The 144,179-nt window shown below is 49.3% G+C and overlaps 2 protein-coding genes across 4 annotated transcripts; both read right to left on the bottom strand.

The window, feature by feature from the left end:
* Positions 1-31,126: 31,126 nt before the first annotated feature.
* Positions 31,127-32,633, bottom strand: fndc10 (fibronectin type III domain containing 10). Its single transcript, XM_038822183.1, has one exon. The coding sequence runs from the start codon at positions 32,562-32,564 to the stop codon at positions 31,776-31,778; it is 789 nt and encodes a 262-aa protein (XP_038678111.1). The 5' UTR covers positions 32,565-32,633; the 3' UTR covers positions 31,127-31,775.
* Positions 32,634-65,615: 32,982 nt separating this feature from the next.
* Positions 65,616-140,890, bottom strand: LOC119979603 (Golgi integral membrane protein 4-like). Of its 3 annotated transcripts, XM_038822072.1 has the most exons (14): positions 140,596-140,885; positions 121,006-121,080; positions 115,028-115,077; positions 109,008-109,061; positions 106,024-106,174; positions 104,394-104,476; positions 97,181-97,342; positions 96,354-96,584; positions 88,473-88,639; positions 81,619-81,833; positions 77,542-77,636; positions 74,294-74,440; positions 71,363-71,434; positions 65,616-67,292 (listed from the first exon to the last, which is right to left on the bottom strand). In XM_038822072.1, the coding sequence occupies exons 1-14, from the start codon at positions 140,780-140,782 to the stop codon at positions 67,173-67,175; spliced, it is 1,809 nt and encodes a 602-aa protein (XP_038678000.1). In that variant the 5' UTR covers positions 140,783-140,885; the 3' UTR covers positions 65,616-67,172. The 3 variants fall into 3 exon arrangements, with proteins under 3 accessions (XP_038678000.1, XP_038678001.1, XP_038678002.1); XM_038822073.1 differs by lacking the exon at positions 96,354-96,584 and having other exon boundaries at positions 71,363-71,433; positions 140,596-140,890; XM_038822074.1 differs by lacking the exon at positions 74,294-74,440 and having other exon boundaries at positions 140,596-140,887.
* Between the last annotated feature and the right edge of the window lie 3,289 nt (positions 140,891-144,179).

Here is a 144,179-nt window from a genome sequence, read left to right as displayed (position 1 = left end):
AATGCTGGTGTGTCAAAGTGTGTCTCTCCGTTTGTTGACTCATGCTGGGGTACAGCTCCGCTGCTTTTGACATACACTACACCTCAGCATCCTGGATAATCCCAACATTCTGGGGGGCTTCTCATTGTCCAGAAATTGAATTCGCCAAATAAATACTGTGGCTACAAGAGCAGGTCAGAATGTATCCTGCTGTGAGTAACTCACCTCCTCAATGTTTGTCCACCATCTACAAGGCACAAGCCAGGAGTTTGCTGGAATATTCCCCACTTGCCTGGGTGAGTGCCGCTCCAACAACACTCAAGAAGCTCGACACCATCCAGGACAAAGCATCCCTCTTAATTTGCACCCCTTCCACAAACATTCATCCCCTCCACCTACGCACAGTAGCAGCAGTGTGTACCATCTGCGAGGTACACTGCAAAAACCCACCAAGACTCCTTAGGCAGCACCCTCCAAACCCACGACCCCCATCATCTAACTTGCCGAGCCATTTAGAAATAGATCGTCGGTCCTTCACTTGAGTTGGGTCAAAATCCTAGAACTCCCTCCCTAACAGCGCTGGGGGTGTACCTACACCACAAAGATTGCAGTGGTTCAAGAAGGCAGCTTATCACTACCTTCTCAAGGTCAATTACGGATGGGCAATAAATGCTGGCTTAGCTACAAACACCCACCTCCTGTAAATGAATTTTTAAAAATCTATTCTGTGTGTCTTTTCCATGAGAATCCCTGGAAAAAGAACCCCCTCACTATCCCAGGGGACTCTGAAACTAAATGGAGTGCTGCCCCACCAGGGACTTCTTTGGAAGGCTCAGTTCCATATGTGGTCAGAGCATTTACCCACTGACCATCAGGATATTAAAACATATTTGTTGGCTGTGTTATTGTTGGCCAATAAATATTAAGAGAGAGTTGGCTGACTCTGGAGCAGGATATGGTCCTCTGGGGGGAGACTGCGGGTAGACGCCCTCCTTCCAGCCTCCACCAATTTGCCACGAATCAGCCACTGTGAAGTTGACTAGCAGCCTCATCATAGTGGCTCTTCTAAACCCTGGGACATATCTGGGGTGCAGTTCCCTATGGTGTCAGGAATTGAAGCTGATCCTCATAATGTGCGGTAATAATGTTCTAGCCCACAAATGCTGAGGGCTCTGGCAACAGCTCACAATTGCAGACCTTCCTTTTGGAATTAAACTCCAAAATACGTGACATTGAACATATGGCTGTGCCCGGGCCAGCGATCTGCTATTATCCATGAAGATATAAACCGATTCGCAAAGGCTGCCCCGATTAACTTTCCACACTGAAGGCAGAATATTCTGCAAAGTCATCAAATTGTGACATGAATAAAAGCTCATACATATTTTATTGAAACACAGAAACAGACCTGATCTAACTCCGTCAGCAATATTTCTGCAACCGTGGCAGAACAATTAAAATATGAAGCACATTATAAATTTCTAACTTGATGACAATTCCAGGCAAAATCCTTATCGGCACAAAGAATGGAATGCTGGAACCCCCTCCCCCAACCTAAAAAAAAACAGTCGCGGGCCTGTCAATTTAAAATTAAGGTGCTGAGATTCATAGTTGTTTCGTGAAGACACAAAGGGATATGGAGCCAAGGCAGGTAGATCAGTCTCAAGTGGGGTAAACGGCCTACTCCTGCTCCCACATTTCAACGTCCCTATTGTACTCAAATAATTCCCATTAGTTCTGCTGTATAGGGCAGCACAATAGCGCAGTGGTTAGCCCTGCTGCCTCACGGCGCTGAGGTCCCAGGTTCGATCCTGGCTCTGGGTCACTGTCTGTGTGGAGTTTGCACATTCCCCCCGTGTTTGCGTGGGTTTTGCCCCCACAACCAAAAGATGTGCAGGGTAGGTCGATTGCCCATGCTAACTCGTTGGAGAGTTGGTGCAAACATGATGGACCAAATGGCCTCCTTCTGCACCATCACAATTCTGTGATGCTCTAATTTCAATGTGACCTTTGTTCCAGGATCAGACCCACTGTTATTGGACCCAGCCTTCCACCTCTTGGTCCAATCCTTTCCTCGATCACTGACCCACCAGTCTTCACCCAACTTTCCAAATCCCCAAGATCACACCCAACCCTCCCCTCCACATCCTACTGTCCCCCTCACGCTCCCTGTGATCTCTAACCCAAGCAGCAGGAAACATACCTGCTCCTGGGATGCAGCTTCCTCCCCAGCCCAAAAGAGAGTTGAGCCTGTGAACCAGTCTGACTTCTGGCCGGGGAACTTATTTTAGAAACTTACAAGTGCCGCTGTGTTGAAATTCCTCAGGCCAGATTGTCCGTTTTTGAGGCTAAGTGCGGAGGATCTGTGGCGCTTTACGTGGGAAAAATCAGCGGCGCCCCCTCACCGATGAGAGACACGCTGCATAAAACTCCCAGCCTCCATGAAATAAATGGCCGGGGAATGGCAGGGTCCGTGGCCGCGCATGCACGGACCCGATCTGCTAGATAGTGGCCCCCATGGCCACCCCCTCCAGCCCCCCCAGCCCTCGCGGAAGTACACCCCCTCCCCCCCCCCGCAGCCGCCACGCCAGATTCCCGCACGGCTGAGACCATAAGTGAACCTTGCTGTCGGGACGCGGCCCATCAGGGGCGGAGCATCGGGGGAGGGCTTTCAGGTATCGCACTGAGGCCGTCCCAACGGTGTGCGGCGCGTGCTGCGTGCCGCGATCACGCTGTTTCGGGGGGGGGGGGGAGCATACGAAAGCTGTGGCTGCGGTTGTTGGAGGTCAATCATTTGAACCCCAGGATATCCCCGCAGTGATGCCTCAGCGACGTAAATACTGCGGCTACAGAGCAGGCGAGAAGCTGAGAATTCTGCAGTGAGTAACTCTCCTCCTGATCCTCCGAAACTTATCCATAACCTACAAGTCAAGAGTGTGATGGAACTGTCCACTTGTCTGGACAAGTGCAGCTCCACAACACTGAAGAAGCACAACTGCATTTAGGACAAACCTTGACTGGCACCCCATCCACCATCTTAAGCAATCAGTCCCTCCAGCATAGAGTCATAGAATCCCAACAGTGCAAAAGGAGGCCACTCGACGCATCGAGTCTGCATCAACCCTCTAAAAGAGCACCCTACCACGGCCAACTCCCCTGCCCTATCCCCATAATCCCACCTGACCTTTGGACACTGCAGGGAAATTTAGCATGGCCAACCCTCCTAACCAACACATCTTTGGACTGTGGGAGGAAACCGGAGCACCCAGAGGAAACCCAGGCAGACATGGGGAGAAAGTGCAAACTCCACACAGGCAGTCACCCGAGGCCGGAATTGAACCCAGATCCCTGACGCTGTGAAGCAGCACTTTGCTCCTGTGCTGCCTCACTGACACACCGTGGCGGCAGCGTGTGCCATTTACGAGATGCGTACAGGATTATTGGTCAGGTTTCCATTAACAGCTGCATACAGGGTCAGTTTGTGTGTGCATCAAATTTCAAAGACAGGTAGTGGAAAACCAAGAGGATAATTACCTGAAAATTTGGTATTCAAACGGCTCCTTGAGTGCTCTCAATGCGAGCAATTAAGGGTACTCCACCATTCAATGGACTGTTATCAACACAGATACATTTTGATGAGCAGAGGCAGATTATTCATAGCAGACTACTCACTGTACTCTCCCAGGTGATTGAGATGGCCCCAGCTGGCAGCTTCACATTCATGTCAGCATTCAGGACTCATATCTTATGAACAAGTGTTTTAGGATATGTATATCTCTCTCTAACGTACTGCTGATTAGCATTCCATTCTGCAGCCTTATGATAGCTGGAAGAATTAGATATACCACAGTGTCCCAGATAGCCAGGTTTTAATTGAATCCAGGAAGGAATACAGCATTCTTACAGATAATTTCCGTGAAGAGAATAGAAGAGCAGCACGGTGGCACAGTGGTTAGCACTGCTGCCTCACGGCACCGAGGTGTCAGGTTCGATCCCGGCCCTGGGTCACTGTCCGTGTGGAGTTTGCTCATTCTCCCCGTGTTTGCGTGAGTTTCGCCCCCCACAACCCAAAAGATGTGCAGAGTAGGTGGATTGGCCACGCTAAAGTGCCCCATCATTGGAAAAAAACGAATTGGGTACTCTAAATTTTTAAAAAAGAGAATAGAATTATCATTTAGGGGGATTTTGATTTGATTTGGGGAGATTTTGACTAGATTATAGTCAAAATTGCTTATGTAGTTTTTGCACTTTAAATCCATTTTCTGATTGATAGAAATGATGTAAAAAGATAGGACCAGAAGCAATGGGCTGCACGGTGGCACATTGTTCACACTGCTGCCTTGCAGCACCAGGGACCAGGGTTCAATCCCAGCCTCAGATGACTGTCTGTGTGGAGTTTGCACTTTCTCCCTGTGTCCTGCGGGTGCTCTGGTTTACTCTTGCAGTCCAAAGGTGTGCAGGTTAGATGTATTGGCCATGTTAAATTGCTCCTTAGTGTCCAGGGTATGTGCAGGTTGGGTAGGGTGCTCTCTCAGAGGGTTGGTGCAGACTCGATGGGCCGGGTGGACTCCTTCTGCACTGTAGGGATTCTAGTCTAGAATTCCATTCATGTCATTCAGATGAACCATTGAACTGACGCACCGGGTGCTCTCGCAAATAGATGTTAAAGATCCTGTAACCGTATTTTGAAAAGCCGAGGATTTATCTCCAGTGTCCTGGCCATATTTATCCCTGACTCGACACCACTAAAAAACAATCTCCTCACATTGTTGTGGGATCTTTCTGTGCACAAATTGGCTAAGCTACACCAGTGACTACACTGAGAAAGGACTTCATTGGCTGTAAAAGTAAGTTAGGGCTGCTTGAAGTCCTAAAACAGCGCTAGACAAACGCAAATCTTTTGTTTTCATTGACAAAACTTTTCACGAACAATTAAACTTGACTCAATTTTCTTCACTTTTATTTAACTTTTGACAAAATACACAGAATAAAATACTCAAAATGGAAAGATTTCAATGAGATCATTGAAGGCAGGGAGGCAGTTCCGCCATCTCTGATTGAAGCAGTAGAACAGGGAGACCATTGACTAGCAGATTACTGGATACCATCATCAGCAGGATGAATGAGGCTTAATAAGATTGTGTGACAAAGAATTGGGGGCTCTGGTGGGGTGTGATCTGAGCCAGAATGATGGACGGTGATCTGATTGTTATACCTGCTGGCAGCAGGAAACAGGTTCGCAGACCTCCCAATTGTTTGCACCATCCCCCTACTTTCCCCACCTCCCGAATCGTAAATGTTCCTTACAATAATCCATAGCAATCAGCAAAGCGACCTGCTCGCGCTGTACCCAAGCAGCTCATCATTCATCAGCCTACTGAGTCAAGGGGCTGATGGAAAAGTTGAGCCGGAATTGAAACACTTCACATGAATGAGCAGCAGAAACCACTCGTCACTCGCCCCAAACGCCAGAGTGTTGTGCAGCTCTTGCAGGGAAGTGAGAGCCTTGTTATCACTCCCAGCAAGGACAGTCACTGTTGAAGCTCTCAGAGGTTCAGTGGGTGATAATATACTGCGTCCTGTGGCATCCAACCAACAGCTCAAACTCTGGAGCGAAAACACAAGGGGCGGTGTAAAGACTGCTGTTTTGATGCAGGTCCCAGTTTGGAGGCTAGCGATACGTTGATAATGTTGGCAAGCATTAGACTGAGGAACAGCATTCATTGGTCAGCTTGGCGCTGGGATAGGAGAATGTTGGGGATGATGGGTTTCATCCACAAGGTGTTTAGTGGCACCCGGGTTGCCAGCTGGAGAAGAAACTATTGAATAAGTGGCAGTTCAGAGCCTCAAATAGCAAAATGCTGGAAGAGGGCCGAGACAGGGAAATGAATGGGTCAGAAAAGCAGATTCTGGTCATGAAACAGTTCTTGAGTCCTCATAAATGGTGCTGAGGTAAAAAATGCGAGCATTTGGTGGAAAGTAGCTGTTGGAGAGGATAGTTTATGGTAAACAGGAGCTTGGAGCTTTCCTGTTCTCTCGGAGAAGAAACATAACAAATAGGAGCAGGAGGCGGCCATATAGTCCCTAGTGGTGAATCACAGTAGCGTAATTCACACAGTATTACACATGTTGTACTATGTCTCTGTAAGCTCGGCACACGAGCAGTTGCGCTGCTCTGCCACTAGGGGGAGATGCACTGGGAGTGTACGGGAGTTTGTACTGGGCTCCACCCTTGGCTCCACTCACGGCTCCTCCCCCTAACGGAAATATAAAAGTTGATGCTGAGAGCCTGCCTGCCAGTTCATCTGGAGTTCATCTTGTCACAGGCAGGCTCTGTTGTAAGACGATTAAAACCGCTGTTCACTTCTAACCACGTGTCGCGTGAATTGATGGTCTCATCAATTTAATCGTCTTAAGAAACAGTAAGGAATGACCATGGAATCAGCCTTCAAGCCTAATCGACTGGAACTCGACCCGCAGGATGCAGAGGCAAAAGAAATCTTTTCGCATTGGCTCCGATGTTTTAAGGCCTACCTGGCTGAAGCAAGCACCCCAGAAACAACGGAGGAGCAGAAACTCAGCCTACTGCACGCAAGGGTGAGCCATCGTATATCTACTCAGCTAAACTGTACCGGCTCATATACAGAGGCCCTGGCCCTAATCGATAGAATGTACTTGAGGCCTATCAATGAGGTGTACGCGCGCCACGTTTTTACTACTCGCCGCCAGCGCCCTACAGAATCGCTAGAAGAATTCCTCAGAGACTTAAAAGCCTTATCCCGGGACTGTGATTATCAGGCTGTAACTGCTGCAGAACATAGAGAACTTGCTGTCCACGATGTCTTTGTTGCAGGCCTTAGATCGAATTACGTGCGCCAGCGACTGCTGGAGAAGGGGGCCCTAAATGTAGAAGATACTGTTGAACTCGCTACAACTATGGAGGTCTCATTTCGTAGCCTCACCTCGTTTCCTGCCGACTGCGCAACCCCGTCATGGGCCCCCGACCAGCGACTCCCCCAGGCCTGCACCGCGTGGACACCCAGCCACCATGCTGCCCCAACCTGCCACTTTTGTGGCTAGCCCCAGCACCCGCGGCAGCACTGCCGCCGGCCTGCAACGTGACCTGCAGCAGCTGGGGACGAAAAGGCCACTACGCCAGAGTGTGCCTGGCAAGGAAGGCCCCAGCCCCTAAACCTCCAGTGGCACAAAGTAATCGCCCTCCGCACTCGCAGGCCCGCAGGCCCCGGAACGCAGCGGCCTATGCCCTGACTCCGCCCCCACCCACCACGGGCGACTCATCTTGGATGCCATCTTCCTCGCCGCCCGCCACGTGCGATCCACGGGGGCGACCATCTTCGGCCCCATCCTCTCCACACTCTGAAAACTCGATTGAAGACTGCGACCTCAGCGGGCGCTCATCGCGGGGCCATCCCAGCGCAGCCGACCGAGCCGCCGACTACCTGCAACTCAACGCAGTGACACTGGACCAATCGCACCCAAAGCATCTCCACAACTCTTTTTGAGCTTTTTGGGGCAGCACGGTAGCATGGTGGTTAGCATAAATGCTTCACAGCTGCAGGGTCCCAGGTTCGATTCCCGGCTGGGTCACTGTCTGTGTGGAGTCTGCACGTCCTCCCCGTGTGTGCGTGGGTTTCCTCCGGGTGCTCTGGTTTCCTCCCACAGTCCAAAGATGTGCGGGTTAGGTGGATTGGCCATGCTAAATTGCCCGTAGTGTCCTAAAATGTAAGGTTAAGGGGGGGTTGTTGGGTTACGGGTATAGGGTGGATACGTGGGTTTGAGTAGGGTGATCATTGCTCGGCACAACATCGAGGGCCGAAGTGCCTGTTCTGTGCTGCACTGTTCTATGTTCTATGTTCTATGTACTATGTAACTCGATGACGACGGTCCAAATCAACGGGTACAGTACACCGTGCCTTTTCGACTCCAGGAGCACTGAGAGCTTCGTACACCCAGATCTGTTAAGATGCTGTTCGCTCCCCATCTTCCCTGAACGGAAAACTATCTCCCTCGCTCCGGGTTCCCACTCTGTCCATATCCAAGGGCGCACCGTCGCAACTCTAACGATCCAAGGCGCTAGCTACTCTAATTTCCAACTATACGTCCTGCCCGAACTCTGCGCCCCACTCTTATTGGGACTCGACTTTCAATGCAATCTCAACAGTCTCACCCTCAGCTTCGGCGGACCCCTACCCCCACTCACTATCTGCAGCCTAGCCATGCTGCGAATCTCCCCCCCCTCCTCTCTTTGCCAACCTCACTCCGGACTGTAAACCCGTAGCCACTCGCAGCAGGCGGTACAGCCTACAGGACAGGGTGTTCATTCGATCCGAGGTCCGGATGCTTTTACGTGAGAGGATCATAGAGCCCAGTAACAGTCCCTGGAGAGCTCAGGTGGTGGTCGTCAAGACCGGGGAAAAACTCCCCATGGTCATAGACTATGGTCAGACTATTAATTGGTTTACGCTCCTCGACGCGTACCCCCTCCCCAGGATTGCAGACATGGTGAATCAGATTGGCCAGTATCGGATTTTTTCCACGGTGGATCTGAAGTCTGCATACCACCAGCTCCCAATCCGCCCGGAGGACCGCCACTACATGGCGTTCGAGGCCGATGGCCGCCTCTTCCATTTCCTCCGGGTTCCCTTTGGCGTCACAAACAGGGTCTCGGTGTTCCAATGAGCAATGGGCCGAATAGTGGACCAGTACGGGCTGCGGGCCATGTTTCCGTACTTGGATAACGTCACCATCTGCGGCTATGACCAGCAGGACCACGATGCCAACCTCAACCGATTTCTCCAGATGGCCCAGAAACTTAACCTCACTTACAACAAGGAGAAATGCGTTTCCGCACAACCAGACTAGCCATTCTCGGCTATGTCGTGGAAAACGGAGTCCTGGGTCCCGACCTGGACCGTATGCTCCTAGAACTCCCTCTCCCTCATTGTCCCAAGGCCCTCAAATGGTGCTTGGGATTCTTTTCGTATTATGCCCAGTGGGTCCCTCAATATGCGGACAAAGCCCGCCCACTCTTTAAGGCCACACTTTTTCCCCTGTCAGCTGAGGCTCGCCAGGCCTTCAACTGCATCAAGGAGGACATCGCCAAGGCTGCCATGTGGGCAGTGGATGAATCCGTCCCTTTCCAGGTTGAGAGCGATGCTCCGAGGTCGCTCTTGCAGCCACTCTGAATCAGGCAGGGAGATCAGTCGCATTTTTCTACCGAACCCTCTCCGCTTCGGAACTTCAACACTCCTCAGTCGAAAAGGAAGCACAAGCCATTGTGGAAGCTATTCGTCACTGGAGGCACTACCTCGCAGGTAGAAGGTTCACCCTCATCACCGACCAAAGATCGGTTGCCTTCATGTTTGACAACTCGCAAAGGGGCAAAATTAAAATGACAAAATTCTGAGGTGGAAGATCGAACTCTCCACCTACAAATACGATATTATGTATCGACCGGGGAAGCTCAACGAGCCCCCAGATGCCCTGTCCCGCGGGACGTGTGCCAGCGCGCAGAGCGACGCTTAAAAGCCATCCACAATGACCTCTGCCACCCGGGGATCACCCGGCTTGCCCACTACGTTAAAGCTCGAAATCTGCCTTTCTCCACCGAGGAGGTAAAAGCCATCACCAGGGATTGCCCAATCTGCGCGGAGTGCAAACCGCACTTCTACAGACCAGACAGGGCCCACCTGGTCAAGGCTTCTAGGCCCTTTGAACGCCTCACTATCGATTTCAAAGGGCCACTCCCCTCGGCTAACAGGAATGTGTACTTCCTGAACGTCATAGACGAGTTCTCCCGTTTTCCCTTTGCTATCCCGTGCCCTGATATGACCTCCCACACAGTCATTAGGGTCCTGCATAGTATCTTCACGCTGTTTGGTTTCCCCAGCTATGTAAACAGCGACCGGGGTTCGTCCTTTATGAGCGACGAGCTGCGTCAGTACCTGCTCGGCAAGGGCATCACCTCGAGCAGGACTACCAGCTACAACCCCAGGGGGAACGGGCAGGTGGAGAGGGAGAATGCGACGGTCTGGAAGACTGTCCTACTGACCCTCCCGATCCAGGAATCTCCCGATCTCCCATTGGCAGGAAGTCCTCCCAGATGCGCTCCACACTATTAAGTCCCTCTTATGTACCGCTACCAACCAGACCCCCTCACGAGCGGCTCTTTATTTTCTCCAGGGGCACTACCACGGGGGTTTTGCTCCCGGCATGGTTGAAGACGCCGGGCCCAGTACTCCTCCGGAAGCACGTCAGGGTGCACAAAACTGACCCACTCGTAGAGAAAGTGCTCCTACTGCATTCAAACCCCCAGTACGCCTTCGTAGAGTTCCCTGACGGCCGTCAGGACACTGTATCCCTCTGGGACCTAGCACCTGCAGGATCCAACCCGCCCACTACCACCGCCGAGGTACCCCCACACTACATCCCACCCAACTCGCCCCCCACGCCCCCGCACCTACCAGTTCGCTACATTTATTTTTGCGCGCCCGCGCCAGCTAGCTCCCAGCGCGCCCCGGCCCCAGTTGAACCAGACGGGTATGAAGCTCGGGCGGAATCGCCCCCGGAGTCCGCCATCGTACCCCAACCGACGGTGCTCATCCAGCCACAAGAAGGGGCTGCAACCCCGGTGCTCCGCCGATCACAGCGGACAACTCGGCCACCGGACAGACTCAATCTGTAAGCCACCACCCCGCCGGACTTGATTTTTTTTTTACAGGGGGTGAATGTGGTGAATCACAGTAGCATAATTCACACTGTATTACACATGTTGTACTATGTCTCTGTAAGCTCGGCACACGAGCAGTTGTGCTGCTCTGCCACTAGGGGGAGATGCACTGGGAGTGTACGGGAGTTTGTACTGGGCTCCACCCTTGGCTCCACCCACGGCTCCACCCCCTAACCGGAAGTATAAAGGTTGATGCTGAGAGCCTGCCTGCCAGTTCATCTGGAGTTCATCTTGTCACAGGCAGGCTCTGTTGTAAGACGATTAAAACCACTATTCACTCCTAACCACGTGTTGCGTGAATTGATGGTCTCATCATCCCTCAAGTCTTTTCGACCATTTAATAAGATCACGGCTGTTTCTCAACCTCAATCTCACTTTTCCACTCAAACCCCAGAAATTATTCTGCTTCAAATTTATCTTCCCAGTTTGTGAAAAAATCCTGATAGATTCCTCAAATTTTCTGGAGTTGATGTCCTGTGATGGGCAGGAAAGTCAACATGATTTTCAGGGTGGGTGGAGTTCAAGGTCAATGGGCAGCGGGAGGGCTGCAAACATGTGATCCTCTGCTGTTCTGCTCAGTAATTATCCATGGGGAGCATGGCAAATCTTGTGGTGGGGTTGGCGGAAGGTCGCCCGCTCTACCGTTACCTCATGGAGTGAAATACCCTGGCACCATGTTAAAGGGTACCCAAACAGCCAATGACGCATTGCAAGCCAGGAACACCGCCTGTGATAACCCCATTGTCAGGACAGTGCTCACTGTTGCTGTGGACCCTGCTCGCCAGCATCTTGACCTTCTTGAGGCCCTGCTGCCTCTTGTTGCTGAGGCCCTTGCACCACCTGACCCTGGGCAGTCCTGCGTTCGGCCTTCCTCCTCCTTGTCTGAATGAGAGTCAGTGTAAAGGCAGGGTTGTCTGCAGTTTGCATCGTCAATGTCTCAGTGAATCTGTGAATGAGCTGAAATGATAAATTTAGGAAGTATGTCCATTTCAGGTCTCCCCCCATCTCAAAGCCAGCAGGCAGGTGCTAAGCCGTTCATCTGGCCTCCGTCTAGATATGGCGTCCCCACCCAACCCCTTCCAGGTAAAGGACCTTCTGGAAGACCAGAGATGGTTATTCCTCCTATCCATACATGACTGAGTATGGAGACATTGCTCTTTCACCAGTGTGATGAGAGCCATGTGCAAGAAGCCTCTCTCTGATGCTATTCTGTTGTCTCCAATCCCGTTGAAATTCTATAGAGAGACCATTGACTTAGCAGCATTGCAAGACTAACCACATGAGCCCTTGTCAGCCATGGCCATTCACCCGGGATGATGGAGGTTTGGATTTGCAAGTTGGCTGCAATTCACCAGCTGTGCCCCTTGGAGGTATTCCACCTCCATCCCACCCTCCCTCCCTGCCTCTGACTGCAGCCGATGGCAGATGACAGAATAAACAGCAGCTCCACATTTGCCGCGATCTCAATGTAACATGACCCTTGAAGTGGGAACAAACCTGCGGCAATGTGGGCTTCATCATAGAGAGGAGAACACAAGATAACGGGATGGTTGACAACCTGTTGCCTCTTAATTATTTGGGTGTCTCTTTAGTTGACTAATTGTGCTGAAGTCCACCCACCCGACAAGACCCTCCTCATGCCACAAGGGACCTCATTGGCTGACTAACTGTTGTTGTGGTCAGGGTCAGATTTGAAAAATGGTGCAGATCATATTCCAGACTCACTCTATCACCTTCTCCCCATAACCTGTGACCCACCAACTCTCTCCCCCCCCCCCCAGTGTCCCTGTCCTTGACCCATCCAATATTACCATTCCTCCACCCTCTGTAACCTTTGAGCCTCTCCCTCGAGTTGTACTCTTTTACAATTCATGCCTTCCCTCTCTCAGAGCTGACATCCATTCAATTCCCCATGCCCACCCTGACCCTGCCCCTTCCCATTATCTGAGCCACCTATCGAGTCCTCCTCGGCTATGCCCCCACATGAGAGATTCATCTGCCAAACTCTCACCCTGTATGTGCCACCTTACTGCATCTCACTTCCCCCTCTGGCTGCCACTTTTCCGTCCTATCAGCAGTACCATGCGTTCACCCCAATTAAGGGGCAATTTAGCGTGGCCAATCCATCTAACCTGCACATCTTTGGGTTGTGGGGCGAAACCTACGTAGACAAGGGGAGATGTGCAAACTCCACACGAACAGTGACCCAGGGCCGGGGTTGAACCTGGGTCCTCAGCGCCGTAGGTAAAATATAGAATGTTGATAAAATTCCAACAGTTTATCCTGCCGTTGGGAAATAGATTTTACACCTCCCGCCAAATTATGTGCCCCCCACAAGTCACGATTCCCACTGCAGGTGGTAGCGGGAGATTCCGCTCGATTTCATTTTCTGATAGGGTTCTGGATTAGTATGTGGGCTTGGTGAATAAAATGGAACAACAACATGCTTTAATTGATCATACCACGTTTGCTAATGTGAGTTGTTATGGGCCAGGGTTTAGAGAACCCCAAAGTGTATCATGGAGTTGACCTGACCCACAACTTTTAATAGGTTGTGGTATGGGGAGCACACGGCCCACTCTACAGGTGTGGTACAGCAGAAATGGAAAATAATTTTTTAAAGCAAAACAATGTTTATTCTATGAACTCAAGTTAACCTTTTTAAAACAGACAGTGAACATCTTAGCAACCATCAATTCAAATACAACCCCCAAAGAATACAACACTACGTAATCCTTAATAATTTCCCAAACAACATCCAGAAGACAAAAGAAACACCTTTTAACAGAAGCACATCAGGTTTACATTCACTACTGAAAACCTTTATAATTCTGAATTCACCAAATGATCAAGAGATAGTCTTTTCATGGCAGAGAGATCAACAGTACACCTACTCTGTCTGGCTTCAGCTCCAACACTGAGAACGAAACTAAAACACATCCTGCAGCAAACTACCTAAAACAAAAGTAAAAAGCGGACAGACAGCCCAGCTCCACCCACACTCTGACATCACTGAAACACACCCATTTCTTAAAGATACATTTCTTAAACACCGATTTCTTAAAGGTACTCTCACATGACACCTGCCCCCAAGAAAAAAAAACCCATCAACTTCAGGATGGTTTCATTTTTCACCTTTCCACTATCCTTTAACAAATGCACACAGTAAATATACTTTTTCGTTTTAAAAAAAAACCAACACACGCAAACAGGTATAATAATATAGTCCATTTTTTTTCGTTCTTCTTCCTCCAACTGAAACTGCTTCCGTTCATCACATTCGTGACAAAGCATCGGCTATCACGTTTTATCGTCCTGCCACATGTAGTATTTTTTTATTTATTTAGAGTACCCAATTCATTTTTTCCAATTAAGGGGCAATTTATCATGGCCAATCCACCTACCCTGCACATCTTTGGGTTGTGGGGGCAAAACCCACGCAAACACGGGGAGAATGTGCAAACTCCACACGGACAGTGACCCAGAGCCGGGATCGAACCGGGGACCTCGGCGCCGTGAGGCAGCAGGGCTAACCCACTGCGCCACCGTGCTGCCCCACATGTAGTATTTTTAAATGAAATGGCTGTAACAATAAACTCCAGCGAAACAGCCTTGCATTGTTATTCCGGAATCACCCCAAAAGCGTCAACGGATTATGATCAGTATATATAATGGTGGCAGATGGATTGCTGGTTACATAAATGTGAAAATGTTGCAAAGCCAGCACCAAACTCAAAGTCTCCTTCTCAATCGTGGAATACGTTTTCTGGTGAGAATTCAATTTATTTGAAAAATAACCAATAGGCCGCTCTAGCCCTTCAGCATCGTTTTGGAGAAGCACCGCACCTACACCCACATCACTCGTATCAACCACCACTTTGAATGGTTTCGTATAATTTGGGATGGCTAACACAGGAGCAGTGGTTAACACAGCCTTCAGGCCATCAAATGCCTGTTGACACTCCGCTGTCCACTGGAATTTGTTACGCTTCTTGAGCAAGTCCGTCAGTGGAGCAGCAACACTACTAAAATTCGGTACAAATTTCCGGTAAAATCCACTCATACCAACAAATCGCATTTTTCCCGTTGTGTGGAGGGCATTGGAAACTCCCCAATAACTTTTGTTTTCAAATCCCGTGGAACCATTCGACCCTGTCTGATTGTATGGCCAAGGAAAGTGACTTGGGCTTTTCCAAATTCACTTTTGGTTAGGTTTACCACCAAGCCCGCCTCCTGAGGTTGATCGCATAACTCGATTAGATGTTTCAAATGTTCTGTCCATGTCTGGCTGAAAATAACAAAATCATCGATGTATACCGTACAATTGGTTAATCCTAAAACAATTTTGTTAGTGAACCATTGAAATGTGGCTGGTGCGTATTTCATGCCAAATGACATAACTTTGAATTGGTATATACTATCTGGAGTCACAAAAGCTGAAATCTCCTTTGCCCTTTTGGATAAAGGTACCTGCCAGTAACCTTTAAGTAAATCCAGTTTGGAAATAAAAACTGATTGTTCCACTTTCTCAATGCAATCCTCCGAACGTGGGATAGGATAATAGTCCGTTCTTGTAACTGCATTAACCTTTCTATAGTCCACACAGAACCGTTGGGTATCATCTGGTTTTGGTACCATCACTATGGGTGAACTCCATTGGCTGCAACCCACTTCAATTATGCCATTTTTAAGCATACTCTCAATCTCTTTGTTAACCTGTGCCAATTTTAAAGGGTTAAGTCTTTATGGCTGTTTGATTGGAACAGCATTTCTCACACCGACATCATGTATAGCCATTTTATTACTTCCCAATTTATCTCCACAAACCTGCCCATGTGATATCAATAACTCTTTCAGATCAGTTTGTTTTTCCTCTGGAAGGCAATTCAACAATTTATCCCAATTTTTAAGAACATCCCAATTTCCAATTTAATTTGAGATATGTCAAATTCACAGTCATCTGGATTTGGTTCGTCACTTTAAGTTAGAATCATTAAACCCTCCTTTTTCTCTCCTTCCCTTTCAAAGTACCTTTTAAGCATATTCACATGACACACTCGGTGAGTCTTCCTTCTATCTGGTGTTTTTAACCACATAATTCACCTCACTTAATTTCCTTTCAATCTGATAAGGTCCACAAAACCTTGCTTTTAAAGGTTTACCCTCCACTGGTAACAACACTAAAACTTTATCTCCACTGGCAAAACTACGAATTTTGGATTTCCTGTTTGCTACCTGTTTCATCACATTTTGTGCAACTTTTAAATGTTGTCTAGCCAATTCACCTGCTGTATTTAATCGTTCCCCAAAATTTGACATGTAATCAAATAATGTAAGTTCCGATTTCTCGCTCACCAATTTTTCCTTAATCAACTTAAATGGTCCTCTTACCTCATGACCAAAAATTAGTTCAAAAGGACTAAATTTGGTTGACTCATTAGGTGCATCCCTAATTGCAAACAGTACGAATGGAATTCCTTTATCCCATTCCTCTGGATAATCTTGACAATAAGCTCTCAACATTGTCTTTAATGTCTGATGCCACCTTTCTAATGCTCCCTGCGATTCTGGATGGTATGCAGTTGATATAAATTGTTTTATTCCAAAGCTATCCATAACTTTTTTGAACAACCTGGAGGTAAAATTTGATCCTTGATCTGATTGTATTTCTGTGGGTAGTCCATATCTAGTAAATAATTTAAGTAACTCCTCCACAATCTTTTTAGTTGCAATAATATGTACTGGAATAAGAACATAAGAACTAGGCGCAGGAGTAGGCCATATGGCCCCTCGAGCCTGCTCCGCCATTCAATGAGGTAATGACTGATCTTTTGTGGACTCAGCTCCACTTTCCGGCCCGAACACCATAACCCTTAATCCCATTATTCTTCAAAAAACAATCTATCCTTATCTTAAAAACATTTAATGAAGGAGCCTCAACTGCTTCACTGGGCAAGGAATTCCATAGATTCACAGCCCTTTGGGTGAAGAAGTTCCTCCTAAACTCAGTCCTAAATCTACTTCTCCTTATTTTGAGGCTATGCCGCCTAGTTCTGCTTTCACCCACCAGTGGAAACAACCTGCCTGCATCTGTCCTCTCTATTCCCTTCATCATTTTATATGTTTCTATAAGATCCCCCCTCATCCTTCTAAATTCCAACGAGTACAATCCCAGTCTACTCAACCTGTCCTCGTAATCCAACCCCTTCAGCTCTGGGATTAATCTAGTGAATCTCCTCTGTACACCCTCCAGAGAATTGCCTCTGGTGACCTAGCAGACACATCCATTATCGTCAAAAGATATTGATTCCCACTTTCCGTTTTAGGAAGCGGTCCTACGCAATCAATTAGGACACGTGTAAGAGGGTCCTCAAATGCTGGAATGGGTAATCAGGGTGCTGGTTTTATCACTGCTTGAGATTTCCCTATCACTTGACATGTGTGACGTGATTGACAGTTTAACTACATCTTTATGTAGTCCAGGCCAATAAAAATGTTCCTGGATTTTAGCTTGAGTTTCCCTATTCCTAAATGACCTCCTACTGGTACCTCATGTGCAACTCGCACACCTCCTTTCTATACCCTACCGGCAACACTACTTGATGAACTTCTGCCCACTTTTCATCCGCCTGCATATGTAAAGGTCTCCATTTTCTTATCAAGACATCACTTTTAGGGTAATGGCATTCTGGTATACACTCAGATTCCTCTTCCGTGTATGCTTTCTGATACATCCGTTTTATTTCTACATCTTTCTGTTGTAACTCCGCCAATTTTCTGAACTAAAAATATCCGCCTCATCCTCCACCTGGTCTTGTTCTTTTTCAACCATCTGATGAAAAATCGTTTCTGATAATTGCACTTCAACTTCATCTTCACTCTCTGATTTCGCTCCTTCTCTTAACCTGTGACTATGCGACCTTGCTACACAATGTGGAAAAATCCCAAGATATTCGTCCTTCAACACTTCAGTTGTCTGATTTTCCACTGGCTTATCAACTACAGTAGTCATCACTCCCACCTGCGATCCAGCTATATCATTACCCAAGATATACTGTATTCCTGGACAAGATAATTTCTCTATTACTCCGACTACCACTTCATCACTCTTCACTGGACTTTCCAACCTTACCTTATATAATGGAACACTACTCCTCGCACCCTGAATTCCACATATTACCACCTTTTCTGGCAACATTCTTCCCAAACTACATAACTCCTCATCTCTTACCATTAAAGATTGACTAGCTCCCATATCTCTTAAAATTGTGACTTCTTTACCTGCTCCTCCTGATACACATGAGAAAATTTTACCCACACAAGTAAATTCTTTAAAGAGATCTGACAACTTCATATCAATCACCTCTTGATCAGGCTGTATAATCTTTTGCACCTCCTACGCTTCACTTGGCTTTCCTTTATCACTTTAACAAACCCCACTGTCTTATCCTGTTTTACTACATCAGCCTTCCCAGTACTTTTCTTCAACCACCAACACTGTGACTTTACATGGCCTAGTTTATTACAGTGAAAACATTTGAAACTTTTCATTTCTTTTCCACCCTCCTGGATTTCTTTTTTAATCTGAGGTACACTCTCCTTATCTCCCATCAGATCACCTTTACCTTTACCACTTGAGTATTTCCCATGTCCCCAGTTTCTATCCCTCACAGGCTGAAACTGATGTTGGAAACCAAGCTTTGATTTATCAACTAATTCATAATCATCTGCCATTTTTGCTGCTAATCTCGTAGTTTTAACTCTCTGTTCTTCCACATGAGTTCTCACTACATCAGGAATTGAATTTTTAAACTGCTCCAAAAGTATAATTTCTCTGAGAGCTTCATGCGTTTGGTCTATTTTCAAAGCCCTTATCCACCTATCAAAATTATTCTGTTTGATCCTTTCAAACGCCAGGTATGTTTGATCAAATTCTTTCCTTAAATTTCTAAACCTTTGTCTGTAGACTTCAGGCACTAGTTCATATGCACCTACGATGGATTTTTTCACCTCCTCATACGACCCAGATACCTCCTCTGGTCGTGATGCAAACACTTCACTAGCCCTACCTACCAGCTTTGTTTGAATCAGTAATACCCACATGATCTGTGGCCATTTCATTGTTTAGCTACCTTCTCAAATGAAATGAAAAAGGCTTCCACCTCCTTCTCATCAAACCTTGGCAATGCTTGGACATATTTAAATAGATTCCCACCAAGCCTTCGACTTTGACACTCTTTCTCACTTTCCTCATCACTATCAACCAACTCTCCGTTTCCCTTTACATCTGCCAATTTTAACTGACTGCCGTGTTTCATGGCCATTTTCTGAAGTTCAAACTCTCTCTCTTTATCTTTTTCCCTGATCTGTATCTCCCTTTCTCTTTCTTTTTGTTCTGCTGGGGCTAAGTTGCTACGTTGTAACTGGATTTTTGCCATTTCCAATTAGTCAAACTGTATCTCAGGCAACTTTAAATGCTTAGCCATTGCCATAATTACCTCATATTTTTGCATTTTGTCAGATAATGTTAACTGCAATGTTTTTGCCAAATCTAACACTCTACTTTTAGTCTCTGTCCATAAGGACAGACGATTTTGTGTGTGACCGTGTGACCGTCTCCACCCCCAAAAACTTCAGAGCCTCTGAAAGAGCTATTGTCCACAACACATTCCCCACTTAACTGGAATACCACACCTGAAAAGCAACCACAATATGCTCACCCCTCACTGTCTTTAAGTTCACTAAGCCAATCCAATAGATAGACTTTTATCCCAGACGAGCCCCCAATTTGTTATGGGCCAGGGTTTAGAGAACCTCAAAGTGTAGCATGGAGTTCACCTGACCCACAACTTTTAATAGATTGTGGTATGGGGAGCACACAGCCCACTCTACAGGTATGATGCAGCAGAAATGGAAAAGTATTTTTTAAAGCAAAACAATGTTTATTCTATGAACTCAAGTTAACCTTTTTAAAACATACAGTGAATATCTTAGCAACCATCAATTCAAATACAACCCCCAAAGAATACAACACTAAGTGATCCTTAATAACTTCCCAAACAACATCCAGAAGACAGAATCAACACCTTTTAACAGAAGCGCATCAGGTTAACATTCACTACTGAAAACATTTGTAATTCTGAATTCACCAAATGATCAAGAGATAGTCTTTTCATGACAGGGAGATCAACAATACACCTACTCTGTCTGGCTTCAGCTCCAACACTGAAAACGAAACTAAAACACATCCTGCAGCAAACAGCCTAAAAACAAAAGTAAAAAGCTGACAGACCACACAGCTCCACCCACACTCTGACATCACTGCAGTAGTAAACACGCATTTCTTAAAGGTAAATTTCTTAAACACCCATTTCTTAAAGGTACTCTCACATGACAGAGTGCACTGTCTGCATAAACAATATGATGCTGCATTAAGACCATACAGCTTCCTGTGCAATCCTGAAATAATGAGGTTCTACACACTCTGCGGCAATGACAGCATATTGTTGACTAATTTTGATCTTTCGAAGCTGCGTCGAGCAGTTTCATGCTGTGACATGCCTGATTTTTTTAAAAAATCACAACTTACTTCCAAATACGTCTTCTATGTAATGGAAAATAGTTTTCTCTCTGAGCTTCTAAATCTGCCCAGATAATATCTGCTGCTCACTTGTTTGCGGTGATAGGTTTGACAGAAGGATGCATTATTCATGTAAAGTGTAGTGTGTAAAATAATTCAGTGCTAGAATTCTGTTTGTTTTCTAAATTCATTCCAATAAATAAATGTCACAAACCCCATCTGCAAAAAAAAAACTGTTTTGCCCATTACTCCATGTTACTTTATATTACATTATGCTTCACTGGAAAAACATTCCATTTCCTCGGGTGGTGCCATTCAGCGAAAAAGGAACATGTTGACAAACTAGCAGCTTCCTTACAAAATAAGACTGCTTAGAGAGACATCCAGGTCTGCTCCATTTTCACACCCTTCAGTTCTACCTGCTCTCAGTTCTCCATCTTGCCTTGGCCCCAATATAAGATGGTCTATAACTGATGTACCTCTTACAGTAGCACACTCACAAATCATATAAACATGGAAATTAGGAGCAGGAATAGGCCACTCGGCACCTCGAGCCTGCTCTGCCATTCAACAGGACCATGGCTGATCTGATTGTAACCTCAACACTACATCCACCTCGACGCTATGACAAAGAAAGCACAGTGCCTATACTTCCTCAGAAAACTAAGGAAATTCGCTATGTCCACATTGACTCCTATCAAATTTTACAGGTGCACCATAGAAAGCATCCTATCTGGCTGCATCCTCAGCCCAAGACCGCAAGAAACTTCAGAGAGTCGTGAACACAGCCCAGTCCATCACACGACCCCGCCTCCCATCCATTGACTCTACCTACACCTCCTTCTGCCTTGGGAAAGGGTGCAGCATAATCAAAGACCTCTCCCATCCGACTTACTCACTCTTCCAACTTCTTCCATCGGGCAGGACATACAGAAGTCTGAGAACACGCACGTACAGATTCAAAAATAGCTTCTTCCCTGCTGTTACCAAACTCCTAAATGACCCTCTTATGAACTGACCTGATTAATACCACACCCCTGTATGCGTCACCCGATGCCTGTGTCAATGTAGTTACATTGTGTATCTTGTGTTGCCCTATTAAGTGTTTTCTTTTCATTTACTAAATAATCTTTTTGAGCTGCTCGCAGAAAAATACTTTTCACTGTACATCGTTACACGAGACAATAAACAAATCCAAATCCTTCTTCCTCCATCCCCCTGATGACCCATCATCCCTCTTGCTCATCGAGACACTAGCCTAATCTGCCTTTAAAATGTTCAAAGACTCTGCTTCCACTGCCTTTTGAGGAAAAGAGTTGCAAAATCTCACTACCTTCAAAGAGGAAAAATAATCTCCTCATCGCTTTCTTAAATGGGCAACCCTTTTGTTTTAAACAGTGACCGTGAATTCTACGTTGGAATTCTCCAGCCCACCTGCGGCAGATTTTCCTGCGGCGGAGATGGCTCATCATCAGCCGCTGATGGGATCTTCTGGTTCCGTTGAAGTCATTGTACATTCTTCGCCCCTGCCACTGGCAGGGAACCCCCGGCAGGAAGGATTGGAGAATTCCACCCCTAGATTCTCCCACAAGGGGAAACATCCTTTCCACAGACACCCTGTCAAGACCCCTCAAGATCTTATGTTTCAATCTAGTCACCTCCTATTCTTCTAAATTCCAGCGAATACAAGCATAGTCATTCCAACCTTTCCCCATAAGACAATAATAATAATCATTGTTAGCGTTACAAGTAGGCTTACATTAACACCGCAATGATGTTACTGTGAAAATCCCCTTATCGCCACATTCCGATGCCTGTTCGGGTCCACTGAGGGAGAATTCAGAATGTCCAATTCACCTAACAAGCACGTCTTTCACGACTTGTGGGAGGAAACCGGAGCACCGGGTGGAAATCCACGCAGATACGGGGAGAACGTGCAGACTCCTCACAGACAGTGACCCAAGCTGGAATTGAACCTGGGGCCCTGGTGCTGAGATGCAACAGTGCTAACTACTATGCTATCGTGCCATCCATTCCATTCCAGGTATTAGTCTAGTAAATCTTCTCTGAACTGCTTCCAACACATTTACACCTTTGCTTTAATAATGTGACCAATAGCGTACGCAGCAACAGGGCACCATGAGATTCAATTCACCAACAATGCAACAACTATATCAGATAAAGCTATGTAATAGAGTGGAAAGGAACACTCATTTGGTGTTTACATTTTTTAATATTAGAACAAAGAGACATTCTTTTAGACAAATATAAACATCAGTTTACCTCAGGCCAGATAATTGTGCCAACCTGCAGTATCCATAATTTTCAATTGGAACGTGGATAGTGATTTAAAGGATATAGATAAACTTCACAAAGAGATTCAAAATAATGAGTGAACAATTCTCCAGGGCTGGTTTAGCACAGGGCTAAAGAGCTGACTTTTTAAGCAGACCAAATCAGGCCAGCAGCACGGTTCAATTCCTGTACCAGCCTCCCCGAACAGGCGCTGGAATGTGGCGACTAGGGGCTTTTCACAGTAACTTCATTGAAGCCTACTCGTGACAATAAGCGATTTTCATTTAATTTCAATATTGCAACTGTTCATAGATACAGGTGCAGTTCAGCTTCTTATCTGATCTTCGTTTTTTGTCCAAAGATATATGTTACAAATTATGGACTCTGTCGTATAAAATCACACCTTTATCGTGAGTCCATCTGTCTACACTCTAAGGCTTGCTCGCTCATGCCCACATTCTCAAAATCACAAAATCCCTTTCCAACCATAGCTTCCAAATAACGGATCCCATATGTTTTTGTCTGCACTGCCCTACAAAGACGTTCATCTGTATATTGGTCTCGTTACTGGAAGAATTCTCTGGCATGAGTCCTAAATTTGCCTTTTGCTAATTTGAACATGGGTCCTCGCATGGCTATCATAATTTAGCTTGAAGTCATGTTTCAGGTTTGCCTTTCTTGCCATTTTAATGAAACTCCTCCTGTCAGTTGGGAGGAGAGGCTTTAGTTATCCAAAGAGAGAGGTGGACTATATCGAGAAAGAGAAAGAGCAGATCTGATGGAGATGGTCAAAGTTGTGAAGGATTTGATAATGGCCAATAGGGAAAAACTATTTTGAGTGATGAGTCAGTAACTAGAGGACATTAGTGACAAAAAGCATGAAGATTAGGAGTTTTTTTTCATCACTGGTTTGTTCGGGATACAAGTGACCTACTAAAAACATGAGTGGAAGTGGAATCCATCATAGCTATTTAAAAAGTGGGACAATTTTGAAAAATAAAAATCCAGAACATAAGAAATTGGAGCATGAGTGTAGAAGCCAGGTATTTCTAATACACCTAATATAGGTAAAAGATAGCTGTTTAGCGTAAATATTAAGCCCCAGTTTTAAAAACGCATATTCTGCAAATTCATTTCTAACACAACTTTTAAATGCATAGTTTAAAAGAAACACAGAAGTCGGATAAAACAAGCACGTTTCACTACATTTCTCCAAGGACAACGGCTGAATCCATGGCAACGAGGTGACGAGAGCCCAGTAACTTAAAGGCTCTGATTTCAGGCCACTCGTGATAACAGTCTGAATCATATTCCATAACTTATACAGACTGAAACATTTTAGACTATTGCTGGGTTTTAAAGATAGACAGTTAGAACATCGAATCAAATATATTTGATTTCAACACTCTCAAAACATAATAATTTCATAGAAGCAGCATAATTCACTTTACTAGATTAAAACAGGCAGTTTGAATACATTTTTCAAATCAATGTCCAAGGACAGAGCAGGACCCATAGCAACAGCATTGCCTGACAAGATAACATGAAGGATAATAGCTAAGCCAGCAGAAAACCAGTTTTTGCTGGCCTTGATAAAGCACAATATTGAATTCTTTAACATACACAAGTATGCAGATACGAAACAATTAGAAGTAATGTTGCATATTAAAGATGGACGACTTGCCGTCAAATCAGATGTGTTTGAGTCTAACCCAAACCAATTAGGATTATATTGGGGTGTGATTAGATGGCTTAAGACAGATATGAAACAGTATAGCTGTAAGTTTCATTCGGCCATTTTTAGTTGGTTGGTTGGTGGTGTTGATTTGAAGCTGAAGATCAGCTGGATTTCTTTCTCTCTTTTTGAATCATCTATACTTTGATCTGAACTATTCACTGTCTCCCTGTATTCATATTTCATTTTCAGACTTTGACTTTTTTTTTTTAAATTTAGATTAGCCAATTATTTTTTCCAATTAAGGGGCAATTTAGCGTGGCCAATCCACCTACTCTGCACATTTTTTGGGTTGTGGGGGCGAAACCCACGCAGACACGGGGAGAACGTGCAAACTCCACACGGACAGTGACCCAGAGCCGGGATCGAACCTGGGACCTCAGCGCCGTGAGGCGGTTGTGCTAACCACTAGGCCACCGTGCTGCCCCAGACTTTGACTTTTAAAGTTATTGTCGAGCTGTTTGCCTAAACAAAGAAGATAATTTCTGTGATTCTTTGAAAGCTTCAAATTGTCTACGAATTGCCTTTTTTAAAAATGACTTTCAAATTGTAATCAATAGAAGACAAATAAACAATTCGTATTTGCACCTGAGAAGTTTTAACTTAAATTTGTATTGAGTTCCAGTAATCGCAAAGTGCTGCTGGTAACCAAATGATTAAATCCATCAATGAGTAGCCCTCAAACTTAGTGCTTCACCTTTCACTAAGATATTGGCTGATCTACCTCTCATTCCTGCAATACCCGCATACCCATTACTACACTTAGTATCCAAAAATATATCCATCTCTCCTGAATATTCTCAATGACTGAGCATCCAACAGCTCTTAGGGGTAGAGAACTCCAAAGATTCACAACTTTTAAGAGAATAAATTTCTCCTCATCTCAATCCTACCTTCATTCTAAAGGGGATGAAAATTAAGGCAAAGAAATGGGACTAAATAGTAAGGTCATTCAGAGAACCCAGTCAGGCACAAATGGCCCCCCTCTCCACAGTAATATTCTCCAATGCTATCTCGGTTGTATTTTAACCAGATATTTCAAAACAGCAAACACAGAAGGCTACTTTTGAGATCGCAATTCACTGTGCTACACCCAGAGGAGAAAGCAGCCTGCTTGATTGGCACCCCATCCACAAACATTCACCCCCTCCACCACCAACGCACAGTAGCAACCATGTGTACCATCTACAAGGTGCAGTGCAGGAACTCACCAAAACTCCTTCGACAAATCCAAATCCACCTTCTCTACCTTCTAGAAGGACAAGGGCAGCAGACATATGGGAAGACCACCAACTGGAGGTTCTCCTCCAAGTCACTCACCATCCTGACTTGAAAATATATTGGCGTTCCTTCATTGTCGCTGGGTCGCTATTCTGGAACTCCCTCCCAAACAGCACTGTGGGTGTACCTACACCACATGGACCGCAGCGGTTCAAAAGGGTAGCTCACCACCTTCTCAAGGGCAATTAGTGATCGGCAATAAATGCTGGCCAAGCCAGCTTTGAATTTTTTTTTTCCTGCTACGGAGGTTAAACTGTCTCTGGTAATCCATTCTCCTCATTTAGCTAGCACCTACACCCAAGAGTATCTCCCCTGTGACTGATCGGTTTGCCAACTCTTCAGGGTTGTCTAGAGTTTCGAGGAATTGAAGATCAATCTCCAGGACACTGCTGTGTGTGACCCTGGAGAAGAAAGGCCATCGGACATTAAAAAAGATTGGGTTTTTTGGTAATTTTCTTTGAACATTTCTCATTACCAGATATTAAAGTATTGAAAATTTGGATAAAAAACGACTCTGAAGCATCATGCAATTGCTTAATGAGGGGTTTTTTTTCTTTCCAAGTGGGGTAAGAAGGCAATAAGATCATAAGGATGGGTGTGCTGGCTGAATGGCTGGAGCGTGGGGGTAAGTCACGTGATGAAAATTCCAGGAATAAATTGAATCACAGTTGGCAACCCTAGTGACCAGAAATGAACAGGATACACAAGATGCAAGCTGACCAGAGCACAGTAAGATTTGATTATGTATCTCTCGTACATGTATCCCTCCTATTTAGTCTATCACTTAGCATCCAATTGCCTTCATTGACTGCAACTCACCCAGAATCTGGCCCCTCTCAGTGCCAAATCCATTAACCTTTGAATTTCACAAGAAGTTCATTTTACACCATCACATGTAGACATACATCAGCAACTGCCCCCTGCCTTATTCATATCTGTAATCATTTGCCACTGATGGCCTCTTTATGATATACAACTCAGTCTGTCTATTCCCAACTGCCTCCTTAGAGACAATTTTCCCATTCCCTTCCTTTAGTCCAACCACCTTCTGCAAATCTGACCATTGGGCTCTCTGAATACAAGTGTTTCCTGCAAATTACAAGCACACCAAGAGACCAACCATTAGTTACCAGGGACCAACGACCCTGTCCCCCCTTGTTTGTTTTTGATGAGCGGTTTAAACCTTTGGTCTTCCTGGGATCCTTGGAGGGGCTGTGTCCGTGACCGACACCAGGGAAGCAGTCAGTCTGCATGCAGCACGGAGGGAACCAGGAGCACATTCAGGTTCCATTTCAAAGGGAATTGGGATGGCTCTCCCAGAAGAAAGGCTGGGCAAGGTTCAGGGGGGAGAAGGCAGGGGAGTGGGACTGGGTAGAATGCTCATTCAGACAGCCAGTAACTAGACTTGATGGGCTGATTGGCCTCCTTCGGCATTGTAAAGATTCTGGGATTATTCCAAATCATTTATAAAAACGAATTTGTCTTTTTTTATAAATCTGTTAAGGAAGATTCAAATCGTCTCTCCATCGGGGATATAGTTATCGCAGATAGAATGGCTTCTCAAAAATAAATTCGCAACTGAAAGCTGGTGTTGGAGATAGTAACAAGAGGAAATCCTCGTGAGTTTAAAATTTCCAATATGACAGCAGATGTGGAGTTTGGGGTTCTGTTTGCAATTGGGACTGAGGCAGTTCCCAGTATCTGAGCAACATTTCCACTCGCTCCATTTAACCCTGTGAGAGGGACAGGAGGGGTCAGTATCAAACACTGTCAATCAGTGAATGACTTCAACCTGTTTAATAACATTTGAGTCTAGAAATATATCTTTGGGTATTAGAAACACTTTCTAGTCTGATTACTAGTGTCCAGAAGCACTGCTTCTGACTTGGAAAGTTGAGGATCACATCACACTTACTTTTTCCCCTTCCTCTAAGCTCTCCCCCAACCTCACCCGCTTCCTCTAAACTCTCCTTCTCCCCCAACCTCTCTCTCTCCCCAACCTCACCTCCCTCCTCTGACTTCTCCCCATCCCCAAACCTCTCTCCCCTCTCTAAACTCTCCCCCTCCCCAACGTCTCTCTCCCTCTCCAACCTCACCCCTTCCTCTAAACTCTCCCCCTCCCCAACCTCTCTCTCCCTCTCCAACCTCACCCCTTCCTCTAAACTCTCCCCCTCCCCAACCTCTCTTCCCCCTCCCCCAACCTCACCCGCTTCCTCTAAACTCTCCCCTCCCCCAATCTCTCTCGCTCTCTCCCCAACCTCACCTCCCTCCTCTGACCACTCCCATCCCCAAACCTCTCTCCTCCCCCAACCTCTCCCCCTCTCTAAACCTCTCCCCAACCTCTCTCCCCTCCCCTAATATCTCTACCGTTCCACTAATATCTCTATCCCTCCCCCAACATCTCTCTCCCTCCCTAACCCCCCGCCCCCCACAACACCGCCAGTCCAATACTCAATTCTGGGATTCATTATCTTGTTAGTTTTAGGCTTCACCGTTTAGAACATAGAACATAGAACAGTACAGCACAGAACAAGCCCTTCGGCCCTCGATGTTGTGCCGAACAATGATCACCCCACTTAAACCCACGTAACCCGTATACCCGTAACCCAACAATCCCCCCATTAACCTTACACTACGGGCAATTTAGCATGGCCAATCCACCTAACCCGCACATCTTTGGACTGTGGGAGGAAACCGGAGCACCCGGAGGAAACCCACGCACACACGGGGAGGACGTGCAGACTCCACACAGACAGTGACCCAGCCGGGAATCGAACCTGGGACCCTGGAGCTGTGAAGCATTGATGCTAACCACCATGCTACCGTGAGGCCCAATTTCTGATCGAGTTCCACAGCCCGCAGTGCCAGCACAGAGGGTTGATAGAATGTTAGTCCAGCCAGTGACTCCCCACCTCCCGTAGGTGAATGCAAAAATCCACCTGCCCAGTAACCTGCTGCCAAGGGAGGGGCTGGGTGCAGGAATATATCCAGTTTACACAAACGGAGGGCGATCAATGAAGATAATTTGCAAAGGTGCAGAAACCTGTGCATCTTTGACATGAAACCGACATGAAATGAAGTGAAATTCTGAACTCTTCAACCATCCAGACCTTTAACATGAATCAGGTCCGGGTCTGTCACCGGGAGACTGACTTGAAATCCCAGTGAGAGGTTCAAGATGCTTTCTCTGGCCTAGTTTAACCTGTCACCCCTCCCCACCCCCATTAACCTGTCCACCAAACACGAGGCTGCTCCCTCTTTCCCCTCACCCTCAGACTCTGCTGTGTGGCAGTAAGTCTGTCCTTCTGCCTCCCAACCCAGGGACGGGATAGTTTGGAGAATTGACTTGAGCTCCGTTGTGAACAGGAACAGCGACACCGCATTGAAACTATCAGTTTGGGATTTGTAAACGCGCTGTTAACACTTTCAGCTGGATCGTGTTTCTCTCGCTCTTATCCTCATTCAATGTGTTTCCCCATTCTCTCTCTCTCACACACACACTCTCTCTAACTCACACACTCACTCTCACCCTCTCTCTCACACATTCACTCTCTCTCACACTCTCTCTCACACACTCTCTCACCCTCTCTCTCACATACACATTCACTCTCACCCTCACACACACTCTCTCTCACACACACTCACCCTCGCTCACACACTCTCTCTAACTCACACACATTCTCACCCTCCCTCTCACACACACTCTCACCCTCCCTCTCATACACACACACACACATTCACTCTCTCTCACACTCTCTCTCACACACTCTCTCACCCTCTCTCTCATACACACTCTCTCACACACACATTCACTCTCACCCTCACACACACTCTCACACACACTCTCTCACCCTCGCTCACACACACACTCACTCTCACACACTCTCTCAACCTCTCTCTCACATACTCACTCACATACACTCACTCTCACCCTCTCTCTCTCACATACACACTCTCTCACACACACATTCACTCTCACCCTCACACACACTCTCACCCTCTCTCGCATACACTCACGGCTCACACTCACTCTCACCCTCTCTCACACACACACTCTCACCCTCTCTCGCATACACACTTCTCACACACTCTCACCCTCTCACACACACTCACACACACGCTCACCCTCTCACACACTCTCTCACACACTCACTCACTCACCCTCACACACACTCTCTCTCACACACACTCACTCTCACCCTCACACACACACTCACCCTCTCACACACACTCTCTCACCCACACCCTCACACACACACTCACACACACACACAAACTCTCTCACACTCACACACACACACTCACCCTCTCTCACACACACACTGTCTCTCTCGCACACACACTCACACACACTCTCACACACACACTCTCACCCTCTCTCACACACATACTCACACACACACATTCACTCTCACACATACTCTCTCACACACACTCTTACCCTCACACACTCTCACCTTCTCACACACACTCTCACCCTCTCACACACACTCTCTCGCACACACTCTCACCTTCTCTCTCGCACACACTCTCACCTTCTCTCTCACACACACCCACCCTCTCACACACCCTCTCACCCTCTCACACACACTCTCACCCTCTCACACACACTCTCTCTCGCACACACTCTCACCTTCTCTCTCACACACACACTCTCACCCTCTCTCTCACATACACACTCTCACACACCTCACACTCACACACATCTCACACACACACCTCACACACTCCTCACACTCACTCACACACACCTCTCACCCTCTTTCTCACAGACACACTCACCCTCTCATACACACACACCCTCTCACACACACCTCTCACACACCTCTCACACTCACTCTCTCACACACACCGCTCACTCACACACCTCTCACACTCCTCACACTCACTCACACACACCTCTCACCCTCTTTCTCACACACACACTCACCCTCTCATACACACACACCCTCTCACACACACACCTCTCACACACCTCTCACACTCACTCTCACACACATCGCTCACTCACACACCTCTCACACTCACACACACATCTCACTCTCATTTCACTATCTTTCTGTCTCCAGCATTCTCTAACCAACTCTCTCGATGCGCGCCTTTCTATCGGTTCAGTCTGTGGCAGTCCACATTCTCCATACCCCAGTGTCTGGGTTGTGTCCCTATACACTCCCCGTTTCTCTGTCTTGTCCCCTCCTCCCCGGTTTGCACTCACCCCTCGCCGGCTGCAGGTTGCCAAAGGGGATGGTTTTGTTTTGCCGGTGAGCAGCCGGCCTGTATCGTGCTCAAAAACCGTTCGCCCTCTTCAACCTTGTCCCTCAGTCCCCAGTCACTGCCCAGAAATCCGAAATGAAATCATTTTTTTGGGAGGAGGGGGGTCTGACCGAACTTGCACAAACGGAGAGAGGGCAAAGGATGACCGAGCTCCCCCCCCCCCCCCCCCCTCTCAAAATCCAACATAAAGCAACACAGCAGAACAGAACTAGATCCCGGACACCTGGCCGAATACAGTAAATGTTTGTTTTTTATTCCCCACAACTGGCACATACATGGAACATTTCCCGCTGTCAGAGATTCCAAATAAAACTTCCAAAAAGGAACCATTAAACTGCGGGCACATTTCCATCCTAACAGGACAGAACCGGTGTCTACATTTGTTGGTTGTGCTTCTTTTGTGTTGACTGGGTCCCCCCCCCCCCCCCCCCCAGCTCCCCCCAGTGCAGGAACCCTTTCAAACAGTCTTCACGTGGGAGGAGGAGGGGGGGGGGGGGGCCCTTGAAGTGGCCAGTCAGGCGGAATAGCCGAAAAGGAAGCAAGCCAGGCTGACCCTGGCTACCAAGAATGTTCAGTCTTCCAGCCGAACTCCGAACCCAAGGCTGGGAGGCGCCCGGGGCTTCATGCCTGCCCCCCTTTGATCCTCATTCACCCCATTCAGTCAGTCAATCCCTCCTGGGAACAAATAAGGTGATTCTTCCAACAGTAAAAGGTGGAGGTGGAGGGTGGAGTCCCCTCTTTGTCCCCTCTTTGTCCCTCTCTCTTCCCCTCACCCCCCGTCTCCAGTCCAGTCTCATGGAGGGAGGTAGGGAGGGGGGTTAGACTGAGTCCAGAGGAAGTTCCCCCTCCTCTCAACGCCCCCCTTATTCCTTCCCCCTTGTTTAAGTGGTCACCCTGTGGTCTTCGTGTCCTCTCTTGGAGGAGGCCCTGGGGAAGGCAGGGTGCATGATATTCTCGGTAATGTAGGCCACCAGCAGGCAGATGATCACCAGCATCACACAGATGGAGCCCCCCACGGCGGTCATGGCGATGACAATGTCCTGCATGCCGGCCGGCTGGGCTCGGAAATGGAGGCACTCCTCCTCCTGGAGGCTGCGATTGCTGTAAAGGGTGTGCAGGCAGATGCGGTAGTCCACGCTGTCGTGGACGCTGCTGAGCAGGTAGTCGCGGCAGGCCAGCCCCAGCTGCACACTCTCGCACTGGAACTGGGTGTAGAGGCCGCTCCAGGTACAGTTGAGGTGAAAGCCGCGGAGGTGCTGCAGGGTCCGGGGCCTCCACTGCAGGAACACGCTGCTGTTGGCCAGCACATTGGCCACCAGGGAGCGGCTGGAGCGGTACAGCCTGCAGCTGGCCGGGCCGCAGCGGAAGGCGCTGTCCGTGGTCCTGAAACAGATCCTGCCGCCGCCTCCTCCTCCCCGGCCGCTCAGCACCACCTTGTAGGCACACGTCCCGTCCTCCAGGCCGCTGCCCGGCTCCTCCTCCAGGCTCCTGGCCCCGGGCCGGGCTCCCTCCTCCTCCTCCTCCTCCAGCTCCCCGCGGTGTGTGGCCAGCCCCGGGAGGCTGGAGTTCCAGGAGCCGCCGATCAGCGCGTCTCCCTCCTGCAGCCTGGACTCCGAGCAGGGGCAGCAGGAGCAGCAGCAGCAGAGCAGCAACACCAGCGGCAGCAGCATCCTGCCTGCAATCTCTCCCTCTCCCCCTCTCTCTCTCACATCCTCCTCTCCAGCCTCAGGCACTGTCCCCTTCCCTCCCCAACCTTCCCCAAAGCCCCCTCTGCAACCCCTCCCTCCCCCCTCCTGCAGCCTCTTCTCCGGCTGGTGCTCCGGCCTCAGACACCAGGAAACAACCTCCCCCAATGATGTCACTGGCTTGACTTTCAGTCCATCTGAGTGTCCTTGGGCGGGAGGAGGCAGGAAGCAGCTCACTCCTCCCTCCTCTCCTCCTTACCTCCCTCCTCCCCTCCTTCCCTCCCTCCCCTCCTTTCCTCCTTACCTCCCTCCTCCCCTCCTTCCCTCCCTCCTCTCCTCCCTCCCCTCCCTCCCCTCCCCTCCCCTCATCCTTCCCTCCCTCCTCCCTCCCCTCTCCCCTCCCTCCCCTCCCCTTCGCTCCTCCCCCTCCCCTCCCCCTCCCTCCCTCCTCTCCTCTCCTCCCTCCCTCCCCTCCCCTCTTCTCCCCTCACCTCCGCTCCTCCTCCCCTCCCCTCCTCTCCCCCTCCCCTCACCTCCGCTCCTCCCCCACCATCGCCTCCTCTCCCCTCACCTCACCTCCCCTTCTCTCCCCTCGCCTCCCCTTCCCTCTCCTCCTCCCCTCCTCTCCCCCTCCTCTCCTCTCCTCTCCTCTCCCTCCCCTGCTCTCCGCCCCTCCTCTCCCCTCACCTCCCCTTTTCTCCCCTCGCCTCCCCTTCCCTCTCCTCCTCCCCTCCCCTCCTCTCCTCTCCCCTCCCTCCCCTCCTCTCCTTCCCCTGCTCTCCTCCCCTCCCCTCTCCTTCCTCTCCCTCCCTCCCCTCCTCTCCTCCCCCTCCCCTCTCCTCCCTCCTCTCTCCCCCCTCCCTCACTCTCTCCTCCCCCCTCTCCTCTCCACCCCCCCCTCCCCTCTCCTCTCCTCCCCCTCCCTCCCCTCCCCACCCCTCGTCTCCCCTGCCCCCTCCTCCCTCTGCTTCCTCTGTACACGGACTCTCCCCCTCACAAGCCCAGCTTAATCTCTGCGATACTTTCCTTGCGGTTATTCCCTGTATTCCGGACGCAGCCAGTGCTCCCAGGAAAGCTGCGATGTGAATACAGTGTCTACCCAGCCGTGCAGTGGAATTTGAAAGTGGCGATGCTGCCACACACACTCCTTTCCAAAGACACAGCCCACCAGGCAGCGTCTGCAGTGGAACGGCCGCCAGCTCCCAGAGTCAGCCCCTTGGAAATGTTGGATTATCGAGGACACACTTGTGGCTTAATGTTTTGGAAAATACCATCAGGACTGGGCCCCTATTCCGCCTCCCCCCCACCCACACCCACCACCACTCACCACTCTCCACAGTGTCCACTGTGACACCCAGTCCCCCTCAGTGTCCACTGTGACACACAGTCACCCTCACAGTGTCCACTATGACACCCAGTCCCCCTCAGTGTCCACTGTGACACACAGTCACCCTCACAGTGTCCACTGTGACACCCAGTCACCCTCACAGTGTCCACTGTGACACCCAGTCACCCTCACAGTGTCCACTGTGACACCCAGTCACCCTCACAGTGTCCACTGTGACACCCAGTCACCCTCACAGTGTCCACTGTGACACCCAGTCACCCTCACAGTGTCCACTGTGACACCCAGTCCCCCTCACAGTGTCCACTGTGTCACCCAGTCCCCCTCACAGTCCCCACTGTGACACCCAGTCCCCCTCACAGTCCCCACTGTGACACCCAATCACCCTCACAGTCCCCACTGTGACACCCAGTCCCCCTCACAGTCCCCACTGTGACACCCAGTCCCCCTCACAGTGTCCACTGTGACACCCAGTCCCCCTCACAGTGTCCACTGTGACACCCAGTCCCCCTCACAGTGTCCACTGTGACACCCAGTCCCCCTCACAGTCCCCACTGTGACACACAGCCCCCCTCACAGTGTCCACTGTGACACCCAGTCTGCCTCACAGTCCCCACTGTGACACACAGCCCCCCTCACAGTTCCCACTGTGACACCCAATCCCCCTCACAGTCCCCACTGTGACACCCAGTCCCCCCCGGGGTCCACTGTGACACACAGTCCCCCTCACAGTCCCCACTGTGACACCCAGTCCCCCTCAGTCCCCACTGTGACACCCAGTCCCCCTCACAGTGTCCACTGTGACACTCAGTCCCCCTCACAGTGTCCACTGTGACACCCAATCCCCCTCACAGTCCCCACTGTGACACCCAGTCCCCCTCAGTCCCCACTGTGACACCCAGACCCCCTCACAGTCCCCACTGTGACACCCAGTCCCCCTCAGTGTCCACTGTGACACACAGTCCCCCTCACAGTCCCCACTGTGACACCCAGTTCCCCTCACAGTCCCCACTGTGACACCCAGTCCCCCTCATAGTCCCCACTGTGACACCCAGTCCCCCTCACAGTGTACACTGTGACACCCAGTCCCCCTGACAGTCCCCACTGTGACATCCAGTCCCCCTCACAGTGCCCACTGTGACACCCAGTCCCCCTCAGTGTCCACTGTGACACACAGTCCCCCTCACAGTGTCCACTGTGACACCCAGTCCCCCTCACAGTCCCCACTGTGACTCCAGTCCCCCTCACAGTCCCCACTGTGACACCCAGTCCCCCTCACAGTCCCCACTGTGACACCCAGTCCCCCTCACAGTCCCCACTGTGACACCCAGTCCTCCTCACAGTCCCCACTGTGACACCCAGTCCCCCTCACAGTGTCCACTGTGACACCCAGTCCCCCTGACAGTCCCCACTGTGACACCCAGTCCCCCTCACAGTTCCCACTGTGACACCCAGTCCCCCTCACAGTGTCCACTGTGACACCCAGCCCCCCTCACAGTGTCCACTGTGACACCCAGTCCCCCTCACAGTCCCCACTGTGACACCCAGTCCCCCTCACAGTGTCCACTGTGACATCCAGTCCCCCTCACAGTGTCCACTGTGACACCCAGTCCCCCTCACAGCCCCACTGTGACACCCAGTCCCCCTCACAGTCCCCACTGTGACACACAGTCCCCCTCACAGTGTCCACTGTGACACTCAGACCCCCTCACATTCCCCACTGTGACACCCCGTCCCCTCACAGTGTCCACTGTGACACCCAGTCCCCCTCACAGTCCCCACTGTGACACCCAGTCCCCCTCACAGTGTCCACTGTGACACCCAGTCCCCCTGACAGTCTCCACTGTGACATCCAGTCCCCCTCACAGTCCCCACTGTGACACCCAGTCCCCCTCACAGTCCCCACTGTGACACCCAGTCCCCCTCACAGTCCCCACTGTGACACCCAGTCCCCCTCACAGTGTCCACTGTGACACCCAGTCCCCCTCACAGTCCCCACTGTGACACCCAGTCCCCCTCACAGTCCCCACTGTGACACCCAGACACCCTCACATTCCCCACTGTGACACCCAGTCCCCCTCACAGTGTCCACTGTGACACCCAGTCCCCCTCACAGTCCCCACTGTGACACCCAGTCCCCCTCACAGTGTCCACTGTGACACCCAGTCCCCCTCACAGTGTCCACTGTGACACCCAGTCCCCCTCACAGTGTACACTGTGACACCCAGTCCCACTCACAGTCCCCACTGTGACACCCAGTCCCACTCACAGTCCCCACTGTGACACACAGTCCCCCTCACAGTCCCCACTGTGACACCCAGTCCCCCTCACAGTCCCCACTGTGACACCCAGTCCCCCTCACAGTCCCCACTGTGACACACAGTCTGCCTCAGTGTCCACTGTGACACCCCGTCCCCCTCACAGTGTCCACTGTGACACCCAGTCCTCCTGACAGTGTCCACTGTGACACCCAGTCCCCCTCACAGTGTCCACTGTGACACCCAGTCCCCCTCACAGTGTCCACTGTGACACCCAGTCCCCCTCACAGTGTACACTGTGACACCCAGTCCCCCTCACAGTCCCCACTGTGCCACCCAGTCCCCCTCACAGTCCCCACTGTGACACCCAGTCCCCCTCACAGTCCCCACTGTGATACCCCATCCTCCTGTCCATCCGGTTCCCCTGACTACCCCGCCCCACTGTCCACCCCGTCCCACTGTCCACCCCGTCCTACTGTCCACCCCGTCCCACTGTCCACCCCAACCTACTGTCCACCCCGTCCTACTGTCCACCCCGTCCCACTGTCCACCCCATCCCACTATCCACCCCATCCCACTGTCCACCCCATCCCACTGTCCACCCCATCCCACTGTCCACCCGTCCCACTGTCCACCTCGTCCCACTGGCCACCCTGTCCCACTTTCCACCCCGTCCCACTGTCCACCCCATCCTACTGACCACCCCGTCCCACTGTCCACCCGTCCCACTGTCCACCCCGTCCTACTGTCCACCCCATCACACTGTCCACCCCGTCCCACTGTCCACCCTGTCCCACTGTCCACCCCGTCCCACTGTCCACCCCGTCCCACTGTCCACCCCGTCCCACTGTCCACCCCAACCTACTGTCCACCCCGTCCTACTGTCCACCCCGTCCCACTGTCCACCTCGTCCCACTGTCCACCCCGTCCTACTGTCCACCCCGTCCCACTGGCCACCCTGTCCCACTTTCTACCCCGTCCCACTGTCCACCCCATCCTACTGACCACCCCGTCCCACTGTCCACCCGTCCCACTGTCCACCCCGTCCTACTGTCCACCTCGTCCCACTGTCCACCCCGTCCTACTGTCCACCTCGTCCCACTGTCCACCCCGTCCTACTGTCCACCTCGTCCCACTGTCCACCCCGTCCCACTGGCCACCCTGTCCCACTTTCCACCCCGTCCCACTGTCCACCCCATCCCACTGTCCACCCCATCCCACTGTCCACCCCATCCCACTGTCCACCCATCCCACTGTCCACCCCGTCCCACTGTCCACCCCGTCCCACTGGCCACCCCGTCCTACTGTCCACCTCGTCCCACTGTCCACCCCATCCCACTGTCCACCCGACCCACTGTCCACCCCGTCCCACTGTCCACCCCATCCCACTGTCCACCCCGTCCCACTGTCCACCCCATCCACTGTCCACCCCGTCGCACTGTCCACCCCATCCCACTGTCCACCCCATCCCACTGTCCACCCCATCCCACTGTCCACCCATCCCACTGTCCACCCCGTCCCACTGTCCACCTCGCCCCACTGTCCACCCCATCCTACTGTCCACCCCGTCGCACTGTCCACCCCGTCCCACTGTCCACCTCGTCCCACTGTCCACCCCATCCTACTGTCCACCCCGTCCCACTGTCCACCTCGCCCCACTGTCCACCCCGTCCTACTGTCCACCCCGTCCCACTGTCCACCTCGTCCCACTGTCCACCCCATCCTACTGTCCACCCCGTCGCACTGTCCACCCCGTCCCACTGTCCACCTCGTCCCACTGTCCACCCCATCCTACTGTCCACCCCGTCGCACTGTCCACCCCGTCCTAATGTCCACCCCGTCCCACTGTCCACCCCGTCCCACTGTCCACCTCGTCCCACTGTCCACCCCGTCCCACTGTCCACTCCAAAGCCTGTCCACCCCGTCCCACTGTCCACCCCGTCCCACTGTCCACCCCATCCTACTGTCCACCCGTCCCACTGTCCACCCCGTCCTACTGTCCACCCCGTCCCACTGTCCACCCCGTCCCACTGTCCACCCGTCCCACTGTCCACCTCGTCCCACTGTCCACCCCGTCCCACTGTCCACCCCATCCTACTGTCCACCCGTCCCACTGTCCACCCCGTCCTACTGTCCACCCCGTCCTACTGTCCACCCCGTCCCACTGTCCACCCCGTCCCACTGTCCACCTCGTCCCACTGTCCACCCGTCCCACTGTCCACCCCGTCCTACTGTCCACCTCGTCCCACTGTCCACCCCATCCCACTGTCCACCCCGTCCCACTGTCCACCCCGTCCTACTGTCCACCCCGTCCCACTGTCCACCCCGTCCCACTGTCCACCCGTCCCACTGTCCACCCCATCCCACTGTCCACCCCGTCCTACTGTCCACCTCGTCCCACTGTCCACCCCATCCCACTGTCCACCCCGTCCCACTGTCCACCCCATCCCACTGTCCACCCCGTCCCACTGTCCACCCGTCCCACTGTCCACCTCGTCCCACTGTCCACCCCGTCCCACTGTCCACCCGTCCCACTGTCCACCTCGTCCCACTGTCCACCCCATCCTACTGTCCACCCCGTCGCACTGTCCACCCCGTCCTAATGTCCACCCCGTCCCACTGTCCACCCCGTCGCACTGTCCACCTCGTCCCACTGTCCACCCCGTCCCACTGTCCACTCCAAAGCCTGTCCACCCCGTCCCACTGTCCACCTCGTCCCACTGTCCACCCCATCCCACTGTCCACCCCGTCCCACTGTCCACCCGACCCACTGTCCACCCCGTCCCACTGTCCACCCCATTCCACTGTCCACCCCGTCCCACTGTCCACCCGTCCCACTGTCCACCTCGTCCCACTGTCCACCCCATCCTACTGTCCACCCGTCCCACTGTCCACCCCGTCCTACTGTCCACCCCGTCCCACTGTCCACCCCATCCTACTGTCCACTCCGTCCCACTGTCCACCCCGTCCCACTGTCCACCCGTCCCACTGTCCACCTCGTCCCACTGTCCACCCCATCCCACTGTCCACCCGTCCCACTGTCCACCTCGTCCCACTGTCCACCCCATCCTACTGTCCACCCCGTCGCACTGTCCACCCTGTCCCACTGTCCACCCCATCCCACTGTCAACCCCATCCCACTGTCCACCCCATCCCACTGTCCACCCCGTCCCACTGTCCACCCTGTCCCACTGTCCACCCATCCCACTGTCCACCCTGTCCCACTGTCCACCCGTCCCACTGTCCATCCAGTCCCACTGTCCATCCAGCCCCCCTGACCATCCCCCTGTCCACCCAGGCCCCCTGTTCATACAGCCCCACTACCCATACAGTTTCCTCTGTCCACCCAGTCCATTGTCCACCCAGCCCACTGTCCACCTGGTCCTCTGCCCACCCAGTCCATTGTTCACCCAGTCCACTGTTCACCCAGTCCACTGTCCAGCCAATCCACTGTCCACCTGGACAGTCCACTGTCCACCCAATCCACTGTCCACCCGAACAGTCCACTGTCCACCCAATCCACTGTCCACCCGAACAGTCCACTGTTCACCCAGTCCACTGTCCACCCAATCCACTGACCACCCGGACAGTCCACTGTCCACCCATAGAACATAGAACATAGAACGATACAGCGCAGGACAGGCCCTTCGGCCCACGATGTTGCACCGACATGGGAAGTCAAAAACTAAAGGCCATCTAACCTACACTATGCCATTATCATCCATATGCTTATCCAATAAACTTTTAAATGCCCTCAATGTTGGCGAGTTCACTACTGTGGCAGGTAGGGCATTCCACGGCCTCACCACTCTTTGCGTAAAAAACCTACCTCTGACGTCTGTCCTATATCTATTACCCCTCAATTTAAGGCTATGTCCCCTCGTGCTAGCCACCTCCATCCGCGGAAGAAGGCTCTCACTGTCCACCCTATCTAACCCTCTGATCATTTTGTATGCCTCTATTAAGTCACCTCTTAACCTTCTTCTCTCTAACGAAAACAACCTCAAGTCCATCAGCCTTTCCTCATAAGATTTTCCCTCCATACCAGGCAACATCCTGGTAAATCTCCTCTGTACCCGTTCCAAAGCTTCCACATCCTTCCTATAATGAGGCGACCAGAACTCCAATACTCCAAATGCGGCCGTACCAGAGTTTTGTACAGCTGCAACATGACCTCATGGCTCCGGAACTCAATCCCTCTACCAATAAAGGCCAACACACCATAGGCCTTCTTCACAACCCTATCAACCTGGGTGGCAACTTTCAGGGATCTATGTACATGGACACCGAGATCCCTCTGCTCATCCACACTGCTAAGAATTTTACCATTAGCCAAATATTCCGCATTCCTGTTATTCTTTCCAAAGTGAATCACCTCACACTTCTCTACATTAAACTCCATTTGCCACCTCTCAGCCCAGCTCTGCAGCTTATCTATGTCCCTCTGTAACCTGCAACATCCTTCCACACTGTCTACAACTCCACCGACTTTAGTGTCGTCTGCAAATTTACTCACCCAACCTTCTGTGCCCTCCTCTAGGTCATTTATAAAAATGACAAACAGCAACGGCCCCAGAACAGATCCTTGTGGTACGCCACTCGTAACTGAACTCCATTCTGAACATTTGCCATCAACCACCACCCTCTGACTTCTTTCAACTAGCCAATTTCTGATCCACATCTCTAAATCACCCTCAATCCCCAGCCTCCGTATTTTCTGCAATGGACGACCATGGGGAACCTTATCAAACGCTTTACTGAAATCCATATACACCACATCAACTGCTCTACCTTCGTCTACCTGTTCAGTCACCTTCTCAAAGAACTCGATAAGGTTTGTGAGGCATGACTTACCCTTCACAAAACCATGCTGACTATCCCTAATCATATTATTCCTATCTAGATGATTATAAATCGTATCTCTTATAATCCTCTCCAAGACTTTACCCACAACAGACGTGAGGCTCACCGGCCTATAGTTACCAGGGTTATCTCTACTCCCCTTCTTGAACAAAGGGACCACATTTGCTATCCTCCAGTCCTCTGGCACTATTCCTGTAGCCAATGATGACATAAAAATCAAAGCCAAAGGCTCAGCAATCTCTTCCCTGGCTTCCCAGAGAATCCTAGGATAAATCCCATCAGGCCCCGGGGACTTATCTATTTTCACCTTGTCCAGAATTGCCAACACTTCTTCCCTACGCACCTCAATGCCATCTATTCTAATAGCCTGGGTCTCAGCATTCTCCTCCACAACATTATCTTTTTCCTGAGTGAATACTGACGAAAAGTATTCATTTAGTATCTCGCTTATCTCCTCAGCCTCCACACACAACTTCCCACCACTGTCCTTGACTGGCCCTACTTTTACCCTAGTCATTCTTTTATTCCTGACATACCTATAGAAAGCTTTTGGGTTTTCCTTGATCCTACCTGCCAAAGACTTCTCATGTCCCCTCCTTGCTCGTCTTAGCTCTCTCTTTAGATCCTTCCTCGCTTCCTTGTAACTATCAAGCGCCCCAACTGAAACTTCACGCCTCATCTTCACATAAGCCTCCTTCTTCCTCTTAACAAGAGATTCCACTTCTTTGGTAAACCACGGTTCCCTCGCTCTACCCATTCCTCCCTGCCTGACTGGTACGTACTTATCAAGAACATGCAATAGCTGTTCCTTGAACAAGCTCCACATATCCAGTGTGCCCAACCCTTGCAGCCTACTTCTCCAACCTACACATCCTAAGTCATGTCTAATGGCATCATAATTGCCCTTCCCCCAGCTATAACTCTTGCCCTGCGGGGTATACTTATCCCTTTCCATCACTAACGTAAAGGTCACCGAATTGTGGTCACTGTTTCCAAAGTGCTCACCTACCTCCAGATCTAACACCTGGCCTGGTTCATTACCCAAAACCAAATCCAATGTGGCCTCGCCTCTTGTTGGCCTGTCAACATATTGTGTCAGGAAACCCTCCTGCACACATTGTACAAAGAACGACCCATCTAATGTACTCGAACTATATCTTTTCCAGTCAATATTTGGAAAGTTAAAGTCTCCCATAACAACTACCCTGTTACTTTTGCTCTTTTCCAGAATCATCTTCGCCATCCTTTCCTCTACATCCCTAGAACTATTAGGTGGCCTATAGAAAACTCCCAACAGGGTGACCTCTCCTTTCCTGTTTCTAACCTCAGCCCATACTACCTCGGAAGAAGAGTCCCCATCTAGCATCCTTTCCGCCACCGTAATACTGTCCTTGACTAGCAGCGCCACACCTCCCCCTCTTTTGCCCCCTTCTCTGAGCTTACTAAAACACCTAAACCCCGGAACCTGCAACAACCATTCCTGTCCCTGCTCTATCCATGTCTCTGAAATGGCCACAACATCGAAGTCCCAGGTACCAACCCATGCTGCCAGTTCCCCTACCTTATTTCGTATACTCCTGGCATTGAAGTAGACACACTTCAAACCACCTACCTGAACACTGGCACCCTCCTGCAAAGTTAAATCTGTGCTCCTGATCTCTATACTCTCAATCGCCCGTACCCCAAAACTACAATCCAGGTTCCCATGCCCCTGCTGAATTAGTTTAAACCCCCCCAAAGAGCACTAACAAATCTCCCCCCCAGGATATTGGTGCCCCTCAGGTTCAATCCACTGTCCACCCGAACAGTCCACTCACTGTTCACCCAGTTCCACTGACCACCTGATCCACTGTCCACCCGAACAGTCCACTGTCCACCCAGTTCCATCATGCACACAGTCCACTGTCCACCCAGCCAACTGTCCATCAATCCGACTGTCCAAATGGTTCCCACTGCCAATCCAATCCCCCTGTCATTGGTCCACTGTCCACCCAGTCCACTGTCCATCCAGCTCCCCAGGCTCCAATATCTACTCAGTCCCATTGCCCACCCAGTCCCACAACAACACCCAGTCCCATTTTCCCATTTGCTCTACCCGTTCCACTGCATTCTCCCCATCACAGTGCACGATTCAATCCCGCAGAATCAGTCAATGCCCATGTCCCACTTTCTCTCTTTGACTCATTGCATCTGAGTCGGTTTTGCTTCCTCCCCTTTTCATTTTGAATGCTGGCTCCTTGCTGACATGAAGTTGCCGTCCTGCAATAATCAAATGGCCATGGGTCATGTTAGAGCCTAGATAGCGAGTGCTGGTAGTTTACTTTGTCATGGGGTTGATCACAGCTGAGCCCTCTGGCTTTAACGTCACCAGATGTCCACATCAGACCCAGGCAAACATTACAATCTAAATGATTGGGCGGTTTTGATAATTTTTCTCCTCTATCTCAGTAAGCCAATTACAGGCCCAATTAATGTCCTGGCTGAGGTCAGAACAAAATAATTCTTATGTAGATCCCAAACTGTGCACTACAAAGAGAACATATGTCAAACAACAGCTGTTTTACAAAGCAAATCCCTTTACTCATAACCCTAAACACTGGTCTTCGCAGTACTGAGGCTTTCCCTTAAAAACTGATGACATCACTGAAATACAGTCCCCAGTCTTTTACACAGAGACAAATACATAGAGGACAAGACATACACTGTCCTGGAAAGATAATGCATATGCACACTCACCTCGTCATATTTGTGTTTTTCACCCGTTAAAGAATGTGACAAGCTGACAGGGCCAACATTTTTGCTCATCCTTGACACTCCTTGAGAAAGTGGTGGTGAGCTGTCTTCTTGAACAGCTGCAAGCCTATGTGATGAGGGCACTCCCACAGTGCTAATTGGGCAAGGAGCTCTAGGAGTTTGACCCAGCGACAGTGAAGGGGCAGCTGTATATTTCCAAGACGGGGTGGTGTGTGACTTGAACCAGAGCTTGGAGGTGATGGTGACCTCAGGCCCTTGCTTCTCTTGCCCTTCTAGGTGGAAGGGGCCATGGGTTTGGGAGGTGCTGTTGGAGAGGCTTTACCTCATGGCTGCAGTGTATGTTGTAGCTGGTACACATGCAGCAACTATGGTGGAGGTAATGAATGTTTAAGGTGCTGGATGCGATTCCAATGGGTTGTTGTGGCCTGGATAGTGCTGAGCTTCTTTTTTTTTTTATAAATTTAGATTAGCCAATTATTTTTTCCAATTAAGGGGCAATTTAGCGTGGCCAATCCACCTACTCTGCACATTTTTGGGTTGTGGGCGTGAAACCCACGCAGACACGGGGAGAACGTGCAAACTCCACACGGACAGTGACCCAGAGCCGGGATCGAACCTGGGACCTCAGCGCCGTGAGGCGGTTGTGCTAACCACTAGGCCACCGTGCTGCCTAGTGCTGAGCTTCTTCAGTACCGCTAGAGCTACACTCATCCATGAGTCTGAATTTCTTCAGCCAGGGGGCGGTGAATCTGTAGAACTCTTTGCTGCAGAAGGCTATGGAGGCCAAATCACTGAGTGTCTTTAAGACAGAGATAGATAGGTTTCTGTTTAATAAGGGGATCAGAGGTTGTGGGGAGAAGGCAGGAGAATGGGGATGAGAAAAATATCAGCCATGATTGAATGGCAGAGCTGACCTGATGGGCCGAGTGGCCTAATTCTTCTTCTATGTCTTATGGTCTTATACAGAAATACACATACAGATCAGAACAATTCATACATATGGACAGGTACAGAGAGAGCACAACATACGTACACATTATTCTACATACAGATGCATGCAAGTTATTGGCTGGGCCACATTTGGAGTATGGTACTCAGCTTTGGCACGCGTACATGGTGAGTGACAGAGTGGCCTCAGAAAGGGTCCAGTGGAGAGCTGCGAGAATGATTCCTGGCTTAAAGAAGCTCAGATATGCTCAAGGTCCTTTGTTTACTTACTTTAGACAAGTGTAGACTTAGAGATGACATGACAGAGGTTGTTAAAATAAAGGTCTGGATGGCATCTTTGCTGATAGATTTGTTCAATGTGTATCACCAAGGGTTCTTCAACAGCACCTTCCAAATCTGTGAGTTCTACAGCCTAGAAGCACAAGGGCTGCATATGCATGGGGCATTGCCACCTGCAAGCTCCCCTCCAAGCCACTCACCATGATGACTTGGAAATATATCACCATTCCTTCATGTTGCTGGGTTAAAAATCTGGAACAGCATTGTACCCACAGCAAATGGGCTACAATGATTTAGGTGACAATAATAAAGATTATTGTTATTATTATGTGTGCTTATCAAGTGGGCTGCTTTGTCCTGGATGGTGTTGTGCCTCTTTTTGTTGGAGCTGCACTCATCAAGGCAAGTGATTTACCAGGATGCTGCCTGGAGTGAAGGATAGGTCTTATGAGGAAAGGTTGAGGGAGCTAGGGCTTTTCTCATTGGAGCGAAGGAGGATGAGAGGTGATTTAATTGAGGTCTATAAGATGATGAGATGGATAGATAGAGTGGACGTTCAGCGACTTTTTCCTCAGATGGATGTAGCTATTACAAGGGGGCATAACTATAAGGTTCATGGTGGATGATATAGGAGGGATGTCAGAGGTAGGTTCTTTACTCAGAGAGTGGTTGGGGCATGGAACGCACTCCCAGCTATGGTAGTGGAGTCGGACACTTTAGGAACTTTCAAGCGGTTATTGGCTAGGCATATGGAGTGCACTAGAATAATTGGGAATAGGTTGATTTGATCTTAGTTTCAGACAAGTTCAGTACAACATTGTGGGCCGAAGGGCCTGTACTGTGCTGTATAGTTCTATGTTCTATGTTCTTGACCCACTGTATAAAGCTTTTGTATTACACACCTATTTTATCCCCTACCTGCTGAAATCTTTGCAGGATTTGGCCCTGTATTGTATTGGCTGCTCCAACATCTCAGTCTTTTCATTGTACAATTCAATCTTTAACTTTCTGGCAGCACTCTCTCACCCACTTTAGAAAGTCTGTCATGCATATATCAGCAAATTTAGAGTCCAATTCATTTTCATATAGTGTTCCTGAATTATTTCAATGGACATTTTTTCAAGTCTGTGCTGATTGAATCTCCTCACTCAATAGTGCTCGTTATTCCCTGCATGAATATTTCAACCTCACTCGTCCAAATATCTGCCCCTACAGGGGGCCAACACGGCACTGGAGCGGCCCACGCCACTCCAGCTGCTGATCCCGGCATCAACCGGGCAACACGGGGTTCGCTGATGAGCAGTGGCACCGGCGCCAAGGCACGCATGCACAGTGGCTCCCTTCTCCGCAACCGGACCCGACGTAGGGCTTCAGGGGCCAGTGCGGAAGAAAGGAGGCTGCCAGCCCGAGAGGCCAGCCTGCCGATCGGTGGGCTCCAATCGCAGGTAAGGCCACAACGGATGCCCCTCCAGGGGTCGACCCCCCCTCGACGACCCCTATAGAGCTTCAATTTCTCAAATTAGAACCACTACACAACTCACCTTTTTCCCTAAGGGCTGAATTATACGCGAAAGAAAATATTATTTTTTTTTACAGGGAATCATTGTCTTTCATTCGCCCCTAAATTTGCTGCCTCCTGTGTCAACCATGCCAAACCATCATGGGTGATATCAGTCCTGTCCTCACTGGACATTCACAGTAAGGTTTGTTTGACTGAATCAGGAGTGACAATGCCAAATTATTTTTCAGCTGTCTAGCAGAGAAGCCCTAAAGCCAATTACATGACACAACTGCTTCCCCATGTGAGATGAATTAACTTAACAGACTGCGGATCAAACCTAGCAATCCTCTTGGTCTGTCTGGCTTAGTGCTGCATTCAATATTTTATTTACCTGCTGTGGTGTTAGGTCTGGAGAGTTCAGCAGGTGTAGTCATGGGCAAGATAAAACCTGCCAATGGAGAACTGCAAAAGGCCGAGGACAGTAATATATAATCAGTGTGACACACAGCTGAATCAGATATTGGGTTACAGCACCAAACCAGCCATTTTCAACAGCCAAAAGATAATGCTAAAGCTGGACTCGATCCCAGTCAGGCAGCCAATGGCGTAATGTACATATCGCTGGGCGACCTACACCAGGAGTATTGCGTGAAGCTCTGGGAATCTGGTATCTTTTAAAAAATAAATTTAGAGTACTCAATTTTTTTTTTCCCAATTAAGGGGCAATTTAGAGTGGCCAATCCACCTGACCTGCACATCTTTGGGTTGTGGGGGCGAAATCCACGCAGACACGGGGAGAATGTGAAACTCCACATGGACAGTGACCGAGGGCCGGGACTTGAACCCGGGAATCTGGTATCTTGAGTACTGGGTACAGCTCTGGGAAGCTGGTACCTTGAGTACTGGGTACAGCTCTGGGAAGCTGGCGTCTTGAGTACTGGGGACAGCTCTGGGAAGCTGGTACCTTGAGTACTGGGGACAGCTCTGGGAAGCTGGTACCTTGAGTACTGGGGACAGCTCTGGGAAGCTGGTACCTTGAGTACTGGGGACAGCTCTGGGAAGCTGGCGTCTTGAGTACTGGGGACAACTCTGGGAAGCTGGTACCTTGAGTACTGGGTACAGCTATAGGAAGCTCGTACATACAGTACTGGGTACAGCTCTGGTAAGTTGGTACCTACCCTACTGGGTAGAACTCTGGGAAGCTGGTTCATTGAGTACTGGGTACAGTCGGTGGGAAGCTGGTATCTTGAGTCCCGGGGAGAGCTCTATAAGCTGGTACAGTTGGTGGGAAACTGATACCTTGAGTACTGGGTACTGCTCTGGGAAGCTTGAATACTGGGTTGAGCTCTGGAAAGCTGAAACATTGAGTACTGGGTACAGCTCACGGTAGTTGGTACCTTGAGCACTGGGTAGAGCTCTGGGAAGCTGGTAAATTAGGTACTGGGTACATTGAATACTGGGTAGAGCTCTGGGTAGCTGATACCTTGAATACTGGGTACAGCTCTGATTAGCTGTTACGTTGAGTACTGGGAACAGTTCTGGGAAGCTGGTACCTTGAGTACTGGGTACAACTATAGGAAGCTCGTACATTCAGTACTGGGTACAGCTCAGGTAAGTTGGTACCTGCGCTACGGGTAAAGTACTGGGTACAGTTGGTAGGAAGCTGGTACCTTGAATACTGGGTATAGCTGTGGGAAGCTGATACATTCAGTACTGGGTACAGCTCTGGGAAGCTGGTACCTTGAGTACTGGGTCGAGCTCATGGAAGCTGAAACATTGAGTACTGCGTACAGTTCTGGGAAGCTTGTACTTTGAGCACTAGGTAGCGCTCTGGGAAGCTGGTACATTAGGTGCTGGGTACAGTTGTGGGAAGCTGGCACCTTGAATACTGGGTACAGTTGTGGGAAGCTGGCACCTTGAATACTGGGTACAGCTATGGGAAGCTGGTACCTTGAATACTGGGTACAGCTGTGGGAAGCTGGTACCTTGAGCACTGGGTATAGTTGTGGGAAGCTGGTACCTTTGAGTATTGGGTACAACTGTGGGAAGCTGGTACCTTGAATACTGGGTACAGCTGTGGGAAGCTGGTACCTTGAGCACTGGGTATAGTTGTGGGAAGCTGGTACCTTTGAGTACTGAGTACAGCTCTGGGAAGCTGGTACCTTGAATAGTGGGACGAGCTCTGGGTAGCTGATATATTGAGTACTGGGTAGAGCTCTGGGATGCTGATACCTTGAATATTGGGTAGAGCTCCAGATAGCTGTTATATTGAGTACTGGGTAGATTCCGGGTAGCTGTTATATTGAGTACTGGGAGAGCTCTGGGGAGCTGATGCGTTGAGTACTGGGTACAACTGTGGGTAGCTGATACATTGAGTGCTGTGCAGGGCTTTGACGAGGTGTTACGTTGAGTACTGGGTAGAGCTCTGTATAGCTGATATATTGAGCACTGGGTAGAGCTCTGGGTAGCTGATATGTTGAATACTAGGTAGAGATCTGAGTAGCTGTTACGTTGAGTACTGGGCAGAGCTCTGGGAAGCTGGTACATTGAGTACTGGGTAGAGCTCTGGGTAGCTGATATATTGAATACTGGGTAGAGCTCTGGATAGCTGATATATTGAGTATTGGGTAGAGCTGTGGGTAGCTGATATATTGAATACTGGGTAGAGCTCTGGATAGCTGATATATTGAGTATTGGGTAGAGCTGTGGGTAGCTGATATATTGAATACTGGGTAGAGCTCTGGGTAGCTGATATATTGAGTATTGGGTAGAGCTCTGGGTAGCTGATATATTGAATACTGGGTAGAGCTCTGGGTAGCTGATATATTGAGTATTGGGTAGAGCTCTGGGTAGCTGATATATTGAGTACTGGGTAGAGATCTGAGTAGCTGTTGCGTTGAATACTGGGTGGGGATCTGAGTAGCTGTTACGTTGTGTACTGGGTAGAGCTCTAGGAAGCTGGTACCTTAAGCACTGGGTAGAGTGGGTAGCTGATACGTTGAGTACTGGATACAGTTGTGGGCAGCTGGTACCTTGAATACTGGGTACAGCTCTGGGAAGCTGGTTCATTGAATACTGGGTCAAGCTCTGGGTAGCTGATATGTTGAGTACTGGATAGAGCTCTGGGTAGCTGATACCTTTAATACTGGGTAGAGCTCTGAGTAGCTGCTAATATATTAGCCTTCCAACTAATATTAAACAAAAAGGATCAATATGCCCTCACTAGTAATCACTCTAAAGGGCTGAAAATGGGCAATAGTGTTTATTCTAATTATTTGGATGTTAACACAGCTTATAAATGTACACAAAATTTATTACAAAGAACTGAACGGTCCTCAACAATAACAGGCATACACAACATCACAAATAATAAAACATTCTCAGATCATTGGTACTTAGAAGATATTTACTTATACTCTGCTTATAATGGGACTTATTTTATTTGTAATGACAAAGCTTATTCCTGGCTCCCAAAATACTGGTCAGGATCTTGCTATTTAGGATACATAGTACCTGCCATCCGTCATCTTCCTCATCTCCCTTATGTTTCAGAACCAGCCACTCGAAGAAATAAATGTATCATAACCTTGCGAGAAACAATTTATGCTGAAATTATTCCTTTCTATTCGGAAGTAATGGTGGCCAATTAATTGAATAAAATAACAACCATCATATAAAATGTAGCCGATTGCACCGCCACTGCCCTAGATAAAATTTCTGACAAAATGAGAGCAATTTGAACCGTGGCATTACAAAATCGAAATGCACTTGACTCTGCTAGCCGAAAAAGGTGGCACCTGTGCCCTGATTGGTGCAGAGTGTTGCACTTTCATTCCAGATAACTCATAGGAAGTTAAAGTTCTGGCAACACAAAAGGAAATCAAGAAACTTGATTCACCCCCAGATACCTCTATCTGGGAGAAACGCTGCGGGTGGTTGTGTCGTATTCAATATTTTCCCCGCTTCTTGACTGTGATAGAGAAATTCAAACAGCATTCATTAGGTAAGCAAAACTGAACTTTATTTACAATTTAGAACTGACTGCTAGCAGTAATGGCTGAGAATTGAAGTCGGAATGCAGTCAAATACAAACTGCTGAGTCCGTCCCAAGTCTGCGATATTACAGAAGAATAAGGCGATTTTTATGCATTATAGGATCAAGATAACATGAATACAACTTGGTCAGGAATTTAATCGAAAGTAAAACATAAGTAATAATCGTTACAATGGCGTCACCTTGCTGACCTTTAGGGGAATGGAGTTTCATATCATTATCTTGTCTTTGTTTTAAGAAAGGGACAAATTTGTTTACGAACAGGAAGAGACAGCTTTTCAGCTTGGTATTTATTGAGACTGCTTCTAGGTTCATGACGAACAAGCCTTATCTTAGAATTTCAGAGTCACCCAGTTCTCAGGTCATGTTGACCTCGGCTGTATCTGTGTATTTTGTATCTGTGTCTTAGGTTAAATTCAATTGTACCAAGAAGACTTGACTAGTTTTCCCATGATGCCATTATTTGCTTCACACAATACCGCAGTTGGGACACACTGGAATTTCCACAGTAAGAATAATCTTTTTCTCCTGTGTAGCAGGATTCATCATTTACATAACATACCAGTGAATCGTGTGCATTAAACAACTATTCACTAAACACAAGGGAGAATGATTCACACTAACCCCACTATGCCACCATTAGATGAAATAGAAATGCAATATTATTGTTGAAATGTTACTGATCAATCAATTATTTGACTGTATTGTGAACATATTGCTAATAGATTAATACTGAATCAGTAGAATCTAATTTGATTAATTGTTATTTAATAATAATGATTCTTTAAGAATTATAATAACTTTTGCTGAAATGCTTGTAATGCAATGCTTGCCCACTCTATTGTTTAAAACTGCAATCACAATATGAATGTGTTCTTCTTCATGCTTTTACCTATCCTATCGCATTTATTATATAGTTTTATATTATTGTGATATATCTCCCTTCATCTTTTGATTTATCAAAGGGCAGACTGACAATCGACTATTTCCTGATAGATCTGATAGGTAAAAAGGACAATTTAGTGTAAATATTAAGCCCCAGTTTTAATACCCATTTTAAAATGAGGATTTCAGCACTCATAACCTCAGGTCATGACAAAATGCATAGCTTAGACAGAAGCACAAAAGCCTGATATATGCATAAACTAATTGGAGATAAAAACAACATTTTCACTAAGCAAGATGAAAAAGCTATTGTGCTAATAAACATATTTTCAAAGACAGTTTGCCATTAAGAAATTAGCTGTACCAGTAATCAGATCAAGGCCAAGTAAGCACCATAGCAATATGAAGGCTATTGTCCAGAATGTGGATAAAAGCGAAGTCGGCACAAAACCAGTAGAAACCAATCTTGATAAAAGCACAAAATCGCATTCCATAACACACACAAAGATTCAAACATGAAACAGTCAGAACTTATGTTGCACATTAAGGATTGACAGTTAACCATCGAATCAAATGTATTTGATTCTAACCCAAACCAATTAGGACGACATAGAGGTGTAGATAGATGACTAAAGTCTGATAAGATTCTCCTTAAACATGATGGTCCATACGGCCATCTTTATCCAGGATCATCCTATACTTTGATCTAACTACTCATTATCCTAATTTTTATATTTTCACTTTTCCACTCTAACTCCTAAAGTAAATGCAAGCTGTTTTGCCGTAAGCAAGAAACCATTACTGTATTATTTTGAAAGTTAAATTGTTTATAAGTTACTTCTCTTTAAGTCCTTTTGCTAGTCGAACTTTATTGAGAATGGATTTAAGTTTCTCTCAATTGTAATCAAATAGAGACAATAAAGATTCTTGTTTGCATCCAAGAAGTTTAACTGCAATTTCTACTGTGTTTTAGTGTCGCAAGACTTCACTAATTCCGCATGGTAGATCTCTTCATGGAGAGAATGCGCAAACTCCACACGGACAGTGACCCAGGGCCGGAATTCAAACCCGGGTCCTCAGTGCCGCAGTCCCAGTGCTATCCACTGCGCCACATGCCACCCGGTAGCTGATATGTTGAGTACTGGGTAGAGCTCTGGGTAGCTGTTACGTTGAGTACTGGGAGAGTTCTGGGTAGCTGATACGTTGAGTACTGGGTAGAGTGGGTAGCTGATACAATGAGTACTGGGTACAGCATTGGGTATCTGATGCATTGAGTACTGTGTAGGGCTCTGGCTAGCTGTTACGTTGAGCACTGGGTGGAGCTCTGGGTAACTGATATGTTGAGTACTGGGTGGAGCTCTGGGTAGCTGATACCTTGAATACTGGGTACAGCTTTAGGTAACTGTTACGTTGAGTACTGGGTACAACTTTGGTAGCTGTTACATTGAGTACTGGGTACAGCATTGGGTAGCTGATATATTGAGTACTGGGTCGAGCTCTGGGTAGCTGATACATTGAGTACTGGGTAGAGCTCTGAGTAGCTGATGTATTGAGTACTGGGTAGAGCTCTGAGTAGCTGATGCATTGAGTACTGGGTAGAGCTCTGAGTAGCTGATGCATTGAGTACTGGGTAGAGCTCTGGGTAGTTGATACATTGAGTACTGGGTAGAGCTCTGAGTAGCTGATGCATTGAGTACTGGGTAGAGCTCTGGGTAGTTGATACATTGAGTACTGGGTGGAGCTCTGAGTAGCTGATGCATTGAGTCCTAGGTAGAGCTCTGGGAAGCTAGTAGCTTGAGTACTGGGTAGAGCTCTGGGATTCTGGTACCGTGAGTGCTGGGTAGTGCTCTGGTAGCTGATAGATTGAGTACTGGATCGGGCTCTGGTTGCTGTCATAAGGAGGCCACCCAGTTTCTATAGGAGTATAACAGTGGGAACAAGGAGGCCGATCTGTCTACCAGCAATGAGGAGTAACTACTTAAGGCAGGTATCTTCAAGCAAAAGCATTGCAGACGGAACTTTCCAGAGGTATAGATACCACTTAACAAGATAGAAAAAGTCAATCCAGTAAAATACGTTCAGATATGCCTGAAGAGAATAGGAGGGCAAAGGGTCAGGGTTCAGGAAGGGCAATAGAACAGATGTCAGGAAGTATTTATACAGTGGTGGCCACACAAATGGAAAGATTAGCAAGAAAGGTGCTTTAAATCAGGGCACTTAAAGCACCGGATGTTGCAATGAGAAAATGGTTAAGTTGGTTCCAGAGGAATAGAATGAAATGGGCTAAAGAGACGTGCTTATCCAAACCAACCGCCTAAAGTAGAATTGATTTCTTCTAAAAAAAAAGTTTGATTAAAAAAAAATCTGTTTATGACTGCAGGACAAAAAGCAGCCAAACATGTCCCTGTAAGAGACCATAATATTGGAAATCTCATTATTAAGAACCTTGATATAACATATTACAGATATCAACTTTACAAACCCAGTGTTAGAAGCCTCAATATTACGAATGACAATACTCCAGACCCAATATTACAATCCTGATATTACAAACTACATATCCGATTAGCAACATTTCTCGGCATAACCCCTCCTGATTCTGGCTGACCTTGTGTGTGCGTTTATCGTCTATCTCCATTAAAGTCCTCCCCCCACCATTACCCACTCCCCCAGGAAGGTCAGTACATGCCTCTGGACTCATAACATCATGATGAAGCAGGAAACTATGACTGTAACATAACAAGGTATGACTTAAACATAAATTGGGAGGCACAGTGACACAGGTGGTTAGCACTGATGCCTACGGTCGCTGAGGACCCAGGTTCAATCCCGGCCCTGGGTCACTGTCCGTGTGGCGTTTGCACATTCTCCCCGTGTCTGCATGGGTTTCACCCCCACAACCCAAAGATGTGCAGGTTAGGTGGATTGGCCCAGCTAAATTGCCCCTTAAAAAAAAATGAATTAAACATAAATAAAAACTGCTGAACACGTTTGCAATAAGACACCTGGAATGCAGCGGGACAATTTAATGACAAAAATATTTTTCGCAAAATGTAAACGCAGGTTGTCCAAGTCTTCCTGTTAAGGGTTGACGCTGGAGCCCGCACAGTCCTGGCAGTTTGCGATTTTTCCTTTGTTGCAAAAACCCTGACATTTAATGATCGGCTGAATAATAAACATCACATTTATCCTAACAAATCTGTCAGCTCTACTCCAGCTGACACAACAGAAACGGTGAAAACTCCAACTGTTGTGACAGACAAATTCAATCAAGCGCAGAGCTGAGAATTCAGCTTCTGCCACAGATTGTTTAAAAAAACAAAGAGGACACAGAATACCGCGGATGCTGGAAATCTGAAATAATCACACAAAATGCTGGAAAACAATCAACAGGTCAGGCAGAACCCATGGAGAGAGAAACAAGAGTTGAAGATTTCATCAGAACCATTTCCTTTTGAAAGGTGTTTTTATGCTGGCAATGAAAGTGTCCAAGATGGCAGCCTTCATGTGGCTCACTCGGTTAAGCGAGAAATCACAACAAATATCATCAACCCGCCGATCAAACAGCAATCAACGATCTCCCAATCTTGACAACGATAACTCAAGTCTCCAGTGTGGCTTTTTCCATTCTCAAAGTTACAAAGCCAATACGCAGAGTGGATGGGTCAAGCCTTTAATTCATCTCGTGGCCTGCTCCAAAAGCCAATTCAAATTCAAACTAAATCCAATTCATGGTCTCCACAAGAGAGACATATAAGGTCCAAGCTGACAAGAAAAGGCAACGCACCTCATCTTGGGCTTGATCTTAGCCAAAAGGCCTTTTCCAGGGCCAAGCAATGTGTCAGGTCATGAACAAGAATCATACAACTTAACATCGATGGACTTTCCCAGGCAAAGTGCAAATATATTGTGGACATCCTGAAGATATATAACATTTACTTCCTTGCACTTCTAGAAACCCACATCTCCAATGACCAAAACATCAACCATTATCGTATCCATGGATACAACCTCACGGTTAGTTACTACCACTTGAAATCTGGCTTGGCCGCACATGTAAAGAACACCATTGTGGATTTCGCTGCTCACCCGCTCTCGCAAGAGGGGAGCTGCACATCACTAATGTGCCCCTAACTTGAAATATCTAAAGCCAGCATTGCCAAGTGCACCAGTCCCAGCAATATACATTGGTGATATTAACAGTCACCACACAATGTGGGGTGATGAGTTATGAGATACGTGGAACCGATGGCGAAGGCCTAACAGACTGAATTTCTGGAGGAGATCTGCTCTGGTCTTTGATCTCAATCGGCAAGCAACTTTCCACTCCGCCCATTGGCAACAAGGATACAACAACGCACCATCGCATCCAAAGAGTGTCATGTTACACGCATCCCGCAACATATCCTCTGACTTCCCTAATAGCCAACCGAGCCCATCATTACCCAGGATGGTATTGAAATCCCTGTCAAGATGAACCACATTGTGCAACGTGGCCAGAATAAACCTGAACTGCTATAGGGAAACCGGTATAAAAGTGGTGACCCAAATTCCCACGATCCTGGAATGTTAACATCGGTTTGTTGGTCTCTTGTCTGCCCCTGCAAAAAATAAGCAGCCCCCGAACCTTCAGTGAAGAATACACTCTCTGCTGGATAAAGGAGGCCCAGGGACTGCTTTGGCAATAAAATCACTCTGGCAATCCACCGGTTGCAACGATCATGTTCATGTCTCTAGGTCCAGCCAGATACCAGGGATGAATGGAGTGGATTGAAGGTCTAGACTTCACACTTTCGCTGAGCCTGGGCCCTCCTATGTTGGCTTGGCACCGCTAATCCAATGGAATACTGGGCCCCAAAAGTCCAACTCAATTCTATAGCCTCCAAATTAGCAGAGGGTACAAAGAAAACCTCTTGTCAACTATGCTAGACAATGACTGTGATCCCTCAACCCTCCAGGATCGTGGGAATTTGGGTCACCACTATGACCACTCTATGTTGGTGGCCCCCACCCCCACTAACATAGAGTGGTCGGCTGGTGGAATTTGCTACCACAGAAAGCAGTGAGGCCAAAATACAATGTTTCAAGAAGCAGTTAGATCTAGCACTTGGGGCAGAAGAGATCAAAGGATATGGGGGCACGGAGGCCCGATTTGACTGATCAGCCATGATCAGAATGAATGGTGGGGCAGGCTCGAAGGGCCGAATGGCCTCCTCCTGCTCCTATTTTCTATGTGAGGTGAAGGAAGGGGTTAACAGCAATAAAGAAAGGGAAAGTGGCTGGCAAAGATGGTATCTCCCCCCCCCCCCCGGGCGCAGAATTTTTCCAACACCTCGGTCCAAAGGGACTCTCGTGGTTTCTGAAACTATACGACAATGCCAATGGTATCAGGATACATCCCTGAAGCATGATAGGAGATGATGGTCTGTTCCACACTAAAAGGCAAGCTGATAGATGACCCAGCAAGCTATAGGCTGCTATCACTTCTGTGCACAGCTTAGAATGACACATTGTGGCATTCTATGGTGAATCTGCCCTCTTGGTCGAGGCTGTGATCCCTGAAGGACAAGCAGGCTTCCGGCCTAAACGTAGTTGCTGCGACAAGCTCTTGGCCTATCAACTCACACTGAGGCCAATTTCTGGAAGAAAGTCAAAACCAGTGCAGCCCTCGTGGACCTGTCACAACCTGTGACATGATCTGGATTAAAATCCTAATGCTGAAACTCGTGAGGATAGTCCCCTGCCACAAAAACATGCTACCCCCCCCATTTTTACCTCCCAGGTAATGCCTGGCAACAGATGGCTATGTGTCCACCATGATGACAACATCGGCTCACCTCGATCCCCCAATGATGGACAGCTACAAGGGTCAGTACTGGCACCGACACTTTTCAACAGCTACCTGAGTCACATGCAGCCCACAAACTGCGCAAATCTGGCGTGTGCGGCTGATCTAACCCTGGCAACACAAGCAGCCACCTTTGATGACAGAGTCCACTTTAAACAGAGATCTTAACATTGTGTCTAAGCACTTCCAGAAGTGGAGGCTCAAACTAAATTCCCGTAAAACCACCATCACCATATTTCACCATGATAACAACAATGTTAAATGCACCCTGAATGTGACCTTCCGCGGCAACCTTGTGCAACATGATCCCAGTCTGACTTACCTCAGAATGAAGCTGGGTCACAGCCATCTGAGGACAAGAATCAGCGTGATCCAGAAACGGGCAAACAGCAGTTGGGGATCCTCAGCACCAGTACCACCATGTACCCTGTAGCTGAGTACTGTACACCAGTCTGGACCATGTACCACCATGTACCCTGTAGCTGAGTACTGTGCACCAATCTGGACCATGTACCACCATGTACCCTGTAGCTGAGTACTGTGCACCAATCTGGACCATGTACCACCATGTACCCTGTAGCTGAATATTGTGCACCAATCTGGACCATGTACCACCATGTACCCTGTAGCTGAGTACTGTACACCAGTCTGGACCATCTACCACCATGTACCCTGTAGCTGAGTACTGTGCACCAATCTGGACCATGTACCACCATGTACCCTGTAGCTGAGTACTGTGCACCAATCTGGACCATGTACCACCACGTACCCTGTAGCTGAGTACTGTGCACCAGTCTGGACCATGTACCACCATGTACCCTGTAGCTGAGTACTGTGCACCAATCTGGACCATGTACCACCATGTACCCTGTAGCTGAGTACTGTGCACCAGTCTGGACCATGTACCACCATGTACCCTGTCGCTGAATATTGTGCACCAATCTGGACCATGTACCACCATGTACCCTGTAGCTGAGTACTGTACACCAGTCTGGACCATCTACCACCATGTACCCTGTAGCTGAGTACTGTGCACCAATCTGGACCATGTACCACCATGTACCCTGTAGCTGAGTACTGTGCACCAATCTGGACCATGTACCACCATGTACCCTGTAGCTGAGTACTGTGCACCAATCTGGACCATGTACCACCATGTACCCAGTAGCTGAGTACTGTGCACCAATCTGGACCATGTACCACCACGTACCCTGTAGCTGAGTACTGTGCACCAGTCTGGACCATGTACCACCATGTACCCTGTAGCTGAGTACTGTGCACCAATCTGGACCATGTACCACCATGTACCCTGTAGCTGAGTACTGTGCACCAATCTGGACCATGTACCACCATGTACCCTGTAGCTGAGTACTGTGCACCAATCTGGACCATGTACCACCATGTACCCTGTAGCTGAGTACTGTGCACCAATCTGGACCATGTACCACCATGTACCCAGTAGCTGAGTACTGTGCACCAATCTGGACCATGTACCACCATGTACCCTGTAGCTGAGTACTGTGCACCAATCTGGACCATGTACCACCATGTACCCAGTAGCTGAGTACTGTGCACCAATCTGGACCATGTACCACCATGTACCCTGTAGCTGAGTACTGTGCACCAGTCTGGACCATGTACCACCATGTACCCTGTAGTTGAGTACTGTGCACCAATCTGGACCATGTACCACCATGTACCCTGTAGCTGAGTACTGTGCACCAATCTGGACCATGTACCACCATGTACCCTGTAGCTGAGTACTGTGCACCAATCTGGACCATGTACCACCATGTACCCTGTAGCTGAGTACTGTGCACCAGTCTGGACCATGTACCACCATGTACCCTGTAGCTGAGTACTGTGCACCAATCTGGACCATGTACCACCATGTACCCTGTAGCTGAGTACTGTGCACCAATCTGGACCATGTACCACCATGTACCCTGTAGCTGAGTACTGTGCACCAGTCTGGACCATAGGTAGCCACACCCGACTGGTTAATGTTCAACTGAACACTGCAATGAGGTGCATCACTGGAACCCACAGGTTGACCCTGTGCTGGCACACATCATCAACCCCCCCCCCCCCCCAATCCACAACGACGCAGCGACCCTCCATTAAGCTGAGCGAACCAAGGAAAAGAAACGGCTCCCCCTCCACCAGGAACTCACCAATGACCCTCACCTCTACTTGAAGTCCCTTTGGACCCATGCACATAACCCCAGGCATTGTGATTTCAACCCTTAACAAGCTTGGCAAAGAGAATGGTCCTCACAAGAAGTCACTAACAACCATCTTGTGAAAGGCCTGACACTTAAGGTCCCTTTCTAAAAAAAAAAATTTAGAGTACCTAATTCATTTTTTCCAATTAAAGGGAAATTTAGTGTGTTCAATCCACCTACTTTGCACATCTTTGGGTTGTGGGGGCGAAACCCACGCAAACACGTGGAGAATGTGCAAACTCCACATGGACAGTGACCCAGAGCCGGGATCAAACCTGGGACCTCGGCGCCGTGAGACTGCAGTGCTACTACAGTACTGCGCCACCGTGCTGCTCAGGTCCCTAGTTTATGACCTCCCTTGAAGCTCCAGGACCTCCCTAAACCATATCTGTACATCTCAGGCACAAATGGAAGTAGCTTATGGTGGACAATGGCTTCTACATAACAGCATTGACAAAAATCCTGGTGGATTTCTGCTATCTTAACCCAAAGTCAAATGTCCAGGCACAAGAACACTGTGGAAAATTGAGACTCCTTGTATCTACATAGTAGATCAATACATTGGCACAGATATTGCTGTAGTAACAATGGTGAAACTGTCAGCCTATTGTGTTAATACTCCACTAAAACTGACAGTAACGTCAGTTGAGAGGCCAAGAGCTTGTTGCAGCAACTACGTTTAGGCCGGAAGCCTGCTTGTCCTTCAGGAACCACAGCCTCAACCAAGAGGGAAGACTCTCCATGGAATGCCACAGACACAGAATAACACGGAAATCTGGCAGCTGTTGTTGTCAATGTGCCCAAGACCCTCCGTGGAGGGGCCACTGTAGAGGTTCCAATGAGAGATTTCCACTGCAATCATGAATTGATGAGAATTTCCATTTGTTAATATTGCTCTAAAATCCTTGAAACCACTCCAGCTTGTTGAAAGAAGTATAACTGGTACTAACTTCAGAATTACTATTCCACACCCTCATTAGCCCTGAAAGCTCATTTTATATTTCCGGAGTGTCAGATTTCTCAGTGATTAAAATTTCCATGTATTTTTTTTGAAAACATAAAGTAATTGTTTTCATACATCATAGCTTCCACCTTAACACAATCATATTTATTTTATGAGAAAATTTCAATTAGAAGTCAAGAAATTTACAGGCTTTTAATTTTTTTGTTCACTGGGCACAAACACTTCAACTTGATTGGTTGCTGACCTGTTTGCTGCCTGCATTGCTGCTGTGGGTCAAGAGATCCCTCTGATGTAGCGCCAGGATTGCTCTGCCGTCGGGAGAGGGGGAAAACTACAGCACAGAGATCACTAGATCTTCAGATTACTAGATCTCTGTGGGCAGCTTTCTTTGAAGATGTGTGGGTTAGGTGGGGTTACGGGTATGAGGCAAGGGATTGGCCCTCGATAGGGTGCTCTTTCAGATGGTCGGTGCAGGCTCGATGGGCCTCATTCTGCACTGTAGGGATTCTAAGATCGTGGCGAGAATCCTGGCTTTGACACTGGCTGAAAAACAACAAAGCCTTTTATGTTCTACAGTAGGTTCCTGCACAGTAAGACAGGAGGAGCTGAGCAATAGAGGCCCACTCCCACAAGAATGAGCTGTTCAGTGCCTGCCTCCATTTCAGCTCCCCTAACCGTCAAACAGCTCAGGACTGTTCAGTGCCGCCAACTCTCCGGAAGACGCTTATAAAGTCGCCATGGACCCAGATGACCGTAGGCTGCTCTCCCCTTTGAGGTGATTTAACCTGAGAATCACCACAGCTCAATCGAGGGGCAAGGTTGAGAAGGCGGGGTGCCTGTCCAAGAATCGCTTAAATGTCCCTAATGACTCAGACTCCACCAACTCTGCTGGCAGTGCATTCCATTCACCCACTACTCTGTGTAAAGAACCAACCTCTGACATCTCCCCTATACCTTACTCCAATCACCTTAAAACAATGTCCCCTCATGACAGCCATTTCCACCCTGGGGAAAAGTCTCTGGCTATCCACTCTATCCATGCCTCTCATCACCTTGTACACCTCTATCAAGACACCTCTCTTCCTTCTTCGCTCCAGTGAGAAAAGCCCTAACTCCCTCAACCTTTCTTCATAAGACATGCCCTCCAGTCCAGGCAGCATCCTGGTAAATCTCCTCTGTATCCTCTCCAAAGCATCCACATCCTTCCGACAATGAGGTGACCAGAATTGGACAGAATATTCCAAGTGTGGTCTAACTAGGGTTTTATAAAGCTGCAGCCAAACCTCGCGGCTCTTCAACTCAATCCCCCTGTTAATGAAAGCCAACACACCATATGCCTTCTTAACAACCCTATCAACCTGGCTGGCAACTTTGAGGGATCTATATATGTGGACCCCAAGATCTCTCTGTTCCTCCACACTTCCAAGAATCCTGCCTTTAACCCTGTATTCAGCATGCAAATTCAACCTTCCTAAATGAATCACCTCACATTTATCTAGGTTGAACTCCATCTGCCACTTTTCAGCCCAACTCTGCATCCTGACAATGTCCTGTTGGAACCTGCAACAGTCTTCAACACTATCTACAACTCCACCAACCTTCATGTCATCGGCAAACTTACAAACCCACCCTTCCTCTTCCTCATCCAAGTCATTTATAAAAACCACAAAGAGCAGAGATCCCAGAAAAGATCCCTGCGGGACACCACTGATCACCGACCGCGAGGCGGAATATTTTCCATCCACTACCACTCACTTTCTTCTTTCGGCCAGCCAATTCTGTATCCAGACAGCCAAATTTCCCTGGATCCCATGCCCCCTAACTTTCTGAATGAGCCTACCTTATCAAATGCCTTACTGAAATCCATATACACCACATCCACTGCCCGACCTTTATCAATGTGTCTCGTCACATCCTCAAAGAATTCAATGAGACTTGTGAGGCATGACCTGCCCCTTACAAAGCCATGCTGACTATCTTCAATCAAACTATGTTTTTCTAAATAATCATAAATCCTATCTCTCAGAATCCTGTCCAATATTTTGCTCACCACAGATGTAAGACTGATGGGTCTGTAATTCCCAGGGATTTCCCTAATCCCTTTCTTGAACAGGGAAATAACATTCGCCTTCCTCCAATCATCCGGTACTACTCCAGTAGAGTGAGGAAATTAAATGAAATGAAAATCGCTTATTGTCACAAGTCGGCTTCAAATTAAGTTACTGTGAAAAGCCCCTAGTCGCCACTTTCTGTCGCCTGTCTGGGGAGGCTGGTACGGGAATTGAACCACGCTGCTGGCCTGCTTTTAAAGCCAGCTACTTAACCAGCCCCAGATGACGCAAAGATCATTGCCAACAGCGCAGCAATCTCTTCCCTTGTTTCCCGTAGTAACCTTGGCTATAGCCCATCAGGCCCAGGGGACTTTTCTATCCTGATGCTTTTCAAAATTTCCAGCACATCCTCCTTCTTAATATCAACCTATTCGAGTCTATTAACCTGGTTCACTGTTCTCATGAGCAACAAGGTCCCTCTCTCTAGTGAATACTGAAGCAAAATATTCATTTAGGGCCTCCCCCACCTCCTCAGACTTTCGGCACAAGTTCCCTCCACTATCCCTGATCGGTCCTACTCTCACTTATTTCTTGTAGAACGCCTTGGGGTTTTCCCTAATCCTTCCCTCCAGGACTTTTTCATGCCCCCTTCTACCTGTCTTAAGTCCATTTTTTAGTTCCTTCCTGGCTACCTTGTAGCCCTCCAGAGCCGTGCCAGATCCTTGCTTCCTCAACCTTACGTAAGCTTATTTCTTCCTCTTGACTAGAAGCTCCACTTCTCTTGTCATCCAAGGCTCCTTCACCTTACCATTCCTTCCTCGTCTCAGTGGGACTAAACTATCCAGCACTCGCAGCAAGTGTTCCTTAAACAACCCCCACGTTGTGCATTTCCCCAAGAACAATTGTTCCCACTTTATGCTCCTCAGCTCCTGTTTAATAGCAGTATAATCTGTTCCTATCCCTCTCCATGACTATGGTAAAGGTCAAGGAGTTGTGTTCTCCCACCGAGACATCTGACACCTGGCCTGGTTCATTACCGAGCACCATATCCAATATGGCCTCCCCCCTAGTTGGCCTATCTACATATCGAGTCAGGAAACATTCCTGCACACGCCTGACAAAATCTGCACCATCCAAACAATTTGCAGTAAGGAGGTTCCAGTCAATATTAGGGAAGTTGAAGTTACCCATGACAACTGTTACTTCTGCACCTTTCCAAGATCTGCTGCCCAATCTGTTCCTCTATCTCTCTGCTGCTATTGGGAGGTCGATAGAAAACGCCCAATAAAGTGACTGCTCCATTCTTGTTTTCCACCCATACTGACTCTACAAACCCTCCTGAATTACTTCCTTTTCTGTAGCTGTGATGCCCTAATTAACAGTGCCACGCCCCCTCCTCTTTTACCTCCCTCACTATTCTTCTGAAAGTATCTAAACCCCGGAACATCTAACAACCATTCCTGCCCGTGAAATCCATGTCTCCGTAATGGCCACAACATCGTAGTTCCAAGTACTGAACCATGCTCTAAGTTCATCTCCCTTATTCCTGATGTGGAGATGCTGGCGTTGGACTGGGGTGAGCACAGTAAGAAGTCTTACACCAGGTTAAAGTCCAACAGGTATGTTTCAAACACGAGCTTTCGGAGCGCAGCTCCTTCACCTGAGGAACATTCACCTGAGGAAGGAGCTGCGCTCCGAAAGCTCGTGTTTGAAACATACCTGTTGGACTTTAACCTGGTGTTGTAAGACTTCTTACTGTGCTCCCTTATTCCTGACACTCCTTGCATTGAAACTGACACACTTCAACCCATTCCACTGAGTGCAATTTTGCCCTATCAACTGTCTATCCTTCCTCACAGACTCACTGCATACTATTTCTACCTGTTCAACAGCTGATCTATCCTCTGATCCATAGCTCTGGTTCGAGGTCAACTTCTCTTCGTCCTTCAATCCCAATTTCTACCTTCTCTGTGAAAGCTGAGGCAAGGGTGTGATCGACCTGCCACACTGAGCCCAAAAAGCAGCACAGCCGATAGAAGCCGGGAGACCCCCTCCCCGGATTGACTCGCAATACCTCGTGAGATTGCAGTGTAAATCCCGCCCGTTGTGGACGGCATCACTTTTAGGCATTTCTGCATATTAAAGTGAATCAGCCAGCCTCATTTGCTGATTATCGAGGTGACCGAGGCATTGGGATCAATCTCCTTCACCGTGGCGATCTCAGGTGACCACCGTTCAGTGCTGGTCTCCACAAACAAGGACCAGTTGAACGGCACACGTGGGGGTTTCCAGGGGATTGGAGGTCCCCATGTGCATGTTCTTTGGGCAAGGTGGTATCCTGACACTGCTGGTGCCACCCGGGCAGTGACACCTGAGTGCCAGTTTGGCACTGCCTGTGCCCAGGTGGCATTGCCAAGGTGCCACACTGGCATTTTATTCACGGTGGTGATCAGGCCAGGTGTGCCCTACGCCATTATTGTGGGAGGGCGGGGATCCTCCCATAGTGTAGCAAGAGATCGGGACGCTATTTAAAAATAGGATCCTGATCTCTCGCTACACTCCGGCAAGTGGAGCTCCTCAGTGCACAAAAGGGGGCTATGTCCGGATGTGGCCATGCATTCCCCACTGAGTCTTCCCATCTAACCCAGTGCTATTTTATAGCTTTGTGTTTCTCGGCAGTGTGAGCGCTGGGAAACACGTGGCTAACAGCACTCGCTATGGTATTTGTTCCCATTTAGTTGAATCCTGTCTAATGTCTTTATTTAGCATCTTGGCCGAAGATTGCCCCCAGCCCCTCACGTCAACCTTAACTGTTCACTTAATACTTACAGAAAATGCTTTAAAATTGGCCATTCTATTTTTCGCTCCAATAACCCTCTGAAGCGTTCTGATTTCCCCTTTTATGGTGCCTCTTTTATTCTTTAAACTTGTCCTGGCTTTGGTATTCTTCCCCAGGGAAGAGGAGAAAATATTGATGAACATTGTCAAGTGGTGTGGCATTGGAAAGATAGTTACAATCCATCACACTCACTTGTAATAACATACACAATGATTCTCAACAGACTGACATCAGTGACGTTTTATTCCAGGTGTTAAAAAAAAAAATCTCAATATTTGGACCTTGCACACAGAAATTACAAAGCATAAAATGTCTGAGATTATAAACACTGATGTTGGAGGATCTGCAAAGTTGTGTTACTGTGAGACGGTATCGACTCCACAAGGGCTGCAGAAGGCACCTAGTTTTGGTCTCAAAATTTGAATTTTGTGCATAATGATGTATTCCGTGTGTCTGACACACACAGATGTGAAAGAGAGTGCAACGTGTTTCTCATTAAGGGTCTGATACTTACCTGAGTGTCACAGTCACTGGCCACAATCTGGGGAATTTGACGTATTTAAAAAAATAATGTCCTCATCCAACATTATTAGGAAGAGCTATTAAAACTGTTTGGTTAGATCTCTGTTGTAAAAATGTGGTCAGTCACTGCCTCACTTACCGTTCTGCCCGAGGACTCGAGAGATGGATAAACGTATCCAACTGCATCAAGGGCTTGAACAGAATCTCTTGCTCCTGTCCAGATCCTGGAGCTCTCCGTCCAGCTCCAGCAGCTGATTATGCGACATTCTCCTGCCACGTGAGGACAGGGTTAACGAGAGATGGTGGTAAGTTTGCGCTGTTGACACAAATCACTTGGCGGGGGGGGGGGGTTCTACGGCTAAGGTTTCAATGAAGAAACCCAGATGGACATCGGGTATCTCTCGGAAAGAGAAGTGGGGATGTCAATGAAGAAGCAGCAATTAAGGGACACTAAATCTCGGCTTAAAAGCTGGTAGATTCTGGGAAGCAAAGGAAGACCGAAGGAAATAAGGAGTCCCGTTTTTTGAATTAGTGGTAAACAGGAGTTTAGGTCTGTGCATGCAGAATGACGTTCATGGTCATCAATGTGGTAAATGGAAAAGCACAATTTCTGCTGTTCATTATGTGATGTGGTACCATTGACTCCATGGGATTGAGCATTCTTCAAATTCCACAGAATCAGTTGCAGGGAACGTATGGGAGTCACATGAAGCTTTCTGGAACTGATAATAAAAATGAATCCAATATGCATACATCTGGGGCTATAGAGAAATGCACAGTCAAGATACTATACATTCATCACCGTAATGCCCTCATCACTTTGCTGAATTATCTGTTTAATTCAACTTGCTAGTTCACAAAGGCGGTGTCATTAATGCGACAGTCTTCAGATGCTCTGTGACCACTAAGACTCTGGAACTGAATGTTCACCACAGTCTATCACCCTTAACACAATTCATTTGGCCAGGCAACTCAAAGCATCTCCCTTCATCAATATTTCCATCAAATATCATCAAGTGGGCAAAGTCAGTGTGACCGGGGCAGCAGTTAAATGCAGTTTGGGAAAAATTAACGTTTAGATACCAGAGGTCTGCCCTCAGTCTTACATTTCATGGTTTAACACAAATATAAAATCCGCAGAGACAGGATCTCAGCCTCATCAACAGCTTCAGTTCTTCAACTTGTCTCGCCAACTCCTCACTTCTGGAACGGGAAACTGCCCCAAGTTCACACCACGAATTCTGTCCCTGTCCGGATTCAGTAATCATCTTCTTTATTGCCTTCATCATCTGCGAGCCCAACATTATCTCCATTGGCATCCTGGCGAATGAGGTCAGGATCCTCAGGGTCATCCTCCATCTCCCCTCCGTTGTCCTCCTGTCTCAAGAAGCACACACGATTAAAAAGGAAGAAATGCAAGTGGCAACCCCCAAGTTCATCCAACCACGACGTGATGAATGCAATTACCTGATTGAACTAAGCAACTCTATTTACCTAGTGCTCTTTTCATGGACAGTGTGCCTCATAAGATGTAGGAGCAGAATTAGGCCATTTGGCCCATCGAGTCTGCTCTGCCGTTCGATCATGGCTGATCCCATCCTGGCCTTAACTCCACCATCCTGCCCATTCTCCGTAATTCTTCAGCCCATTACCAATTAACAATCTGCCCAACTCCCTCCTTAAATTTACTCACTGCCCCAGCATCACCGCACTCTGTGGTAGCGAATTCCACTGAGTCACACCCTTTTGGGAGAAGTAATTTCTCCTCAACTCTGTTTTGAATTTTCTATTTCTTATCCTCAGACTACAACCTCCAGTTCTAGAATGCCCCACAAGAGGAAGCATCTGTTCCGCGTCTACTTTCTCCATACCATTCATCACCGTACACACCTCAATTTTGATCTCCCCTCATTCTTCTAAACTCTAAAGAGTGTAAGCCTAAACTGCTCAATCCCTCTTCATACAACAAACCCCTCATCTCTGAAATCAACTTGGAGAACCTCCTCTGAACTGCCTCCAATGCCGCTACATCTTTCCTCAAATAAGGGGACCAAAACTGTGCACAATACTCTAGCTGTGGTTTCACCAATATCTTGAATAGTTGCAACAACACTTTCTTATTTTTTTAAAAGCGTTTTCCAATTAAGGGGCAATTTAGCGCGGCCAATCCACCTACCCTGCACAGCTCTGGGTTATGGGGGTGAGTCCCAAGCAGACATGGGGAGAACATGCAAACCCCACGCAGAGTGTGACCCGGGGCAGAGATTGAACCTAGTGCTAACCACTGCGCCATCGTGTCGCCCTTTCCTTACTTTTATACTCTGCTCCTTTAGCTCTCAATGTCAACATTCCATTTGCTTTCTTTATTATCTGCTGTGCCTGCATGTTAGTTTTCTCCAACTCATGAACGAGGACCCCCAAATCCCTCAGCTTGCCTTCGACACCCAAGTCCCATGAATGAATTGAAAAAACCATGTGGGGAAAAAACTGGTTCACCATACCTTAATAACCCTATGTTTTCAAACTATTTTCCCCACATTTTACTGGTTCGTAAAATGGTCCCACCTGCTAGTTTTTAAAAGAAATACTCCGTCTAATCTCCTTTGCATTTCTATGCCACATTTTCTATATTCCCCAGTTGGAGCTTTATCACGCCTTTCAAGTTTCAGTCTAGGATCAGTCTCTCTAATTTGCTGCGGAATTCTATCCTTTGCGCTAACTCCTTGGACCTTCTGAGAATTCATTTGTTTTGAAATCCCACCCACCACGTGTTTAAAGATCCCTCATTGATAATCTCGCCTCTGGTTTGCTGACACATCTCTGCCAAATTAATTGGGGCTAAATCGCACACCTCCACAGCACTTCTCTCAGGCCTTAAAATATTTTCTCCCTCACGTTTTGGGGACAAATCATCCGAGCAATCATCCATTCCAATCCATTTCCTACTTCAGTCTGGCCATTCCCCCTGCTCATGGCCTAATTTTACTAACACCAAAGTTCTCAATCCATCAGAACTCAATATTGTTCTAAAATTCCATTCAAATAGCGTTGCAGGGTTAAGGACAGCCTGTGTTTTGTTTTCTCCTGTTCAAGAGCTGGAAACAATTAATTGAATTTCAAATACTTCTGAACTCATCAATATAGAGTCCAGTAAATAAAAGTAGCCAAGGGTCTTCTTAACTCTGGTTCAGGAAGAACAAAGAACAATACAGCATAGGAACAGGCCCTTCGGCCCTCCAAGCCTGTGTCGGTCATGCTACCAACCTTTGCCCGAGCCCTCAGCACTTCCTTGTGCCGTATCCCTCCATACCCATCCTAACCCTGTGTTTGTCAGGATGCCTTTTGAACTCAGTTAATGTATCTGCTTCTACAAACTACCCTGGCAACACGTTCCAGGCACTCATCACCAAAGAACAAAATATACCAGAATATACTAGAAACTGGCAAAACATCATGGTCGAACATACTGGCTTATAAAACATGCTAATTGGGTTTAAGGTGGACCACGAGGGTTAATGTGGGTGGATATTTAAATTGAAGGAGAGCTTCCTCCCAGATCTGCTAAAAAATCTCCCCACCTTTCCCCTGAGATTCTTCTCATTTACAGTGTTTTGAAGTGTTGGAATGAAGCCCTGCAGAGATGTGGACTAACCGCAAGGAATTAGTTGAGAATGCTGAATAATTACAACCTGTAACCTGTTTTTTTGTACATATTTTTTAAACACCGAGTTCTGATAGAACATAGAACATTACAGCGCAGTACAGGCCCTTCAGCCCACGATGTTGCACCGTCCTGTGAAACCCTTCTGAAGTCCCTCTACACTATTCCCTTATCGTCCATATGCCTATCCAATGACCATTTGAATGCGTTTAGTATTGGCGAGTCCACTACTGTTGCAGGCAGGGCATTCCACGCCCTTACTACTCTCTGAGTAAAGAACCTACCTCTGACATCTGTCCTATATCTATCTCCCCTCAATTTAAAGCTATGTCCCCTCGTGCTGGACATCACCATCCGAGGAAAAAGGCTCTCGATGTCCACCCTATCTAATCCTCTGATCATCTTGTATGCCTCAATTAAGTCCCCTCTTAACCTTCTTCTCTCTAACGAAAACAGCCTCAAGTCCTTCAGCCTTTCCTCATATGATCTTCCCTTCATACCAGGCAACATTCTTGTAAATCTCCTCTGTACCCTTCCACATCCTTCCTATAATGTGGCGACCAGAACTGCACACAATACTCCAAATGCGGCCACACCAGAGTTTTGTACAACTGCAACATGACCTCATGGCTCCGAAACTCAATTCCTCTACCAATAAAAGCTAACACACCGTACGCCTTCTTAACAACCCACTCAACCTGGGTGGCAACTTTCAGGGATATATGGACATGGACACCGAGATCTCTCTGCTCGTCCACACTACCAAGAATCTTACCATTAGCCCAGTACTCTGTCTTCCTGTTATTCCTTCCAAAATGAATCACCTCACACATTTCTGCATTAAACTCCATTTGCCACCTGTCAGCCCAGCTCTGCAGCTTATCTATGTCCCTCTGTAACTTGTAACGTCCTTCTGCACTGTCCACAACTCCACCGACTTTAGTGTCATCTGCAAATTTACTCACCCATCCTTCTACGCCCTCCTCCAGGTCATTTATAAAAATGACAAACAGCAACGGCCCCAAAACAGATCCTTGTGGTACACCACTAGTAACTGGACACCAGTCAGAGCATTTCCCATCTCTTTGTCTTCTATCAGCTAGCCAATTTCTGATCCAAACTGCTAAATCACCCTGAATCCCATGCCTCTGTATTTTCTGCAATAGCCTACCGTGGGGAACCTTATCAAACGCTTTACTGAAATCCATATACACCACATCAACTGCTTTACCCTCATCCACCTGTTTGGTCACCTTCTCGAAGAACTCAATGAGGTTTGTGAGGCACGACCTACCCTTCACAAAACCATGTTGACTATCTCTAATCAAATTATTCCTTTCCAGATGATTATACATCCTATCCCTTATAAACCTTTCCAAGACTTTTCCCACAACAGAAGTAAGGCTCACTGGTCTATAGTTACCGGGGTTATCTCTACTCCCCTTCTTGTACAAGGGGACAACATTTGCTATCCTCCAGTCCTCTGGCACTATTCCTGTAGACAAAGATGACTTAAAGATCAAAGCCAAAGGCTCAGCAATCTCCTCCCTAGCTTCCCAGAGAATCCTAGGATAAATCCCATCCGGCCCAGGGGACTTATCTATTTTCACACTTTCCAGATGGCTCGATCATGGGGGTCTGACTATAGTCAGGGTGGCTAATGGTTGGCGCTAGAAACGCCAGATGCAGGGTACCTCAGCCCCCTTCCTGACACCCAAGCAGAAAAAAGCCTCCACCAGGCACTGGCCGTAGTCTGAAAAACAATAATGTCTCTGGTGATGCTTACATTCTCGGCCTCCTGATCTTCCTGATATTCGTCCACGGCCTCATCCCCTTCCTTACTGGCAACATTGACGCCCTGGAGTTAGACAAGGGAGAGAAGAAACGATACAATATTATCCTAAAAATATATTATGCTTCTGAGGTTTATCTCTTAAACCTCCACAGTCACTAAACTGGAAAAAATTTGTGGCAATGAATATACCAGCATTAACCATTACACACCTAATCAATCACTGATTGAAGTCACAGAGAGGGGCCTGACTTAATTGGATTCCAGCAACAAGAGAGTGGGGAACAGAGAGGGTGAAGGCAAAGTTGCCACAGTCCCACTTGACCATAGGCTGTTTTCCCGTTTGAGGGGGGAGAGCTGACTGGTGGTAATGTTTAAAACTAAAATTCCAATTAAGGGGCAATTAAGCGTGGCCAATCCACCTACCCTGCACATCTTTGGGATGTGGGGGCGAAACCCACGCAAACACGGGGAGAGAATGTGCAGACTCCACACGGACAGTGAGCCGGGGCCGGGATTGAACCTGGGTCCTCGGCGCCGTGAGGCAGCAGTGCTACCCACTGCGCTACTGTGCTGCACCCACTGGTGGCTAAAGGTCGCCACAACTCAGGCGAGGGGCAAGGTTGAGAAGGAGGGGCCTTCATGAATAGCATCTGCTGGAACGGGAATTCAACCCGTGTTGCTGGCCTCGCCCTGGATCAGGAACCAGCTGCCCAGCCAACTGAGCTAAACTGGCGCAGGTGCAGGTGGAGGTGAGCGTGGGGGGTGGGGGGTGGGGGGGGTGGGGGGGGGGGGGGGGCTGGCAGGGAGGACCGCGTGTAGAAAAGGAAAGAGAAAAGGAAGTAGACACACATAAATTGCTCACTTTATTCAATGGTTTGAGAAAGAAATTGATATCCAGCATTGTTTATGCTCCACAGTCTACCGCAAGCCTTTGGGAAGGAACAGGCAAGCTGGGAATCAGCAGTGGGAACAACATTGCTGCTTTATCTCAAATCTCACAATGTAAATAAATCAGCGTTTCAAGCAGCCATCTCCCAGTGTGGTTGCGCAGGCCTGCTACGTGAAGCACAGCACACAGCTGTGAGCTGCAGCCTTTCACCTGCTCCGTTGTAAAGGCTTCATCCTCAGCACGTTAGCTCCCTCTGGAGAGAATCACACAGCTTTGTATGAATCCAAACACGTTACACAAACCCACAGGAAGAATGGCAACCACTAGAGCCACAAAGGAAAATGTGCCGGTTGAGTATGGGAAATCCTGGGGGCTGATGACATTTTGGTTTTCAGATATTTCCGGGTCTACTGTGTATTTTCGTTTCAAAATTGCTTGATGGGATGTTGCCACGGTCAGCATTTGTTGTCCATCCCTAATTGTCCTTGAACTGAGTGGTCTGGAGTCACATGTAGGCCAGGCTAGGTAAGGATGTCAGATTTCCTTCCCTGAAGGACAATAGTGAACCTGATGGGTTTTTAAACCACAATCATCACCATTAAACTTTTCATTCCAGATTTGTGCTGAAATCAAATCATCTGCCATGGTGGGTGGGATTCGAACCCGGGACGTTCGGGCAGTACCCTGGGATTCTGGATTACTAGTGTTGTGACAATACCACTACGTCACCACCACCTCCCCTAAACTACAGTCAGCCTGGGCTTACTTATGTTACAAAAGCCTAAGCCTAGGCAAGCTATGGTCTATATATAATAGCTTGTTTCTCCCTTTGCCAGTTCTCACACGTTGGGCGGGATTCTCCGACCCCTCGCCGGGTCAGAGAATCGCCAGGTGTTGGCGTGAAACCCGCCCCCGTCATCCTCCAATTTCTCCCGGCCCCCAAAAGTTGGCTCGGTGTGAGTCGCGCCGCCCGCCTTGGAGAACGGCGGGGTCCGGCGCGACTCAGTGGGCCCCGGGGCTGCCCGAATTCTCCAGCCCGCTATGGGCTGAAGTCCCGCCCGTCTTTTGCCAGTCCCGCCGGCGTAAATTGGAGTAGGTCCTTACTGGCGGGACTTGGCGGCGTGCAACCTCCGAGGTTCCCGGGGTGTGTGGGGGGATCTGGCCCCGGGAGGTGCCCCCACGGTGGCCTGGCCCACGATCGGGGCCCACTGATCGGCAGGCGGGTCTGTGCCGTGGGGGAACTCTATTGTTCCGCACCGGCGGCTGTAGCAGTCCGCCATTGTCGGTGCAGAAACTAAGCCCTCTGCGTGTGCGCGGGGATGATGCCAGCACGCGCTGGTGCTCCCGCGCATGTGCCAACTCGCGCCGGCTGGCGGAGGCCCTTCGGTGCCGGTTGGCGTGGCGCCAAGCCCCTTTCCCACCGGCTGGCGGGCCGCAAACCACTCCGGGGCTGGCCTAGCCCCTGAAGGTGCGGAGGATTCCGCACCTTTGGGGCGGCCCGATGCTGGAGTGGTTCACGCCACTCCCGCCGGGACCCCCTGCCCCGCCAGGTACGGGTGAATCCTGCCCGTTAGTTCTTACTTGGTAACACTTATTACACCGGTAATATATTACGTGTCTTTATCACATACAAATTAGCTGTATAGCAATTCAAAAAAAAGAGTTTGCAGGCAGCATGGTGGCGCAGTGGTTAGCACTGCTGCCTCACAGCTCGGAGGTCACAGGTTCGATCCCGATTCTGGGTCGCTGTCCATGTGGAGTTTGCACATTCTCCCCGTGCTTGCGTGGGTTTCACCCACAACCCAAAGATGCGCAGGATAGGTCTAAATTACCTCTAACTCTAAATTACCCCTTAATTGGAAAAAATGAATTGGGTACTCTAAATTACTTTTTTAAAAGTTTGGTTTTTGGATGTTTTCAAGTGTACGGATAAAGGATATTCGACCTGCATACCATGTTGCTTCATTAAAGATTAAACTCCGTTGATTTGTGGCTTTTTGGGGAAAAAAATTCTGCTTCAGCCTACCACCTACCTCAGGATCTGATTTTCCGAGGAGCTGCTGCTCCTTCAGCCCCGCTGCCTTCCCTGTGAAACCAGGCCTCTCAACTTCAGCTTCTTCAAACTCATCTTCGCCCTGGTTATTGGGGTCCTGAGCCGGGTCCTCATCGATATCTGGGATCTGAAGAAAGAATTTGGATCAAAACCTGCACCTGGGCCTGACTGCCGAGAGCCGGGAAAAGTGATGACCACTCTGTGGCCGGAAATCTGCTGGAAGTCAGCGTTCCCTGAAGCATTTTTCATCGGATCCGGGATCATGGCCGCCATGGATCTCATGCTTCTTTGACTTTCCCTTGACATGGAAATCTAAGACTTGACTGTTTTTCCCTTCCGCCTCTGTGGAGTGAGGCGCATAGATGTCAAGTGTTGTTGATGTTGTTTGACAGCCTTGGAGGAGCTGGACTTTGGGAAGGAGTGGTTGTGCCTACTTGTAAGTGGAAGTTACGGAGAGGAGTTGTGCGTCTGAGCCCAGGAAGATTCTCGGGAAGGAGGAAAGAAAGAGACGTTGAAAAATAGTGAAGGGTGGCTGGACTCTTGGACTGTGCCATGGAGACAATGGCTGGACTATCTCTGGCAAGAGTTACACCCTCTCCTGTCTGCTGCTGCCACCAAGCTACACATAAGGAGGTATAAGGCTCGGTGGACAAAATCTTTCAAAGGAGGGGCAGCACGGGGGCACAGTGGTTAGCACTGCTGTCTCAGTGTCGAGGTCCCATATTCGATCCTGGCCCTGGGTCACTGTCCATGTGGAGTTTGCACATTCTCCCCATGTTTGCGTGGGTTTCACTCCCACAACCCAAAGATGTGCAGGGAAGTGGATTGGCCACGCTAAATTGCCCCTTAATTGGAAAAAAATGCATTGGGTACTCTAAAATTTTATTTAGAAAAAGCTTTCAAAGGAGGAGAGAGGTAGTGAGGTGCAGAATTTTGGGAAGGAGTTAAAGGCATAGCACAGAATTGTGGACCAATTAAATATCGATGAAATCAGATCAGAGCCGGGACAGAAACAAAAGGAAGTCACGACAGCAGCGGAGAACTGCTTTTCAACGGGAAAATAATCAAACAGCTCAGCAGAGAGTTACATTGTTGGGTCCTTTCTGCCCCCCTCATTCTAGCAACTGCAGTTTCAATATTTCAGCCTCCGCGTGGGCGAGTTGAGCTCACCCTGGGTCTCCCTCCTCACTGGCTCTTTTATGCAAGTAAACTTCTGATAGGAAATTGAGGAGAACGAATAGGAAACTGTTCGGTAAATTGGTTTTGCCACATTCACACCTTCAAAAAGATCTAAAGAGCAAATCTTGTTCAAACTTTTACCCAACAGGAGAATTTAGTGGATAATACATAAGCACGTGAATATATAACTGGAATATAACAAATACATTCTTACAATGATCGTATTAAGCAGTTCCTTCAAACAACAAATGGTAACAATCTATCTCTTATTAATTTATTGTTACTCTTCATACCTGCAGTAAACTCCCCACCGTGGTCACCTCCTTAGTCCTACAACCCTCTGAGATCCTGCATCTCTGGGGGGGGGGGTCACTCCCATTTCAGATGGAGATGAGGAGGAATTTGTTCTCTCAGAGAGAGCGGGGGTTATCATTTGGTGCAGAGCACTGGCTGGGGGGTGGCGTACCGGTGTGTCGCTCTCCAGCTGCACGGCCATGTTTTCTCTCCCGATTCTCTGGCACTATGTGCAGAAGATCTGGAGGCTTTCACCGTCTCGCTGGCGGGGGAGGGGGCCTGATAGAGCCGGCAACACAGGCTCCATGGAGATCGGGGCCTCGATTTCAAAGGGTGCGCTCTGCGCTGAAAAGAATACTTCCCAACACTCTCCTGGCCACAGATATGGGAACCGCATCCCCTCCCTCCTCTCCCGTCCCACCCACAGTTAAGGAGATAGGGGAACCTACTGCAGCCCCCTCCCAAAAACGAGGGCAAGGCCCCCCCCCCATCGCCAACATAAACACACACACACATATAAGCGGACCGCCCCCCACTCAATGGAGCTCCCCAAAAGGCTCACCCTGGCACTGCCTGGGGGCATGGGCATGTTCCACTCTCCCCCCGCCCTTTCTGGGCAGGAACTACACCTTCACCGGCAAGGGGAGGGGGAAAATCGGAAAACTCGATCTTGCCGGCAAAAAAAAATCCCATTTTCCAATTGGCACGATATTCTCCACTCAAGAAGCCGTTTGTACTCATTGCGCAAAATCACTCCCAGGGTCTTTGGAATTCTCCCCCACATCCCCTCCTCAGAGAGCAGTGGAGTTTGGGTCATGGAATATATTCAAGGGAGAGAGTCTAGGGTTATGGGCATGGTGTGGGGTAGAACCAGGCACGAGTTCAGCTGCAATCTGGACAGCCATGGTCTTATTGAATGGGGGAGCAGGTTCAAGGGGCAGAATGGCCTATTCCTGGTCCTAACTCGTACGTTCATCAAACCCTCTCTGACCCAGCTTTTGTTCACCTGCCTGAATATCCCCTTGTGAGGCTCGGTGTCAGATTCTGTTCACCAATACTCCTAACAAAGCACCCTGGGACATCTTACCTAAAAGGCGCTAACTGTGGAAGCTCAACCTGGTCAAGCTTGTTTCTAGTTCCAATTGGCCTGACACAAAGCTTGCAAGTCCATGAATGGAAGTCATCATTGACCAGAAACAGAACTAGACTAGCTATATAAACACGGTGGCCACTTGCCTGGATGAGTGCAGCTCCAACTACCCCACCATCGACAAAAGTGGCAGCCGTGTTTAACATCTACAAGATGGACTGCAGGAACTCGCAAAGGCTCTTTAGAGACCACCTTCCAAACCCACGACCACTACCAGGTAGAAGGACGAGGGCCTGGGAACCCACCGCCTGGTGGTTGCACACACACGCACGTACAGACACCCCAACAACAACCTGCATTCACATAGCACCATTAACAGCGTAAAACATTAGAATGCTCCCTGAGGTGCCCCAAGGACTTTTTCATGGGCAGTTTTCTATCTGACTGCCATTAAAAAAATGTTTGTGTTATGAACAGTGAAAAAATGTTTTAATTTCTGTCCAGTTATAGTATCAGGGGGCCCTTGAACATGGCTGTTTGAAAAGAATCATAGTTTCAAAGTCACTCACGATAAATCCCAGAATATTTAGCCCATTTCATCCTGTTTTTTGAAGTGGTGTTGGTGTAGTAACTCAATAAATTCCTCACACTGTCAGGAAACTTACCAGTGGTTCCTGTGCTATCTGCTTTCCCCTGGGTGACTTGGCGTGAAGTAACAGTCTCTCAGCATCGTTTCTACCCACATCATCCAACTCATTGTCTAAAATCAAGACCAAAGATGAAATGGTCAGACTGCAAAAAAACCCAAAGGCCAGCAGGTGGCAACACAAGTCACCCAAAAGTAACAGGGAGACAACAAGGAGGAGGCAAGAGGGGGAGGCAAGACGGGGCGGGGGGGTGAAAGAGGGTGAGCAAGAAGGGGGAAAGAGGGTGAGCGAGATGGGGGGAAAAGAGGGAGCGTTTCAGGGGAAAGAGAGAGCGAGACGGGGGGGAAGAGGGAGCGAGACGGGGAAAGAGGGAGCGAGACGGGGGAAAGAGGGAGCGAGACGGGGGAAAGAGGGAGCGAGACAGGAGAAAGAGGGAGCGAGACAGGGAAAGAGGGAGCGAGACAGGAGAAAGAGGGAGCGAGACGGGGAAAGAGGGAGCAAGATGGGGAAAGAGGGAGCGAGACGGGGGAAAGAGGGAGCGAGACGGGGGAAAGAGGGAGCGAGATGGGGAAAGAGGGAGCGAGACGGGGAAAGAGGGAGCGAGACGGGGGAAAGAGGGAGCGAGACAGGAGAAAGAGGGAGCGAGACGGGGAAAGAGGGAGCAAGACGGGGAAAGAGGGAGCGAGACGGGGGAAAGAGGGAGCGAGACGGGGAAAGAGGGAGCAAGACGGGGAAAGAGGGAGCGAGACAGGGAAAGAGGGAGCGAGACGGGGAAAGAGGGAGCAAGATGGGGAAAGAGGGAGCAAGACGGGGAAAGAGGGAGCGAGACGGGGAAAGAGGGAGCGAGACGGGGAAGAGGGAGCGAGACGGGGAAAGAGGGAGCGGGACGGGGAAAGAGGGAGCGAGACGGGGGAAAGAGGGAGCGAGACGGGGAAAAGAGGGAGCGAGACGCGGGAAAAGAGGGAGTGAGACGGGGAAAAGAGGGAGCGAGATGGGGAGAGAGGGAGCGAGACAGGGAAAGATGGGGCAAGATGGGGGAAAGTGGGAGCAAGATGGGGAAAGAGGGAGCGAGACAGGGAAAGATGGGGCAAGATGGGGGAAAGTGGGAGTGAGACGCGGGAAAGAGGGAGCGAGATGGGGAAAGAGGGAGCGAGACGGGGGAAAGAGGGAGCGAGACGGGAAAAGAGGGAGCGAGATGGGGAAAGAGGGAGCAAGACGAGGAAAGAGGGAACGAGATGGGGAAAGAGGGAGCAAGACGGGGAAAGAGGGAGCAAGACGGGGAAAGAGGGAGCAAGACAGGAGAAAGAGGGAGCGAGACAGGAGAAAGAGGGAGTGAGACGGGGAAAGAGGGAGCGAGACAGGAGAAAGAGGGAGCGAGACGGGGAAAGAAGGGAGGTGCAGGAAAGAGTGAAAGTGACAGAAAGAATCAGAGAAGAAAAAGATGATAGATTGTTCAGAGATGGACATCAAAATGAACTCAGGATGAAGACATTTTTGTAGCACTTTTGCAATACGTCAATTAATAACTTTCTCTTAATTAATCAGGACACTGCTTTAGCCAATGCAGGAAGTGACTGAAATCCTCAAGCAATGTAATTACACACTTTACCCATATTCTCTGAAATATATACTTCCCTGGATCAATCGAAGCGAGAAGAGGCATTGTTACATTGTTGACTGTCAACAGGAACTCAGTAACTATCAAAGGCAAAGAGAAGGCTGGGATCAACAGCACCTGATCCAAGCACTGACCCAGATCTTGAAGCTGCCTCTATTCATCGCATCCTTATATTCAGCACAGGCTGATGCCGAGCACAGTGAGGGGGGGATCATGGTGATACCAAACATGGGGGTTATACCAAACATGGGGGTCAGGGTGACGGTGAGCATGGGGGGGGGGGAGGAGTTTGCAGCAGATTTTACAACCGCAGTTCCATAGCTTATTTCTGCAATTCCTTTAAAAACGGAGAATGAAACAAACTGTGTGGGTTAATGAGGAATTGGCTGAAGACTCTGTCACCAATGGGTGGGTCAAAGAGAGGATTCAAAATGCCAAAGACAGCAAGTTTATAAAGGAGCGAAGATGGGTTATCCCTGTTGCCTCACGGCGCCGAGGTCAGAGGTTCAATCCCGGCACTGGGTCACTGGGGAGCGAAGATGGGTTCGCCCTGTTGCCTCACGGCACTGAGGTCCCAGGTTCGATCCCGGCTCTGGGTCACTGTCCGTGTGGAGTTTGCACATTCTCCCCGTGTTTGCGTGGGTTTCACCCCCACAAGCTAAGGCTGTGCAGGGTAGGTGGGTTGGCCACTCTAAATTGCCCTTAATTGGAAAAAATGAATTGGGTACTCTATAATTTATTAAAAAAAGAGAAATAAATAAACAGATAAATAAATAAATAATGGAGCGATGAATCGAGGCGGGGTTGGGTGTGGTGTTAGAGGTCAGACTGGAGGAGACTGCAGAAATAGTCAAAGATAAGGGAACTTAAAGAAAACAAAAGGGATATTAAGCCGACTCTCGGGCCTGCATTCAGATGAGTGTAATGACCCCATGGCTCCAGTCAAAGGAGAACAGCGGAGTTCTCCCCAGTGTCTGGTTAACAATAAATCATCTGCTGATTTATCTCATTGCTGTCTGTGGGGCCTGGCATGTGTGAGGATTGATTGCCACATTTTCTACATTATAACAGCGACCGTTATTTCATTATGTGCGAAATGTTTTGGGAAACGCTTTGATTGCAAAACACATTGCCTGAGACAGAATTTACAACACACAAACAGACCATTAGGCTCAGGCTGCGTAATGCTGTGTCCATGCTGCCAATAACCATACTCCCACCTCATCGGCAGATCCATTAATCCATACTTCCAAATGTGTTTAACTCGCACCCCTTCGAATATACCTACGCTAACTCCCTCAAAAGACTTCATTTGGAAAGAGGTTTCCATCCCTCTCTGGATAAAGATGTTTCTCCTGAATTTCCTGTTGGGTTTATTAGCGACATTCCTACACCCCCTCAAAAGGGGGTGGAAACAGAGTCTTTGAATATTTTCAAGGTAGAGGTGGATAGATAAGTGAGAGGGTGAAAGGTTATAGGGGGTAGTAAGGTGGAGAAATCAGGTCAGCCATGGTCTTATTGGGTGGCAGACCAGGCTCGAGGGGCTGAGTGGCTAGGCCCAAGTTCACATCATTAATAATGTCATCCCAAACAAATCAGCGAACAAAATGGCAGAGACCCAATGATATAAAGCCACAGGTTAAGGGGGATGATTTACACTCACTCTTCATTCAGGAATCGGTTTAAAATGAGCACATTAGAAAGGAGGGATTTATACATTTACCCCTCAACAATTCTTCTCCCCCTCTCCCTCATGAAGGCACTGATAATCCTCTACTACCAGCGGCGGTATTGCCACTGGACTAGTAATCCAGAGAGCCAGGGTAATGCCCCGTCATGGGTGAAATTTATATAATAATATATGCGCGAACGCAATGATCCGTAGTTTCGGGCTCTCCCCCACCTCCCCCCAAACATTTCGAAAGATCTCCACGTCTACCTTATCCAAAGTCATAAAGACCCCAATAAACCCACTCCTCAGCTTCCTCTTTGCTATGAAGAGAGGCTGGTTAAAGTGGGATTGTTTTCCTTCGAGCTCAGGGGCTGAATTCTCTGCCGGAGGGATGCTCCATTTTCCCGGTAGCCCTGGGGTTTCCCGACGGCGTAGGGTTGCCCTACAATGGGAAACTCCATTGACCAGCTGGCATAACGGAGCATCCCACCGGCAGGGTGAAATGGAAATGTGGCGGGGCGGAGAATCCAGTCCGTGGAGACTGAGGAGGGACCGGAGTCAGGTTACAAAATTATGAGGGACATAGATAGGGTAGGTAGGATGAAATATTTCCCCTTAGTGGAGGAGTCAATAAGAAGACGCATAGATTTACGGTCCCTCTTTCTGTGCTGGAAGCCTCTATGCTCTAGACTGGCTGGCTCAGTCACACAGACTCTGGCATCGCCAGTCCGACTGGTTTACTGCTAACTTGCCCTGACGATGAATATCACATTGAAATAAATAACCAGTAGCAATGGCCACCTACCTGTCCTCTCATCCTCCTCCTCTGTCACTTCACTCGCACGGTCTACACGCCAGTTGGCGTTTCGGTGTCCCAGACTCCACTGCCTCTTGGTGACTCGGGGAGCAGTTGTCTGCAGCTCGTGATGGTTCTGGACAAAGGGAATCTGGACTTGCTCCGTTCGACTGCGCAGTTTAAAATCCGCACCCGTGTTCACACCATTAATAATCTCATCCCACCTATCAGCGAAATAAAACAGTAAACAAAACGGCTGAGACCCAATGATATAAAGCCTCAGCTTAAGGGAGATGATTTATACACTTTTTCCAGGAATCGGTTTAAAATGAGCACAATATAAAGGAGGAATTTTAAAATTTATCCCTCAGCTATTCATCTTCTCTCCGTCAAGAAGGCACTGACTATCCTCGGGAACCAGGTGGTGGTGTAGTGGTATTATCACTGGATTAATAATCCAGAGGCCAGGGTAATGTTCTGGGTTCGAATCCCACCATGGCAGATGGTGAAATTTATATTCAATAAAAATTCTGGAATTAAAAGCCTAATTTTGTGAACATAAAGACACATCTGGTTCACGGATGCCTTTGGTCGGGCCTACATGTGAGTCCAGACCCCCACAGCAACTGATTGGATGGGCAACAAGTGCCAGTGATGCTCACATTCAATGAATAAAACAAAACTATCCAAAGGCTCATTGCTATTCACCTGAAAGTCCAGACACATTGGGCAGGATTCTCTTCGAACCGGTGGGGTGGGCCACTGTGGCGCCGAGGAGTGGCGTGAACCACGCCAGCTTCGGGCCGCCCCGACGGTGCGGAATCCCCCCCCCCCCCACCCCCAGGACTCTGCAGGCCGCCCATGGAGCCAGGTCCCACCAGTAAGGACCTGTTGTGATTTACGCCGGCGGGACCCGCCAAAAAACAGGCGGCCAATCGGCCCATCGCGGGTCAGAGAATCGCCAGGGGGGGCCACTGCCAGCAGCCGCCGACGGGCGCACCACAATTCCCGCCCCCGTCGCCAGAGAATTCGGCAGCCAGCAGGGGCGGGATTCACCCCCCCAACCCCGGGCGACTCTCCGACCTGGCGGGGGAGTCAGAGAATTCCGCCCCAAATGTCAAACGTGATTTGACTCTGGGGGACTTCACGGCCAAACCCAAGCCAGCCTTCAACTAACGTGTACACACACCATGAAGGCCCCGCCTTCTCAACTTGCCCCTCACCCGAGGTGATCCTCAGGTTAAATCACCACCAGTCAGCTCTCCCCTTCAAAGCGGAAAGCAGCCTATAGTCGTCGGGACTATGGTGACTTTACTTTTGCCATACCCCAGTGAGAGTCACTGTCCATTGGATTTGCACCCCAGTGAGTCGGTGTTTATGGGACCTGTGACCCAGTGAGTCGGTGTCTATGGGACCTGTGACCCAGAGAGTCAGTGTTTATGGGACCTGTGACCCAGAGAGTCAGTGTCTATGGGACCTGTGACCCAGTGAGAGTCGGTGTCTATGGGACCTGTGACCCAGTGAGAGTCGGTGTCTATGGGACCTGTGACCCAGTGAGAGTCGGTGTCTATGGGACCTGTGACCCAGTGAGAGTCGGTGTCTATGGGACCTGTGACCCAGTGAGTCAGTGTCTATGGGACCTGTGACCCAGTGAGAGTCGGTGTCTATGGGACCTGTGACCCAGTGAGAGTCAGTGTCTATGGGACCTGTGACCCAGTGAGAGTCGGTGTCTATGGGACCTGTGACCCAGTGAGAGTCGGTGTCTATGGGACCTGTGACCCAGTGAGAGTCGGTGTCTATGGGACCTGTGACCCAGTGAGAGTTGGTGTCTATGGGACCTGTGACCCAGTGAGAGTCAGTGTCTATGGGACCTGTGACCCAGTGAGAGTCGGTGTCTATGGGACCTGTGACCCAGTGAGAGTCAGTGTCTATGGGACCTGTGACCCAGTGAGAGTCGGTGTCTATGGGTCCTGTGACCCAGTGAGAGTCAGTGTCTATGGGACCTGTGACCCCGTGATTGTCGGTGTCTATGGGACCTGTGACCCAGTGAGAGTCGGTGTCTATGGGACCTGTGACCCAGTGAGAGTCGGTGTCTGTGGGACCTGTGACCCAGTGAGAGTCAGTGTCTATGGGACCTGTGACCCAGTGAGAATCGGTGTCTATGGAACCTGTGACCCAGTGAGAGTCGGTGTTTATGGGACCTGTGACCCAGTGAGAGTCAGTGTCTATGGGACCTGTGACCCAGTGAGAATCGGTGTCTGTGGGACCTGTGACCCAGTGAGAGTCGGTGTCTGTGGGACCTGTGACCCAGTGAGAGTCGGTGTCTATGGGACCTGTGACCCAGTGAGTCAGTGTCTGTGGGACCTGTGACCCAGTGAGAGTCGGTGTCTATGGGACCTGTGCCCCAGTGAGAGTCAGTGTCTATGGGACCTGTGACCCAGTGAGAGTCAGTGTCTATGGGACCTGTGACCCAGTGAGAGTCAGTGTCTATGGGACCTGTGACCCAGTGAGAGTCGGTGTCTATGGGACCTGTGACCCAGTGAGAGTCAGTGTCTATGGGACCTATGACCCAGTGAGAGTCAGTGTCTATGGGACCTGTGACCCAGTGAGAGTCAGTGTCTATGGGACCTGTGACCCAGTGAGTCGGTGTCTATGGGACCTGTGACCCAGTGTCTGTGGGACCTGTGACCCAGTGAGTCGGTGTCTATGGGACCTGTGACCCAGTGAGAGTCAGTGTCTATGGGACCTGTGACCCAGTGAGAGTCGGTGTCTATGGGACCTGTGACCCAGTGAGTCGGTGTCTATGGGACGTGTGACCCAGTGAGAGTCGGTGTCTATGGGACCTGTGACCCAGTGAGAGTCGGTGTCTATGGGACGTGTGACCCAGTGAGAGTCAGTGTCTATGGGACCTGTGACCCAGTGAGAGTCAGTGTCTATGGGACCTGTGACCCAGGGAGAGTCGGTGTCTATGGGACCTGTGACCCAGTGAGAGTCGGTGTCTATGGGACCTGTGACCCAGTGAGAGTTGGTGTCTATGGGACCTGTGACCCAGTGAGTCGGTGTCTATGGGACCTGTGACCCAGTGAGAGTCAGTGTCTATGGGACCTGTGACCCAGTGAGAATCGGTGTCTATGGGACCTGTGACCCAGTGAGAATCGGTGTCTATGGAACCTGTGACCCAGTGAGAATCGGTGTCTATGGGACCTGTGACCCAGTGAGAGTCGGTGTCTATGGGACCTGTGACCCAGTGAGTCAGTGTCTATGGGACCTGTGACCCAGTGAGAGTCAGTGTCTATGGGACCTGTGACCCAGTGAGAGTCAGTGTCTATGGGACCTGTGACCCAGTGAGAGTCAGTGTCTATGGGACCTGTGACCCAGTGAGAATCGGTGTCTGTGGGACCTGTGACCCAGTGTCTATGGGACCTGTGACCCAGTGAGAGTCGGTGTCTATGGGACCTGTGACCCAGTGAGAATCGGTGTCTATGGGACCTGTGACCCAGTGAGAGTCGGTGTCTATGGGACCTGTGACCCAGTGAGAGTCGGTGTCTATGGGACCTGTGACCCAGTGAGAGTCGGTGTCTATGGGACCTGTGACCCAGTGAGAGTCGGTGTCTATGGGACCTGTGACCCAGTGAGTCGGTGTCTGTGGGATCTGTGACCCAGTGAGAGTCGGTGTCTATGGGACCTGTGACCCAGTGAGAGTTGGTGTCTATGGGACCTGTGACCCAGTGAGAGTCGGTGTCTATGGGACCTGTGACCCAGTGAGTCGGTGTCTGTGGGATCTGTGACCCAGTGAGAGTCGGTGTCTATGGGACCTGTGACCCAGTGAGAGTCGGTGTCTATGGGACCTGTGACCCAGTGAGAGTCGGTGTCTATGGGACCTGTGACCCAGTGAGAGTCGGTGTCTATGGGACCTGTGACCCAGTGAGAATCGGTGTCTATGGAACCTGTGACCCAGTGAGAGTTGGTGTCTGTGGGACCTGTGACCCAGTGAGTCGGTGTCTGTGGGACCTGTGACCCAGTGAGAGTTGGTGTCTATGGAACCTGTGACCCAGTGAGAGTTGGTGTCTATGGGACCTGTGACCCAGTGAGAGTCAGTGTCTGTGGGACCTGTGACCCAGTGAGAGTCGGTGTCTATGGAACCTGTGACCCAGTGAGAGTTGGTGTCTATGGGACCTGTGACCCAGTGAGAGTCAGTGTCTGTGGGACCTGTGACCCAGTGAGTCGGTGTCTGTGGGACCTGTGACCCAGTGAGAGTTGGTGTCTATGGGACCTGTGACCCAGTGAGAGTTGGTGTCTATGGGACCTGTGACCCAGTGAGAGTCAGTGTCTGTGGGACCTGTGACCCAGTGAGAGTCAGTGTCTGTGGGACCTGTGACCCAGTGAGAGTCAGTGTCTATGGGACCTGTGACCCAGTGAGAGTCGGTGTCTATGGGACCTGTGACCCAGTGAGAGTCGGTGTCTATGGGACCTGTGACCCAGTGAGAGTCGGTGTCTATGGGACCTGTGACCCAGTGAGAGTCAGTGTCTATGGGACCTGTGACCCAGTGAGAGTCGGTGTCTGTGGGACCTGTGACCCAGTGAGTCGGTGTCTATGGGACCTGTGACCCAGTGAGAGTCGGTGTCTATGGGACCTGTGACCCAGTGAGAGTCGGTGTCTGTGGGACCTGTGACCCAGTGAGTCGGTGTCTATGGGACCTGTGACCCAGTGAGAGTCAGTGTCTATGGGACCTGTGACCCAGTGAGAATCGGTGTCTATGGGACCTGTGACCCAGTGAGAATCGGTGTCTATGGAACCTGTGACCCAGTGAGAATCGGTGTCTATGGGACCTGTGACCCAGTGAGAGTCGGTGTCTATGGGACCTGTGACCCAGTGAGTCAGTGTCTATGGGACCTGTGACCCAGTGAGAGTCAGTGTCTATGGGACCTGTGACCCAGTGAGAGTCAGTGTCTATGGGACCTGTGACCCAGTGAGAGTCAGTGTCTATGGGACCTGTGACCCAGTGAGAATCGGTGTCTGTGGGACCTGTGACCCAGTGTCTATGGGACCTGTGACCCAGTGAGAGTCGGTGTCTATGGGACCTGTGACCCAGTGAGAATCGGTGTCTATGGGACCTGTGACCCAGTGAGAGTCGGTGTCTATGGGACCTGTGACCCAGTGAGAGTCGGTGTCTATGGGACCTGTGACCCAGTGAGAGTCGGTGTCTATGGGACCTGTGACCCAGTGAGAGTCGGTGTCTATGGGACCTGTGACCCAGAGAGAGTCGGTGTCTATGGGAGCTGTGACCCAGTGTCTATGGGACCTGTGACCCAGTGAGAATCGGTGTCTATGGAACCTGTGACCCAGTGAGAGTCGGTGTCTATGGGACCTGTGACCCAGTGAGAGTCAGTGTCTGTGGGACCTGTGACCCAGTGAGAGTCAGTGTCTATGGAACCTGTGACCCAGTGAGAGTCGGTGTCTATGGGACCTGTGACCCAGTGAGAGTCAGTGTCTATGGGACCTGTGACACAGTGAGAGTCAGTGTCTATGGGACCTGTGACCCAGTGAGAGTCAGTGTCTATGGGACCTGTGACCCAGTGAGAGTCAGTGTCTGTGGGACCTGTGACCCAGTGAGTCGGTGTCTATGGAACCTGTGACCCAGTGAGAGTCGGTGTCTATGGGACCTGTGACCCAGTGAGAATCGGTGTCTATGGAACCTGTGACCCAGTGAGAGTCGGTGTCTATGGGACCTGTGACCCAGTGAGAATCGGTGTCTATGGAACCTGTGACCCAGTGAGAGTCGGTGTCTATGGGACCTGTGACCCAGTGAGAGTCGGTGTCTATGGGACCTGTGACCCAGTGAGTCAGTGTCTATGGGACCTGTGACCCAGTGAGAGTCGGTGTCTGTGGGACCTGTGACCCAGTGAGAGTCAGTGTCTATGGGACCTGTGACCCAGTGAGAGTCGGTGTCTGTGGGACCTGTGACCCAGTGAGAGTTGGTGTCTGTGGGACCTGTGACCCAGTGAGAGTCAGTGTCTATGGGACCTGTGACCCAGTGAGTCGGTGTCTATGGGACCTGTGACCCAGTGAGAGTCAGTGTCTGTGGGACCTGTGACCCAGAGAGTCAGTGTCTATGGGTCCTGTGACCCAGTGAGAGTCGGTGTCTATGGGACCTGTGACCCAGTGAGAGTCAGTGTCTATGGGACCTGTGACCCAGTGAGAGTCAGTGTCTATGGGACCTGTGACCCAGTGAGAGTCAGTGTCTATGGGACCTGTGACCCAGTGAGAGTCAGTGTCTATGGGACCTGTGACCCAGTGAGAGTCAGTGTCTATGGGACCTGTGACCCAGTGAGAGTCAGTGTCTATGGGACCTGTGACCCAGTGAGAGTCGGTGTCTATGGGACCTGTGACCCAGTGAGTCGGTGTCTATGGGACCTGTGACCCAGTGAGTCGGTGTCTATGGGACCTGTGACCCAGTGAGTCGGTGTCTATGGGACCTGTGACCCAGTGAGTTGGTGTCTATGGGACCTGTGACCCAGTGAGAGTCGGTGTCTATGGGACCTGTGACCCAGTGAGAGTCAGTGTCTATGGGACCTGTGACCCAGTGAGAGTCGGTGTCTATGGGACCTGTGACCCAGTGAGTCGGTGTCTATGGGACCTGTGACCCAGTGAGAGTCAGTGTCTATGGGACCTGTGACCCAGTGGGGGTCATCACCAGTCAAACACGGAACTGATCATGGAGTCAGCATCTTCAGAAGAGCTTGGCAGAAATGGATACAAGTTGGCAATTGTTCAGCGCCTCTTCCCCGAGCCTACGGGACCCATCAAATCAGAAGATTTTATATTCTCACTAGAGTGGCCCGTTACTTCCTTGTGGACATACCTGTTTGCCTGCATCTGATGGCTGTTTTCGTGATTCTCTAACTTCTGCTCACTGATTGGAGGAGGCTCTTGTTTTCCATCAGGTGGCTCTCCCTCCAGCATTATGTGGTCTTGCTCAACAGTGACACCGTGTGTTTGATCCAGTCCTTCAGCCATCACTTTCGTATCCTGTGTGAACAGAAATAAACACGGAACTCTCGGAATAGATCTCAAGGGACTCTTTCTGCCCAATATCAGGGTGTAATGATGACTACCAAGTGCATTGCTCCAGATTACTGCACCTCACCCAAAGGGTAGACCTCACAAACGTTTCCCACCCCCTGCTACTTACGTCGGGATCTTTGGAAACATAGGAATGTTTTAAAAAGACGGATAAAATAAAAACACAGGGGCAGCACGTGGCGCAGTGGGTTAGCACAGCTGCCTCACGGCGCCGAGGTCCCTGGTTCGATCTCGGCTCTGGGTCACTGTCCGTGTGGAGTTTGCACATTCTCTCCATGTTTGCGTGGGTTTCACCCCCACAACCCAAAGATGTGTAGGGTAGGTGGACTGACCACGCTAAATTGCCCCTTAATTGGAAAAAATGAATTGGGCACTCTAAATTTATTAAAAAAATAAAACAAAATAAAAACACAGATGCTGGAAAATCCAAGGCTTGAATGCTTTTGACAGTCAGTCAGTGTTGGGAGGGAGAAAGCAGGCAAGTTAACGTTTGAGGTTTAAAGATTTGCATCTTGAACACTGACTTGTTGATTCCCTCCACAGATGCTGCCTGACCTGCCAGAATTTGGTTCAATGCGAGGACTGTCACACAGTGCTTACTAACATAAAGAATATGCGGAACACGTTAATAAGGGCTGAGGCAGTCACCAAGATCGGTGTTATTGTCTGCACAGTGCCATAAATAACTCATGGGATATTTTCCTGTCAAATTAACAATGTCGCATGACGCTGTTATAAAGTAAAGTTTGTGTCCTCTGGTTTGTTTGAAAATGAAATGAGGAACTTCCGGTGGCGGCAATGCGGAGCTAAGCCACACGTTCAGCAGCTCCCGCTTTTTTTGGACTTCCGGGCTCTTTTAAGAGTCCGCAACGGGGCTGTTTCGACTTTTCCCCCGGGGAGAAACACAGCCAGTGTGCCCAGCAGCCGGTCGATGAAGTGGACTCGCAGTGGAGTGATCCAGAAGTCGGTATTACCACAGAGAAAGGCGAGAGGCAGAAAAAGCAAGATGGCGGCGGGCGGGGAAGCAGCAGCAGCGGTGTGGCAGCTGTGGGCGCGGGAGCAGCAGGAGCTGCTTCAGCGCTCCTTCAAGGAGCTCAAAGCCGAGATTTTGGAGCCGGTTAAGGCCTCGCTGGACAAGCCGGTGGCGACTCAGACGGCTCAGGCCGGGGAGATTCGGGAGCTGCGGCACAAGGCTTCGGAGAATGAGGATGAGCTTTTGGGCCTGGCAGTGAAAGTGGAGTTGCACGAGGCACTGCACAAGAAATGGCAGGCGAGGATGGAGGAGATGGAGAACCGCTCCCGCCGGAAGAATCTACGGATTTTGGGCCTCTCGGAGGGGCTGGAAGGTTCGGATTTGGCGGCCTATGTGGTCCTAATGTTAAACTCGCTGATGGGTGCGGGGTCGTTTCGTGGTCCCCTGGAGCTGGAAGGCGCCCATCGAGTGCTGCAGCGGAAGCCGAGGCCGAACGAACCACCCAGGGTGGTGCTGGTCCGTTTTCGCCGCTTGGTTGACCGGGAGTGCGTGTTGAGGTGGGCGAAGAAGGAGAGGAGCAGCAGGTGGAAGAACACGGACGTTCGGATTTGTCAGGACTGGAGCGCGGAGGTGGCGAGGAGAAGAGCTGGCTTCAATCGTGCGACGGGAGTGCTCCACAGGAAGGTGCTGAAGTTTGGCCTTCTACAGCTGGCTCGCCTCTGGGTCACGTACAAGGACCGCCAGCTCTATTTTGACACTCCGGCGGAGGCCTGGGCTTTTGTCCAGGCTGAAAACTTGGATTCGGACTGAGGACTGGGGGGAAATGTACTTTGCTTGGAGGCTTTGCCCTCTGAGGTATCCTTTCGCCCATAGTGGCTGTGTTTGCTGATGGTTGTTTCCTGTTTGTTTTCGCCGTTTTTGCTATTTGAGTTATGGTTATTTGGTTTCTTTCGGGGTTTCTTTGGGGCTGTTGGTTATTTATTGTGGTGCTTTTTTTTTGTTTTTTCCACTGGTGGGTGGGGGAGTAGTTTGGGGTCCCGATGGGTCATGTGTCCGTCTTTTTCCCGCGTGTTGGGTCGAGGGGCGGGGCTCGGGTTGGAAGCGCGGGCTTTCTTCCCGCGCTGGAGGAAGTGGGGGCAGTGCCGGCGCTGGGAGGGTGGGATTGGCGACTGTGTTGCATGGGGGGGGGGTCGTGGTTATGGTGGGAGTAGCCGGGGTCAGCAGAAGTCAGCTGACTCACGGAAGCATAATGTTGGGGGTAACGCAGCTAGGGGGGGCCCTAGCTTGGGGAGGGGTGGAGGGGTTTGGGCGGGAGGAGGAGGGGGGGTTGCCGGGTTGTTGCTGCAGGGACTGTGAGGGAATGGATGGTGAAGGGGGGGGTTGGGAGGGGGGTTTGCCACTGTGGGGAGCGGGCTTGGGGGGTTCACTGGGCACGTGGTGGGTTAAGGAAGGGCTATGGCTGATCGGCGTAGAGGGAAGGGGACGGCCCCTCGGGTTCGGTTGGTCACATGGAACGTGAGGGGGCTGAATGGTCCAGTGAAGCGATCCCGGGTCTTGGCTCACTTGAGGGGGCTGGGAGCGGATGTGGCTATGCTCCAGGAGACGCACCTCAGGGTTACTGATCAGGTGAGGCTAAGAAAGAGTTGGGTGGGACAGGTGTTTCACTCGGGGCTTGATGCAAAGAACCGTGGGGTGGCAATTTTGGTGGGTAAGAGCATGCCGTTCATCGCGTCCAAAGTGGTGGCGGCTAGTGCAGGTCGATATGTGATGGTGAGTGGGAGACTTCAGGGGGAGCGGGTGGTCTTGGTTAATGTTTATGCCCCCAACTGGGATGATGCGGCTTCATTCTGCGTATGCTGGGCCTGATCCCGGACCTGGAGACAGGGGGATTGATTCTGGGTGGGGACTTTAACATGGTGCTGGATCCGGCTCTGGACCGCTCGAAGTCTAGGACGGGCAGGAGGCCGGCAGCGGCCTTGGTGCTGAGAGGGTTCATGGATCAGATGTGAGGGGTGGACCCTTGGAGGTTTTTGAAGCTGGGGGGTAGGGAGTTCTCCTTTTTCTCCCATGTTCATAAGGCGTACTCCCGGATTGACTTTTTCGTGCTTAGCAGGGCGCTGATCCCGAGAGTGGTGGGGGCGGAGTATTCGGCGATAGCCATCTCTGATCATGCTCCACATTTGGTGGACCTGGAGCTGGGGGAGGGGAAGGATCAACGCCCGCTGTGGAGGTTGGATGTGGGGCTTTTGGTAGAGGAGGAAGTGTGCGGGCGGATCCGTAGGGGCATAGAGGGGTATCTGGAAACCAATGACAACGGGGAGGTGCAGGTTTGGATGGTTTGGGAAGCGCTAAAGGCAGTTAGAGGGGAGCTGATATCTATTCGGGCGCACAGGAAGAGGGGAGAGAGGGTCGAGAGGGAGAGCTGGTGGAGGAGATGGTCAGGGTGGATAGGAGATATGCAGACACCCCGGAGGAGGGGCTTCTGAGGGAGCGGCGCAGTCTTCAAGCGGAGTTTGACATTTTAACCACCCGTAAGGCGGAGGCGCAGTGGAGGAGGGCACAGGGGGCGGTGTATGAGTACGGGGAGAAGGCAAGTCGGATGTTGGCCCACCAGCTCCGGAAGCGGGAGGCAGCTAGAGAAATTGGGGGAGCCACGGATGCAGGTGGGAACTTAGTGCGGGGTGGAAAGGACATCAATGGGGTGTTCAGATCCTTTTATGAGGGGCTGTACCGGGCGGTACCCCCCGGGGAAGCAGGCGGGATGGACCACTTTTTGGATAAGCTGGAGTTCCCAAGAGTAGGGGACGAGCGGGTGGAGGGTTTGGGGGCCCCAATTGAGTTGGAGGAGCTGGTGGAGGCGCTGGGAAGCATGCAGACAGGGAAAGCGCCGGGGCCTGACGGGTTCCCGGTGGAATTTTATAAGACATTTTCAGATTTGCTGGGCCCGCTGCTGGTGAGGACCCTCAATGAGGCCAGGGTGGGGGGGGCTCTGCCCCCGACAATGTCCAGGGCAATTATCTCTTTGCTACTGAAGTGGGACAAGGACCCCATTCAGTGTGGGTCTTATAGGCCGATCTCGCTCCTTAACGTAGATGTCAAGTTGTTGGCAAAGGTGCTGTCCAGGAGGGTGGAGGATGTGGTCCCGGCGGTGATTCATGAGGACCAAACGGGTTTGTAAAGGGGAGACAATTGAATGCCAACGTGCGGAGGCTCCTGAATGTTATGATGATGGCGCCGGTGGCTGGGGAGTCAGAAATAGTGGCGTCCATGGATGCAGAGAAAGCTTTTGATAGGGTGGAGTGGAGTTACCTGTGGGAGGTGTTGCGGAGGTTTGGGTTTTGTGAGGGGTTCATTAGCTGGGTGAGGTTGCTGTACAGCTCCCCGGTGGCGAGTGTGGTGACGAATGGGAGGAGGTCAGAGGACTTTCGGCTTTTGAGAGGGACGAGGCAGGGGTGCCCCTTGTCGCCCCTGCTCTTCGCGTTAGCAATTGAGCCCCTGGCCATGGCACTGAGGGACTCGAAGAGTTGGAGGGAGATTGTGCGCGGGGGGGGGAACCGGTTGTCGCTGTATGCAGATGATCTGCTGCTGTATTTCGCGGACCCGGCTGAGGGGATGCCAGAGGTGCTGAGGATACTTGAGGAGTTGGGGACTTTTCGGGATATAAGCTCAATGTGGAGAAAAGCGAGCTGTTTGTCCTGCACCCGGGGGGGTCAGGAGAGGGAGATAGGGGAACTCCCGTTGAGGGCTGAGGGGAGCTTTAGGTATCTTGGGGTCCACGTGGCTAGGATCTGGGGGGCTATGCATAGGCTTAACATTTCGAGGCTGGTGGGGCAGATGGAGGAGGAGTTCAGGAGGTGGGATGCGCTGCCGCTCTCGTTGGCGGGCAGGGTCCAGTCGGTTAAAATGACGGTGCTCCCGAGGTTTTTGTTTCTTTTCCAGTGCCTCCCCATATTGATCCCGAAGGCTTTTTTCAGGAGGGTGAATAAGTCGATTCTGGGGTTTGTGTGGGCGCGGAACGCCCCAAGAGTAAGGAGGGTATTTTTGGAGCGAAGAAGGGAGGTAGGGGGCCTGGCGCTGCCCAACCTGTGTGGATATTATTGGGCGGCGAACGTGGCGATGATTCGCAGGTGGGTGACGGAAGGGGAGGGTGACGCATGGAAGAGACTGGAGGTAGCGTCCTGTGCGGGTACGAGTCTGGAGGCTTTGGTGACGGCCCCACTTCCACTCCCCCCGACAAAGTACTCCACGAGTCCGGTGGTGGTTGCGTCTCTCAAAATCTGGGGACAGTGGAGGCGGCATAGGGGGGAAGTGAAGGCCTCAGTTTGGGCCCCGATACGGGGCAATCACCGTTTTGCACCAGGGAGAACGGGTGGGGGATTTGGGAGTTGGCACAGGGCAGGCATCAGACAGTTTGGGGACCTCTTCTTGGATGGGAAGTTCGCGACTCTGGAGGAGCTGGTGGGGAAGTGGAACCTCCCCCCTGGGAACGCTTTTAGGTATATGCAGGTCAGGGACTTTGTTAAGAGGCAGGTGGAGGAGTTTCCGCGGCTGCCGCCAAGGGGGGTGCAGGACAGGGTGCTTTCGGGGACGTGGGTCGGGGAAGGGAAGATCTCGGCTATTTACCAACTGATGCAGGAGGAGGAGGAGGCCTCAGTAGATGAGCTCAAAGCGAAATGGGAGGAAGAGCTGGGGGAAGAGATTGAGGATGGGATGTGGTCGGATGCCCTGGAGAGGGTGAATTCTTCCTCCTCTTGTGCACGGCTCAGCCTAATTCAGCTGAAGGTGCTGCACAGGGCTCACATGGCGGGGGAAAGGATGAGCCGGTTTTTCGGAGGGGAAGACAGGTGTGGGAGGTGTTCGGGTGGCCCGGCAAACCACACCCACATGTTTTGGGCATGTCCGGCTCTGGAGGGGTTTTGGAAGGGGGTGGAGGGGATTTTGTCGGAAGTGGTTGGGTCTAGGGTCAGGCCGGGCTGGGGGCTCGCGATCTTTGGGGTAGCTTCAGAGCCGGGAGTGCAGGAGGCGAGAGAGGCCGGCATTCTGGCCTTTGCGTCTCTAGTAGCCCGGCGCAGGATTCTGTTACTGTGGAGGGACACGTGGCCCCCGAGTTCGGAGACCTGGGTCAACGACATGGCTGGGTTCATCAAGTTGGAAAGGATGAAATTTGCCCTGAGGGGGTCGGTACAGGGGTTCTTTCGGCGGTGGCAGCCCTTTCTCGATTTCCTGGCGAAGGGATAGAGACTGGTCGGTCTCTGCAGCAACCGGGGGGGGAGGGGGGTGGGTTTGGTGATGGTTAGGGGGTTTGTTTTTGCGACGGTGGGTTTGTTATGTTATTTTCTTCTTTCTTGTATTGCTATTTGTTATTATTTATTGGGGGGGGGGGAGAAAGAGTTCTTTTCTTGTTTTGTTTTGGTGTGGAAACACGCCTTGTTTGTTTTACATTGCGGGGAGAAAATTTGTTATTGTTATTAAAAAACTTGAATAAAAATTATTTTAAAAAAAAGAAAATGAAATGAACTGAAAATCACTTATTGTCAGAAGTAGGCTTCAAATGGAGTTACTGTGAAAAGCCCCTAGTCGCCACATTCCGGCGCCTGTTCGTGAAGGCTGGTAGATCAGATCGGCGGCAATCTTACCGAATGGTGGAGCAGGTTCAAGGGGCTGAATGGCCTACTCCGGTTTGTGATCCTAATGGGATCCAAAACATACCAGTATTCCCAGCTGGAAGTTCACTTTGTACAGGAGCAATCCCCCCAGAAATGAAATGAAATGAAAATCGCTTATTGTCACGAGTTGGCTTCAATGAAGTTACTGTGAAAAGCCCCTAGTCGCCACATTCCGGCGCCTGTCTGGGGAGGCTGGTACGGGAATCGAACCGTGCTGCTGGCCTGCTTGGTCTGCTTTAAAAGCCAGCGATTTAGCCCAGTGAGCTAAACCAGCAACTGCTCCTTCCTTTTCCACACCTTTGATTGAAGATGTCTTAAAGAAAGAAATGCGAGGAGGACAAGGCCAATGAGCTTTTTGCTGAACGCACTGAGTGTATTCGAGAGCATTGCATGGCGAGTGTGGTCAGTGAGCACCACCTGGCGGCCAGTTAGCAGGATCAAACCACAGGGGCAGTCCCAGTCCCGACCGAGAGTCAGAGCTCTGAATTTCCTTTTCATACATTTACTTTCATTTTAGGCCAGATTTAAGAGCAGGAAATTAAAACAGAAAATATTGGGAATGCTCGTCAAGCCAAAACCACACCTGTGCAGAGAGAGACAGAATTTCTCCTCAGCCTCCAATGGAATTCGATTAAAGTTTGGGGAACTGCACCTCTAATTCACAACCTTTTGGGACTCAAATTCAACAAGTTTAGGCCTTAACTTTAGCCAGTTACTGGGTTGCAGGTACTGGTCATGCTTTTGTTGTCATTCACACTTCCTCCGGACTCGTCCTTTGCTTCATTACTTGTCCCATTCCCATCTCACTTTTGTCTCTGGCATCCATTGTATTTTGCTCTTTAAATAAAAAGGGACACAGACACAAAGACCCACATCACCCCCTAATCCCACCATGACCCCTCAGAATCTGTTGTTACAAAAGAGCTGCTCCCCACCCCAGAGATGCCTCTGTGCAAAGCTCCGTCACAATAGGGTGGACCCAAAAAACAGCATCAAATCCACGTGAGGTGTGAGGTCTCACCTGCCTATCAGGTTGGAAGCTGTTCACCGTCCTGGTAAATCGCAGCACGCGGTTGGCACCCTCGTCCTGCGGGCGTGGCCGATTGTTCAAATCCCAGACTGGCGCATTCCTGAGCGGGGGACGTCCCTGCACTGGCTCTCCAGCCTGGCCCTTCCCTCCCGCCTCTCCGTTTCTCTGAAGAGACTCAGCTCGCTCTTCCTCGCTCATCACCGCGTCCTGGAGCGGCCGCTCCTTCAAAAGGAAAGAGAAGCCCATTACTGCACTCGGTCTCCGGGCACCAAAACCTCAGCTCCGCAGAAATCCAAGAGGTTTTGCAGCAAAGTGGGAACAAATGAGAAGGAGTTTCATCCAAGGGAACGCCAGGCAGGGAATGTCCTCATCCTCTTGGTGCCTGTAAAGAGGTTGGCTGAGGGAATATACCTGGCCTCGGTTTCACTGCCTGGACACAGGCCTGTGACCCTACTTGACCCTCAGCTTTACACTGCCTCAGATACATGTCCCCAGGGACACTGCGAATCCATGCCAGGATATTCATTACAGCAAATACCGAGCTGGACACACCTCCGGGAAAATGGGAATTTAGTTGAAAACAAAACGGCAATTCCCTCAAATTGTTCCCGTTAACAATTTTCCTGACATTACCCAAAATACTTCGAACAACGCAACTCCCATTTTTCTAAGCTGAGGATTTGAAACGGGATCTCCAGGTTGACAATAACAGGGCCCCTCATAACTTCAAACTCCATTTAATATTTATGCCACTCAGCAACAAATCAGCAAATCTGAAGTGAAATATCAGGAGAAGTTTTGTCTTAAATTAGCTGTACCTTCTGTTCTGTGGCTTGCGACCGGTTGTTGTCAGGACCCCAGGGATGTTCCTGCCGTGCCTGATTCTGTTCCTGCAGGACGGCCGGATTCAGTCCAGAGTGTTTGAAACTTGGCATCGCGCGAAGAGCTTCCTTCAGCTGTCTGAACTCTTCCACCTGGGCCTGTCGAAAGAGTCACAAATAAACACAGAACAGTCGGTATCTGAGGAGGATTGCGCAACAAGGGGATTATTCTCGTGAAGGCACAAAGCAAGGTCAAGACCAGTCTTCACTATTAGAATAAATAAAGACCACAATATGGAAATATGCTGAGTGAATAGGATATCCATCCTATCCCTCAATCTAGGCCAGATGTCCAAGTCAGCACAGCCCAAACAAAACTAGCCACACAAAGGGACACTGGCAATGTTTTCATATCCACAGAATGGTAGGGTACTGTAACCCTGTGCTGCACAATGACGGCAACCCTGCATCGCAACTTCAGACCTACAACACTACCGTAATCGCAACCCCACAACATAACCTCGCATTATAACCGCAACCCCACAACATAACCTCGCATTATAACCGCAACCCCACAACATAACCTCGCATTATAACCGCAACCCCACAACATAACCTCGCACCATAACCGCAACCCACAACATAACCTCGCACTATAACCGCAACCCCACAACATAACCTCGCACTATAACCGCAACCCCACAACATAACCTCGCATTATAACCGCAACCCCACAACCCAACCTCTCACCATAATCGCAACCCCACAACATAACCTCGCACCATAACCGCAACCCCACATCGCAACCTCACACCATAACCGCAACCCCACAACATAACCTCGCACTATAACCGCAACCCCACAACATAACCTCGCACTATAACCGCAACCCCACACCATAACCTCGCATTATAACCGCAACCCCACGACATAACCTCACACCATAACCGCAACCCCACATCGCAACCTCACACCATAACCGCAACCCCACAACATAACCTCTCACCATAACCGCAACCCCACAACATAACCTCGCATTATAACCGCAACCCCACATCATAACCTCACACCATAACCGCAATCCCACAACGCAACCTCGCACCATAACCGCAACCCCACATCGCACCATAACCGCAACCCCACAACGCAACCTCGCACCATAACCGCAACCCCACAACGCAACCTCGCACCATAACCGCAACCCAACCTCGCACCATAACCGCAACCCCACATCGCAACCTCACACCATAACCGCAACCCCACATCGCAACCTCACACCATAACCGCAACCCAACCTTGCAACCTCTCACCATAACCGCAACCCCACAACGCAACCTCGCACCATAACCGCAACCCAACCTTGCAACCTCTCACCATAACCGCAACCCCACATCGCAACCTCGCACCATAACCGCAACCCAACCTTGCAACCTCTCACCATAACCGCAATCCAACCTTGCAACCTCACACCATAACCGCAACCCAACCTCGCACCATAACCGCAACCCCACATCGCAACCTCACACCATAACCACAACCCAACCTTGCACCATAACCGCAACCCCACATCGCAACCTCACACCATAACCACAACCCCACATCGCAACCTCGCACCATAACCGCAACCCCGCATCGCAACCTCACACCATAACCGCAACCCCACATCGCAACCTCACACCATAACCGCAACCCAACCTCGCACCATAACCGCAACCCCACATCGCAACCTCACACCATAACCGCAACCCAACCTCGCACCATAACCCCAACCCAACCTCACACCATAACCGCAACCCAACCTCGCACCATAATCGCAACCTCACACCATAACCGCAACCCAACCTCGCACCATAACCGCAACCCCACACCATAACCGCAACCCAACCTCGCACCATAACCGCGACCCCACAACCCAACCTCACACCGTAACCGCAACCTCACACCATAACCGCAACCCAACCTCGCACCATAACCGCAACCCCACAACCCAACCTCACACCATAACCGCAACCCAACCTCGCACCATAACCGCAACCCCACATCGCAACCTCACACCATAACCGCAACCCAACCTCTCGCCATAACCGCAACCCCACAACCCAACCTCTCACCATAACCGCAACCCCACGTCGCAACCTCGCACCATAACCGCAACCCAGCATTGCAACCTCTCACCATAACCCAACCTCGCACCATAACCGCAACCCAACCTTGCACCATAACCGCAACCCAACCTTGCAACCTCACACCATAACCGCAACCCAACCTTGCACCATAACCGCAACCTCACAACGCAACCTCTAACCATAACCGCAAACCCACATCGCAACCTCACACCATAACCGCAACCCAACCTTGCACCATAACCGCAACCCCACATCGCAACCTCACACCATAACCGCAACCCCACATCGCAACCTCTCACCATAACCGCAACCTCTCACCATAACCGCAACCCAACCTCAACCATAACCGCAACCCCACATTGCAACCTATCACCATAACCGCAACCCAACCTCGCACCATAACCGCAACCCCACAACCCAACCTCTCACCAGAACCGCAACCCAACCTCGCACCATAACCGCAACCCCACATCGCAACCTCACACCATAGCCGCAAGCCAACCTTGCAACCTCACACCATAACCGCAACCCCACATCGCAACCTCACACCATAACCGCAACCTCACACCATAGCCGCAAGCCAACCTTGCAACCTCTCACCATAACCGCAACCCCACATCGCAACCTCACACCATAACCGCAACCCCACATCGCAACCTCACACCATAACCGCAACCCCACATCGCAACCTCTCACCATAACCACAACCCAACCTCGCACCATAACCGCAACCCCACAACCCAACCTCTCACCATAACCACAACCCCACATCGCAACCTCGCACCATAACCGCAACCCCACATCGCAACCTCGCACCATAACCACAACCCAACCTCGCACCATAACCGCAACATCACACCATAACCGCAACCCTACATCGCAACCTCACACCATAACCGCAACCCCACAACCCAACCTCGCACCATAACCGCAACCCAACCTTGCACCATAACCGCAACCCAACCTTGCAACCTCACACCATAACCGCAACCCAACCTTGCACCATAACCGCAACATCACACCATAACCGCAACCCTACATCGCAACCTCACACCATAACTGCAACCCCACAACCCAACCTCTCACCATAACCGCAACCCCACAACGCAACCTCACACCATAACCGCAAGCCAACCTTGCAACCTCTCACCATAACGCAACCCCACATCGCAACCTCTCACCATAACGCAACCCCACATCGCAACCTCACACCATAACCGCAACCCCACATCGCAACCTCACACCATAGCCGCAAGCCAACCTTGCAACCTCACACCATAACCGCAACCCCACAACCCAACCTCTCACCATAACCGCAACCCCACATCGCAACCTCACACCATAACCGCAACCCAACCTCGCACCATAACCACAACCCCACATCGCAACCTCACACCATAGCCGCAAGCCAACCTTGCAACTTCTCACCATAACCGCAACCCCACAACCCAACCTCTCACCATAACCGCAACCCAACCTTGCACCATAACCGCAACCCAACCTTGCAACCTCACACCATAACCGCAGCCCAACCTTGCACCATAACCGCAACCCCACAACCCAACCTCTCACCATAACCGCAACCCCACAACGCAACCTTACTCCATAACCGCAAGCCAACCTTGCAACCTCTCACCATAACCGCAACCCCACAACGCAACCTCACACCATAACCGCAACCTAACCTCACACCATAACCGCAACCCCACATCGCAACCTCACACCATAACCGCAACCCAACCTCGCACCATAACCGCAACCCCACATTGCAACCTCTCACCATAACTGCAACCCAACCTCGCACCATAACCACAACCCCACATCGCAACCTCTCACCATAACCGCAACCCACATCGCAACCTCACACCATAACCGCAACCCCACATCGCAACCTCGCACCATAACCACAACCCAACCTCGCACCATAACCGCAACCCCACAACCCAACCTCTCACCACAACCGCAACCCCACATCGCAACCTCACACCATAACCGCAACCCCACATCGCAACCTCTCACCATAACCGCAACCCAACCTCGCACCATAACCGCAACATCACACCATAACCGCAACCCCACATCGCAACCTCACACCATAGCCGCAAGCCAACCTTGCAACCTCACACCATAAGCGCAACCCCACAACCCAACCTCGCACCATAACCGCAACCCAACCTTGCACCATAACCGCAACCCAACCTTGCAACCTCACACCATAACCGCAACCCAACCTTGCACCATAACTGCAACCCCACAACCCAACCTCTCACCATAACCGCAACCCCACATCGCAACCTCACACCATAACCGCAACCCCACATCGCAACCTCACACCATAACCGCAACCCAACCTCTCACCATAACTGCAACCCCACAACCCAACCTCACACCATAACCGCAACCCCACATCGCAACCTCGCACCATAACCGCAACCCAACCTCGTACCATAACCGCAACATCACACCATAACCGCAACCCCACATCGCAACCTCACACCATAACTGCAACCCAACCTCTCACCATAACTGCAACCCCACAACCCAACCTCTCACCATAACCGCAACCCCACATCGCAACCTCACACCATAACCGCAACCCAACCTCTCACCATAACGCAACCCCACATCGCAACCTCTCACCATAACGCAACCCCACATCGCAACCTCACACCATAGCCGCAAGCCAACCTTGCAACCTCACACCATAACCGCAACCCCACAACCCAACCTCAGACCACAACCGCAACCCCACATCGCAACCTCACACCATAGCCGCAAGCCAACCTTGCAACCTCTCACCATAACCGCAACCCCACAACCCAACCTCTCACCATAACCGCAACCCAACCTTGCAACCTCTCACCATAACCGCAACCCAACCTTGCACCATAACCGCAACCCAACCTTGCAACATCTCACCATAACCGCAACCCAACCTTGCACCATAACCGCAACCCCACAACCCAACCTCTCACCATAACCGCAACCCCACAACGCAACCTCACATCATAACCGCAAGCCAACCTTGCAACCTCACACCATAACCGCAACCTAACCTCACACCATAACCGCAACCCCACATCGCAACCTCACACCATAACCGCAACCCAACCTTGCACCATAACCGCAACCCCACATCGCAACCTCACACCATAACCGCAACCCCACATCGCAACCTCACACCATAACCGCAACCCAACCTTGCACCATAACCGCAACCCCACAACCCAACCTCTCACCATAACCGCAACCTCACACCATAACCGCAACCCAACCTTGCAACCTCACACCATAACCGCAACCCAACCTTGCACCATAACCGCAACCCCACAACCCAACCTCTCACCATAACCGCAACCCCACAACGCAACCTCACACCATAACCGCAACCCAACCTTGCAACCTCTCACCATAACCGCAACCCAACCTTGCACCATAACCGCAACCCAACCTTGCAACCTCACACCATAACCGCAACCCAACCTTGCACCATAACCGCAACCCCACAACCCAACCTCACACCATAACCGCAACCCCACAATTTACTGGCCGTCATCAGTTGCCCTGAGATTTGGAGATGGGTCTTCCAAACTCTGCAGCTTCCCTTTGGTAGCAGTTTGGGGCTGGAGTCATATGTAGGGCGGACCAGGTATCAACAGCAGCTTTCCTTCCTTAAAAAAGGACACCTGTGGATCACTTGGGATTTGACACAAATCCATTAGGATCGTAACAGCTCGAGAAAGCAGAGGTTTAAAAAAAATTAATTTACAGGATGTGGGCATTGCTGGTTAGGCCAGCATTTATTGCCCACTCCTAATTGCCCTTCAGAAGGTGGTGGTGAGTTGCCTTCTTGAACCGCTGCAGTCCTTCAAGTGTAGGTACACCCACTGTGCTGTTAAGGAGGGGGTTGCAGGATTTTGCCCCAGTGACAGTGAAGGAACGGCGATATATTACCAAGTCAGGTTGCTGAGTGACTTGGAGGGGAACCTCCAGCTGGTGGGGTTCCCAGGTATCTGCTGTTTTTGTCCTTCTAGATGGTAGTGGCCGTGGGTTTGGAAGGTGCTGATTGAGAAATTTTGGTGAGTTACTGCAGTGCATCTTGTAGATGGTGCACACGGCTGCTTCTGTTTGTCGGTGGAGGGTTTGAATGTTTGTGGAAGGGGGAGCAATCAAGCGGGCTGCTTTGTCCTGGATGGGGTCGAGGTGACTGAATTCTTGGAGGAAATGGCCCGGTGGGTTAATGTTTGAGGGTGAGAGTTTGAAAGAGCACTGGGCAAGTTGCCACGCAGGATGCCATTGAAGATATGGAATCTGACTCTGGGGCTAATATTATTCTGCATTACCGGGAATTTCACACGGCTCAATAATGAGATTGCTACTGATCTTCATCCTCACAAACAATTCCAATGAGGACATTAAAGGAGACAAACTTTTGCACAAGAATTAGTAATTGTGATTAATCGGGCAGGGGTTCATGCAGCAAGAGCATTTCCAGGTAGGGTAGGGTGACGCTGGATGCATTGAACATGCATACAAATTAGGGGCAGGAGTAGGCCACTCGGCCCCTCGAGCCCGGACCTGCCATTCAATAGGATCATGGCTGATCTGATTTAAACCTCAACTTCACATTCATGCCTCACCCCCCCCCGCCGCCCCTTTGATCTATTAAGAGTCTTATCTACCTCTGCCGTGAAAGATGTTCAAAGACTGAATCAACCGCTTTCAGAGGAAGAGAATTCCGAAGTGTCTGACAGGGTGGCCGGGAAATTTTTCACATCTACTCCTCATTTGCCAGATTTCTGGTGAATCAATGTCGGAGCTGGGGCAGCAGATCTGAGGATCATCCCAGGCCGCAAGGTCAGATAGTAAGCACCCAGGAGCAGAAATACAGTGAAAAAGTGAAACGACGGCTCAAGTATTCTGGGCTGCCCATCGCTGACTCCGAACCTAACAGCAATGACACAAAGCTGTGCGATTGCGCAAATGGGTCTTGAAAACGAGCTCGTCAGAAGGGGCACCTCAGAGTTGGGGAAAGGGGCTTCTAAAGGAGGAACTAACGCCACGCGATTCATGGCCCCCGTTACCTGCGCCTCAGTGAGCTGTTGGTGTATATCCTGATGAGCCCTCCGCAGTTGCTTGCTCTCATGTTTCAGCTTATTGATGGTGTCTGGAAGGAGAGGAAATCCAAATATTGTCAATTTAACTTCCGGCAGCAAGAAACTAAAGACAATCAAGGGGAGCGAGAACGGCCTGAGTGCCCGTTGACAGAAATTACAAGGGGTGGGGTGATGGAATGTGTTTGAGAGAGAGAGAGAGAGTGTAAAGGGTGGCACAGTGGCATAGTGGCTAGCACTGATCCCTCCGGTGTGGAGGACCTGTGTTCGATCCCGGCTCTGGATCACTGTCCGTGTGGAGTTTGCACATTCTCCCCATGTCTGCGTGGGCTTCACCCCCACAACCCAAAGATCTGCAGGGTAGGTGGATTGGCCACGCTAAATTGTCCCTTAATTGGGAAAAAAAATAATTGGGTACTCTTAGCTTTATTTAAAAAAGAGCGTAAAAGGCAAAAAAAGAGAGTGGGTGAAAATAAAAGAAGAGAAAAAGGCCAAGTAAGCAGAGAGAAAGAATGAAGGGGAGCGAGGGAAAAAGAAGAGTAGGAGAAAATAAAAGAGAAAATGTGCCAAGAAAGCAAAGAGAGAAAGATAGAGAGAGAGAGAGAGACGGTGAGAGAGAGAGGGCGAAAAAGAGTGAGACACAGAAAGAAAGAGAGACAGAAAAAGAGACAGAAAAAAAGAGAAAGTGAAAGAAAGAGAGAAAGGAAGAGAAAGGGAAAGAAAAGAAAGAGAGAAAGAGAAAGAAAGAGATGGAAAGAGAAAGAAAGAGATGGAAAAAGAAAGGGAGAGAGACAGAATAAGAGACAGAGAAAATGCACGAGAAAGGGAAAGGGAGAGAAAAAGAGAAAGAGAGAGAGAGAAAAGAGTAAAAGAGGGAGAAAAGGCAACAAGAAATAAAGACAGAAAGAGAGTGGAAGAGGGAGAAAAGAGGGAGAGAGAAAGTGGGAGAAAGAGGGAGAGAAAAAGAGCAAAAGTAAGAGAGAAGGTGAGAACAAATTAGATTTTACACCCCTTCACAAACAAGCTGAACAAAAATGAGGCAGCTGACAAAAGCTATCCTCAGGACTGACTCGATAGAATCGCTCCTTTCTTGCACTGTGCAAATCGTTCAGTTTGTGCACAGGAAGCAAGTCATCTCCATCAAGTCCCATCCAGCAGGGCCACTCCTCAGAGCTACCGGGTGCCTTCTTAACTTCTTCCAAAATCAAAATTAAAAACCCACACAGAGCCTTCATGGATAATTTATCCGCCTGTCGGAGCTTTTCTCTGCCTCCTAACTATCCACGGTAGATTCTTTCCATGGCTCTACCAGACATTGCAGTAACATTGTCTTCACGTCGTGCCAAGTATCATGGAGGGCTCATGGTCAGTTCCCACAATTTCCAATAGCCCACACAACCGTGCTAAGCAGGAAATGGCCACAATCTGATTAAAGTCTTCGAAAGGAGGCTTGGAATTTCTGAGAGAGAGAAAGAGAGAGTGAGAGAGAAAGAGAGAGTGAGAGAGAGAGAGAGAGAGAGAGAGAGAGAGAGAGAGAGATATTGAGTGCCCAGTCCTGAGACTAAGGAAAATGGTGAGGAATCAGATGCTTTCCACATGCCTTGCAGGGTGCCTAATTCCAGGTCCTTTTGCTGATGAAGTTGCAGGAAGTGTTGATTGTGGGTCTCTGCTGCCTTCCTGTTCTCTAAGCGCAGGTTGTTGTGCTGAAACTGCAGGTCCATTAGCTGCTTCTTTATTTCATCATGCTGATTCTGTAAAAGCAACAGTCAAGGCCAGGACAAACATTTCACCCTTCACAGCCCGGAACACAAAACCAGCATCTCACCCAGTAACCCCCCCCCAATCACACACAGTAACTTTACCACAGCGTAGAATGCCAACAGTGCAAGAGGAGCCATTCAGCCCATCGAGTCTGCATCAACCCTCTGAAAGAGCACCCTATCTCGGTTCACTCCCCCGTCTAACCTGCACATCTTTGGACTCAAAGGGGCAATTTTATCATGGCCAATCCACCTAACCTGTCCATCTTTGGACTGTGGGAGGAAACCGGAGCACCCGGAGGAAACCCACGCAGACACGGGGAGATTGTGAAAATTCCACGCAGTCACCCACGGCTGGAATTAAACCCGGGTCCCTGGCGCTGTGAGGCAGCAATGCGGGTCCCTGGCGCTGTGAGGCAGCAATGCGGGTCCCTGGCGCTGTGAGGCAGCAATGCGGGTCCCTGGCGCTGTGAGGCAGCAATGCGGGTCCCTGGCGCTGTGAGGCAGCAATGCGGGTCCCTGGCGCTGTGAGGCAGCAATGCGGGTCCCTGGGGCTGTGAGGCAGCAATGCGGGTCCCTGGCGCTGTGAGGCAGCAATGCGGGTCCCTGGCGCTCTGAGGCAGCAATGCGGGTCCCTGGCGCTGTGAGGCAGCAATGCGGGTCCCTGGCGCTGTGAGGCAGCAATGCGGGTCCCTGGCGCTGTGAGGCAGCAATGCGGGTCCCTGGCGCTGTGAGGCAGCAATGCGGGTCCCTGGCGCTCTGAGGCAGCAATGCCTCTCTGGTCGTGCGCCATGTTGCGTTGGGGCTGGCGCTTTGAAGAAAGCCACTGCGCACGCACGGATCCCTCGGCGCCCAGTTCACGCCGGGATCAGCAGCTGGAGCACCGCGAACCGCTCCACTGCCGTGTTGGCCCCCTGTAGGGGCCAGAATTAGTCGTCGGGTCGGCCCGTTCGCACCGTCGTAAAACACAACGGCATTTACTACTGCGCGGACACTCTGCCGCGGGATTAGAGAATCCCACCCAATAAACAGCTAATAATCCTGAGCAATATCTCGGTGACCCTTGCTGGGCACTGGGTACTTCTGGGGGTTTGAGAGAGTAGGGTCAGGTTGGGCTGCAATTCCTGAGCAGGCCAGAACTCACTGTCAAGTTGAGGAGAGTGTGAGTAAGGGGAGAGAGAGAGAGAGAGAAAGGGTGAGTGAGAAAGAAAGAAAGAGAGAGAGAAAGAGAAAGAGAGAGTGAGAGAGAGACAGAAAGAGAGAGAGAGAGAAAGAGAGAGTGAGAAAGATAGAGAGCGACAGAGAGAGACAGAGACAGAGAGAGAGAAAGGGAGAGTGAGAAAGAAAGAAAGAGAGAGAGAAAGAGAAAGAGAGAGTGAGAGACAGAAAGAGAGAGAGAGAACAAGAGAGTGAGAAAGATAGAGAGCGAAAGAGAGAGAGAGAGAGAAAGATAGAGTGAGAGACAGAGAGAGAGAGAGACAGAGAGAGAGACAGAGAGAGGGAGAGTGAGAAAGATAGAGAGAGCGAAAGAGAGAGAGAGAGAGAGAGAGAAAGATAGAGTGGGAGACAGAGAGAGACAGAAAGAGAGAGAGAGAGAGAAAGGGAGAGTGAGAAAGATAGAGAGAGCAAAAGAGAGAGAGAGAGACAGAGACAGAGAGAGAGAGAGAGAGAGAAAGGGAGAGTGAGAAAGATAGAGAGAGCGAAAGAGAGAGAGAGAGAGAGGTAGAGTTCTGGGGTTGTGAGGGGCAAACAGGAAAAAGGAATGGGATGAGATTGTGGTGAGGTGGGACTGTGCTCCAAGAGAGCAGAAAACCAACAGGAAAAATGATGAGCGGAAAATCCAGAGCAAGATGAGCGAGATTCCGTCATTGGAAATACAGAATGAGGGACTTTGTGAGAGAAGCAGGAATCTGTTTTGATTTGTCGCTCTTAAATTATCGCCGATTTATTCCTCAGAATTGTCCCTGCTTCAGTTGACGCTGAAATCAGGTAACGTGGAATAAATAAGCTTATTTTTTTAAATAATCTTTATTGTCACAAGTAGGCTTACATTAACACTGCAATGAAGTTACTGTGAAAAGCTCCTAGCTGCCACATTCCGGCGCCTGTTCGGGTACACAGAGGGAGAATTCAGAATGTCCAAATTACCTAACAACACGTCTTTCAGGACTTGTGGGAGGAAACCGGAGGAAACCCACGCAGACACAGGGAGAACGTGCAGAATCCGCACAGACAGTGACCCAAGCCGGGAATCGAACCTGAGACCCTGGCGCTGTGAAGCAACAGAGCTAACTACAGCAGTCTGAATCGTAAAATGGCAAATACTTGGTGAAGAATCAGGCCCCAGGCATGATCGCCTGTACGCCACAAGAGACTCTCTCCCTCAACACCACACCACGCGTTGGCAATTAGCTGTGGCAAAGCCCATCCCAATTTCTTTTACTAAACTATCCAAAGAAGCACTGCACTGTCCCACCCCAATGAAAAGACTCGGGTCTTATTGACTCAATGGAATTTTAATAAGGAGGCGGGGATCCAAACTGAGTAAAGTAAGAACAGTTTTATTTAGAAACAGTGTATTTACACCCCCCAGTATGCCCGACTTGGTACTTGACTGGTGGATGCCTTACTGGCCAACCTCATATATCTAGGTAGTTAAGATATCCCGCTCCTAGCGGGGGAGCTCGTTCTCCGCAAGGAGCACGGGAAGACAAGCAATCCCACCTGGAGGCCCCGTGCAGGATATTATACAAATAGTCCAACAGAGTTTGTCCCTCACGCGATGCAGGTTTGTTGATGTTGCAGCGACAGAGGTACCACTCACCTTCAGTATCTTATGCTGGGAACTTAGGGCACCGTATCGGTTCATGGCATCTTGCTGCAAGGGAATTGAACAAGAGTTTAGCCACATGCTGCCGATGTATTATCTAGATCTGCACTGCACACCACACAATGCACCTCACTTAGAATCAAATGTCACATGGAGTAGTCCTGGCGTGTAACTCCACCCTGCATTGTAGCTCGTACATGTGGCATGTTTAAGGAGCTGGTTTAGCACAGGGCTAAATCGCTGGCTTTGAAAGCAGACCAAGGCAGGCCAGCAGCACGGTTCAATTCCCGTACCAGTCTCCCCGAACAGGCGCCGGAATGTGGCGACTAGGGGCTTTTCACAGTAACTTCATTTGAAGCCTACTTGTGACAATTAGCGATTTTCATTTAATTTAATTTCATGTGGTTTGAGGCTGGAAGTGGGCCCCAGGAAAGAAAGTTTGAAAAGCACTGCATTAGATCAATTTTCTATCCTCAAGTGAGTACAAGCCTAAGTCCATGGCAATTGCCCTCATGAAGTAATCTTTTTAGTCCACAGAAGATAAGATGTTGAAGTAGCTCCATCCATCTGGTTAGGTATAGCACTCAGAAATTCTGCTGGTGTCCTGGCCAACATTCATCCCTCAACCAACACAGGTAAACCAGCTACATTTCATTGCTATTGGTGGGATCTTGCTATGTGCAAAATATTCACCCACACAGCTATGATTGTTGTATTTCACCATCCCTCCGTGCATATAGATACATGGGAACATAGGAGCAGGAGTAGGGAGTTTTGCCCACTGCACCTGCTCCCTCTATTCAATATGATCATGGCTGCTCATCCACTTCAATGTCGTTTTTTTCCCACAATATCCCCGTATTCCTTTGTATCACTGGTATTTAGAAATCGGTTGATCGCTACTTTAAACAAACTCAATGACTGAAGTTCCACAGCTCTCAGAATTTCAAAGATTCACAACAGAGTAAAGAAAACATTCTCCTCATCTCGGTCCCGTGTGGCTTCCTCCTTATTTTGCAATTGTGTTCCCTGGTATAGACTCTTCCCTGCATCCACGCTGTCTAACCCTCTGAGTATTTTGTAGGTTTCAATGAGATCACAGGCTGGATTCTCCGGCGATGTCCTGTCGCCAGTGTGGGAACGGTGAACTTTTACGACCGAACAATCCGGTGCAAAACAACCACCGATCCTCCTTTTGGCTGGGGGCTAGCAGGAAGGCAGCGTAGAGCGCCAGGCTCTAGCTGCCGATACAGCCCAGAGAACTGCCGGGTCCGTGGCCGCACATGCGCACGGGTGCAACATGGCGCCGCTGCGCGCGGACCCGGCCTGCAAAACAGTGCCTCCCCTTTGGCCGGCTCGCGAGCCCGGGACCGCCCCCCCAACAGTGACCCCAGTCCCTGCCAAAGTCCCCGCTGCCCGCGGATCGGCGCCCCCTGGAGTACGCAGCGGCCACACCGAGTTCCCGACAGGTAATACCATAAGAGATCCACGCTGTCAGTAACTCTGCCGGTCGAGGGAGGAGCATCAGGGGTTGGGTCTCAGGCAGCTTTGGAGGGGGCGAAAGCGGTGCCGCCCCCGATTTCAGCGGAAAACGTGGATTCTCCAGCCAATTGCCGAACGCGATTTTGGCGTCGCCGAACGGAGAATCCTGCACGCGTCTCAATTTTTGAAACTCTAGAAAATACCGGCCCAGTTACCCCAATCTCTCTTCAGGAGGACAGTCCCGCCACCCCGTAAACAAGTCTGGTGAGACTTTGTTGCACTCCCTCTATGGCAATGATATCCTTCCTCAGATAAAGAGACCAGAATTATGCAGTCATTGGGATGCTTTCCAGAGACGCATGAAACACTGAGTAAATATATCTGAATTTTCAATACTGCCCCACTCTGCACACTGCACAGACAGATTATAGTACAGTCTGTGTCACTCTCTACACACAATCAGAACACTTGTCAACACTCAGGCCTGAATATGTTTTTACTCCACTGGTCAAAATAGACACTTCTTAATGTTTCAACATGAAGTGAATATATTAAAAGACTCCCCACTCCACACCGTGGCCAGACATCACTCACTCAAAACACACCGAGCAGCGATAGATGTCAAGATCGACCCTTATCGTTGAAGCCCTTGCCCCACTTGGAATCCCCAAACAGCAGTTCCCCTCCCCTCTTCCAACCCCATCTTTTCTTTTTAATTTTAGAGTTCCCAATAATTTTTTTTCAATTAAGGGGCCAATCCACCTACCCCGCACATCTTTTGGGTTGTGGGGGGTGAGACCCACGCAGACACGGGGAGAATGTGCAAACTCCACATGGACCCGGGGCTGGGATCGAACCCTGGGACCTGGAAGCAGCAGTGCTAAGCATTGAGCCACCCTGCCGCTCAATTCCAACTTCACCTTAACTGCAACTCTGGAACCAACCCCACTCCACAGTCCACTCCGAGAGTCAAATCCCATCTCCACACGCTCCAGTCTTCCCAATCATGTTTGGCTAAAAATACCTCAAGAGCCAATTGCAAAGAGCCAAAGGCGCAGCACATGGGGTGAAGCCCTGTGATGTTAGGACTCGTAAAAGGATGTGTGAAGAGAGAGAGAGAGAAAGAGAAAAAAAAAGGAGAAAAAAAACCCTAACCCTAACCACTCAGATTAGAGTGGTTTCAGGGTACTGGCTGTTGGTTCAATATTTTAGGTTATGGGAAAGGTTAAGATGGAAATGCTTTATCTGTACCAGAATAAAACAGGAGCAATTAAGACAATTCAGCCCAGCTCAGGAAAATCATGCAGAATTAGAATCTTCACCTCATAAGAGGCCGTTTCTGTGTTCCAGGATCAATGATCTTGACTCTGGGACTGGCAGTTACTGAGCTCAGCATCAATCCCTTATGGAATTGGTTAACCTTTCAACCAACCGCAATATTGGCAGCACGGTAGCATTGTGGATAGCACAATTGCTTCACAGCTCCAGGGTCCCAGGTTCGATTCCGGCTTGGGTCACTGTCTGTGCGGAGTTTGCGCATCCTCCCCGTGTGTGCGTGGGTTTCCTCTGGGTGCTCCGGTTTCCTCCCACAGTCCAAAGATGTGCAGGTTAGGTGGATTGGACATGATAAATTGACCTTAGTGTCCAAAATTGCCCTTAGTATTGGATGGGTATACTGGGTTATGGGAATAGGGTGGAGGTGTTGACCTTGGGTAGGGTGCTCTTTCCAGGAGCCGGTGCAGACTCGATGGGCCGAATGGCCTCCTTCTGCACTGTATTTTTTAAAAAATAAATTTAGATTACCCAATTATTTTTTCCAATTAAGGGGCAATTTAGCGTGGCCAATCCACCTACTCTGCACATTTTTGGGTTGTGGGGGCGAAACCCACACAGACACGGGGAGAATGTGCAAACTCCACACGGACAGTGACCCAGAGCCGGGATTGAACCTGGAATCTCAGCGCCGTGAGGCGGTTGTGCTAACCACTAGGCCACCGTGCTGCCCCCCCCTTCTGCACTGTAAACTCTATGATAAGATCATCCGTTAGAATCCTCAGGAAATTCCCGCCAAAGACCAGAATTTATTTCTGCTGTGGGGACCTCTATTGAACAGTGGCCAAGTGCACATTGTTTTTTTTATTATTGCTCGGAACTAACAGCTCAGACACTGCGTGCGGCCTCCCAAAATATGGAATCCACTTCAGCAAGAGACAAAGATCCAGTCAACAAACTCTTGGCCAAAACAGAGAGGTTGAAAAGTTCGGGACTGGTTGAAGAGTCAAGGGGATGCAGCTGTTTCTTGCACCACCGTGCAGAGCTGCAATCTCGCAAAATGTGCTCACGGCCCCCAACCATCACTCAACACCCATCCACAATCCAGGAGGACTGGCATCCAGTCAACGGGAAACACTGATAAAAATCAACAAGGTTAAACCAGGAGGAGCCACAGCGATGCCACAGGTTCTTACTCCAGTTTGGCTGGATTAAATATACGCCACAGGCACCTCTTTGTCCTTACCATTTTCAACCTCCTGATGTTTTATACGGAATCATTGAGGTGGGAGTTGGGAATGAACAACATACATCTCACAATGGGCAAAATGCCCATCACCCAAACATCTGGCAGGAGGCAAAATGCTGCATAAAACAAACAACAAACATCTGGCAGAGGGCAAAATGCCGCATAAACCGAAAAACAAACATCTGGCAGAGGATAAAATGCTGCATAAAACAAACAACAAACATCTGGCGGGAGGGGCAAAATGCCGCATAAACCGAACAACAAATATCTGGCAGAGGGCAAAATGCCACATAAACCAAACAACAAACATCTGGTAGGGGGCAAAATGCCACATAAACCAAACAAACATCTGGTAGGGGCAAAATGCCACATAAACCAAACAACAAACATCTGGTAGGGGGCAAAATGCCACATAAACCAAACAAACATCTGGTAGGGGACAAAATGCCACATAAACCAAACAAACATCTGGCAGAGGGCAAAATGCCACATAAACCAAACAACAAACATCTGGCAGAGGGCAAAATGCCGCATAAACCAAACAACAAACATCTGGCAGAGGGCAAAATGCCACATAAACCAAACAACAAACATCTGGCAGAAGGCAAAATGCTGCATAAACCAAACATCAAACATCTGGTAGGGGGCAAAATGCCGCATAAACCGAACAAACATCTGGCAGGGTGCAAAATGCCACATAAACCAAACATCAAACATCTGGCAGAGGGCAAAATGCCACATAAACCAAACATCAAACATCTGGTAGGGGGCAAAATGCTGCATAAACCGAACAACAAACATCTGGCAGAGGGCAAAATGCCGCATAAACCAAACAACAAACATCTGGCAGAGGGTAAAATGCCGCATAAACCAAACAAACATCTGGCAGATGGTAAAATGCAGCATAAACCAAACAAACATCTGGCAAAGGGTAAAATGCAGCATAAACTGAACAGTAAGTATCTGGCAGGGAGAAAAATGCTGCATAAACCGAGCAAGTCGAACAAACGTTTGGTAGGGGCAAAATGCTGGTTTCAACCAAACGTTCGATGCACAATAATGAAAACTCAAAGTGTAAATGGCAGCATGCACCAGGCCCACACGCTAGCTTAAAAAAAAAACAACATTCTCACTGTCTGAATGTCAGGACAGTACAGGAGCACTGTCCATCAAACTTCTATTTTATAAACAGAACTCACTAAATCTCCCAGTGGGCTTTTTACTGTGAGTCTGATGTCACAGTGCATCAATGTCCCTTCAGTGTCAGGTATCCAGTAAGGGCACAATGAAGGACGGTACAGCTGTGAACAGCTTTGGTCTCCTTACCTAAGGAAACATATACTGGCATTGGAGGGAGTCCAGAGAATGTTCACTAGGCTGATCCCGGGTATGGAGAGACTTTCTAATGAGGAGAGGTTGAGTCGGTTGCGCCTGTACTCATTGGAGTTTAGAAAAACGAGAGGAGACCTTATTGAGACATATAGGATCCTCAGGGGGCTTGACAGGGTAGATGCGGAGAGGATGTTTCCTCGTGGGAGAGCAGAGGACCAGAGGTCTTCAGAGTAAAGGGTCACCCATTTAAGACAGGGATAAGGAGGAATTTCTTCAATCATAGGGTAGTGAATCTGTGGGATTCTTTACCGTAGGAGAGCTGTAGAGGTTGGGTCGTGAAGGATGTTCAAGGCTGAGATGGACAGATTCTTAATCAGTAGGGAAATCGAGGGTTATGGGGATAAAACGGGAAAGTGGAGATGAGGATTATCACATCAGATCAGCCATGATCTAATTGAATGGCGGAGCAAACCTCGATGGGCCGAATGGCCTACTTCTGCTCCTACATCTTACGGCCCTTTAATCAGAGATAGGCTAAGAGAGAGAAGATGAGGTCAAGCAGGACATGGATTGCATTTTAAAAGCCTTTAAATTACAGGAGACTGAGGGGACTGAAGACTGCAGTTTTGAGATGAGAAACTCCACTGTTGAAGAATTTTAGACTAGATTCACCACTGACCTTCTCTTTGTTCAATGACTCCTGAGCTTCCAATTTATAGACTAGAAAATCTGCAGAGGGGGAAGAGAAAATGAGAATGAATTCACCTTCAGCCTGTGACAGGAGGATCACGTTACTGTCCCGAATATTATGTAAACAGTCATCAATGTTCTGACAACCACCACTGAGTCACCAGCCAGCAGAACAGGGGCTTGAGATGAAATATCGAAGGGTGAACTCAAAGGAAGCTGTTGCTCGACACCAACCTGCTAAACCCCGAGACTGCACCTACCGGCACCTTCACCACAATCCCATTGCATTTATATGGCGCCTTTAACATAGTAAAGTATAAGATATATATCGCCGTTTCTAATTCACAGAATCCCGACAGTGCAGGGGAGGCCACTCGGCCCGTCGATCTGCACCGACAATCCGAAAGAACACCCTACCGAGGCCCAATCCCCCGCCCCATCCCCGTAACCCCACCTAAACGTTTTGACGCTAAGGGGCAACTGTGAGTGACCAACCACCTAACCTGCACATCTTTGGACTGTGGGAGGACGCCCACGCAGACACTGGGAGAAAGTACAAACTCCACCCAGACAGTCACCTGAGGCTGGAATTGAACCCGGTTCCCTGGCGCTGTGCCGCCCCAAAATCCCAGAACTCCCATAGTTAGGATACCGGACCAGACCCCAACTTATGTTAGGATACGGGACGAGAAACCCCAAACAATTTTCAATTGGTAAAACTGTGAGGAAAGGATACTTTACCCGAGGAGTGATAGGGGCTGGTTTAGCACAGTGGGCTAAATAGCTGGCTTGTAATGCAGAACAAGGCCAACAGCGCGGGTTCAATTCCCGTACCAGCCTCCCCGAACAGGCGCCGGAATATGGCGACTAGGGGCTTTTCACAGTAACTTCATTGAAGCCTACTGGTGACAATAAGCGATTATTATTATTATGACTCTGACCTTTGATGTTAAAGCAAACTTTAATTTAAATACAAAATTAACCACATTTACATCAAAGAAATAGCTTTGCAATCATTAGTTAAACAGTTCTTAAATGAAACTTTAACTGCACTGTGTGTCTGAGGGGTCCCACAAGCAGCGCTTTGTAATTGACTTCCAGGGGCTGGTGGGCTCACTGTGTATTCCCAGGATTTCCTGTCACAAAACAGGAAACCAACAGATCTGCAGCAAGAAATACAAAGTGTCCTTCAAACTGTGCTCAGCAGCATTTACAGGATTTCCTCCGTCAATAACTAAGAAAGTATCTGCTTCCTTACTGCAGACTCGTGCTGTCTGTGAAACGAGACGACCAGGAAGGATGGGCGATTATTTAGCCCACAAACTGAGACACAGAAACCAACCAGGGGGAAATGCAAGAAGTTCCCACCCACCCGTTCGCACCCACCACAGTGGATTTTAATCTTAGGAGTTTGCTGAATTTCCCTTTCAAATAATGACACAGCCCAGGGACTGCTGGCATTGGACGTTATTGGCTTGTAGCTAAATAGCACCGTTCACAATCTCTGGGCATCAAAAAGCGTTTGACAGCCAATGAAACACTTTTGAATTACGGTCACTGCCAGGAAATGCTGCTGTCAATTTAAGCGTAGAAGACAGTAGCGTAGAGAGCAATGAGATCAATTATAAGGCAGCTTGTTTTTCAGTGATGTTGATCTAAAGATAGATATTGGTCAGACCATCGCGGGAACTCCATTACCCTCTTCAAATAGAACATCAAACATACAGTGCAGAAGGAGGCCATTCGGCCTATCAGGTCTGCACCGACCCACTTAATCCCTCACTTCCCCCCTATCCCCGTAACCAATAACCCCTCCGAACCGTTTTGGTCACTAACGGCAATTTATCATGGCCAAGCCACCTAACCTGCACGTCTTTGGACTTGGGAGGAAACTGGAGCACCCGGAGGAAACCCACGCAGACAGGGGGAGAACGTGCAGACTCCGCACAGACAGTGACCCAGCGGGGAATCGAACCTGGGACCCTGGCGCTGTGAAGCCACAGTGCTATCCACTTGTGCTACCGTGCTGGGCCATGGATCTCTCACGTGCACCTGAGAGGGCAGTCGGAGCCTCGATTTGAAGTATCACCCGGAGGACGGTCTGGTGATCTTTGAGAGGGGTTTCCAGGATGGAAGGTGGAGTGATCACAAAGATACACAAAGCTCTTTTGAAGAACTAAACTAAATTTTATTTAACACTACTAAATTTGAGTTCAACACTTATTCTTCTTTTTTTATAAATTTAGAGTGCCCAATTCATTTTTTCCAATTAAGGGGCAATTTAGTATGGCCAATCCACCTACCCTGCACATCTTTGGGTTGTGTGGGCAAAACCCCCAGAATGTGGAGAATGTGCAAACTCCCCACGGACAGTGACCCAGAGCCGGGATCGAACCTGGGACCTCGGCGCGTGAGGCAGCAGTGCTAACCACTGCGCCACCGTGCTGCCCGTTCAACTCTTATTCTGATCAGCAAACATACATTTAAGAATTAAACAACGTTCACTAACACTATCTCTATCTACTAATTATAACCATTATATCTCAACTAACTCTGCAATACACTATGAATCTTATCTTTGTCAGCTACAGTCTAATCTCCTCACCTTAGTTTAAGAGCCAGTGCAATTTCTAGTACTGTCCCTTAGCTCCCTCTAGTGGCTAGGTTTAACATAACATTAACTCTTCACTTGTACATTTGTAGAACTAAATTAAAATACCTCAAATCCAAAGCCTTTTTTTTTATCTCTGAACCTTTTGACTCTCACAAAAGATGAAATATTTTCCCCGGGTGGAACACACCATTACAAGGAGACATAAATTTAAGATAAATGGTGGAAGATATAGAGGGGATGTCAGAGGTAGGTTCTTTACCCAGAGAGTAGTGGGGGCATGGAATGCACTGCCTGTGGAAGTAGTTGAGTCGGAAAAGTTAGGGACCTTCAAGCGGCTATTGGATAGGTACATGGATTAGGGTAGAATAATGGAGTGTCGGTTAACTTCTTAAGGGCAGCACGGTAGCATTGTGGATAGCACAATTGCTTCACAGCTCCAGGGTCCCAAGTTCGATTTCGACTTGGGTCGCTGTCTGTGTTGAGTCTGCACATCCTCCCCGTGACTGCGTGGGTTTCCTCCGGGTACTCCGGTTTCCTCCCACAGTCCAAAGATGTGCAGGTTGGGTGGATTGGCCATGAAAAATTGTCCAAAATTCTATGATTAACCTAGGACAAAAGTTCATCGTGGGCCAAAGGGCCTGTTCTGTGCTGTATTTCTCTATCTATCTATCACATTTATTTGTCTGAATGAACATGGTTTAAATAAACTATAATGCACAGCGTGTAGCCCTGTTGCTTCACAGCATCAGGGTCCCAGGTTTGATTCCCGGCTTGGGTCACTGCCTGTGCGGAGTCTGCCCGTTCTCCCTGGGTCTGCGTGGGTTTCATCCGGGTGCTCCGGTTTCCTTCCACAAGTCCCGAAAGACGTGCTGTTAGGTGAATTGAACATTCTGAATTCTCCCTCGCTGTACCCGAACAGGCGACAGAATGTGGCGACTAGGGGCCTTTACGGTAACTTCATGGCAGTGTTAATGTAAGCCTACTTGTAACAATAAAGGTTCTTAAAATATTTAAAATCCAGACAACCTCGCTGTGGTAATTTACGCACCCACTGGGTGGCGCCACACAGCAGTGTCACATATTCAAGTGCAGTCACCTCCACGACCTCCAACTTAACCCACAAAAAAATGCTCAATGTTTCTGACAACACAAGAACAGGCTTGCCTTTGCTCCCCACACCCAAATCCACACCACCCAAAATCAGACATAACAAATATCTCCGGTTCCACATTACAATCCTATAATTTGACAGCTATTCTTAACATAATAGCTAAACATCTGCAAAAATATCACAGCAAAGTCTGTCTGCACTGAAAAATTCCAACAAAGCTTCTTCCCAATACCACTTCAAGGAGGCAAAGGCAGCCTGACTTTTTCACTAGCATTTTTGCTCGTCCCACCCACAGCAGTGAAATAACTTATTCTCAATGGGACAGTTTACTTGGCACAATAAACAGCGGGTTAGGTCCCCGGGGTCCCAACTCCCACCTCTAGGAAGAATACGGGCATAGACTATTTTCTAAATGGGTACAAGCTTCAGAAATCAGAAGCTCAAAGGGATTTAGGTGTCTCCTAGCTCAGGATTCTCGTAGGGTTCAGTTGGCAGTTAGGAAGGCAAATGTAATGTTAGAAGTCTGACAACACCAGGTTAAAGGCCAAAGGGTTTGTTCGAATCACTAGCTTTCGGAGTGCAGCTCCTTCCTCAGGCGAAGGAGCTGCGCTCCGAAAGCCAGTGATTAGAACAAACCTGTTCGCATTCATGTTACGATGCCTAGAATTCTATAGCAGAGATGTATTTCTGAGGCTGTACAAGGCCATCATTTGGAGTATTGTGAACGGTTTTGGGCCCAGTCCCTAAGGATGGATGAGCTGGCCTTGGACAGGGTTCAGAGGAGGTTCCCAAGAATGATCCCCGGAAAGAAGGGCTTGTCATATATGAGGAGCGGTTGAGGTCTCTGGTCCTGTACTCGATGCAGTTTAGAAGGATGAGGAGGGATCTCATTGAAACTTACAGAATACAGAGAGGCCTAGATAGAGTGAACGTGGAGAAGATGTTTTCAATTGTAGGAGACTAGAATCCAAGGCCACAGGCTCAGACTGAAGGACCATCCTTTAAAACCGAGATGAGGAGGAATTTCTTCAACCAGAAGGTGGTGAATCTGTGGAACTCATTGCTGCAGAAGGCTGTGGAGACCAAGTTACTGGGTGTCTTTAAGACAGATATAGATAGGTTGTTGATTAATAAGGGAATCAGGGGTTATGGGGAGAAGGCAGGAGAATGGGGATGAGAAAATATCAGCCATGACTGAATGGCGGAGCTGACTCGATGGACCGAGTGGCCTAGTTCTGCTCTTAGGTCTTATGGTCTAACCCTTCCCCAATTGGCTTTCTAGATTAAAACACAGGGCCAAATGGCCTAATTCTGCTCCTATATGTTATAGTCTTGTGAATCACCATGGGGTCCAGGTCCTCAGGACCCTGCCTCACCATGGGGTCCTGGTTCCTAGGTCCTTCCCTTGGATGGGGGGTACGGGTCCCTGCGGCACGCCTCGCCATGGGTATGAGTCCTCAGGCCCTGAATCTGGTTTGGGGAGGGGGGGGGGGATACAGGTCCCCGGGCCCTGCCTCAGGGTTGGGGGTACGAGTGCCCAGACTCTGCCCCTGGGTGGGGAGGCAAAGTTGCCATAGTCCCAGCTGACCATTGGCTGCTTTCCCCTTTGAGGGGCAGAGCTGACTGGTGGTGATTTCAACTGAGGATCACCGCACCTCAGGCGAGGGGCAAGGTTGAGAGGGCGGGGCCTTCATGAATAACCTCAGCTGGTACGGGAATTGAACCTGTGCTGCTGGCCTCGCTCTGTGTCACAAACCAGCTGTTCAGCCAACTGAGCTAAACCAACTCCCCAGACTCTACCTCACCATGGGGCAACAGAAGAGGTGTTGCTTTGTCCTGGGCTATTTTCCCCACAGGTATTGGTTCACACTGGGTGTGGTTCTGTTTCCTCACTGACTCCTAAGTGGCTATAATTCCTGTGTAACTCACATCGGGAATGTCAGTGAGACATTCCACCATGCGTGGCAGCTCCAGCCCATGCCTCAAGAACTCCCAGCAGGAATCACAGGATAATAATCAGGAGCGGGAACGAAGGCCTGAAGAAGACAGAACCCAACTTTGTCTTGAGTTTGCAACGATAAGCAGGGTGCATGTTGAAGATGCACGTGTGGCAGAACGAACAAAGAGCTAACCTGATTAAATTGCACACGAGTGAGCGGGTTGTCACCTGGTGAGGAAGATGCCCCTGGGGAAGTGACACTGTCTTGGAAGAAACAAACATAAACCTGACGGACAGTCTAACCTTCTTTCGTCTTTTTGTGCTCCCCTCGTTCCTTCTGTAAGGAGCGCTCCAGCCTGGATCGATGCTCATACACCACTGGAAAAAGAACAGATGTTTTAGATCATTCCACAAAATGCTCAGTTTTCTGTCAGCTCTGTGAACTCCGCACTCTGCAGTGGGACTGTCGCCACCTTGAACTTCGGCTGCCCAGTACCACTGCTGAGAACTTCATCACGTCAAGTGTGCTTCAAGAGAGGATGGAAGGGAGAGGGTAAAGACAGTGAAGGAGGTAAAGCGAGGAGGGATGAGGGAGAGGAGAACAAGAGGGAAGGAGAGGACAAAGAGAGAGGGGGAGAGAGAGAGGGGGAGACAAACAGTAGAGAGTGAGAAAGAGCAGAGAGCAAGAGGAAAGGACTGCACGGAGAGAGAATGGGAGGGAGGGAACGGGCAGAGAGAGTGAGAGTTGAGAGCGCAGAGAGAGAGGAAAGAACAAGGAGAAATGAGAGGTGAGGGAGGGAGAATGTAAGTGAGATAGAAAGCATCTTTGGGATTGGGAAAATGGGTCAGAAGTGGAAGAGGAACAAGATTTCGGGATATTTTGCTCTGCACCGTGGGACCAGGCAGGGATCACAGATTTGAGCCAGGGAAGTGGGATGGAAGGTTTCGGAGATGGGAGGAGAACGGAGTCAGGGCACCAAAGGATTTGTTTCTAAGGGGCCGGTTTGCGAGATTGAAGGAGCTGGGGGCGAAGTATGGGTTGAGGCAGGGGGAAATGTTTAGGTATATGAGATTTTGCTAAGAAGGAGATACAGAGCTTTCCGTGTGGTGCCAGCCTCCACACTGTCGAAGGACGTGCTGACAACAGGGGGAATGGAGAACAGGGTGGTGTCGGCAATTTATGGGGCGCTTCTAGAAGGCACCGCTGAAGGGGATTACGGCGAAGTGGGAGGAAGAGTTGGGAGGGAGAATGGAGGAGGGGTTGTGGTATGAGGGGCTCCAGAGGGTAAATGCTCAACTTTATGCGCGAGGTTGGGCTGATGCAGCTGAAGGTGGTGTACAGGGCGCACTCACCAAGGCGAGGATGAGCTGACTCTTTGAGGGGGTAGAAGATGTGTTTGGGTATTGCGGTGGGGGTCCCGCAAACCACGTTCATATGTTTTGGCCCTGTCCAAAGCTGGAGGGGCATTCGAGGGAGGTGTTCAGGGTCATTTCAAAGGTGGTATTTATGAGGCTTGAGCCGGGTCCTCTGGAGGCCAGATTCGGGGTGTCGGATCGGCCGGGATTGGAAGCGGGAGCAGAGGCAGATGTTGTAGCCTTCGCCTCGCTGATCGCCCGAAGGTGGATCCTGTTGGGGTGGAGGTCAGTTTCTCCACCCTGTGCCCTGGCGTGGCGGGGGGGATCTGTTGGTGTTTTTAACACTTGAGAGGGTGACGTTTGAGTTGAGAGGAAGGATGGAAGGGTTCTACAATTCATGGGCTTTGTTTAGAATGCACTTTCAAGAATTGGGTGACATCAAACATTAGGGGGGTTTGTAGGGAGTGTGCGTGTTGTTGGTGACTATGTATGGGGTGGATGGTGGATTCCTGGATCCTTTTCTTTGATGTTTGTATTTAAAACGTTGAGGTTTATTTGGGGGTTGGTGAAAGGAAGGGATTGTTGGCCAGGGGATTAACATTGTATTTGTTACCGTTGGCTGTTTGTTGGTGGGTGTAAATTTGGATGAAAATGTGAAAAAGGAGAACAAAAATATTTGTTTAAAAAGTGGAAGAGCAAAGGGGGTGTGAAATGAGTGGACTAAGAGAAAGTTGAGAGAGCAGAGTAGACCTTAGCAGAGAGCAGCGTGGCTTCCCATTCATACATCACGAGGGCGTGACCCAGTGTTCAGAAGGGCTGGACATTCTTGTTTCAGACTTTGAGATTTTATTCAAACAGTTTTGTTTTTAAACATGCTGCAAGTTTTAGCTGACTGAAATATCTGGGCATGAATGGAAGATACCTGGGCAGCAATTCTACTGCTTGCTGAAGGGGCCAGATGAACACAAAAGATGTTATCTAACCCCAAACATGCCACAAGATATTTCTATGTGCAGACCAGCTTGAGGCTCACTGTTCAGGAAAAAAACAAGTAAAATAAAACAATCTTCCTGTGGTGGCGGAGACTGTGTGGCCTGCTCACAGCTCTCACAGTCAATGCTGGCAATGTTATTACCAGCAAGCAGTTAATGAACAGGTGAAAAAGCCTTTAGCCACTCATGATCTGGCCAATAGGGGTTGCAGACTTGACGGGCCGAATGGCCTCCTTCTGCACTGTAAATTCTATGATCTACTTGCGAAGTCAGACAGCGAGTCACAGCTGGAGGTTGGCAAGGATGCTCAGACTTGGGCAGCACGGCGGCGCAGTGGTTAGCACCAATCTTAGTCTGTGCGGAGTCTGCACGTTCTCCCCTTGTCTGCGTGAGTTTCCTCCGGGTGCTCCGGTTTCCTCCCACAAGTCCCAAAAGACCTGCTTGTTAGGTGAATTGGACATTCTGAATTCTCCCTCAGTGTACCCGAACAGGTGCCGCAATGTGGCGACTAGGGGACTTTCACAGTAACTTCATTGCAGTGTTAATGCAAGCCTATTTGTGACACTAATAAAGATTATTATAAAATTATATCATTGCTGAGTCGAGATGTTGCCAAAGCAACATGCATTCATACGCAGTGATCTGCTCTCTGTAAACGGAAATATGATCAAGCCTTGCACCTTTTCAGAATTACCGAGGAGCTGGGGGGTGGGGGAGCCTATCGTTCCCCATTACTTTCTCTGTGGCAGCGCTTCTGCCAATCAGTGTTGACTTGCCAGCCAATCAGCACTCTTTTTCTTCTGCGATTCTTTGAAATGTGGTATTCTGGCATTTGTCCTGATCGGTGCAAGATTGGACACTTCGGCAACATGTTTTGTTGGCTCTTCGTCCTCCAGGGTTCCTGCTCACTGAAATTCGCCCCTTTCATCGAAAATCTCACAAATTATTGATCTCCTACATTTCAAAGCCTGGCCCGGGAACAGTTTAACGGATCTGAGTTCCTACAACCCAGACAGCGCATGAACACCTGACATCAAATTAAAGAGATGTCACATTTAAGGACAGCCAGATTCGCTCGCTGAGCCTGTTAGTGAGATGACAGCAGTTCCGAACCGTACACACATGTTGGGGGGAGAAAACAGGAACAGGGTGGTTTCACCTAGTCCCAGCTCAGCTTCTGGGAATACCTCTTCCCACAGGCCTCACCTCCTTTATTCCTTCATGGGATGTGGGCTTCATCCTAGGCCAGGCCAGCATTTGTTGGCCGTCCCTAATTGTCCTTGAACTGAGTGGCTTGCACGGCCATTCCAGACAGGCAGTTAAGAGTGAACCACATTGCTGTGGGTCTGGAGTCACATGTAGGCCAGACCGGGAAAAGCTAGCGGATTTCCTTCCCTAAAGGACATTAGTGAACCAGATGGATTTTTACGAGAATCGAAGATAGTTTCCGGGTCACCATTACGGAGACTCGCTTTTCAATTCCAGATTTTATTCATGGGATTCAAATTCCACCATCTGGTCTGTGTCCCCACAACATCAACCGAGGCTTCTGGATCACTGGCCCAGTGACATTACCATTACACCACCGGTTAGCTCAGTTTGGCTGGACGGCTGGTCCGTGATGCGGAGCGTCGCCAACAGCACCAGCTGAGGTCATTCATGGCCTTTCCCAACCTTGTCCCTCGCCTGAGGTGTGGTGATCCTCAGGTTAAATCACTACCAGTCAGCTCTCCCCCTCAAAGGGGAAAGCAACCTATGGTCATCTGGGGCTGTGGCGAGTTAACACCACAGCCTCCCCTGATCTACCCAACAGGAACAATACAAATCGCTTTACTGGGCATGAAGTGAAAATAACAAAGTTCACAAATCAGCAACAGCACAAATCTTTCTTTAATTTGAAAAGAATGGAAATCTATTTGTAGTCAACAGCAGAGTTTGGGCGTCTTTTTGGGGCTTGCTGGTGTCCAAAGACATGAATGGTGGGATTGTCAAAGAGAGAAGACAGAGGGCCAAAAATAGAATGGGATGAGCGAGTTTCTCATTAAAGGAGAAATATCTTCGACTTTCCATTCGCAGCAAAACATTACAGCCTCAGAGCTAGGAGGGAAAAAGGGGAGAAAAAGATAGGAAGCAAGGGAGATAGAAAGTGGGTACGTGGGAGAGAGACAAATAGAACTTGCAACGCAAAGTCAGAAAGAAAGGCAGAGATAAACAGGGCCTCCACAAGCATCATTTTCTACATTTAAAAAAAAATGTATTCTCCTCCTTTTTCACATTTTCTCCCAAATTTACACCCAACAATAATCAGTGACAAATGCAATGTCAATCCCCAAATCAATAACAACGATCCCATCCTCCCACCAAACATTAGCCCGCATGTTGACATAAACAAATGACAAAGAGGAATTCCAGCAGGTCCCCCCGCCACGCCAGGGCACAGGGTGAAGAGGTTGATCTCCATCCCAACAGGATCGGCCTTCGGGCGATCAACGAGGCGAAGGCTACAACATCTGCCTCCGTGCCCGTTTCCACCAGTAACACATACAAACCACTCCCCCAATCCCTCCCCCAAACCCTCCCAGCCCCCAACCCCCCTCATGTTCGATGTGATCCAATTCTCGAAAGTGCATAATCAATAACGCCCATGAATTGTCAAACCCCTGCATCCTTCCCCTCAGTTCAAATTTGACCTTTTCAAGCTTTAAGAATTCCAGCAGGTCTCCCCGCCACGCCAGGGCACAGGGTGGAGAGGTTGATCTCCAGCCTATCAGGATCCACCTTCGGGCGATCAACGAGGCGAAGGCTACAACATCTGTCTCCGTGCCCGTTTCCAACCCCGGCTGGTCCAACACCCCGAATATGGCCTCCCGAGGGCCCGGGTCCAGTTTCACGTGCACCACGTTAGAGATTACCCTAAAAACCTCCTTCCAGTAATCCTCCAGCTTTGGACAGGACCAAAACATATGAACGTGGTTTGCGCGCCCCCCCCCCCCCCCCCCCCCCGCCCCGCAACACTCACATACATCTTCTACCCCCTCAAAGGGCCGGCTCATCCTCGCTCTTGTAAGAACATAGAACATACAGTGCAGAAGGAGGCCATTCGGCCAATCGAGTCTGCACCGACCCACTTAAGCCCTTACTTCCACCCTATTCCCATCACCCAATAACTCCTCCTAACCTTTTCGGACACTAAGGGCAATTTATCATGGCCAATCCACCTAACCTGCACATCTTTGGACTGCGGGAGGAAACCGGAGCTCCCGGAGGAAACCCACGCAGACACTGGGAGGACGTGCAGACTCTGCACAGACAGTGACCCAGCCGGGAACCGAACCTGGGACCCTGGCGCTGTGAAGCCACAGTGCTATCCACTTGTGCTACCGCGCTGCTCAAAGATTCTAGATGCCCATGAAGACAGGCACTGGGAAAATTGTGCAGTACTGCAGCACTTGAATTTATGTGTAATAGCTAAAGGTAAACATGCAGGTTGAATCCGTGATTAAGAAAGCGAATGCAATGTTGGCATTTATCTCAAGAGGGTTGGAATATAAAAGCAGCGATGTGCTACTGAGCCTTTATAAGGCTCTGGTTAGGCCCCATTTGGAGTACTGTGTCCAGTTTTGGGCCCCACATCTCAGGAAGGACATACTGGCACTGGAGCGTGTCCAGCGGAGATTCACACGGATGATCCCTGGAATGGCGGGTCTAACATATGATGAACGGCTGAGGATCCTGGGATTGTATTCATTGGAGTTTAGAAGGTTAAGGGGAGATCTAATAGAAACTTACAAGATAATACATGGCTTAGAAAGGGTGGACGCAAAGAAACTGTTTCCGTTAGGCGAGGAGACGAGGACCCGTGGGCACAGCCTTAGAATTAGAGGAGGTAAATTCAGAACAGAAATGCGGAGACATTTCTTCAGCCAGAGAGTGGTGGGCCTGTGGAATTCATTGCCGCGGAGTGCAGTGGAGGCCGGGACGCTAAATGGCTTCAAGGCAGAGATAGATAAATTCTTGATGTCGCGAGGAATTAAGGGCTACGGGGAGAATGCTGGTAGGTGGAGTTGAAATGCCCATCAGCCATGATTGAATGGCGGAGTGGACTCGATGGGCCGAATGGCCTTACTTCCACTCCTATGTCTTATGGTCTTATGGATGACTTAACTGCTATATGGGATGGGTACCAGGAGGGATTGTTGTTGGCATCCTAGAGCAATCTCTTCTAGGTGGACAGAGGTGTGCAGAGGTAAGGTGAGCTCGATACACCACCTTCAGCTGTATCAGCCCCAACCTCACGCACGAGGTGGAGGCTCACACCAGAACTCCTCCTCCTGGGGGAGGATGGGGAACCGGGGGCAGAGTTCCACAAAATTTTACGAGGCAGTAGAAAGGGATATTTGGTAGAGAAAAAAAAATCCAAAGTTTATTGTCTATAATAATGCTTTAAACAAAAGGAGGTAAGAGAGGTTCAGATGGAGATCATTTTGTGGGGTGGCACGGTGGCACAGTGGTTAGCACTGCTGCCTCACAGCGCTAGGGGCCCAGGTTCGATTCCAGCCTTGGGTGACTGTCTGTGTGGAATTTCCACTTCCTCCCAATGTCTGTCTGGGTTTCCTCCCATTGTCCAAAGACGTGCAGGATTGGCCATGCTAAATATTGCCCCTTAGTGTCCCGGAATGTGTAGGTTAGGTTAAGGGGTTATTGGGATTGGGCAGGAGAGTGGGCTTGGGTTGGGTGCTCTTTCAGAGGTTTGGTGCAGACTTGATGGGCCGAATGGCCTCCTTCTGTACTCTTATGATATCAGACGAACAAGTGAGCAGAGCTTGACTCGCTGACATCACAGATGGTTTCACACAGCTGTGATCTGTTGTTTAAGTAGGTTCTGACATGAATAAAATTAAAAGCAGATATTCCCCGCCCACCCCCACTCCCAGCATTAGAGCCCTGGACCACATCGGCCATGAACGCACAACCATCGCTTTCATGCCCTTTACCCCAATCCAAAACCACCTTAAGTCAGCTGTAAAGCATCCAGAGAATTTGTATAAAATCACTGAGGGGAACTTTTAATCTGAACATTTAATACATGCTGCTTAATTCTGTTTAATTGTATATAAATTGTGTTTAAATAGATGCAGATGGAGGGGAATACACTTGAGCAGACATAAGAGACACTCACTGAAACTCAGCGGGAGTTGAGTTAGGAGGTACGTGCTCGTAATGTTTCACGCTGTAAATAAATTTTAGACCAAGTAAGAGCGGCTGTGGCTCGAAAGGGCTAGAATACAAGACCAGGGATGTAATTCTGAGGCTGTATAAGGCTCTGGTCAGATCCCATTTGGAGTATTGTGAGCAGTTTTGGGCCCCGTATCTAAGGAAGGATGAGCTGGCCTTGGAAAGGGTCCAGGGGAGGTTCACAAGAGTGATCCCTGGAATGAAGAGCTTGTCATATGAGGAATGTTTGAGGACTCTGGGTCTGTACTCATTGGAGTTTAGAAGGATGAGGGAGCGTCTTATTGAAATTTACAGGATACTGCGATGCCTGGATAGAGTGGACGAGAAGAGGATGTTTCCACTTGTCGGAAAAACTTATAAGAATCTCAGACTAAAGGGGCGATCCTTCAGAGCAGAGATGAGGAGGATTGTTTTCAGCCAGAAGGTGGTGAATCTGTGGAACTCTTTGCCGCAGAAGGCTGTGGAGGCCAAATCACTGAGTGTCTTCAAGACAGATATAGATAGGATCTTGATTAATAAGAGGATCAGGGGTTATGGAGAGAAGCAGGAGAATGGGGATGAGAAAATATCAGCCATGATTGAATGGCGGAGCAGACTGGATGGGCCGAGTGGCCTAGTTCTGCTCTTAGGTCTTATAGTCTAACCCTTCCCCAATTGGCTTTCTAGAATAAAACACTGGTTCCCCAGAGGTGTCCTGTTGCAATGCTATTTTGCTGCCCCATACTTCTCAATAGTAATTACTTCTTAACAGCAACTTCTTAATAGCAATTAGGGGTTGTTTAGCACAGGGCTAAATCGCTGGCTTTGAAAGCAGACCAAGGCAGGCCAGCAGCACGGTTCGATTCCCATATCAGCCTCCTCGAACAGGCGCTGGAATGTGGCGTCTAGGGGCTTTTCACAGTAACTTCATTTGAAGCCTACTTGTGACAATAAGCGATTTTCATTTCATTTCATTTCAAGCAGTAGCACCAGCATATTTGAAAACTGTTACAGAGCATCTGGATCATTGCACAAAACACAGCACTCTTCCAATTCATCTGTCAGTCTGGAGCCTGGAACCCACTTCAAACCCAGTTCCTTCCTTCCCACTCCCGGCAGGACAGTCAGCTGCTGTGGAGGTCTTCCCAGGCTTTCTGAACAAGCTGGAGAGATTACTCACATTAGACCTGTTTTTGCCAGAATTTAGAAGGTAACGGAGTGATCAGATCAAAGTACCCTAGATATTAACAGGGAAAGTCAGGGTTGATAAGGGTAAACTATTTCCACTGATTGGAGATTCTAAAATTAGGGGGCAGAGTCGCAAAACTAGGGCTAGACCGTTCAGGAGAGATGTTAGGAAGCACTGCTTCACTCAAAAGGGTGGTAGAGATTTGGAAATCTCTCCCACAAACAGCAGGTGAAGCCAGAACAGTTGCTAATTGTAAATCTGAGAGAGATTTCTGTTAAGCAAAGACATGGGCCAAAGGCAGGTCGGTACATGGAGTGAGGTCAAAGATCAGCCAGGATCTCAACGAATGGCAGGATAGGCTCGAGGGGCTGTATGGTCTACTCCTGTTCCAATGTGCCGAACCATCAAATTGGAAAACTAACAAGGAAATAAAAACGCTGGATATAAGTAAAGCTTATAGGGAGCAGCCATTACAGCCCAGCCATAATGAACCAATGCAATCAGCAGCAAGTGCAAATCAGACATGATCACCGGAAATAGTTATTCTGTTTCACTTGTTTTATTCAGTGGCGCAAGTTAGTCTCCAGCAGGGTCAATGCCAACAGCTGCTTCATACAAGAAAATGTAGCCAACCCACCGAGACAACCCACCGAGAGGACAACTAAACTACAATGAATCATGTACATTACAGCAAAGTTAACATGCCACACCTGGCTGAGCTCAAAAATAACAGTTCACAATTTCAGTCCATTGTTTGCTACTTGGAAATCATCATTTCCTCACTCCCGTTTAAATATAGGACAAAGGATTCTCACATGCGTTGGGCAAGTTATCACCACTGGTGATTTGAAGGTTCCATTTTGCAAATGAATCACTGATACCGTAAAACACACCTGCTCATTACAGTAATTGCCAGTTCGTCTTACCCCCCCTTCAAGAGCTTAACCTCACCTTGTTCACCTTCTTGTGTTACAGGATGTATTTCTGTGAAGCCCAAAGAGAAGGTGATTCACCATGTGCGGGATGATGGGGGGGGGGGGGGGGGGGGGGGCCGGGCGCCAGGTGGGAGCAATCGATGGGGAGAAACCAATTCATTGGTCAGAAATCATTCAGAATTGTCCATCCAAATAGTTCAGCTTCAAACATTGGGGGCGGGGTTTTCCGTTGCCCTATCGGGGGCGATTCCCTTTTTACGAACGAATCAGTGGGTCGCGCCTGTTTTCAGATGCTCCGTCCCCTCCAAAACGACATCCTCGAGGAGCACCACTGAATGCCGTTGGGAAGGCCTCAGGACATTACCGGAAGGCCCTCCCCCGATGGGGCGAATTCCCGACGGCGCGGGACACGTGTGCTTTCGTCAACCCGGCTTGGCAGCTGCGGGCTGTGTCCAGCGCCGCCAGTCGGTGGGAAGCCGTGTTGCTAGCCAGGGGCGGGGGGGGGGGGGGCTTTGGCGAGGGCTGGGAGGACTGGTGGAGGGCGACCCTGGAGTGGCGAGGAGGTGTCCAGGGGGGCACTATCTGGCAGGTCGGGTCCGCGCAATGATGTGCGGTGCACTGCTGCAGGTCACCACTGTGCATATATGCGGCCACGGACCCGGCAATTCTCCAGCCATTTATATCAGGAAGGCCGTGCATTTTAGGTGGCTCGGCTGCTAGCCCCTCACCGTTTGGCACACCAGTACAGGGGCAATGCCAACCTTTTCGTCGTAAAACCAGACACTTCCTCCGGACAAAGGCTCAAAATCGGAGAGCCCAGCCCTGGGTCTCTGCTGTGCCTTGGCGGGGAGTACTCTCCTTTCTTGAGTCAGAATGCCATGAGTTCAAGCCAAAACCCAGATTAAATCCATGCAGATACTCCAGTTTTAAGTGTTCTTTGAGATTCTGTTTACTTTGATGCACTGTCCCTTTGAGTGGCTGCCTTTTGTATTCCTGTTTGTTGACTTTTGTTGATTTGGTTACCCAAAAGAAGCAAGCTACTGCCTTTCTCTGCATTAGAATAGTAATTATGCTTCAAACCTACGGCTGCAAAAAAACATTTCCAGGTATTCTGCAATTGGGACAGATGCTATATACAAGTCCTCTTCTATTTCTTGTATCATGACTTCCCAGGCACAAAGAGACCAAAATCAGGGTACTCCCCTATCCCAGTTAGGTCAACTCACTTTGAAGTAAGATCCCACCAAACAAGGCTTCCAATAAGACTCTCCTTCAAAACAACAATGCAGACAGGGAGGGATAGAAGACACCACTTATAGCATTCAACCACAGGACTCCTCCACAAGCCATCCCTCCATCCAGGATGCGTGCAATGTGTCCCACTCACTACGATGCACTGGCACCTCAGTATTCTCCCCATGAGGAAAACAATCAAGTGCCCAAACATCCTGCAAACTACAGCCCAATGTATAATTACCATGTTAGGATGGTTATCATTTATCCTCGGGGGGGAATAAAAGACCACTCTTCAATCCCACACATGCTGATCTGTGGCCAGAACACTACATTCCCAAACAGAACCCTGTGGCGAAAGACCAAATCCAAGTTGAAAGGTCAGGTGTGCAATCTGCTCCTCACTTGCTTTTGTTGGTAGAAGATTGATTATTTTTGTGGATAACATTCCAGCCTTCTGCATTGCTACCCCACTCCTTTACCTGCCTCACTCATCCACACTTGCTGTCTCCCTAGATCTCCCATCATGGACTTGTTAAACTTGTCTTTTCCCCTTCCAGGTGCGAACCAACCTGCGGTTTATTTCCAATGGTGTAAGCGTTTATTTTCATTTTTATTCTTGCTGTGGGTTTGACGTCACCAGTCTCTTTCATATGTGGCCCTCAGGTCCCTTTTAATCCAGCGAGCACCTTTTCTGGTTAATAACAAGTACAATGATCCAAGGATCGTAACTGAGGATCCTTAATCCACACAGCAGCTACTGGAATATAACACGTGCTGCCTCCTGTCGTATCCGAAAACACAGATCATACAATTTACAGGGCAGAAGGAGGCTATTTGGCCCATCAAATCTGCACCGACCCTTGGAAAGACACCACACTTAAGCCCACACTTCCACCCAATCCCTGTAACCCCCCCCACCTAATCTCTTTGGACACTTTGGGCAATTTAGCATGGCCAATCAACCATACCTGCACATCTTTGGACTGTGGGAGGAAACCGGAGCACCCGGAGGGAACCCACGCAGACACGGGAAGAGCGTGCAGACTCCGCACAGTGACCCAAGCCGGGAATCAAACTTGGGACCCTGGAGCTGTGGAGCCACAGCGCTAACCACTGTGCTACCGTGCCGCCCAGAGACTGAATAAGCACTGAATCCAGACTAAAAACAGGTCACAGATCAACATCCGATTTACCTATATTAAAATGCATGAAGTAACATTTGTATTGCTGAAAACAATACATTTTGTCAAAGCTGTTCATCTTGCGCCCATCAGGACTCTATGCAAGAGTGCCAATGTCACGGGAAACAACAGCTTTACACTGTACTGGAAATAGAAAGCATACAGTCTAAAGTTGTTGTTTCCCCTGACATTGGGCATTCTTGCAAAGTGTTCTGATGAGTGCACGATGAAAAGCTGCAACAGAATGTCTTTTTGCAGCAATACTCACGTTCGGTACTACCAAACGACTATTGGAAATATCCTAAGGTAGTTTAACATTCATCTAAGATAGAAGACATTCCTTTAACCTTTTGAAGCTAAACCGCTCCAGCTTTACAATACTTTCACTGCTGGTTGTAAAATCCGCACAACTGTGCGACTAAGAGAAATTCAGCCCCCTCCCCCACTTTAAGTCTGTGGGGACGATGCCCTGAAAGCTGCAATGGCAGCAGCCTCTAACCAAGGAATTCAAGAAAAGTTATCAGAGCAACAAACTTATAATGAAGTCCACGGTTTTGCATGAGATCAGCAGGCTCCCAAATGTCTGCATGGTTATGACATCCTCCCCTGCTGCACAAATAGAATATGGAATAATGGGCATCTTAGATATGAACATATGAAAAAGGAGCAGAAGTAGGCCATTCAGTCCCTCGAGCCCCCTTCTCCACTATTCAATAAGATCATGGCTGATCTGATTGTGTTGAGTTCCACGTTCCCATCTACCCCCGTTAACCCGTGATTTCCTTGCCTAACAAGAATCTACCTACCTCTGCCTTAAAAATATTCACTGACCCCCGCCTCCACCACCTTCTGAGGCAGAGCGTTCCAAAGTCGCACATCTCTCTGAGACAAGGAAATTCTCTGTCCTTTAACAGCAACCCCTAATTTTAAAACAGTGTCCCCCAGTTCTGGACTCACCCACAAGAGGAAACATCCTTTCCACGTCTACCTTGTCAATACCATTCAGGATCTTCTTTACTTCAATCAAGTCGCCCCTCACTCTTCTAAACTCCAGTGGAAACAGGCCATTTCCTCACAAGACAACCCACCCATTCCAGGTATGAATCTAATAAATGTCCTCTGAACTTAATAACCTCTTAAGTGGGGTTATGGACACAGAATGGGCCTAGGAGGGTCGGTACAGACTGGATGGGCCAAATGGCCTTCTTCTGCACTGTAGGCATTCTATCCTTCCTTAAATAAGGAGGCCAAAACGGCACATGGTATTCGAGATGCTGTCTCACCAATGCCAAGTCTAACTGAAGCATAACATCCTTACTTTGGCGTCAATTCCGGCGGCACGGGTGCACAGTGGTTAGCACTGCTGCCTCAGTGCTGAGGTCGCGGGTTTGAAACTGGCCCCGAGTCATTGTCTGTGTGGAGTTTGCCCATTTCCCCACTGTCTGCGTGGGTCTCACTTCCACAACCCAAAGATGTGCAGGGTAGGTGAATTGGCCACGCTAAATTGCCCATTAGTTGGAGAAAAAACAAGAAAAAACGTTTATGTTCAATTCCTCTCATAATAAAGGATAACACTCCATTAGCCATCTTAATTACTTGCTGCACCTCCATTCTCACCCTTTTGTGACTCGTACTGGAAAAGTTGGATCCCTCTGCACCTCGGAATTCTGCCATCATTTAGTACTCTGCCTTTTTATTCTTCCTGCCAGAGTGAACAACTTCACATATTCCCACATTATATGCCATCTGCCAGATTCTGGCCTCGTCACTCAACCAACCTGTACCCATCTCTTTTTTTTTAATGTATTTTATTCCAAACTTAAATAAAAAGCTACAAAACATAAACAATCCGGGGAGCAAACTCCCCCAAACACACAACCATAGAGTTTGTTCAAATTTTTCCCTTTTTCAACCTCTCCCCCTCCCTCCCCCATCAAACCCCCCATGGCGAACAGCTACTCAAACACGGTCACAAACATCCCTCACATTGACTCGAAGCCCTCCGGGGAACCCCTTAATTTGTACTTGACCTTTTCCAGCCAAAGAAAGCCATATAAGCCCCCAAGCCAGGCCGCTACCCCTGGTGGCGTTGCTAACCGCAACTCAAACAGAATTCTTCACCAGGCAATCAAAGAGGCGAAAGGCCACAAAGTTGGCCCTCCTCCCGTCCATCAGCTCCGACTTCTCTGATATCCCGAATACCGCCACCAAAGGACCCGGCTCAACCTCCTCCCCACACTATCCTTGCTAGTGCCGTGAACACTCCCGCCCAGAATCTCTCCAACTTTTCGCAGCCCAGAACATATGTGCATGATACTCTGGTCCCCACCCACACTTCTTACACTCATCTGCCACCCCCTGGAAGAACACACTCATTCTTGCCTGAGTCATATGTACCCTGTATACCACCTTAAACTGTATCAGGCTCATCCTTGTGCACGAGGAGGTTGCATTTACTCTTCCAAGTGCCTCACTCCATACTCCCCAGTTTATCTCCCCACCCACTTCTCCTTAATCTTCACCACCCGCTGACCTCCCTGCTCTCCCAGACACCTGTATATGTCCTTGATCCTGCCTTCCTCTTCCACATCTGGAAGCAGCAGTCGCTCCAATAGGGTGTACCATGGCAACCTGGGGATATCTTTCCAAACCTTCTGCGCGAAGTCCCTTACCTGCAGGTACCTGAACTCACTTCCTCTCAAGATCTACCCTCTCCTTCAGTTCCTCTATACTGGCAAACCCCTCTTCCAGGTACAGATCCCTCACCTTAACCAGCCCCACTTCTCTCCACTTCCGATACAGATCAGTATTCCCCCCCCATCCACCCCCAGCTCGAAACCACGTTTTTCGCACAGCGGCGCCAACACCGGCATCCCTTCTAATAGAAACACCTCCTCAGCTGATTCCAGACGCTTACTGTGGACTGCACCACCGGGCTCTCCATGTATCTCCTTGGCACCATTGGCAATGCTGCCATCACCTCAAGCTGAACCCCCTACAGAATTCTTCCACCACCCTAACCCATGCAGCCCCCTTGCCTTGCCACCACAGCCTCATCTTCTCTATGTTCGCTGCCCAATAGTGTAGCAGGTTCGGCAATGCCAACCCTCTGACTCTGTAACAGGGTCCTCTTAACCCTTGGCACCTTCCGTGCCCACACAAAGTCTGAGATAATCATATCCAGTTTTCAAAAGGACGCCTAAACCTGTCTCTGGCCACCTTGAATGGTAACCCCACCCCCTGGTTGGCTCGCTGACCCAACTCATTCACCGGGAACACTTCACTTTTCCCTACATTTAGCTTATATCCCGAGAACGCCCCAAACTTCCCAAAGAAGACCATGATCCTCTCCATGCCCTCCAGCGGGTCCGAAACATATAATCGTAGATCGTCCGCGTATAGCAACACCCGATGCTTCCTTCGTCCCCTTGTAATCCTTTGCCACTCTGTTGACCCCCTAAGAGCCATTGCCAGAGGCTCTATTTCAAGAGCAAACCACAGCGGAGACAGCGGGTACCCCTGTATTGTTTGTAAAATAAATTTAGAGTACCCGATTCATTTTTTCCAATTAAGGACCAATTTACCGTGGCCAATCCACCTACCCTGCACATCTTTGGGTTGTGGGGGTGAAACCCACGTAGACATGAGGAGAATGTGCAAAGTCCACATGGACGGTGACCCAGGGCCAGGATTGAACCTGGGACCTCAGCGCATGAGGTTGAAGTGCTAACCACTGTGCCATCGTGCTGCCCACCCCTGGCTTATTCACCTGAGCAGTTCTAAGTTTTGTGAGCCCATGTCGTTGGTCCGCACACTCGCATTCGGTGCGACATATAGCAAGCGCATCTACGCCACAAACTGCGGCCCAAACCCAAACCTTCCCAGGACCTCAAACAGGTACCGCCACTCCACCCAGTCAATGCCTTCTCTGTGTCCATGGACACCACTACCTCCGGTACAGAACTCTCGACGGGGTCATGACCACATTTAACAGCCTTCTTTTTTTTATAAATTTAGAGTACCCAATTATTTTTTCCAATTAAGGGGCAATTTAGCGTGGCCAATCCACCTATCCTGCACATCTTTTGGGTTGTGGGGGCGAAACCCACGCAGACATGGGAAGAATGTGCAAACTCCACACGGACAGTGACCCAGGGCCGGGATTCGAACCCGGGTCCTCAGCGCCGTAGGCAACAATGCTAACCACTGTGCCACCCTTTTAACAGCCTTCTTATATTACTAGAAAGCTACCTGCCCTTTACGAAATCTGTCTGGTCCTCCCCAACCACCCCCGAGACACATCCTTACAGCCTTCCCGCCACAAACTTAGTCAGCACTATCACATATCTGTATTTAACAGCAATATGGGCCTATACGACCCACATTACAATGGATCTTTCCCCTTCTTTGGTATTAATGTGATCGTTGCCTGTGTCATCGTCTTCAGCAGCTCCCCCTTCTCCAATGCCTCATTAAACGCCCCCAAGAGATGTGGCACCAGGTCTGTAGCAAACTCCATATAGAATTCCGCCAGGTAACCATCGGACCCCAGGGCCTTTCCTGACGTAATAATATTCCTGGCCTTCAAACGTCACCCATAGTTTCGCTGGGTAGAGCATCCAAAACCTGATCAGCCGCTGATATAACACCACCTTGGCTCTGTTGAACCCCGCACGCTGTTTTACCAGCTCAGCTCCAATGTCCTGGTATATTCAGACCTTGTACCCCTCCCATTTGCAGTTCCGTTTCTCCCTGGCCCACTGCTAGATCTTCTCTTTCTCCACAAACTTGTGGAGTCTCACGATCACTGCCCGCGGCTGCTCCCCCACTCTTGGCTTTTTCCTCAGAGACCCGTGCGCTCTGTCCACCTCAGAGGCCTTGTACAGCACACCCTCCGCCAGCATCAGAGATATACCTCGTGGCACTCGCCCCTTCCACTCCTTCAAACAGGCCCGCTATTTGCAGATTCTGCCTCCTCGACCTGTTTTCCTGCTCCTCCACCTTTGCTCTCACCGTCTTGCAAAGGTCTCCTAAGAGCCCCATCTCGGCCGCCAATGCCACCACTCGATCGCTGTGGTCCGACATCACCCTCTCAATCTCTCGGATCTGCGACCCCTGAGCCTCCACGCATTTCTCCACCCTGTCCATTGAGCCCTTCTGCGTCTCCTTCCTCTGCTGGTGGAACTCTTCCTTGAAGAAGGCCATCAACTGTTCCATCTGGGGCTTTCCAACTTACACTAGTCCTTCATCCTCTGTCTAGCAGTTCTTTCCACTAGCTGCTGCGCCACCGGTCTCTTCCAACTCCTTGGCCAGAACTTTCACCTTCTTCTGCCGGGTTTGGTAACCAGCAGACATGCCAACCCTGGGGGGAACTTCTCCAACGACCTTCAGTTACACTTTTCCGTCTAAGTTACACCCGATTTCAGGTAAAAAGAGCTCTTTTCTATGTCTTCAAGCAGGAGCACACCATGGCCGCCACTGGAAGTCCCAACCTATACCCATCTGTAACCACCTTATGTTTACCAGGTGTCCTTCAGGGAGCATCCCTCACAATGGTACCAAATACAAATAACATTCCACCCTTTTACAGACCATCCCTTTTGCCTTCCTTGCTTGTTTCAAGTCCATTCCGTCTCTAACTTTTTGAAGACCTGACAAAAGGCCATCAACCTGAAACGGTCAACTCCGAGTCTCTCTCCACCGATGCTGTCAGACCTGCTGAATAGTTTCACCTTTGATTTCACCTTGATTTCAGATTTCCAGCATCTGCAGTATTTTATGTTTGTAGAATTCTTTTAAAATATATTCTTCGGCAGGGCTGCGGCAAAATCGAATCACACAAACTGAGACCTGCAATAATTTATAATGGTGGCAGTTGTGTCATACTGACAGCCTATATGATGAATTGAGAAAACAAAGGTTGCTTTTTGTTCACAGTTCTGGCTGGACTTATTCCACACATAATGACATGTGTTTCTGTGTGAAGGAAAGGTTGGCTCATTCGCTGACGATGCCAAGATTGTTGTGGATGTTGTGACACAAACGGCACATGTTTCCAGACAGTTCCAGGCAGGGAGGAAGACACAAACCAGGGGAAATTTCATCAAAGCTAAAAGTTTCCATCAAGACTCAATCTCTTTATTCTGGTTGAAACCAATGTAGAGAACCTGAATATTATTGCACTTTGTGTGATGGCCATTTTGAAATGTAATGTTCTTTCAGATATTTTACGAATGAAGTACATTTTTGCAAACAAAAAACAAGAATAGAATTTACCAATGGCGGCTTGCTGACAATTCAGTGTTGCAACACCGGTTTACATGCGTTTGAACTTTCAGTTACTTTCCTTGGAGAGAGACATGCACACACACACAACTCCGCTCAGCTGCCCACAGCCGCCACTAGTTACTTGCATAGTATTCACAGATCTAAACATTTTAAACCTGGAATGTCTCTAAATCCAGTTTTGAGAGCTATGATGTGGAGATGCCGATGTTGGACTGGGGTGAGCACAGTAAGAAGTCTTACAACACCAGGTTAAAGTCCAACAGGTTTGTTTTGAATCATTAGCTTTCAGAACACTGCTCCTTCCTCAGGTGAATCTCCGAAAGCTAGTGATTCGAAACAAACCTGTTGGACTTTAACCTGGTGTTGTCAAACTTTTTACAGTTTTGAGAGAGCCTTATGTTTCATGCAGGATTAAACTGCAGAAAGCTCAGCTTTCCTTTGCAGAGACTCTCCCTCAAACAGACTCCACATTTACATTTTATGCTTCCAGTACCAAGGAAGCTGCAGAGTCGACAGAATGAGGGCTCGAGTAGAGGTTCAGATCTTTTACACAAACCGAGAGGACCCCTACTCAACCCCAAGACTTGTCAAAATCAGCCGCTCCAACAAAGGGCCAGCAGCAATTGCCTCCATCAAAAGGAGAGGCTGCATGTCGATCAGAACTACTGCACTGACAAACATCTTTCCTGCTCCAAAAACTCATTCTGTCCCCTCACTGGAGTTTCAGGCAACAAAGATCGCTGACCTGGCCAGATTAGCAGCTTTCAACAGTTTTCAATAATTCCACAACATGTACAACACACTTCAGGAGAAAGTATCGTTCAAATGCTGGAATAATTCAGGCCCTATCCCCTTAAGGTCCGAATACAACTGAGCAGATCGCAACCTCCTCATGGTGACACTAGCCGGGGGGGTCAGACTGAACGGTCTTGGCCGATCAAACATGTTTTCTGACTCCCAACTCCGCGTATATTGACGACCCCCTTCTTCCCCTCCCCCTGTTCAGCGAATCTAAATCTCCAGGGAGAATGATCTGACTTGAGAAGATGAGCTCTTCGTCTTCTCAAACACTAATGAATATTCTGTATAGTTTCCCGGTCAATGAATAGAGATTTAGTTTGGGGGGGGAGGGGGGGGGGGGGGGGGGTGGAATGGAAACAAATCTGAGGGTGCCAGTTGATGCGAAATGTTTTTGTTACAAAACACATAACTTCTGGCGAAGACAATTATCTGAGGAATGTAAACATACATAATTAGCAGCACGTACACTACTCCCCCCACACCCCAAAAATAGGGGAGGTACTGCCTCTCTGCAAAAAAAACATTTTTTTACTTTAGAAGTGAGTAAAGTCCTTGGCTTTGTAGGAATTAAAAGTTCTGATAGTCCAAAATCTTACAATAGCCGGATGCCCTTAACCCCGCCCTCCATCATTCGATTTATTCTGCTGTAGCTGAGAGTGCTTTACAACTCCGCTGGAAAGGGAACATTGGAGCAGACCCACCTTGTAACTGAGCCGAGACGGATTCCTGCTGTTGCTTGTATTTCTGGGCCAGTACCTCGGCGCTTCTCAAACTCTCATTCAGGTGGGTATAGGTGTAAAAGCCGAACCCAAAACAAAGTACAACTAGGACACAGAATCCCGTCTGGAGCAGTCCCTTCTGTCTCCTGGAACACATCCCATTCCCCATAGTGGAAGAATTCAGCCCCCACCTCCCCCGATCACTCTATGCAGCCACCATTGGTCTGGTGGGCTTCAGTAATCGGGAGTTCCCTGTCCCCAACCCCCCACCCACCCCTAAAAATCCTCCCCCTCCAGCTGGACCTTGGAATGAAGATAAACAAACGTGGATCACAAACTCGGTGTAGCAAAAAGCCCCGCGTTCCAGCTCCTGTATACATTAACTTGCTACATTTAGGAAGTAGCGAAATTGACAGTGAAACTGCCCAATGGGATATGTCGCCGCTGCTGTCGCGCGCACAGCCCGCAGCCAATCAGCTCAAGGGGCTGGAGGCAGGATTTATTTTTATTGTGTAAAGATAACCCGGGCCTATTCACCCCTTCCTTTAATTCACAGGGTTTGCTGTGTTGGTGTTTAGTGCAGGTGACCAGGATTTATGCATTGTGTCTAGAATCTGCACATGCGGTCCGCCCCATCTGCAGCCTATCCAGCTCACACTGAAACTTTGGACTCGGGCACAGTCAGCGCCCTCCAACACTGGAAGACCGCACATGCAATAATGTATTTGTGTGATGTCGATTGACAGATGAATATTGGCCAGGACTATGGGATTACCTCACTTGCTCTTCTTCTAATATAGTACTGCGGGATCCAGTGGCGTGCAGGGGGTGGGGGGGGGGGGGGGGCGACGGTGCGTTGGCCCCGGGCATCCATTGGATGGGGGCATTCAATCAGATTAACAAATAAACTTATTCCTGCCAGTTGTGAATAGGAAGGTGCCCGTTCCAGGCAGATGTGGGACCTCAAACAAACAGCGTTTGTAAATCAATGTGTTTTTCCCTGTGTGCAGACACGCGTTAAACCCTAACCTTTGCTCAGTGTGTGCACGTTGGACGCTTGCAGTGTTGAGTGGCACGACCTCACCCCGTGTGCATGCTCACTCGCTCCGCGCGCTCCCCTGGCGCGCCGCCATTGGCCCCCAAGCGCCTCGAGCTCCTCCCGCCTGGCCGGCCCATTGTGCCGTCACTTCCGTCTGTCCGCCACTCCCCCCCCCCCCCCCACGATACCTGACACTTATGTGTGTGTGTGTTTTTGGATGGAGTGTCGGTAAACAGCTTGAGGCGGTCGCGAGCGCCGTCTTGGGAAGTGCCCGGAGCATTCTGAGAGCAACCACCGAGCGAAGGCGAGGGGTTGGCCCGCTCGCGCGAGCGCTGTTGATGGGGAGGGCAGGTAACTTCGGACTACTTCGGCTACTTGAGTGGGGAGGGGAGGGAAGGTCAGCTGGCCCCAGGCGCGCACAGGCACGGTTGTTGACGATGTAAACTGAACGCAAAAGTGGTGTGTGGACGGCAGCAGGTGACGGTGGCAGCCCGTTTTAACGAGCCGTGTGGTTTTCTTTTCCGTTCCCTCCTGCGGTGGGCAGCTGAGTTTGCCAGCCCTCCCCCCCCCCCCCCCATTATGTTGGGCGATAGCCGAGATTTTGTTGCAGCAAACTTTAGAGCAAATTTTCCTTGCATTGCCCATGTTTTCAAAATTTCAGCCAGTTTCTGATCAGTAGCAGTATTATTTTCGATGGCTTGGCCCCATGAATTATCGGAGGAGTGAAACACAAATTCTGAAAAGACTAGAATGACAATTTGGTCAATAAAAATCTGTTTTGAATTTAATGATTTCCAGTAGTAAAATTGAAATATTACCAAAATATGGCAATGAAATACTGGATTAAAAGTACAATTAAATCTCTTCCAAAAACAAAAATAAGACTAAAAAGACAAAAAGCTTCAATTTCTATGATTAATGCAATATTGATTGTATGTATTGGGCATTATCAATAAATTATTAGCCATTCCTCTGAAAGGAAAACCTAGGAAAAGAGCATTTTTACTATTAATTTGGTAAAATGTAATGGCAGGTGTGTTGATTTTTAAAAATATAGGAGGCAGTTTCTGATGCTGATTTTATTTGATGAGATCTGATAAGGAAAGATGTGCATTTATATAGTGTTCCATGATCACAGGGTGTTCCAAGGACTTTAAGTCAATGAGGTGCTGTAATAGAACATAAAATATACAGTACAGAAGGAGGCCATTTGGCCCATCGGGTCTGCGCCGACCCACTTAAAAAGTGAAGTAGTTCAGGTGTTTTGTGACAGGAGGTATCATTTGGGGAAAATAACTTAATAAATTTGATTGATTTATATTAAAATCGAATAAAGCGTTTATTTCATGTTTCACCTGTGTTTATATATTCAAAATGTTTTCCTTTCTCATAATATTTCTCAGTATATTAGGCCTTATACTTGAGTCTTTGGGGCATACAATCAAGATTTGCCCCGGGCATCACCAGACCTCTGCACGCCACTGGTGGGATCTCTTACACCCACCCAAGCAGCCCTCTGTTAGGAAGATAGTTTAACATATTAACTCCAAAAGGTAGCACTTCCAACAGAGCATTGGTCCCACAGGACGGCACTGGGTATTAGCCTTTGTTTTTGGGCTCACTTCCTGAAGAAGGACTTCAACCTGCACCCATGTAAGTCAGATTCAAGAGATCTACCAACTGAGCCACAGCTACTTATTGGGGGGGATACATTGTGGGCTATATAGTAGAAAATAATAAACAGATGGAAAAGATATATCTCAAGCACCACTTACTAAATGATAACAGTTGTGCGTAAGAATCCTTCCTGCTGATTCCTCATAGAACATAGAACAGCACAGAACAGGCCCTTCGGCCCTCGATGTTCTCCCTTTTATTTTTGTTGTTATTTTTTTGATCCATGGATACTTAATGGATTAGTCAAGCAGCAGAGAAAATGGGGAATTCAAGAAGTTGCAATATTGGACAGCAAGACCCAAACTTTTCAGCACCCGACAGATGTGGTGGGACTCGGGTTCAATTGGTTGGCTGGTGGCGAATGAACTAGCCAAAATGCCATATTCTGCCTGGTGATAGGTGATGATTGGGTCCTATTCAAGTGGAATGATTTTCAGAGACCCAAGGGGCTCAGTTTGTGTCCTGGATCCTCAGGGGAAAGGACCTCATCTCTCTCTCTCTCCAGAAAGTCTGTGAGTTGCTGTATTTCTGAAACTGCGCAGACCTGAATAAGTCTAGTAAAACCATTACTTGCTACAAACAGAGACCTGGATCTAAAAGCTTATCTTGAAGGAAGGCCTGCTTAAAGACAACCATCTGAAACAAAGACTCTTGTTTCTTTTACTTATTATTTTCACCCCTCTCATCCCCTCTGTGTTTGTATGTCTTCTGTGTATGTGTGCAGAGGTTGGGGACAAGTTAAAGTGGGGGATAATGAATTAGTAAATAGTTAACCAGTTGTATTTACTGCATATTTAAATCAGTTCTTGTTATTAATAAAAAGTAATTGTGTTTAAATTTACAAACTTGG

Source organism: Scyliorhinus canicula, chromosome 16, assembly GCF_902713615.1.
Source record: "Scyliorhinus canicula chromosome 16, sScyCan1.1, whole genome shotgun sequence".
NCBI lineage: Eukaryota > Metazoa > Chordata > Chondrichthyes > Carcharhiniformes > Scyliorhinidae > Scyliorhinus > Scyliorhinus canicula.
The sequence above is the reverse complement of the archived record's forward strand: the minus strand, read 5'-3'. Positions and strand labels throughout refer to the sequence as shown.

Coding starts and splice junctions, on each gene's coding strand:
- fndc10 (XM_038822183.1), bottom strand. CDS start 32,564: ATGCTGCTGCCGCTGGTGTTGCTGCTCTGCTGCTGCTGCTCCTGCTGC.
- LOC119979603 (XM_038822072.1), bottom strand. CDS start 140,782: ATGGGGAATGGGATGTGTTCCAGGAGACAGAAGGGACTGCTCCAGACG. Junction 97,343..104,393: donor AACAGCTCACTGAGGCGCAG/GTAACGGGGGCC, acceptor CTCTTTCGACAG/GCCCAGGTGGAAGAGTTCAG. Junction 67,293..71,362: donor AAGATCAGGAGGCCGAGAAT/GTAAGCATCACC, acceptor TTCTTGAGACAG/GAGGACAACGGAGGGGAGAT.